Source organism: Podarcis tiliguerta, assembly GCF_965153285.1.
Source record: "Podarcis tiliguerta genome assembly, chromosome: 2".
In the NCBI taxonomy this organism is placed as follows: Eukaryota; Metazoa; Chordata; class Lepidosauria; order Squamata; family Lacertidae; genus Podarcis; species Podarcis tiliguerta.
In genome coordinates, this window is record NC_139535.1 from 14037118 (window position 1) to 14178069 (window position 140952).

At 48.6% G+C, this 140952-nt stretch overlaps 5 protein-coding genes and 1 long non-coding RNA gene across 14 annotated transcripts; 3 read left to right on the top strand and 3 right to left on the bottom strand.

Annotated features, from left to right (window-relative positions):
- Positions 1–2763: 2763 nt before the first annotated feature.
- SAPCD1 (suppressor APC domain containing 1) lies at positions 2764–32147 on the top strand (the record flags this gene model as incomplete). Its single annotated transcript, XM_083426460.1, has 6 exons — positions 2764–3214; positions 17449–17585; positions 23647–23784; positions 24838–24939; positions 27543–27653; positions 30132–32147. The coding sequence occupies 6 exons, from the start codon at positions 2764–2766 to the stop codon at positions 30252–30254; spliced, it is 1062 nt and encodes a 353-aa protein (XP_083282586.1). The 3' UTR covers positions 30255–32147.
- Positions 32148–34456: 2309 nt separating this feature from the next.
- Positions 34457–74642, bottom strand: VWA7 (von Willebrand factor A domain containing 7). 7 transcript variants are annotated; one of them, XM_083424856.1, is made up of 18 exons: positions 74301–74634; positions 67493–67652; positions 66422–66709; positions 64656–64937; positions 62830–62926; positions 60923–61045; positions 58081–58276; positions 57094–57263; positions 53104–53216; positions 50527–50643; positions 49816–49995; positions 47927–48104; positions 45103–45255; positions 44193–44285; positions 41817–42100; positions 39429–39565; positions 38196–38364; positions 34457–37413 (listed from the first exon to the last, which is right to left on the bottom strand). In XM_083424856.1, the coding sequence occupies exons 3-18, from the start codon at positions 66659–66661 to the stop codon at positions 36988–36990; spliced, it is 2958 nt and encodes a 985-aa protein (XP_083280982.1). In that variant the 5' UTR covers positions 66662–66709; positions 67493–67652; positions 74301–74634; the 3' UTR covers positions 34457–36987. The 7 variants fall into 7 exon arrangements, with proteins under 7 accessions (XP_083280982.1, XP_083280979.1, XP_083280981.1 ...); XM_083424853.1 differs by lacking the exon at positions 67493–67652 and having other exon boundaries at positions 74301–74359; positions 74412–74472; XM_083424855.1 differs by lacking the exon at positions 67493–67652 and having other exon boundaries at positions 74344–74634.
- On the top strand, positions 74466–81419 carry LOC310671170. Of its 3 annotated transcripts, none has more exons than XR_014507854.1 (2): positions 74466–74554; positions 81140–81419. It is a non-coding gene; the product is annotated as an uncharacterized lncRNA (long non-coding RNA). The 3 variants fall into 3 exon arrangements; XR_014507855.1 differs by lacking the exon at positions 74466–74554 and adding an exon at positions 78617–78837; XR_014507856.1 differs by lacking the exon at positions 74466–74554 and adding an exon at positions 78846–79412.
- On the bottom strand, positions 81360–118849 carry VARS1 (valyl-tRNA synthetase 1; the record flags this gene model as incomplete). The annotated part of the gene is made up of 30 exons (XM_083424682.1): positions 81360–81560; positions 82977–83126; positions 83896–84071; positions 84519–84630; positions 86163–86369; positions 87220–87375; positions 88800–88927; positions 89543–89621; positions 90904–90972; positions 92169–92273; positions 93817–93942; positions 94780–94850; positions 96154–96259; positions 96999–97089; positions 97354–97512; positions 98622–98725; positions 100965–101089; positions 104701–104791; positions 107101–107189; positions 107329–107437; positions 108351–108470; positions 109373–109454; positions 109579–109743; positions 111764–111891; positions 112219–112319; positions 113189–113273; positions 114382–114539; positions 116281–116431; positions 117092–117235; positions 118496–118849. The coding sequence occupies 30 exons, from the start codon at positions 118847–118849 to the stop codon at positions 81492–81494; spliced, it is 3810 nt and encodes a 1269-aa protein (XP_083280808.1). The 3' UTR covers positions 81360–81491.
- A 5130-nt stretch (positions 118850–123979) lies between these two features.
- Positions 123980–129715, top strand: LOC310670365 (uncharacterized protein). Its single transcript, XM_083425597.1, has 4 exons — positions 123980–124064; positions 125548–126471; positions 126585–126714; positions 128659–129715. Exons 2-4 carry the CDS (start codon positions 125698–125700, stop codon positions 129552–129554), a joined length of 1800 nt encoding a protein of 599 aa, XP_083281723.1. The 5' UTR covers positions 123980–124064; positions 125548–125697; the 3' UTR covers positions 129555–129715.
- A 706-nt stretch (positions 129716–130421) lies between these two features.
- Positions 130422–137228, bottom strand: LSM2 (LSM2 homolog, U6 small nuclear RNA and mRNA degradation associated). The gene is made up of 5 exons (XM_083426885.1): positions 137100–137228; positions 135144–135211; positions 134792–134822; positions 132640–132699; positions 130422–131681 (listed from the first exon to the last, which is right to left on the bottom strand). Exons 1-5 carry the CDS (start codon positions 137100–137102, stop codon positions 131556–131558), a joined length of 288 nt encoding a protein of 95 aa, XP_083283011.1. The 5' UTR covers positions 137103–137228; the 3' UTR covers positions 130422–131555.
- Positions 137229–140952: the final 3724 nt, after the last annotated feature.

Consider the following 140952-nt stretch of genomic DNA (forward strand, 5'->3'; position numbering starts at 1 on the left):
ATTCTTTTTACAGTGGTGCCTCAGGTTACAGACGCTTCAGGTTACAGAGTCTGCTAACCCAGAAATAGTACCTCAGGTTAAGAACTTTGCTTCAGGATGAGAACAGAAATCGCGCGGCGGCAGCGGGAGGCCCCATTAGCTAAAGTGGTACCTCAGGTTAAGAACAGTTTCAGGTTAAGAACAGACCTCCAGAACGAATTAAGTTCTTAACCCGAGGTACCACTGTCATAAAAATAACCACTCTGGATACAACTTGTGCTTCCCTAAGATCCAAAGTGCTGCCTTTTGGAAATTCCCCCCAGACATCAATTCTGCCTTTGAAATCCTGGTAATATCTGGGAAAATCTGAACGAATGGCAGCCCTACATTTGTATTCCAATTAATATCAAAATGATAATGATTCAGAGTCCCCCCTCTTTCTCTCCCCACCACTTCCCCTATATTCTGGTTTTCATCCCCCATTCCTTTTCCTTACCCCACCCCCACCCTCGCATGCTGTTATTCGCCTGGCAAATCCCTTTCCACTGAAGGATGCTTAGCTTCTGCTTAGAGTGGCAGATGTTTTCTTCTTGTCTCATTCCCCTAGAGAGAGCAGAGGCAAGTTTTCAGGTGATGGGGGAGTGTTTACTGCGGGCAGATCCATAACGCAGATTTAAAACACTTATTTAAAAGCACTTTACTTCCACAAAGAATCACGGGAACCGTTAGTTTGTCAAAGGTGATGTGAATGACATCTCCGTCGAGGGGAAACTACAGTTCCCGGATTCTATGGGGGAAGCTGTGTGCTTTAAATGTGCATTGGATGTGCTTCAAATAAATGGTGTGGATATGCCCTTAGCTCAAGGAGCAAGAAGGCCACAGCCTGATTCAGATGTAACAAACCCCATCTCATAAACCAGGCATAGGTCAAAATTGGCCCTCCAGATGTTTTTGGGACTACAATTCCCATCATCTCTGACCACTGGCCCTGTTAGCTAGGGATGATGGGAGTTGTAGTCCCAAAACATCCAGAGGGCCAAGTTTGCCTCTGCCTGTTATAAACCACGGCTTGCCTGACTGGGAATAAAGTCATGGGCCCATGTTTTCCTTGCTTCATATTCTGCTTCAGCAAAAATTTCCTGGTTTCTCAAACCAGTTTCTGAATTGGGAAACTCTGAGCTCCTCAAGCAGAGGTGAACTAGAAGACAGACAGGCTGGGAATGAAATGCCCCAGTTTATTTCATGGCAGGGGAGATTACAGCGGTACCTCGGCTCGGATTAAGTGCTTAATTCGTTCTGGAGGTCCGTTCTTAACCTGAAAGTGTTCTTAACCTGAGGTACCACTTTAGCTAATGGGGCCTGTCGCTGCTGCTGCACGATTTCTGTTCTCATCCTGAGGTAAAGTTCTTAACCCAAGGTACTATTTCTGTAACCTGAAGTGTCTGTAACCTGAAGCGTATGTAACCCGAGGTACCACCGTATATCCTTTATTAAAGGTAAAGGTAAAGGTACCCCTGCCCGTAAGGGCCAGTCTTGACAGACTCTAGGGTTGTGCGCCCATCTCACTTAAGAGGCCGGGGGCCAGCGCTGTCCGGAGACACTTCCAGGTCACGTGGCCAGCGTGACAAAGCCGCATCTGGCGAGCCAGCGCAGCACACGGAAACGCCGTTTACCTTCCCGCTAGTAAGCGGTCCGTATTTATCTACTTGCACCCGGAGGTGCTTTCGAACTGCTAGGTTGGCAGGCGCTGGGACCGAACAACAGGAGCGCACCCCGCCGCGGGGATTCGAACCGCCGACCTTTTGATCGGCAAGCCCTAGGCGCTGAGGCTTTTACCCACAGCGCCACCCGCGTCCCATATCCTTTATTAGAGTATCTCATATTTGCCAGTGCCTTACATGTTAAATAAATAAACTCTCCTCAGAGAGAAACCCAAATAATCTTAAACAAAAGGTTATGTTAGAATGCATGGCTTAAAGTTATTTGAAATTGGTTGTCTGTTCAGAACTCAATTATTTAAATCATAGCAGTATGTGTACTTGGAAGGACCTACTATCTTACATTAATGGTACCCATAAAAAAGAGGGGAAGGAAGGAAGGAAGGAAGGAAGGAAGGAAGGAAGGAAGGAGAGATGACCCCACTGACCTCAGCTTCAGAGTTCAGCTACCCACCAGGAGGCCAAACCTTCCCTCTCTCTCTCTCTCTCTCTCTCTCTCTCTTTCTCTCTGCCCCAGAGGAGATGCCACCTCGTTAGACAGAGCCGCTAATCATCTGGCGTCCAGGGCGATTATCTGGGATGGGTCACATGATTCCAATCCCAGCTGACCCCCTCCGCACCCCCCACCCCTGCTGCTTTGTGGACCGGCTTGGCCAATCTGACTCAATCAGATATTCCGACTCTGACAAACTAGAGACCTCAGCAAAGCCCAGAGCAATCCTGGCCACGCAGACGGCGGCAGCAGCAGCAGCCGTAGCCGCAGGAGCCCTGGTTTCCTCACCCAGACCTTCTGCTGCTCTCTAGCCCACTAGCCTAGTCCCCTCCCAGAAAGCCCAGATGTCCTGAGGACACCCCCCTGCCTGCCTGCCCTCCCTCCCCCTCCAGAATTACTCTCCCCTCCTGGCTGCCAGCCCCACTGTTTCATTTCACTGGAATTAAGGCTTTCTCCGGCACTCTCTCTTGAATCCCAGTTGCTCCCTCTTTCCAGAGAAGCTCTTGGGGTTCTTCCTGGCTCCCCCTGCTGCGAATTCCCTGGCCTCCCCAGGACCCCTGAGCCCCACTCCCAATGAGCTCTGGGCTGGCGGCCCCATCCCTCCCACCCACCCCAGAGGACCCCCCTCCTCCGGCCCGAGGCACCCGCCTCCCGCGCCCCTTCCTCCGCAGCCTCCGGACGCTCTTCGAGATCCTGGATGACCAGCGGAGCGGGACCGTCCACGTCTCGGAAATCGAGAGCCGCTGGGGCCGCGGGGGCTGCGGGGTGAGCCCCCCGGGGGACGGCGAGAGGTGCCCGCTCCCTGGCGGTGTGCTCCAGGCCTTGCAGCAAGTGGCGGAGCCTTGCGGAGGGTATTTGAGTTTCCCCCGCCTGGTGGCCGGGCTGAGAATCGCCCTCCTCCGGGCCGAAGAAGAAGAGGAGAAGGAGGCCGAGAAAGCTGGAGAGTCGGGCGCTGGAGTCGGCGGGCAGGCCGGCAATGGGCAGAACTCAACTTCGCAGTCGATGAAGAATTTGAGTCGGATACGTAAGTGGGAGAGGAGGAGGCCAGGAGGCCTGGGCTTGGGGCAGTGGCGTAGCGTGGGGGGTGCAGGGGGGGCCGGCCGCACCCGGCGCAACATCTGGGGGTTAGGGTTAGGGGGCGCAAATCCACTGGTTAGGGGGCGCAAATCCACGGGTTAGGGGGCACAAATTACTTGCCTTGCCCCGGGTGCTGACAACCCACGCTACGCCACTGGCTTGGGGTCAGGGGTGTTGCTGGGGTGCTGGAGCGCAAAACCAGGATTCCTGAATAGTGGGAACTGGGGTGCTTTTACAGTGGTACCTCGGGTTACAGACGCTTCGGGTTACAGACTCTGCTAACCCAGAAATAGTACCTCGGGTTAAGAACTTTGCTTCAGGATGAGAACAGAAATCGTGCGGCAGCAGTGGAAGGCCCCATTAGCTAAAGTGGTACCTCAGGTTAAGAACAGTTTCAAGTTAAGAACGGACCTCCAGAACGAATGAATTTCTTAACCTGAGGTACCAATGTATTCCTGGGAAAGAGATTGTGGCAGGAGAGAGAAGCCTCAGGACAGGAGTAGTAAGCCAACATGGCACCCGTCAGATGTTTTGGACTACAACTCCCATCAGTCCCAGGGAGCACGGCCAATGGGAGAGGACGATGGGAGTTGTAGTCCAAAACATTCAGCGAACACCACATTGTCTACCGCTGCCTTAGGACTCCTGGGTCCTCTGGGAATGTGTGTGCCAGTAGCTTTGAGGAGGTGATGGAAGGGAACCAGGCCTTCTGATGTATCACTGGGGCTCAGTTTAATGAATTGATTACCAGGGGGCAATTAATTAAATTGGACTTGGACTTGCTAGTCTGCACCTTTCTGCTATGCTCCTGCTTCTGTTCTTGGGGGCGTGTCCTGCAGAATTGGGGAAGAGCCTGCCCATGTGAAGACCACCTGGTGGAAACCTTTACACATATGGTTCTTAATTGTAAACTGTATGCTGATCTCCATCAGCAATTTCTAGATCAACTCCGCATCCCCAAATGGAAACCAGAGTTGGAGGTCATACATTTTCTATTACTGGGGAATGATCAGGAGCTCACCAAATTAGTGGCTAAATATCTCTACGTACTTGGTTTTTGTCATCGAAATACACTGCAGACGTCTGATCTCCCTGGAAACCTAGAGATGTGACGATAGACTGCTCTGCCTCCTTTCTTTCAGCAAATGTTTTGCGCCACTGGGGAAGTGGTAATTCTGTATTGATTTGTTTTGGATGTTTGTATGTGATGCCAATAAAAGGTCTGATGATGATGAGAATTGGGGAAGGGCAGAGCACATGGTTTTGCAGATTTAACCCCAGCCTCTCCAGGTAGGGTCGCTGGGGAAAGTTCCCCAAATGCTGCTGGCATTTGTTCTGTGTGGAGAGTGCGCACAGCGATGAGCTCGGGGGTCTGACTATGCCCCTATAATCAGAGTGGGATGGGTGGTCCTCATCTGGCTGTTGCAGAAGAGAGTTGAGTTCCATTTGGCCCCTTCCGAATTGCTGGGTCTACAGGGCTTAAGCGACAAGCTGGAAAGCTGGTTATTGGGACAGGACAGGATGGGAGGGAGCTCAGGCAATGAGGAAAGTTGATAAGGGAATCCAGAGTTTGATGCGAGGGTCTGTTCACATTATTCCCTTAGAGCACAGCGAAGTTGCTGGAGGGTTTTTGGGTGCATTTCACAGCTCTTCTCGGCTGCTCACGTCGGCATAATGTATTTTCCTTGTGCAGACGTGGTTCCCATCTTGGGCTAGGGACGAATTAGGACTGCAGTCAGCACAGGACACATTTTGGATAATGTGCTGTGTTGGGGGATTGAAAGACCAGCATTGGAAATGCAGTGAGTACGCAGTGAACAGGAGTGTGAACACAGGTTTTGTAACACACACACACACACACACCAGCAAGGCAGGAGACCTTCCTTCTTTGTTGAGTTTGTTTTCGCGTTGCCAGCTGTCCGGATCAGCCTGATGTACAGAAGTCAAGAGGTAATGCTTTTCAATGGCCATACCGCTTTCTAATGTTTCCCTAAGGAGTATCTGTGTTAGCCTTTTGCAGCAAGAACAACAAAGAGCCTTGTGTTTGCCCTTTTAAATGCTAACAAATTTATTGTGCCATGAGTTTCTGCGGACTACGGTCCACTTCATCAGACGTATGGGAGTGTCCATTAAATGGCACAGGAGCTTTGAAAGCCCTAGCTAGTGTGACTCGGGTTGAGAGAGACAGAGCAGTGTGGTGGTTAGCACAATGAAATCCCATGACATTCCCTGTGTCTGCTGGGCAAGTCCCTACCTCCCCGCCTGATCTACCTCGCAGGGTTGTTGTATGGATAAGAGTGGAAGAAGAATTATGTGTACTGCCATGAGAAAGCATTTTGTTTCCCATACATTCTGATCAATTGGGTTGGGAGGGGAGGATCCAAGTCAGACTGGTGCCCTCTCCTCTGCTCCTGTACTAGTAGTAGTAGTAGTAGTAGTAGTAGTAGTAGTAGTTGTTGTTGTTGTTGTTGTTGTTCTTCTTCTTCTTCTTCTTCTTCTTCTTCTTCTTCTTCTTCTTCTTCTTCTTCTTCTTCTTCTTCTTCTTCTAGAGCCAGTGTGGTGTAGTGGTTAAGAGCGGTGGACTCGTAATCTGGTGAACCGGGTTCGCTTCCCCACTCCTCCACATGCAGCTGCTGGGTGGCCTTGGGCTAGTCACACTTCTCTGAAGTCTCTCAGCCCCACAGAGTGTTTGTTGTGGGGGAGGGAGGGAAAAGGAGATTGTTAGCCGCTTTGGACTCCTTAAAGGTAAAGGTAAAGGGACCCCTGACCATTAGGTCCAGTTGTGACCGACTCTGGAGCTGCGGCGCTCATCTCGCTTTATTGGCTGAGGGAGCTGGTGTACAGCTTCTGGGTCATGTGGCCAGCATGACTAAGCCGCTTCTGACGAACCAGAGCAGCCCACGGAAACACTGTTTACCTTCTCGCCAGAGTGGTACCTATTTATCTACTTGCACTTTGACGTGCTTTCGAACTGCTAGGTTGGCAGGGGCAGGGACTGAGCAACGGGCGCTCACCCCGTCACGGGGATTCAAACCGCTGACCTTCTGATCGGCAAATCCTAGGCTCTGTGGTTTAACCCACAGCGCCACCCGTGTCTCTTCTTGAGACTCCTTAGGGTAGTGATAAAGCCGGATATCAAATCCAAACTCTTCTTCTTCTTCTCTTCTATACGTGCCTTTCACCCTAAGGTCCCAAGGCAGTGTACAGCATCAAAACACAATATTAAAAACAGTTTAAAACAACTCGCTACCATAAAAAGACCTGCGGGGCATAGGGCGGTATCCAAATTTATTTATTTATTTAATAAGAGGGGTCCAAAAAAACCCCACATCAAACACCCCATACACCTCAGGTGTCAAAAGCCAAGGGAAAAGAACTGTCTTTATTTTGCTTATTTGAGGCACACGAGAGTCAGAAAGGAGCAAGTAGTAGAGCTCTCTTGAGACGGTACCATTTTGGGTGGCTGGGGACATTGTCCTCTTCAACTGCTCCACATCCAAAGCAAGCATGAGAACGCTGGCCCAAAACTATTCACCTGCACCTGTCGTTAGCTTTTTTTTTTTACAGGCATAGAGTGTTTGTTGTGAAGTCCAGGTAGCAATCTAACCTCCTCCCGCCTATCACCACATAAGATGCAAGTTCTGCCTCTCAATTTAGGGGTGCAGACCCTGCGGCCCTCCGGCCCTTGCCAGACTACATCTCCCATCTACCCCAGCCGTGATGGTTAAGGAGTGATGAAGAGCCATCGTTCAGCAACATCTAGGTCCCCCCCCCCCCCCGATTCACTCTAGACTTGCAACGCTTCTTTTTAGGAGCAGGCCCATCTCTCTCTTCTTTGCTTGCGTGGCACACTGCTTTGAACAGTGGTCAGCCAGGCAGATTTGATTTCTAGAGGGGTGCCGGGCATACTGCAGGTTGTGGAGATTTGGGGCAGCTGCTGTTTTTGCAGCATGGCAACAGACAAGGGTATGTTTGTGTGTGTCTTTGGAGTGGTGCGATCAAGAGGGAAAGGGGGAAATGAGAAATACAGTGGTACCTCGGGCTACAGACGCTTCAGGTTACAGACTCCGCTAACCCAGAAATAGTACCTTGGGTTAAGAACTTTGCTTCAGGATGAGAACAGAAATCATTTACTGGGCATTGTGGGGAGTGATATAAATAGAAAGGAATGTAAGCTCTTTTTATATGCAATAACAGCAGCAAGAATATTACTGGCCCAAAAATGGAAGCAAGAAGAATTACCGACGACTGAAGAATGGAGGATGAAGTTAATGGACTATGCAGAACTAGATAAACTAACAGGAAGGATTCGAAACCGGCGGGACCAGAAATTCACGGAAGACTGGAGTAAATTTACGGACTATTTGAAAAGTATTTGTGATGACGTTTGTAAGTTTGCAAGAAGTTTTGTGAGGAGTATTATTGGAAGTATTGCAAAAATGGAGAAGGGGAAGGATGATTTGTTAAAAGGCAATATAAAGTTAAGAAATGCATAAGAAGTGGTTAAAACGGTGGATCATCGGAGGTGCTGATGGAAGTCCAAAAAGATTGTATGTGATAAGTTTTGTGGTACATTTTATAATTTATATGTTAAAATCAATAAAAATTATTTTTTTTAAAAGAGAGAGAGAACAGAAATCATGCGGCGGGAGGCCCCATTAGCTAAAGTGGTGCTTCAGGGTAAGAACAGTTTCAGGTTAGGAACAGACCTCCGGAACGAATTAAGTTCTTAACCCGAGGTACCACTGTAAACACAGCAAGGGAGAGGGGGAAGGTGTGGGGGGGGGCACCTCTGCTTTTCCTCCTCTGCAAACACAGTTCTTTCTCTCCCTTCTGCCTTTGCGCCCCTGGCAAGCCTGCGGCAACTCCGCCACAGCACCATACGGCCAGGGGTTTAGCGTTCCTGATCCTGTCTCCCCAGCCATAGAGACGACCAATCCTCTTACCCGGCTGCTCTCATCCACCCCCTCCCCACCCCAGCTCCCCAGTAAGGCGCTTTTGTTAATGGGCCACGCATTGGACAGCCCCAGAGGCTGGAGTTGAGGAGTGGGAGTGGGATTAGACTGCATAAATAACCTGCCTGCCCACCCCCACGTTTCTCCTCCGGCCTGCCCCTCCCCAGCAACACGTGCAGTATCATCCTTCAGTTTCTCTGTTAGGCATGCCATGATTTCAAACAGGTAGCCGCACCCCTTGAAACCTGGCAGAGCTGCTGCCAGTCCGTGTGGGAAATACTGAGTTAGATGGAGTAGTGGTCTGTGTCAGGTATTATTGCTGGCCTCTGTCTGTCTCGAGAGACAGCGGAGGAGTGGGCATTTGGGCAGGGGCTTTTCCTCAGCTGGTGTGTTTCTGTCTCGCCTGCGGCTCTCTTTGCTAAGAGCAGTGACCACATTATCACATGAGCCACAGCATTTGATATTTTCATTTACATACATTCCTTAGAAATAAGATAGGTTTATGAAGCAATTCTATAGCCTCCCACCAGGCTGGCAAAGAATTCTACGAAACAGTAGTCTATATCCGGAATCACTGTTCAGTGTTGAACATCATATTTGCTGAATACACAAAGCTTCACAGCTTGTCTGTCATCGTACAAAGTCTGGTAGCTCGCTTCATTTAAAGATTTTCAGAGACTTTGAGACTAAAGGTTTCGTTTTGGACTTGTTATGGTTTGAAGGAATTCTATAAAATATTGTTTATTGCATATGTACCTGGTCACCGTGTTGCCTAGACATTGCTGGCGTTCTCTTTGCAAAGCAAGCTGGGTGTATTTGGGTCGATTTGCCTGTGGTTCGTTCTCTCTCTGCACTCACGGCCCCAGAGTTGTGGCCAGGGCTGGATTGAGGTTTGATGAGGCCTTAAGCTACTGAAGGTAATGGGGCCCGTTATATGTCCAGCTGTCCTTTGTCAACAACAAATTGTCACTGTTTTTCGTGTTGAATATACGCTATATGGTAATTTATGGACCCAGCAGGCATCTAAAGCCATTTGCACATGTTGCCATGCAACTAGTCCATGCAGAATGTAGGCACCCTATACAGTGGTACCTCAGGTTACAGACGCTTCAGGTTACAGACTCCGCTGACCCAGAAATAGTATCTTGGGTTAAGAACTTTACCTCAGGATGAGAACAGAAATCGCGTGGTGGCAGCGGGAGGCCCCATTAGCTAAAGTGGTACCTCAGGTTAAGAACAGTTTCAGGTTAAGAACGGACCTCCAGAACAAATTAAGTTCTTAACCTGAGGTATCACTGTATATAGAAATGAGCAAACCAGTGATATTTTAGGGAGCAGGCTAGCAGGCGGGGCCCATGACTTACATCATAGGAGCCTACACAACACAAAACACTGTAGTTGTGTGTAGGTTTTATTTTATTTGTTTTTTATCTTATATTTTGGAAATGTACATCGTTGTTTTTTTCTTTAATTTTTTTGGGGGCGCCCAAGAGGGTGGGGCCCTAAGCTATAGCTTGTTTAGCTTATACATAAATCCTGCATTGGTTGTGGTCCCTCATTTCTCACACGCCTGAAACCCCACCTCCCTCCCTCCCTAGCAGCTGATGCAGCAAACTTTTCTCCTCCCGTGTCCACTGGATTCTGACAACACCTTCATCAGGGTGGACTTGATTTAAATCACTAGAAAGTAAGACTTGATTTAAATCTTTTTTTTTTTACAGAAAGACTCATTCTTGCTGGCATAATCAATATTTACAAACCAGATGAAGGTTTCATTTTTGGTAGTTCAGAGTAGTTTCTACAGTTACATCAAAAATTACTGATTTAGTTATACTATTGGAAATGCATAGACAGATAATTGTGAAATTGCTGTGAGGTTTAATAAGTTAACTGTTTCTATTTGGACAACTTTTCTGCTGTACTTTATTGGAAGGAGAAAAACAATCATTTCCTTAATAACAATTCAAACAATTTATTGAACTAAAACAATAACATTATAGCATATGTATCCATGTTTGTTCACTGATGAGGTTAATTTTTTTTTAAAAAAAACAACAACAACTGAGACTGAGTTTTAGTACACGTGAAAAGCAAATCCTTCTTTCCTGATGAATAGCCTTTGGACTATAATGTAACTTAAATAGAAAACTATCTTTAGAAAGATTTTTTCCTCCAAAAGCATTTTATTTTAAAAATCCAATTCAAATTAAAAATATCTAATTTTTAAAAATCCTTTAAGAAATATGGATTTTTATCCACCCTGACGTTCATCCCTCCATACTAAGTACGTGAAGAAGAGCCCTGCTGGATCCAGCAAGAGATCCACCTTCTCGAAGGGCAAACGACTGTAACCATGAAATTGGGGAGGGGGGTATATTGGAGAGGGCAGGAAAGTTTTCCTGAGAGGCGTCATCAGACCCCTGGGTTGGGGATGAGCCCCCTCTTTGCGAAAGGCTTGCTGACACGAAGAAAGTGAGCAGGTGAAACTCTGGATTAGGAGAAGCACCATCTGGTCCTTTTCTGTAGGGGAGTGGGGCAGTGTTCTGGGGTTCACCTGCCAGTGGTGGGTGGGGCCAGAGGGGAAAGTGGGTGGAGCAAAGGATGCGGATTTTACCTTTGTGGTTTTTTTAATAATATTTTTTATTAAGGTTTTTACATAAAAGGAAAAAACAAAAGAAAAATACAAAAAGACAAAAAGACAAGAACAACAACACAGAAAAAACAAATAAAAACAATTACATTTTCATAATATTCCTTGCGTTTACTTATTTCCCAGACTTCTCCACACCTCCCCTCACTGTATTCCAGTTCGTATATTTAATCAGCAAATCCCTTCCCTCTATCTTAACTTAATCTTTATCTTAATATCTTAATATGTTAAACCTTTTAATTTTACACCTTTTAACCTTTGAATTTTCCATACTCCTTCACCACTTTGTTGCTAATAACCTTTTAAGCTCAATCCGATGTCATTCTAACATTCATTAATCTTATAATATTTCTGTAAATAGTCTTTAAATTTCTTCCAATCTTCTTCCACCGTCTCTTCTCCCTGGTCTCTGATTCTGCCAGTCATTTTTGCCAATTCCATGTAGTCCATCACCTTCATCTGCCATTCTTCCAGAGTGGGGCAAATTTTACCTTTGTACGACAGGCTAGTTTCTGCGCACGGACATCTCCGTTCTCTATCCAGGCAGACAAGACGCATTGTCAGAGTTCAAGCACACATTCCAGCCATGCAAAAAACACTTGAGGAGGGTGGGAGAGCAAGGCTGGTCAAGGGGTGTGATCTGGGAAGAGGGCGTGTGACTCTCAAGGTCCATTTGGTGGGGCCTAGAAGGATCCATTTGGCCCACAATCATGCCCGGCATGGTTGTCACTTTCCAAAGAGGGCAGGAGTGCACCTGTGCCTTTAAGATTTCCACGGAAGTTCAAGTTGCCCACTCTAAATACAGCTGTTGGAATGAGAAGTAGTTAATGAAATGAATGTTCTGGGCCAGGCACGGGCAAACTCCGGCCCTCCAGATGTTTTGAGACTACAGCTCCCATCATCCCTGTCCACTGGTCCTGTTAGCTATGGATGATGGGAACTGTAGTTCCAAAACATCTGGAGGGCCGGAGTTTGCCTATGCCTGTTCTGGGCCGTTGTACAAGGTAGCAAACGATAGAGCCGGGCCAGCACACAGACGCACAGTTGTTGTTTTTCTGCATTAAAGGGTCACTCATTTTTGCTTTGGCATACATCAGTTTATCTTGGCGTGTGTTGTAAGGGGGCGGGGAGGGCAGGCCTGCTCCTTGCCTTAACTGGATCCTGGCGGGAGATTCCCAAATGCATGCCAGGTTGAATGAAATCAGAGCGGGGAAGAAGAAAAGGCAACGGGGGTCTTCAGATCCAAGTCGGTGGGAGTGGGAAGTTAGCACCGGGATAAGTAACAGGATTCTATAGGTTGGGAACGAAAGGCTCCTGGATCCATTGCCGATTGACAGTTGATATCCCAGCTGCTGTCCGCAGCGGCGTAGGGGAGAGTTTGGCAGCTCCCACTGCCTGGCGCTGGGCCACGGGCATCCCTCCATCTGCTGAGTTGGCCGGGAACTGCCTTATTGTCTGGGAGGCAGACACTCAATCTGTAGCAGCCGACTGGCACCATACATCCCGTGAACTGTGGCTCTTGTGCATCAGCTGAGCTCTGAGCAGAGCTTTGCCCGGTCAGCTTCTGCGCCTTCCCTTGCCTCCTTCTTTGCTTCCTCACTGCCACTTACCGTATTTTTTGCTCTATAAGACTCACTTTTTCCCTCCTAAAAAGTAAGGGGAAATGTGTGTGCATCTTATGGAGCGAATGCGGGCTGTGCAGCTATCCCTGAAGCCAGAACAGCAAGAGGGACCGCTGCTTTCACTGCGCAGCGATCCCTCTTGCTGTTCTGGCTTCTGAGATTCAGAATATTTCTTTTCTTGTTTTCCTCCTCCAAAAACTAGGTGCGTCTTGTGGTCTGGTGCGTCTTATAGAGCGAAAAATACGGTAATGGCTCAGACTGTGTGCTCCTCCTCTGGCAGTTTTCCTACCTGACTCTGGCTGAGAACCTGCAGAGATGTGGGTGCTTTTGGAATACATTTTGGTGCCAGTGCAAGAATTAGTGTTGGCGCTAAGGGATTCCCCAAACTCCTTCCCCCATTCACCCCCCAATCTGCTTTGTAGGGCTAGGGAAAAATTTTTGGGGGGCAGGGGATGCAGAGGGAGGAGATGGGGAAGGAGAAATCCTTGCACTGATAGAGAAAGGTAAAGGTAAAGGACCCCTGGATGGTTAAGTCCAGTCAAAGGCAACTATGGGACTGTGGCGCTCATCTCGCTTTCAGGCCGAGGAAGCCGGCATTTGTCCGCAGACAGCTTTCCGGGTCGTGCGGCCAGCATGACTAAACTGCTTCTGGCACAATGGGACACTGTGATGGAAGCCAGAGCGCACAGAAATGCCGTTTACCTTCCCGCCGCAGTGGTACCTATTTATCTACTTGCGCTGGGGTGCTTTCGAACTGCTAGGTTGGCAGGAGCTGGGACAGAGCAACGGGAGCTCACCCTGTCACAGGGATTCGAACTGCTGATCTTCTGATCAGCAAGCCCAAGGGGCTTGGTGGATTAGCACCACATACATCCCATTTCATGTTTTTCCCCCTGTGAGAAAAGGATGTACGACTTAGGTGGGCCACTGCCCTGATGCAGTTCATCTTACCTTCTTACAGTGAAGCAATTTATAAATTGTTTTGTTAAATAAATGCTCAGCAGGCAGGTTGTCTGGAATCACCCTTATGTTGAAAAACCAACACCTTAAGTTGTTGCCCAGAAAACAATAGTGAGAACAGTGGAGGAATTGGGATGGGGAAAATGTCTCCACATGGATTCAGGGCAGTTCTGTGGTCCTTAAGGCCTTGGCAATATAGTTGCTGTCCTGTTCCCTGTCCCTTACTCCCTGTTCTTCCAGTGGCTTCCTTCACACACATTTTAGCACATGAGCCTTTTCCCGGAAAGGAGCCACAGGTGAACCTCCACCTGCCTGACAGCCTTAATGTTAGGATGCTCTTAAAGGCACAGGGTCGCGACCATTTAAAAAGGGGAGAGAGGCCCCTATTTGTCTTTCGACGTGGTTCACTCCCCTTCTGAAATGGACTTCTCTCTCTTTGCCACATCCCAGTTGCTTTAATTAGAGCCACTAATTACTGGGGCTCATTGATTAATTGAGCCCAGGCTGGCGGAGGTCCAGAGGGATTGATTGCCCCGGCTGACTTTCCAGGGACAGAATTAATGAGGGACAAAGCGCTCATCGAAAGAAAAAGCAAAAAGCAAACGTAGGACCCAAGGGGCCTCTCCCCTGCTTTCTGCCTGTGTCCCTATATCCTGTCCTCCAACGCTTGCTGTTCCTGCTACGTCGAGGGTAACCAGGTGCAAAGCAGGCCTGGCTTCTTCCATCGATGTGTCAGAGGAAAGTTGTGGCAGGAACATGTTGTCGTGCCGGGGTGGAAAAAGGAGCCATTAGGGACACAGGAAGCTGTCTTCTAACTGAGTCAGACCATTGGTCCATGGAGCTCAGCATTGTCAACACTTGAGTGCCACCAGCTCTCCAGGGTGCCAGGCAGAGGGCATTCCTCAACGGCCTTGGTCCTGTATATCTGAAAGAGCGTCTCCCCTCCCCCCCCCCATCGTTCAGCCCGGACACTGAGGTCCAGCGCTGAGGGCCTTCTGGCAGTTCCCTCCCTGCGAGAAGAGAAGTTACAGGGAACCAGGCAGAGGGCCTTCTCGGTAGTGGCCCCTGCCCTGTGGAACGCCCTCCCACCAGATGTCAAGGAAATAAGCAATTATCCTACTTTTAAAAGACACCTGAAGGCAGCCCTGTTTAGGGAAGTTTTTAATGTTTAATGATGTATTGTGTTTTTAATATTTGATAGGGAGCTGCCCAGAGTGGCTGGGGAAACCCAGCCAGATGGGTAGGGTATAAATAATAAATTGTCATTATTATTATTCCAAGCTCTACACCTGAAGATGCTGGGAACTGAACCTGGGACCTTCTGCATGCAAGGCAGAAGATTTGCCTTGGAGCTATGGCCTTTGAATGTTTTGTAGTGTGCAGAACATGGTAGAAGTGTGTGAAATTATGCATGGTAGAGAAGAGAGCATTCTTGCCTTCTCCCATAATACTAAACCTCCCTCAGGGTTACCCAATGGAACCGAATGGTGGGATGTTCAGGATGAGCAGAAGAACTACTTCACATAGTGCAGAGTTAAGCTATGGAACTCACTTTGCTGGCTTCAAAAGGGACTTACACAAATTCATGTAGAGGAAAAAGCTCTTGCTCCATGCCCTGCTTGTGAACTGACCAGAAGCTTCTGCTTGGTCACTGTGACAAGCGGGATGAATTCTGGACTTGACAGACCATTGGCCTTGGAGGAATAGGGAAAGTCATGGCTTCCTCCCCCCCCCCCAAAGAATCCTGGGAGCTGTAGTTTGTTCAGGGTGCTGAGAGTTGTTAGGAGACCTCTCTTCTTTTCACTAAAATCCTGAGAGTGGTTCAAAGGTCCTGTGAATTCCTCTGTGAGGGGAATGAGGGTCTCCTAGCAACTCTCAGCACCTTTAACAAAACACAATTCACAGGATTCTTGTGGGGGGGGGTCTTTAAAGTGGCATGTTGCAACATGAGTCTGCCAATCGAATCCTACCCCGAAACTGTAGCTGTCTGGGAGTGCCCTGAATTGCTGGGTTGTATTCACCATAGCACCTGCAGGTTGTTCCATCAGCCCACCCTGTGGTCTAAACCACTGAACCTCTTGGGCTTGCTGATCAGAAGGTCGGTAGTTCAAATCCCCATGACGGGGTGAGCTCCTGTTGCTCTGTCCCAGCTCCCTCACAGGAGTCATCCAGATGCCGGGGGGGGGGGGGCGGGGAGCCTGCAAGTGGTACCTGAGTGCAGCAGCGATCTCCCCACCTGTGATTGTTCAGCGACTGGTATTTAAAGGTACACCATTTCTGGCAGTGGTGGGGGAACATAGCCATCATGGCTAGCAGCCCCCAGTAACCCCAGCCACTCTTGAGAGTCCCATGGACTGCAAGAAGATCAAACCTGTCCATTCTTAAGGAAATCAGCCCTGAGTGCTCACTGGAAGGACAGATCCTGAAGCTGAGGCTCCAGTACTTTGGCCACCTCATGAGAAGAGAAGACTCCCTGGAAAGGACCCTGATGTTGGGAAAGATGGAAGGCACAAGGAGAAGGGGACGACAGAGGATGAGATGGTTGGACAGTGTTCTCGAAGCCACCAGCATGAGTTTGACCAAACTGCAGGAGGCTGTGGAAGACAGGAGTGCCTGGCGTGCTCTGGTCCATGGGGTCACGAAGAGTCAGACACGACTAAACGACTAAACAACAACAACAACTATGACTTTGCCTAATCTTCTTTCAAAGCTATCCAAATTGTTGGCCATCACTTCCTCCTGTGGCAGTGAGTTCCATAGCTGAACGATGCTCTCCGTCGCTTCCTTTTATCTGCCCTGAACCTTCCAATGTTCAGTTTCATTGGATGTTCACGAGTTCTCGTGTCGAGAGCAAAGGGGGAAGGAGAGGAACTGTCAGTGCTGCAATTCCCAGAATTCCCCGGGAGGAGGGATTGATTGTTAAAGCACTGTGGGAACTGTAGTTCTGGGGGAGGAACAGCGAGGTCTCCTAACAATTGACAGCACCCTTAATGAACTACAGCTCCCAGAGTTGTTTGTGCGAAGCCGTGGTGGTTTAAGCTCAGGGCCACCTCTCCTGGTATACGTCCCACGGAGAACCTTAAGGTCTTCAAATAAAAACATCTTGGAGATCCCGGGTTACAGGAAGGTTAGGCTGGCCTCAACCAGAGCCAGGGCTTTTTTGGCCGTGGCCCCGATCTGGTGGAACGCTCTGTCACAAGAGACTAGGGCCCTGCGGGACTTGACATCTTTCCGCAGGGCCTGCAAGACAGAGCTGTTCCACCAGGCCTTTGGCCAAGGCACAGTCTGAGCCCCTCCTTCTGTAATCCTCATAGAACTCTAGCCCGATGGTTGCCATTAATTTGATTCTGAATTTATTTTAGAATGAATTTATTTCAGAATGTATTTCAATTAATTGATTGTGATTTTATGTAAACTGTGTTACTTTTACTGTTTTTAGCCGCTCTGAGTCTGGCGTCAGCAGGGGAGGACGGGATATACCATATTTTTCGCTCTATAAAACGTACCAGACCACAAGACGCACCTAGTTTTTGGTGGAGGAAAACAAGAAGAAAAATATTCTGAATCTCAGATGCCAGAACAGCAAGAGGGATCGCTGCACAGTGAAAGCAGCAATCCCTCTTGCTGTTCTGGCTTCTGGGATAGCTGCGCAGCCTGCATTCACTCCATAAGACGCACACACATTTCCCCTTACTTTTTAGGAGGGAAAAAGTGAGTCTTATAGAGCAAAAAATACTGTAAATAAATTATTATTATTATTATTATTATTATTATTAAATGTATGGTGTGACTGTCGCCAATATGGGTTGGTATTCCTACGAGGATTATATTGTGGCACAAGAAACCTGCATGAGGGAGCAGTATGAGGTCCACTGTAAATAGCAGGATGCTCAAAAGTTTATCAGATCAAACGACAACAAATCCACCTGTAAGTTCCTTCCCCAACCCCTTCTTTTGAAAATACGTTTATGGCATAATGAATCTCTTTCTCCAGGAGAATCCGACGGGAAAGGAGTCACACGGTCGCGGAGCATCAACAGTTCCCTTTGTCAAGCCGGGAGGCGCCGGAGTATCCGACTTCCGAAGGAACCGCGAAGACACACCATTTCCAATGCCTTGGAATATGATATGGTGAGGAAGCCCAGGGAATGGCTCTTGAGGGCCCTTCCAGGCAACCTGGTCACTGAGCCTCATTTCTGATTTGTTTGCGGGGAGTTAATACGACATTAGGACACGGGTGGCGCTGTGGGTAAAACCTCAGCGCCTAGGACTTGCTGATCGTATGGTCGACGGTTCGAATCCCCGCGGCGGGGTGCGCTCCCGTCGTTCGGTCCCAGCTCCTGCCCACCTAGCAGTTCGAAAGCACTCAAGTGCAAGTAGATAAATAGGGACCGCTTACTAGTGGGAAGGTAAACGGCGTTCCGTGTGCTGCCCTGGCTCGCCAGAGCAGCTTCGTCACGCTGGCCACGTGACCCGGAAGTGTCTCCGGACAGCGCTGGCCCCCGGCCTCTTAAGCGAGATGGGCGCACAACCCTAGAGTCGGACACGACTGGCCCATACGGGCAGGGGTACCTTTACCTTTAATACGACATCAGAACGAGTGTCAAACCACACGTCCGGCCTTGGGACATTCCAATCCACTATTAGTTGTGCAACTTAAATGTGATAAAAAAAACCCCAGCCAATGTTCTGCAAACATCCTAAGCGTCATTTTTAGTCAGGCATTCCACATGCCACACCTTTGTGTGCAAACGGAAAACTATGTCTTTTCCCCTCTTCTTTTTTCCCCAGCGACAGGAGGATTATTCAAGCCTCAAGAAATACAAATCAGCATCGTTAATTAATTTAAAAAACCTGGCTTCGGGCTGCAATTGTCCTTTGAGGTCGCTCGGTCCAAGGTTGTGTTTACATCGCAAACCTCTTCCGTGTGGTCCTGACTTGCGTGACCTCAAAAATTTTAGTTCTGCAAGGCAGCCAGATGGGGGTGAAGCACTCCGAGCACAACTCAAAGTGTTGGTGCTGACCTTTAAAGCCCTAAACAGCCTCGGTCCAGTATACCTGAAGGAGCGTCTCCACCCCCATCGTTCAGTCCGGACGCTGAGGTCCAGCGCCGAGGGCCTTCTGGCGGTTCCCTCACTGCGAGAAGCCAAGTTACAGGGAACCAGGCAGAGGGCCTTCTCGGTAGTGGCACCCGCCCTATGGAACGCCCTCCCACCAGAGATCAAAGAGAAAAGTAACTACCAAACTTTTAGAAGACATCTGAAGGCAGCCCTGTTTAGGGAAGCTTTTAATGTTTAATAGGTTATTGTATTTTAGTGTTTTGTTGGAAGCTGCCAAGAGTGGCTGGGGAAACCCAGCCAGATGGGAGGGGTATAAATAATAAATAATAATAATAATAATAATTATTATTATTATTATTATTATTATTATTACCTGCATTCTCCGCAGGAGATCATGAGGATGAAACCGAGCTGAGAATTAAGGGCGTGAAAAGAGCTGGGGTGGCTTAATCAATACAAATGTCATTGTACGGTCTCAGACCCGACGAAGGCAAATAGAAATTGCAAAATCCTACGATTTCTGGCATGCACCGACTTAAAACCCATGGTACTTATATGAACTAAGGACAGGAACAATCCAAGATGCAATGAAACTAACTAAATTTGCAGCAGGAAAGAGAAATCCAGCAACAGTTTCTGCGATTTGTTTTGTGTCAACAAAGTAATTGTGTCAACCCCAAAAGTAGGCCAAATCCCCCCCCCCGCCAGCCATTTTGTCCCTATTCAAAATTGCTTTTCTCTCTCCCCCCCCCCCCTCCATGGCCACTCCCCTCACCCCACGCAGGTCCAGGTTCATGCTGAAAGGAGATAAGACAGACAAGGCCAGATTAGAAAGGAGTGCAGTTCATATTTTATTTTAAGTGTGTGTTTGTTTGTATTAATGCACATTTTGTCTAGCTTCCACACAGCTTGTGTTGTTAGTTGTTTCCAGGGTGCCGGTTGGACCTGAAAGGTATGATTACCGAAAGTTGCTTCCGGATGACCTGTTTAAAAAGCGTTCAGTCTGATGGGTTTGCCTTCTCTGCTCTGATCTGTCTGCCTTCTGTGGTGAAGGGCTGCCCTCCCTCTGTAACGAGCTTTGAAAAGCGCTGTCTGCAGCTGCCTGCTACATATTTCAATGCAGGCCCACTTTGGCTCTGAAGTGGCTTCTAGGCATCCAGTTATTATCAAGCATTTGTCCTGATTTGCTCGCACAGAGTTTGCAGGGAGGACAGACGACACCAGCTGTTTACGAAGTGTTCATAGTAGTTCGTTTGTTAGACCACATTGCCTCAAGCATTACCCCACACTTTCCAGTTTGCATTAATAATAATAATAATTTTTTATTTATACCCCGCCCTTCCTGGTTCAAAAACCGGGCTCAGGGCTGCTAACAACAAATTTAAAACACTTAATTGTAAAAGCAGCATAAAATACAGTATAAAAACATGAATAACAATAAATTCAAAAATCTATTAGATAACCCCCAGGGCTATCTGGCTGAATTGGTCCTACTTGGGCCAGCGAGGAGGCCAGGGGAGAAGTAGCTGTGGGGTCTCAGAGCAGGGGGAAGGAAGGGAAGGGAAATAAAAGATCAGGCTGAATTCAAATTAAAGGCCAAGCAGAATAGCTGTATCTTACAGGCCCGGCAGAAGGAGGTTAAATCCTGAAGGGCCCTCGTCTCATGGGACAAAGCATTCCACCAGGTCGGAGCCATCACTGAGAAGGCCCTGGCCCTGGCCCTGGCGGAGGATAGTCTGACTTCCTTAGGGCCCGGGACCTCTAAACTATGGTTATTCATGGACCTTAAGGTCCTCTATGGGGCATACCAGGAGAGGCGGTCCCGTAAATACGATGGCCCTTATTACTTCCCTTATTGCGAAAAGTCTAATTTTCGGGTCGGGTTGGGGGAAGTGGGTTTGTTGCTGTAGCTGAGAGTCCTGGACTAGATGACCCTTGGGGTCCATTCTAACTACGCTTCTACGATACTGTAATCGTGCAAACCGAATTTTCTGGCCTGTGATTGAAACCCATCACTATAGCCTTGGAAGCACCCAAAATTAAAAAGTCAGTGTAAGACACCTTAAGCCAGGGCCAGCTGGCACCGCAAAAAAGGTGAGGATATAGTTTTGAACAAGGCCTTTTCTTTATGTTGCAATTGGCAGAGCAGCGTGTTCTGCTCACCTCTCTTTGCACCCCAAGCGAATTCAGCCAGCTGGAAAGGCAGGGATTATGGCCACCATTGTCCGGGGCAACTGAGGCTTTAAAGCATATCCCACGATGCACTGGGGGGAAAGTGCTGATTTCAGCCAAATGGGGTGGTTGGTGGGGGGGGGGTAGATTCCGGACACTGTTGCTTTGCCCCCAGGGCAGAGGAGGGGTCTGAGGGGAAAGCAGAGGAGAAGGCCGAGGCGAGAGGCGGCGAGAGGTTAGCAGCGGAGGAGAGCAGGCAGCGCAAATCCATTTGGAAGAAAAGAATGCGAATGTGGAAGACCAGGCGGGCAGAAGAAAAGGGCGAGGAAGGGTGGAAACGCTAGGAAGGAAGGAAGGAAGGAAGGGTGTGAATGAGTGAATGAGGAAAAGATGGATGGAGGGGTGTGCGAGACAGAAGAGAGCATCTGAAAGGGGCGAAAGCTGAGGGATGGGAGAGGGAAACTGCTGTGGAGGAAGGTTGTGACAGGATTTTGGGAAGAGGGTGTGACAGGGGAGCATAGCTGTCAACTTTCAGATTTGAAAATAAGGGATCGGCAGCCTCGAAAATAAGGGATCAAGAGCATAGCTGTCAACTTTTGGATTTGAAAATAAGGGATCGGCAGCCTCCCCTGTCCCGCAGACAGTCTACGGGATATCTAACAATCCGGGATAGCTGCGGGAAGCAGCAGAAAATGGCGCTGGAATAAGGGAATTTACTGCAAAAAAGGGAAGGTTGACAGCTATGCAGGGGAGCAAAAACAGCCTTAGAGGAAAGAGGACCGGTTGAAAGAAGAGTCCAATGTTTGAGGAGGAATGAGGAAAGGCTCAGAGAAACCTTCCTGAAGGAATTGGGGGGGCCCCGGTGTGCTGTTTTAGTATTTGGCGGCGGAGCTCTCCGTGACGACACTGGCCTGGAAGCAGGTGGGACGTGACTTGTGGGGAGAGAAGGAGCCACATCGTCAGAGCGCAACTTTCCCCCTCCTCAAGCAGGGGCGCTACTGTGAGGGGACCTCGCTGCCCCGCTGGGATGCCAGGGTGGCCCCCTTCCCTCCTGCTCTGGGCGTTGCTGCCTCCCGGCCCCCACTGCGCCATGATGGCAGTCCAGAGAGGCTACACCATCCTCATCGTCCCACTGGGCACGGCCCTCAGCAGCCTGGAGGCCCTGCGCTTCTTCTTCTGGGTGAGTCTCTCTGCGGCTCAGGTAGCTGGGACCACGATGGCACACACAAATATCCACACCCCTTTGTTCTGGCCTCCCTTAGACCTTACCTCCTCCCAGACATCCAATGTTTTGAAGTTCTAAAAAGGAATTAGTAGAACCCTAGAAATGAGGAAACGCCTTGTTCCTCATCCCTCGAGAGAGCCTGGAAGGTGTTCTGTGGGTAGCAGGGTCTTCTCCACGGTGGCACCTTGCCTTTTGGGATTCCTCCCACTAGAAACTCCATCGACATGCATCTCAGGTTATTCTCGTGTTCATTCTTTTGGTATTGCATTGGATGTGCAGTTTAGCAGCCAATTTTGTCGAAGGGGCTGTATTCTTGTCGCAAACTGATGTTTTGATACGGGGTGCTGTTTTCATTGGGGTTTGGAGGTTTGGGGCATCTCATAGAACCATAGAGTTGGAAGGAGCCCTGAGGATCATCTAGTCCAACCCCCTGCAAAGCAGGAATACGCAGCTGTCCCTTACGGGGATCGAACCTGCAACCCTGGCGTTATCAGCACCACGCTCTAACCAACTGAGCTGTCTCACTTTCTGAGCTGCGTGGAGAACTGGCTTTGAAGTGTGGTTTCACGTTACATACAATGTTTATGTCAAAATGCCACTTCTGCATATCAAAGTGATCGAGCGGGCATATATGGAGTAAGGCAGTCCAGTAGGTAAACTGCTCCCAAGTTGTTAAGGGCTTTACAGACTAATAGGAACACCTTGGAATTGGCCTGGTAGCAAATCAGCAACCAGTTCAGATTCCTAGCGCAGGTGTTATGTGCTGCTTTTCTGGGTGCCCTGGGGGCACCGGTTGGCAATGGGCTCCTGCCCTCCTGCTGCTGCTTTGGCAGGTGCCCTTTCCGGGGAGCTCAGAAGGGTGTCGCTTTGCCCATTCCCGCCTCCTCTGCTGCCTTGCATCATCTGAGGCCCTTCTTCGTGTGCCTCCTCCACGTGAGGTCCTGAGGGTGGCCACACAAGAACGGGGCCTTTTCTGTGGTGGCTCCTTGTTTGTGGAACGCTCTCCGCAGGGAAATTCATCTGCCTCCTTCACTATAAAATTTTTAAGCACCCTGCAAAAACATTCCTCTTCAATCAGGTCTGATTAGCATTTTAAAAAGGTAAAGGGACCCCTGACCATTAGGCCCAGTCGTGACCAACTCTGGGGTTGCGGCGCTCATCTCCCTTTATTGGCCGAGGGAGCTGGCATACAGCTTCTGGGTCATGTGGCCAGCATGACTAAGCCGCTTCTGGCGGACCAGAGCAGTGCACGAAAATGCCGTTTACCTTCCCGCCGGAGTGGTACCTATTTATCTACTTGCACTTTGACGTGTTTTCGAACTGCTAGGTTGGCAGGAGCAGGGACCGAGCAACGGGAGCTCACCCCGTCGCAGGGATTCGAACCGCCGACCTTCTGATCAGCAAGTCCTAGGCTCTGTGGTTTAACCCACAGCGCCACCCGCGTCCAAAGGGTGATATATAAATCTAATAAATTATGATGATGATAATCATCATCTTTGGTGCCTAGGACTGAACTTGAGGCCTTCTGTGCCCAAAGCATGGGTTCTACACCCTTTGAGCTACACCTCTTTGCTACTTTGTGCGGAAATGTTGACATCCCTCTTTGCAAGGTCCCTTCTCCCTTAGATGGAGATCTCCTGAGCATTGCAAAGTCGTTCTGTGCTGCTGAATCAAAGAACCCCACCCACCCCGCAACTCACAAGCTAGAATCTTGACTTTGCCCCCTGTCTTGCAGCTGAAGCGAATGCAGGAGCTGGAACGGGAACGGGACGCCTTGCTGCAAGGGCTGGAGATGGTTGAGCGGGTACGCGACTGGTTTCAGCGCCACCTCCTGGAGGCCCAGAGGCGTCAGAAGCACATGGGAGCAGAGGCAGTAAGTACCAGGCAGGGCCCGGGGGAGAGCAGATACCACCCTTAGGTGGTATCTGAAGGTGCTAAGGGTGGTCTGGCTATTTTGGCACCTGGGGCAGAAAATCCCACAAGCACATCTCGCTTCCCAGGGCAGTAAGGCTGCAATAAAAATAAAATAGCTAACAACTGGCAGCCCTTTCATGGGACCCAAAATCAGGTGCCTGAAGCATCTGCCACACATTGCTCAAGGTAAGGGCCGGCCTTGTGCGATGATGGAGTATTTGTGGCGCAGCATTCAGTAGGCTGAGATACACATGAGGTTCTGTGGATTTTACATGTCCCCTTTTCAAAGCACGTATGTTTAATTTGACAACTGTCACACATTTAGGGAGCAGGGATTAGGAGACTAGTAAGAGCCAAAGGCCACTTTCAGTGTGAAATCTTTGAACTGGTTCACACAACACACTGAGCCAAATCTTGGCTTAGCAAGACCCTCGTTGACGCTGCCACACTAAGCCAAGCCAAGGTGGTTATTTCAGGTAAAGGTAAAGGGACCCCTGACCATGAGGTCCAGTCATGGCTGACTCTGGGGTTGCGGCGCTCATCTTGCTTTATTGGCCGAGGGAGCCAGTGTACAGCTTCCGGGTCATGTGCCAGCATGACTAAGCCGCTTCTGGCGAACCAGAGCAGCGCACGGAAACGCTGTTTACCTTCCCGCCGGAGCGGTACCTATTTATCTACTTGCACTTTGACGTGCTTTCGAACTGCTAGGTTGGCAGGAGCAGGGACCGAGCAACGGGAGCTCACCCCGTCACAGGGATTTGAACTGCCGACTTTCTGATCGGCAAGCCCTAGGCTCTGTGGTTTAACCCACAGCGCCACCCGCATCCACATACACATTTTCACACATGGGCTAAAAGGTCGTATATTAATTGCAAACATCCTCATACCTTTTTTCTATTTACCTTTTTTTTGAAAAGCAACAACTCTTTGAATTGCAATCTTCGGGATACAATTTCTATACTGAGTTTTGTTTTGCTTTTCCCTGCTCACTGTTGTTCTTGCACAACCGCAGAGCTATTTCCCAGACCCTTACTCCAACCAGAGCTGCCTGCTGCTGGCCAAGATCCAGGAGGTGAACCTGTGCTTGAAAAACCTGCTGGCCTCTCCTGGAAAGGTCAGTGGGGGCGGAGGGGGAGGGGAGGGCCTGGGGTGGGGCAGTTCTGCCCTGGGGGGGATGCTGAAAAAGTGACTGCCTTGGGAGGGAGGATCGTTCACGTTTCCAGTACAAGGGGGTGGAAGGCGAAACAGAGAGATCTCACCTGTCAGGTGCAAGTTCACCTGAAGAGGCTCTACAGAAGTGAGCAGGAACTGGTTGAATACATGTCCTTCTCATTTCCATGGGCTTTGCATTCGGTAGCTTCCCAGAAGGCTGTATCCAAATGTTAAGCACTGGGAGGAGGGGTTGTCTCCCTTGGTCAGCAAAATGTGCACTAAAATAAGGACGTGGTCCATGTTGAAATAAGACTGTTTCGGATGGATGGCACACCTGGAGACACCTTTGACTCCTTTTTTACCTTGCTTGTTCAGGGCACATGCCTCTAAACACATCTGCACAGCGTCCGCCTGTGATCAGAGAACAAGCACTCCCATTTCGTTTCGTTTCGTTTCATTTCTACCCCGCCCATCTGGCCAGGCCGCCCCAGCCACTCTGGACAGCTCCCAGCAGAATATTCAAAACACAAGAAAAGATCCGCCATTAAAAACTTCCCTAAACACGGCTGCCTTCAGATGTCTTCTAAAAGTCAGATAGTTGTTTATTTCCTTGACATCTGGTGGGAGGGCGTTCCACAGGGCAGGTGCCACCACTGAGAAGGCCCTCTGTCTGGTTCCCTGTAACCTCGCTTCTTGCAATGAGGGAACCACCAGTAGGCCCTCGGCGCTGGACCTCAGTGTCCGGGCTGAACGATGGGGGTGGAGACGCTCCTTCAGGTATACTGGGCCGAGGCCGTTTAGGGCTTTAAAGGTAAGCACCAACACTTTGAATTGTGCTCGGAAACGTACTGGGAGCCAATGTAGGCCTTTCAGGACCAGTGTTATGTGGTCTCAGCAGCTGCTCCCAGTCACCAGTCTAGCTGCCACATTCTGGATTAGTTGTAGTTTCCGGGTCACCTTCAAAGGTAGCCCCACATAGAGTGCATTGCAGTAGTCCAAGCAGGAGATAACCAGAGCATGCACCACTCTGGTGAGACAGTCTGTGGGCAGGTAGGGTCTCAGCCTGCGTACCAGATGGAGCTGATAAACAGCTGCCCTGGACACAGAATTGACCTGCGCCTCCATGGACAGCTGTGAGTCCAAAATGACTCCGAGGCTGCACACCTGGTCCTTTCTGTTTGAGTCAGTGTCTCATAGGTGCAGGCTCTGCCAGAGTTGACACCAGGGTCTCCTCCAAGCGGAGAGGGTCAGGCTTCCTTGCTTGGGGGAAATGAACTCAAATGGTGACTCCAAATGGGTGGAGAATTGGATCTGGCTGTCGGGCTGAATCCTTACCTACCGTATTTTTCGTCCTATAGGGCGCACCGGACTATAGGACGCACCTCGTTTTTTTGGGGGGGAAATGAATAAAAAAAATTTATTTCACCCCCTCAGCTGCGGCTGCCGCCCCAAGCCTTGCGGACACACGCCCGAAGCACGGGGAGTCCTCCGGAGGGCTCCCCGTGCTTCGGGAGGCAGGCTGCCGCCCCAAGCCTCGCGCGCTCGGCGGGACCTCCCGTCGGGCGCGCAAGGCTTGCGGACACGCGCCCGAAGCACGGGGAGTCCTCCGGAGGGCTCCCCGTGCTTCGGGCGGGAGGCTGCCGCCCCAAGCCTCGCGCGCTCGGCGGGACCTCCCGTCGGGCGCGCAAGGCTTGCGGACACGCGCCCGAAGCACGGGGAGTCCTCCGGAGGGCTCCCCGTGCTTCGGGCGGGAGGCTGCCGCCCCAAGCCTCGCGCGCTCGGCGGGACCTCCCGTCGGGCGCGCAAGGCTTGCGGACACGCGCCCGAAGCACGGGGAGTCCTCCGGAGGGCTCCCCGTGCTTCGGGCGGCAAGCTGCTGCCCGCAAGCCTTGTGAGCCCGTGGGAACTCCCACAGGGCTTGCAAGGCTTGCGGATAGCTTCCTGAAGCCTGGAGAGCGAGAGGGGTCGGTGCGCACCGATGCCTCTCGCTCTCCCGGCTTCAGCGAAAGCCTGCATTCGCCCCATAGGACGCACGCACATTTCCCCTTCATTTTTGGAGGGGGAAAAGTGCGTCCTATGGGGCGAAAAATACGGTATTCCACCTTACAGGTAGGTGGGCGGGGTCATTTGCCATCATGCAGATGACATCAGGTGACCTGTTTTTAGTTCTGACAGTCAGCTGATCCTCAGGGCTTCTGTGCACAGCACTGCAAAAGCCTCGACAATCAGCTGGTTGTTGGCACTCGCGTCTAAGTTTTGAGAGGACACAATTGCGCAGTTTCAGCTCTGTGCAAGTAAGGATCTTGTATGTATGCACCATTTATTAATTGACGGTGTTTATATTCCGCTTTTTGGGCTGCTGTTCCTGTGTCCCTTTGCTCTTACCATGCCCTCGCCATACCTGAGCAGGCCCCAACTCTCGCCTCTTGCCAAGTCTATCTTGTCTGCTTCTTGGATATTGAGAGGCCCCTTTGCAACACAGGAGTGCTGGATTAAAAAATTGGGTGGTATGGTATGGAAGGAAGTTGCACTCAGATAGTTACGCAGGTTTTCCCTCTCCTCTAGCCTGAAGTCCCACCTCCTGGTTTTGGGGGGCCCCTTTATCCACCAGGAAAGAAGGAGTTTCAGCAGCAAGCTGTCACAGTCCTCAAGGAACAGAACCACCTGCTGATCAAGGTAAGGGGCAAATCCACAAAAAGCCAAGATACACAAAGACAGAGTGGTGGAACTGAGTGGGACGACACCCACAGGGTGGTCAAGGCGGCAGTTTCTGCACATGTTGTAGAGGGAAATGAGGGGTAGATGGGGCTCATCAACTTGGGAAGGGAGCCCATCTAGGAGAAGGAGAACTCTGGTCTTAAACCTCCTCTGCCTTGCAGTTATACGCATTTGTGAGAAAATACACATTTGTGAGTAAACTCCAAGGAACAATCTGTGCCCGCTACTTTGTGGGACATCTTTGGGACAAGAAAGGGCTAAGGACAGGCATAGGCAAACTCGGCCCTCCAGATGTTTTGGGACTACAACTCCCATCATCCCTGACCACCGGTCCTGTGAGCTAGGGTGATGGGAGTTGTAGTTCCAAACCATCTGGAGGGCGAGTTTGCCTGGCTAAGGAGTAAATCCTAAACAAATCCAGAGCGGAATCCCTAAGGTGGTTAGATGGCGCCTTGTACACCTCCTTCCGGCAACTCCTGCAGCCCAGCTGGTGCCAACTGTATTGCTCTGCTTTCCTTTGGACCCCATCAGCGAGGCCAAGATGGGGGTCTTGTCATCTGGGCAGCCCAGGACCCCCATGCACACGGCCCAGGCTTGCACCCTAGAGAGGTTACTTCGGTGCTGCTAATGCAGCCGGTTGACTTCACCCCCCAGGGGCGCACTCCATTGTCTCTCGAGACAGACGGATGCCAACAAGTCAAGCAATAGTGAAAGCCAGTGGCTGCCTCAGGACTCGCCCTTTTAGGAGGCAGACCAAGGCAACCTCCTGAGACACAGATTTTGGACACATTAAAAGGTGTCCACCTTGATCCCCCAAAACTGAGTCCATGTATTCCCCTCTCATTCATGAAGTCCAGTGCAACAACATAGCGGTTCTGTTCTTGATAACGCTGCTTGTCTGCCTAACAAACGCTATCGGTGTTTCGATTTCTGGGAATGAAGTTGACAGATGACCTAACCTGGGGAGAAAACAGCAAAGACCCGATGAAGTGAGCACAGCAGAGGTTATATTTTCTGAGAATCCTCCGGAAAAACAATGTCTCAAAGGACCTGTTGATGGCATTTTACCTTTGTACTGTGGAGAGTGTATTAGCTTATGGTCTGTGCGTGTGGTTTGGGAGCTGCACGGCCAGGGGAAAAACAATGCTGTCCAGGGTTGTAAAGACTGCAGAGAGAATAATTGGGTGCACTCTTCCCACCTTGGATCAAATCTATGCTCTCAGGTGCCATAAGAGAGCGGCAGAGATAGTGCAGGATAGTGCGCACCCTGGAAATGATCTCTTTCAGCTTCTACCTTCTTGAAGAAGCTACAGGGTCATAAAGACTAGGACTAGCCATCTGAGAAACAGTTTCTACCCAAATGCAATTCTGGTTTTAAACGCAGTATAAGGAGTCTCTAGAGGAGTATACAGTGGTGCCTCACAAGACGAAAAGAATCCGTTCCGCGGGTCTTTTCGTCTTGCGGTTTTTTCGTCTTGCGAAGCAAGCCCATTGACGGAGTAGCGCTATTAGCGCTATTGGCTAAAAAAGGGCTAAAAACGGCTTTTTAACACTTGGGAGATTAGCGGTTTTGCTGCTAAAATGCTTTTAGCAGCTTAGCGATTCAAAATAAGGGGTTTTGGAGCGGGGGGAAAATTCAGATTTTTTCTTCATTTTTCGTCTTGCAAAGCAAGCCCATAGGGAAATTCGTCTTGCGAAGCTCCTCTGCAGACGGAAAACCCTTTCGTCTTGCGGGTTTTCCGTCTTGCGAGGCATTCGTCTTGCGGGGCACCACTGTATTATATTTTAAAATGGGGTTTCATAGTTTTTAGGGGTTTTTGAATGTCTTATGTAGATTTACCAGCTATACCAGCTGCACTGGCTCCCGGTGGAGTACAGGATCAGGTTTAAGGTGCTGGTTTTAACCTTTAAAGCCCTATACAGCTTAGGACCCTCGTACCTACGGGATCGTCTCTCCTGGTATGTCCCACAGAGGAACTTACAGTCTTCAAATAAAAACATCCTGAAGGTCCCAGGCCACAGAGAGGTTAGGCTGGCCTCAACTAGAGCCAGGGCATTTTCGGCTGCGGCTCCAGTCTGGTGGAACGCTCTGTCACAAGAGACTAGGGCCCTGCAGGACTTGACATCTTTCCACAGGGCCTGCAAGACAGAGCTGTTCCACCAGGCCTTTGGCCCAGGTGCAGCCTGACTCCCTCCTTTGGCAATCTTTACAGAACTTAAGCTTATGGTTGCTATCAATTTGATTTTAATTAATTTTTATAATGAAATGTTTTTAGAATGTTGCACTATTTTATTGTTGTTAGCCGCCCTGAGCCCGGCTTTGGCTGGGGAGGGCGGGATATAAATAAATTGTTGTTGTTGTTGTTGTTGTTGTTGTTGTTCAATTTCATTGTTCTGCATTGGACAATGACAATAAAGATATCGTATCATATACAGGAAGTCTCTGAGAAGAGCGACCGCATTGCCCAGCTGGAACAAGAGAAAGCAGCTCTTTGCAAGCAGCTGAAAGAGACCCGCGGCTACCGACTGCCCAGCCACAAGGAGTCCACCTTTATCTGACAGCCAAGGCCACACTCGGCAGCACGGCGATGTCCCTTTGTCCCTCCTGTGCCCGTGACATCACTTCCTTCGACTGGCCACCTTTCAGACAGACCTTTCTTGTGAAGGGGGCGTCGCAAACGTTTTCTCCTTTATGCCATTTCGGCCTGCTCCTGGAAGAGGCGCTAGAGGAACGCTAGACCTCTAGTCATCCGGCCCAATCCTGAGGGGCCCGCAGCTCAGTCACAGAGCATCTGCTTGGCATGCAGAAGGTCACAGGTTCGATCCCCGGTGTCGCCAAGTAGGGCTGTGAATGTCGCCCCCTCCCTGCCTGTCTGAAACCCTGGAGATCCACTAGCAGGCAGTGTAGGCCAGGAATGAGTTAGATGGACCAATTGCATACGTCAACCTCTTTACGTTGCTGTTCAGTGGAGAGCTAGCGGATGTGGGGTGGTAGCCGTAATATGTGCATATCCCCTCGGTTTGCATCATTTGCTTGGGAGATGTTTCGAGACAGAGGATTGCTGTTACTATGAAAAGCTGGAAACAAAGGGCTATTGACATTCATGGAAAGGAGGAGGTGGGAAGGAAATTGGCCTGTCTGAGGGAAGGAACATTGAGGGCGAGGCTGGAAAGAACGTTTCCTGGCCCAGGGCTGCCATTCAGAAGTTGGTGGGTCAGACATTGGGCAGGGCCCCGCTCCCGGGTGCCACAAGGCCCCTTGACTTGCTACACTGAGGAGGTGGACTAGGTGAGGGAGGCCACCCACCTACCCCCACCCATGGAGGGTGGGAGCCAGTGTGGTGTAGTGGTTAAGAGCGGTGGACTCGTAATCTGGGGAACCGGGTTCGCGTCCCCGCTCCTCCACATGCAGCTGCTGGGTGACCTTGGGCCAGTCACACTTCTCTGAAGTCTCTCAGCCTCACTCACCTCACAGAGTGTTTGTTGTGGGGGAGGAAGGGAAAGGAGAATGTGAGCCGCTTTGAGACTCTTTTGGGTAGTGATAAAGCGGGATAGCAACTCCAAACCTTTTTACTCTTCTTGCTCAAAGGCCCCCCACAGCCTAGAACCTACCCAGCCCCGGTTTTTGCTCCATCAGCACAACTCAAGACGTTTTGCTCCAACTTGAAGCCTAGAACCCTGTTTTCTTAGCATGAGTTTAGGACTTTGTGTTAAGACGCAACATTTCACACTCGGCAGTGATGCAGAAAACACGGCTGGGCTCTGGTCTGGTTCCAAGACGTTTTTTTCTGTCTGAGGTGAAGGACAAGATGGCGCCTCCCCTATTCTGTGCTGGCTACACTGGCAGCTGACTCTTCTTTCAGCGCTGGTGACCAGAGAGGACACTCTGTTGCACCCGAAGGCGGCAGGCTAGAATCGGGAGGCACAGAGCAGGCCCTGCCCTCTTCGTGGCCCCTCAGCAACAGGAAACCCTGCTCACGAAAACGAATGAGACGCCCCTTTCCTTTGGGGCACTTTTGCTATGTGCCATATCCTAGAGCTGCTGAACATTGTCCCTCTTATGTTCCCACTCAAATCTTCCTTCAAAAGACAGGACCGTAACTCTTTCCTTGGCTGCCAAATTACATAGATCTTGCCTTTTGATAATTGGGTACAGGGGTACCTTGGTTCTCAAACTTAATCTGTTCCGGGAGTCCATTCCAAAACCAAAGCGTTCCAAAACCAAGGCGTGCTTTCCCATAGAAAGTAATGCAAAATGAATTAATCCGTTCCAGACTTTTAAAAACCCCTAAAACAGCAATTCAACATGAATTTTACTATCTAACGAGACCATTGATCCATAAAATGAAAGCAATAAACAATGTAATGCAGTCATACAATCAGTCAATCAGTAGCTGAACTGGGTTCCACACAGTCACAAAAACAAAACCAAAAGAGCCACAAAAAGAAAAACGCAAAATAAATAGCAAAAACAGACAGACCTCAGCATAACACTCAAAATGGAAGTGTGGCACTCAAAACGGAAGCGTAACGCTCAAAACGGAGCACGTTTGGCTTCCGAGAAAGGTTTGCAAACCGAAATACTTACTTCCGGGTTTGCGGTGTTTGGGTTCCAAGTTGTTTGAGTATGAAGGCGTTTGAGAACCAAGGTACCAGTGTATAGCACTCTTAGTCTGGTTATATTTCCCTTCTTCGGTGAGGTAGGCCATTGCTATTGTGGGGAGAACCGAAACGAAGAGGTCTTCTGTGGCAGCTTCGGGTGCTCTTTCCGTGGTCCAAAGATTAAGCCAAAGCACCAACATTATTATTATTCCTCCTCCTCTAATTCAACACCATTCCGTTAACTCTTCCCGTTTTGTTTTTGAAGAAGTCGCTTTCTTATTAAGCTTATTTTCTGATGGCCTTTGTTGACAGGACATCCATAGCCATGAAGCCGGGGGTGGGTGGGGTGGAAACAGAGTGGCACACAGCTTTTACTTTTACTTCTGGTTCCCGTTTGAAAGACGGAAAAGCGGAAGGGCATAGCAAAGCCATGGCATCCTAACGCCCTCCATTAAAAAGATGTTAGGCTAGCAGGTAATGGGAGCAGCTAGGGCATGGGAGCTCAGTTGATGGAGCATCTTCCTTGCATCCAGAAGTTCGCCAGTTCAATCCCTGGCATCTCTAGGTACGGCTGGGAATGTTCCAGGAACGTTGGAGACCTGCTGCCAATCAGTGCAGACAGTACTGACCAATGGTCAAACTCTGTTTGCGGCAGCTTTCTTTGCTCCTATGGAAAAGACCAATGCCTGACTCCCTAAATATCCACTACCGGTCAAGGCAAACATGATTGTGCTAGACGATAGGCCTGACTTGCTGTAGGCAGTCATCTACATTCCTGTATTGCAGGGAGGGACATATGAAGCAACCTCCTACATAGGATTTGCCTATAGATATTTGCCAGGGACCCTTCCCATAGGTATATGCATAATCTACTTATTTGTAGGGTGCCAAGAACTGGTCAGTCCTCTAGAATCATAAAACTGGAACGGACTACAAGGATTGTCTGGTCCAACCCCTGGCAGTGCAGGAATAATAATAATAATTTATTATTTATACCCCGCCCATCTGGCTGGGTTTCCCCAGCCACTCTGGACAGCTTCAAACAAAACACTAAAATACAATAACCTATTAAACATTAAAAGCTTCCCTAAACAGGGCTGCCTTCAGATGTCTTCTAAAAGTTTGGTAGTTATTTTTCTCATTGACATCTGGTGCGAGGGCGTTCCACAGGGCGGGTGCCATTACCGAGAAGGCCCTGTGCCTGGTTCCCTGTAACTTGGCTTCCTGCAGCGAGGGAACTGCCAGAAGGCCCTCAGTGCTGGACCTCAGTGTCCGGGCAGAACGATGGAGGTGGAGACACTCCTTCAGGAATCTTTCGAACCCACAGCCCTGAGATTAAGGATCTTGTGTTCTACCAACCGAGCTATCCCTCAGGTCTCTGTGTACCCATTTGATCTCTTTGGCTCATGTTCTGTATTGGGTGATTTTGTTAATCCAGAGAAAGCAAAAATTGGGCACTGCTAGTTTCACGTGGTCGTTTTCTACCCTCAATAGTTTTCTACCCTCAACAACTTCCACGAAACTGAAGTATACAGGGGTGTTTTTTCCCACCCAAGCCTATTCAAATGTGTCTCAGGGTGATAAAATGTCTCGGAACAAAGCCATGTGTATAAGGAGAAAGGCACCTATTTGCTGGCCTGGTTTGGGATTTCCTTAAAAAAATACGACGGACACTGTTTGTTAAACCCCAACAGCAAAAATCAATAGGTGTCCTAAGTGTTTTTCATTACAGAACAGAAATGGTAAATGATAAGTGACTGAAATTTGGGGACAGGGCTTACTCCTGGCACAGGTGACAACAATTTAGAAGTACGGCATGGATCAGCTTCTGTGTAATTTCTAACCAGAGTGTAAGCCTCGGGTGGATTTCAACCCCATTTTCAAACCTGGCATTTAGAGCTGGGTATTTAGGATTTTCCTAGTGATCTGAACCACTGGCCTCCAGTGCCTGACTCTCCATAAGCTGCCAGGCCCTGTCCACTATAAACAGGTATGTTTAAAAGCCAGCATTGATGATCTTAATCACTTTCTCATACAGATGCTAGCAGCGATCCAAACCTCAAATCACTGGCTCCCCCTGCTGGCTTGAACAATATAACACGACACAAATGTTATTTATATTCCCTTATTCCCCTTTCGCACCCCCCAATTCTCACCCCTTTTTTAAAAAAACAACAACCAACCAAACTTTATTTATTCAAACGTTTGTATAGAAAAGAACTGAAATGTATGCGTGATTAAAACATATTTGAATGCACTGGGTTATTTTAATTTTGCACCCTAATCTCACTTCCACACCCCTTCGGGGGGGGGGGGCAGGGATCCTCAAAACCTATTGCACATTTTATTATTGAAATAGTTCAAGAGGAAAAAAGCAAGACACCACCATTCTACATTTCAGTTGACACAAAAGTCGAAAAATTTCCAAATGCTTCTTTTTATCCATTAAACAAATATCTATCTATATACAAAACAACAACAACATGAATCTCATACGGCGAAAACTAAAATATCCAGAACTTTAAAAAAAAAATTGCATAAAAATATAGAGAGGACGATTTAGACTCAGTAGGCAAAAATATACAGTTCAAGTTTAACTGAAACAAAGTCTGGAGAAGGGAAATGCTTCATGCAGAGAATAATCTCAGATCTCAGAGAATAATCTCAAATCTTAAGGCACGCTTAAAGCCAAATTGGTGGAAGACCTGTGGTCAATTCTCCTAACATTTTCTTTACTCCACAGTGGCTGCGGAAGAGCTAGTGCTTTCAGCAGGAAAGCCACTATTTATTTCCTCAACTGAAATATCTGCCATCTCCCCCCCACTCCACCAAGCTGCTTCCTATATGGAAAGTGGGACAGGTATATTGAGTTTGACCAGGAAAACAACACAGGGGAAAGTTTGATCATCACCTCTCCCAGCTCAGTCATATTAAGACTGAATGGCCCAGATCTCACTGCAGCTAACTAGCAGTAGCCTGATGGAACAGGGGTTGCAGAGAGGGAGGGAGGCCATGGCAGGGCCCAAGATGGGAGGAGGAGGAAAGACAGACCCACCTGAGCAGGGGAAGGGGCCAATTCTGTTCCAGCCAGAATCCCCTGCACAGGTTAATCTAGGAAGAGGCAACTGGAAATGGATTGGCAAGGCTTGCCAACTCCCAACTCTTTCACAAGAGGAACCATAAAAGGGTTCTCCAGGAAGCCGGCTGGGCCACTCACACAAAAGGAGAAGGTGTGGAGGTCTCAGTTCAACAGCTACTAGATCCCGGCTAGACTTCTTAAAGGGTGTCAGAGGATGCTCCGCTGTATTTTTCCTGCGACAGACTAACCCAGTGATGAAGTGGCAGAGAGGCAGGGAAATAGGAGTGGGAAGAAAGGCAGACATAAGAACAGGAGGAAGGAAGAGCGAAGGAAGATTTCCCGGGCCAGCCCAGGTCGTTTGCTGTCTGAAGCAAAGATGATTCCCTGCAGGCAACCCTCAATTTCATGCACAGAATCTAGCCAGACCTCGTTTCAACTCTGGCAACGGGACAGCACTTTCCCACTGCACACCTAAGAGGAGCAGGCTTGTTTTAGGGGGTGCAGGGCAGTCTGTGTGGGGCATGCACACAGCTCTCTTCTCCAATGCTTTAACACCCTCGGCATCTGCTTCCTGAGGCAGCCGCCTCCCTCTGCCTAACAGTAGAGCCACAAAAAGAGTACGCAAAAAGAGAATGGAAATCGATCGCTGATCAGAAGGTAACAGCATACAGAGGGTGTCCAGGCAATGAGCACGGACTCTGAAAAGTTTTATACAGCCATAGTAAGAAAGGAATTTAGAAAGGGTGCGTGAAAAGAATGGAGGGGACTTTGGGGGCAAAGGAATGAAGAGGACGACAACTGTAGGATAAACTGATTGGGGGCCATTTCAGGGGTAACAGGAGACTTGGGGACCTGTTTCCAGCCGGCCAAAATGAAGCAGTTAGCCTTGCACGCTTCTGGTGGTCAGGTCAAAATAATATGGGGAGACATACACAGAAGCAGAAAGGGTAAGAACTGTGACACACAAGTAGAGGCTGCAGGCAGACAAATGATTAAAAGGGGAATGGGGCACAGATAGGAAAAAAGTATGTGGGATGGGGAAAAGATGGCCTGTTCAGTCTGGCTAGTAATGCCCTTCTGCGCATGGAACTTATAGCAGCGAGGATGTGGGTTTGGGCCCCACACATCTCCCTCCAGGGAGCAGCCATGCCCCTCTGGTCGGTGGTTCTGCATGCGCAAGTCCCAGTTTCAACCCTGCCACTGCCCATTAAAAGGATCTCAGGTGGTTAAGGCTGAAAAGCCAGCAGGCACCCCTACCAGACAGCTCAATCTGGGCTACATGACGCAAAGATCTGGCTCAGTTATACGGAAGCTTCTTCTATTGTTCTCTTCAGAGAGACTCTGCCGCCGCGAAGCTCAAGAGCAGCTCAGATCAGGTAAAGAGGGTGGGATCTGAGGCTCAGAGCGCTTTACCACCTATCAACCACAGTGCAATACACACGTAAGTAGTCAGGACCCGCCTTGTGCTTTGAAGGCCCAGAATTCAGGACCTGCCCGTCTGCTTGGCATCTTCCAAGCTCATTCATTCTCTTCCTCGGGAAGGCAAAAGGCCACAATATCCCCACAGCCTCTACAGTCAGAGAGGTCCCTTCCTACAGCCGGGAGTTTCCCCTATGACACACACATCATCCATCCAATTGCCATGGACACCATTAATGCCCATCCCCAGGATGCAGCAGCCCCTGCTGCCGCCACAGGCTTCCTAAGAACCTCAGGAGGGGACGCTCTTGGCTTCACAGTAAGAGCAGGGGGCGCCGACGCCACTTGGCACCGATACTTCTGCCCAAGAAGGTTGGTGACCACCAGCCTGGCTTGCTGCGAGCAACAGTCCGCGGTGTAAGCGACGGACTCCGCCAGCCCGTCGGCGTGGTGAGCGACCACGGCGCCCCCTTCCACATGCACCGAGCGGACGCCAGCTTCGTCCCAGATCCGCAAGGTGGCCGTCCAACGCTGGTCGTGGCAAGGGGTCCGCGGTGGGCCACAGGACCCGCCGACGGAAGTGACGTTGCAGGCTGGGGAGGAGACTGGGTTCTGCACCTGCGGGCGAAGAGGAGCTTCCTGTTACAGCGTATCCAGAAACGAGGTGGTCGGATAGAGGGTCTGGTAACCAGTGGCGTAGCGTGGGGGGTGCAGGGGGGGCCGGCCGCACCGGGCGCAACATCTGGGGGTTAGGGTTAGGGGGCGCAAATCCACGGGTTAGGGGGCGCAAATCCACGGGTTAGGGGGCGCAAATTAGTTGCCTTGCCCCGGGTGCTGACAACCCACGCTACGCCACTGCTGGTAACTAAGCCTGATGAGGAACAGTTGAGGCAGCTGAATATGTTTAGCTGAGCTAAGAGGAGACTGGATAGCCATCTTCAAATATCTTAAAGGCTGCCACATGGAGCTAGCTTGTTTTCTTTTTTGTGATTATTATTATTATTATTATTAAAAATCTATTTTTGACAAAGAGAGCGGTCTGATTGGTTGTCTCTTAAAGATTCTATCGCATACACAGGATCATGGGTTTGGAAGCAACTGTCCTCCACAAACTTGCAACGCTATGACCCATGAGTACTTCCTTGCTCCCTTTGACAAGCCTGCATCCTTCTGATGGTTTTGAAGCAAACCATGTGTATGGAACCTGTGCAAATATCTGTCGGACTACAATTCCCATCATCCACTGGCCATGCTGACCGGGGCTGATGGGATTTCGAGTCCAGCATCGGGGAACACACACACACCACAGGTTCCCCAGCCCAATATATAAACAAAGAATAACTCCAGGAATTCTCCCACGGGCACCCTGCTCCCCAGTTTTCTTCCCCCTCAAGACTCACCAGAGGTAGAGGCATCACAAGCAGCTGTAGATGGGCAAAGCTAGGATCTCCAGATGGGTGGAGGAGGCTGGCCTGCAGCGTCAGGGTGATCACAGAGCCAGGATCAGCGACATCAGGCACATTCAAGGTAATGAGTCCAGTTGCTGTTTGGTTAAAGTCCAATTGTAGCCTGCAGAAAAGGAGAGCGGAAGTTAATATTTAAGAAATGGATGGGTGGCCTAAGCATTATCAAGCAGCTTCAGTATTTTATCTAGCTGTTTAAAACATGTATAGACCGTATTTCATATAAAATAAGGTACCGTATTTTTCGCTCTATAGGACACACTTTTCCCCCTCCAAAAATGAAGGGAAATGTGTGTGCATCCTATGGAGCGAATGCAGGCTCCTTAGCTTCAGCGATAGCAACACAAAGCCTCCAAAGCGCAGAGGGAGCGCTCCCTCCACGCTCCGGAGGCTTCGCGTTGCTATCGCTGAAGCCTGGAGACTGAGAGGGGTCGGTGTGCACCGACCCCTCTCGCTCTCCAGGCTTCGGGGATAGCCGCCTGAAGCCTTTGGAGCGCAGCGGGAACTCGCGCTGCGCTGCTCCACAGGCTTCGGGTTCCTTTTGCTGAAGCCAGGAGAGCAAGACTCTCCTGGCTTCAGCAGAGAAGGAGAGCTGCGCAGCGCCCCTTCAGCAAAGTGGGAGGATAAATGGAAGGGGCTCCGTTTCTCCTGCCGCTTCGCTGAAGGGGTGCTGAGCAGAGAGGGGGAGAATTTTTTTTTCTTGTTCTCCCCCTCTAAAACAAGATACGTCCTATGGTCGGGTGGGTCCTATAGAGTGAAAAATACGGTAGTTTGTAAGGTAAGATCAATGCAATGTGGTATGACCAGCAACAAAACTGCCTCCACCGCTAATCAGAGAGGCAACACTCCTAATTTCTTTTCCCCTCTAAACATGAGGAAGTAGGGGACAAAGACCTGCACAGAGGCCTAAACCCTCATCACCCAGCTTTCAAAAACATTCTCACGTGCACAGGCTCCAAGAACGTTCACAGCCTTAGGATCTCAAAACATTTCTTATTTTGGAACGGAAATTGAGTTTTTAGGAGGTTGCATTCTGCACAGTGCGATAGTGGAATGCGCACAAGCCCTGCCTTTGGAATGTGGGGCAGGGCAGGGCATAAAAGACTAGAAAACGCCGAGTTACAATGCTAGGAACTGGTGTCTTCCTTGGTTCTCATTCATCAGAATTACCTGGAGCTGGAGATGTTGACCGGGAACCCAGGAACGCTGCTTACCCTCAGATCATACTGCTTGGGTGAGCCAGGATTCGTCACCTTCCAGGCAACAGCAACAGGTCTCCCTGGGAACACCGGAGCATCTGTGCTCAGCTGGAACAAAGCAGGGCATAGGTTAGAGCACAGCGGCTGGAGCCAGACGAGAGCTCCCTAAAGGAAAGGTAAAGGTATCCCTGACCAATAGGTCCAGTTGTGGACCGACTCTAGGGTTGCGGCACTCATCTCGCTCTATAGGCCAAGGGAGCCGGCATTTGTCTGCAGACAGCTTCCGGGTCATGTGGCCAGCATGACTAAGCCACTTCTGGCAAACCAGAGCAGCGCACGGAAACGTCGTCTACCTTCCCGCCAGAGTGTTACCTATTTATCTACTTGCACTTTGACATGATTTCGAAGTGCTTGGTGGGCAGGAGATGCGCCGCGGTCTAAACCACAGAGCCTAGGGCTTGCCAATTGAAAGGTCGGCAGTTTGAATCCCTGTGACGGGGTGAGCTCCCGTTGCTCAGTCCCTAAAGGAAGGTATGAGCAAATGCTCAGGCGCATATTTGTAGGTAGGTTTGCACAGACCAAAAAAGCATGACAGTGTGCCCCTTTATTTATTTATTTTTAAATATGTCATTTTTAAAAAAAGAAGTTTACAGCCATAAATCCTTACAATCAAAAACAGCAAAAAGCTAAGAGTGGGTTTCAATTAACCCTTGGCAGAAAAGTGTTTTCTTAATTGCCTGCACAGGCCTGGCAGAATGGCATTTTCCCCCCATCTGGCACAGAAGGCACCTGCTGAATCTCCCACAGGACTGGGCCAATGGCAGTTTCTTTTTTCTTCCTTTCTTTTTCTGTGACAAAGTAATAATCGGGTGGCGCTGTGGGTTAAAGCCTCAGTGCCTAGGGCTTGCCGATCGAAAGGTCGGCGGTTCGAATCCCCGCGGCGGGGTGCGCTCCCGCTGTTCGGTCCCAGCGCCTGCCAACCTAGCAGTTCGAAAGCACCCCTGGGTGCAAGTAGATAAATAGGGACCGCTTACTAGCGGGAAGGTAAACGGCGTTTCCGTGTGCGGCTCTGGCTTGCCAGAGCAGCGATGTCACGCTGGCCACGTGACCCGGAAGTGTCTTCGGACAGCGCTGGCCCCCGGCCTCTTTGAGTGAGATGGGCGCACAACCCTAGAGTCTGTCAAGACTGGCCCGTACGGGCAGGGGTACCTTTACCTTTACCTTTAATAATCATAAATAAATAAGAATAAACATGTGCACCCCACCACCGAGACCATTCCATTGTAACTATCCAACCTCCCAAAATTTCAACACCTCTTGCAGTGGTTTGACCCCTTTCTGTTTTAACAGTACAAATTCTCCTCAAAATCATTTCTCCTGCATATTCCCCCATCTTACCTTAATGGCACTTATTAATTTATCATTAATAGCTATATCCCACACCTCTTTATACCATTCTTCCATTTTATATTCTGCTTGTCCCTTCTACTTCCTAGCTATAATAATGTGTGCAGCTGTCAATAAACTTGTGAGCAAGTCCTTCATTGCCTGCGAACCTTCTACCCCATCGAAAATTGAAAATAATGCTACCTCTGAGCTTTTGGTCAGCTTTAACCCAGCGATTTCTGTTATCTCCTTCAACACCCTTTGCCAGAAAAATTGCACATATTTACACATATTACCCACCCCCACATGTGAACATAATTCCCTGTTTCTTGGCATACAATTGCAGTTTCTGCTTTACAGGGAGTCGGACTAGATGACTAGACCCTCCCAACTCTTAAAATTCTATGATTCTATGTTTATTTAAACCGCGGGTGGCGCTGTGGGTAAAAGCCTCAGCGCCTAGGGCTTGCCGATCGAAAGGTCGGCGGTTCGAATCCCCGCGGCGGGGTGCGCTCCCGTTGTTCGGTCCCAGCGCCTGCCAACCTAGCAGTTCGAAAGCACCCCCGGGTGCAAGTAGATAAATAGGGACCGCTTACTAGCGGGAAGGTAAACGGCGTTTCCGTGTGTGGCTCTGGCTCGCCAGAGCAGCGATGTCACGCTGGCCACGTGACCCGGAAGTGTCTCCGGACAGCGCTGGCCCCCGGCCTCTTGACTGAGATAGGCACACAACCCTAGAGTCTGTCAAGACTGGCCCGTACGGGCAGGGGTACCTTTACCTTTTTTTAGTTCGATTAAACTGTACTAAAAAGTTTTGTGAGCTCATTTTTTTAAAAAAAAACAACCTCATATTTTTGTCTATCCCCTCAGTGATGACACCTGGGGCAGCCCGCACCCACCACCCACCCCCTTCCTCCGCCACAGCAGCTTCCCCAAGTCGAGACGCATGGTTCTCTTCTTTGCTTCCCTGCCTTACCTCCAGCAGGGATGCCTCAACTGTGGTCGCCTGAGGGGCAGCCCTCTCCACCTTCCGGCCGTCTCCATCCTGAGCGCGCAGCACTACAGAGAAGCTGCTGTCAGTCATCAGGGTGGGAGGCAGCTTGGCCACCAGCAGGTCCGTCCGGTTGGCTCCTCCTTCCAGTTTCAGCTCCTCGAGGCTGCCTCCCCTCCCCTCCAGGTTCACAGCTTTCAGCTGAACTGAGCCAGCCTCATGGGATCGCTTCAAACCAGTCGCCATAACGACCAGGTAAGTGGGCAGGCCTGTTGAAAGGAAAGGCAAAAGCTCAATGCAGAACTGGCAAAAACGACAGACAGATTAAGAGAAAAAGACAACAGCGACTTTGAAAAAGAATGGGAACCATTTACAGTGGTACCTCAGGTTAAGTACTTAATTCGTTCCAGAGGTCCGTTCCTAACCTGAAACTGTTCTTAACCTGAGGTACCACTTTAGCTCATGGGGCCTCCTGCTGCCACGGCGCTGCCGGAGCACGATTTCTGTTCTCATCCTGAAGCACAGTTCTTAACCTGAAGCACTATTTCTGGGTTAGCGGAGTCTGTAACCTGAAGCGTATGTAACCCAAGGTACCACTGTATATTATATTTGCAGAAACAAAGAAAGTCAATAGACTTGATGGCAGGATTTAAATAAACATTCACATTATTAGTATTAGAAAATAGTGAAATATTACGGTGTGTATTTACATTTATTTTTATGTTTTCAGGCTTGATGTTATTAATAACTTTTTCTGTTAGGAGATAGCAAAGTGGGTGAAAAGAGAAACAAACCAGAAGCAGAAGTTGGGGGAAGCCCTGGAGGGGAGGGAGAGAGGAATATATAGTAAATGTTAAGAATTTTGAGATGTATGTAATGAATGAAAAAGAAAAATGAATAAAAAAAATTAAAAAGAAAAAGAAATGAAAGGCAAAAGCTCATTGGACCACACCTGTTGCTGGGAGAGTACAGGATAGAAGAGTAGGAATGGCGCTGCGGTCTAAACCAATGAGCCTCTTGGGCATGACGATCAGAAGGTCGGCAGTTTGAATCCCCACAACAGAGTGAGCTCCCATTGCTCTGTCCCAGCTCCTGCCAAACTAGCAGTTTGAAAGCACGCCAGTGCAAGTAGATAAATAGGTACCACTGCAGCGGGAAGGTAAATGGCATTTCCGTGCACTCTGGTTTCCGTCACGGTGTCCCGTTGCTCCAGAAGTGGTTTAGTGATGCTAGCCATATGACTCGGAAAGCTGTCTGTGGACAAACGCCAGCTCCCTCGGCTTGAAAGCAAGATTAGCGCTCCAACCCCATAGTCTCCTTTGACTAGACTTCCCCTTCGGGGCATCTTGATGGGACAATGTGAGAACAGGATGCCTGCCTCAATGGGCCGCTGGTCAAATCCAGCACAGCTATTATTGTATTTTTTGTGTTCATCCATTCCCAAAGATGCTAAGTGTGCTGGCTTATAGGGCAGGGCCTCTGGAAGTATCCAAGCCTGCGATTAGGCTGGAAATTGGCAGCTAGCAATAATGTCTGAGGAAACAGGTGAGGCCAAGGTGTGGAATGGAACCAACGGAGGGATTATTTCATATCTGACCACCAAATATATTGGACGGTTAATAGAGACAAAGGCTTGGGGGTGGGGGGAAGTATTTTCCAAAAACCAACATTAGGAGAAAGCAGAACATATTAAAATGAAATTCTACGGAGAGCACAGATAAAAAACTAAACAAAAAATTATGAAAAGACAAATGTTTTGCGTTTTGCCAATAGATTTTTTAAAAGACAGGTGAAATCCTTTAAATGTCTAGGTTTGAGCTATAAAACCTCCATCTTCTAACAATGTACATCCCACAAATGGTTTCCATATTATATCTTGGTGTTCTCCCATGAATAAACTCAGTAATGGTTTTTTTTTAAAAAAATTAAACTTCCTTTCTAAAATCAAGAAAAAATTGATTGCTTAAATTGGGTCACTTTCCCCACAGGCCCACCACATACGTTTAAAATGATCCCTTAATGGTTCCTTCTTTCCAACACACTGGTGAACTTGTTTTTTTCTGAATATATGATACTCTCGGTGGCATGAAGTATACATTTTGTGCAAATTTTATTGAAGTTTCTTTAAGCTGTGTGGAAGTAGACCCATAGGGAAATTTGCCCCATAAAGAAGACCACTTGTTGCTCCTCAATGTCTAATTCCCAGTCCACTTCCTATGGCATTTTAAGACTGGATAATGACAAGGACTTTTTAATTTTAAAAAAAATCACTGTCACTCCCCAGTGCAACCCCTTGCTGCTGCCGCACAGCTGTGTGAAAACTAACACTGAGCCATTGAAGGAGAAAGATCCGAAACATACCTTGTACAGGGGAACTATCCATCATAAAAAGCCCAGGGTGGCGTCCGTCCTTTGGAACCGCAAAGTAATACAGGAAGTCAAAGGTGCTCTGACCTGTCAACAAGTAAAACGTTTTTTCATGGAAATTCTCAGGTGTAAAAAAAAAATGTTATTTATGTGTTTTGTTAGCCCAAAAATGGAACATGAGCCAAGTCCCAACTAAAGAAGGATGGCAACTTAAACTGATGGAATATGTGCAGCTTGCAGACCTAACATAAAGAAGAAGAGAACAAGAAGAACATACGTTCAAAGAAGATTGGGAAATGTTTATTAAATATATGGGGGAAATTGTGTACACTTGAAAACGTTGGCAGCATTAAGATAAATTCAACAGTGTCAACAAGTTTTGATGGATGCAGTAATGGAATAGTGAATGGTTTAGTTTATGGAAAATATGCAGGGATTTTTGATATGCAAAATGAACCATGGAAAGAGAAGAAGGGAAGTCACTGATATTTTAAGGTTGTTTAAATTAATACTCTAAATTGTAAAACAGAAACAGATAGATAGATAGATAGATAGAGGTAGAAAGACAGATATAGAATTTCAGTAAGAACAAGAATAAAAGAAACTTCCCTGGAGAGAGCATTCCACAGACGGGGAGCCACTGCAGAGAAGGCCCTGCTATGGTGTTGCCATCCTCCGGGCCTCACTAGAAATCATTTGCTCTAGAGAACAGAGTTTCACCATGTCGGACCAATCGTTTGCTCAAAGATCCAAAAAAGGTGGCCACTGTTTTGGGCCAATAATATATCCGATGCAACTGGCATTCCCTAGAGCCTCCAGGTGTGTGCAAGATCATTCAGAGGAAAAATGGAGCTCAGCATTGTGGCCTCACTTATTCCAGCACCTCGGTTTAGCCTTTCCTCACCTTGGACGTGCACAGAGTAGTGGCCTCGTGACTGAAGTGTCAGCGTCCATTTACCAGGATGGAGAGGGGGAGAAAGGACTGCTCTGTAGATGCTGCCAATGGACTGGATCTTGGCCAATGGACCGCTGGCTGATGAAGAAGCCTGTCTTACACCTGCATGGAAAGTCACAAGGGGAACATAAACTGGCTTAAACGTTATTCCCTTAAAATTGGCTGGAATGGATAAACGCTTCCAGGTGGGAGCTTAGAACTGCAAACGGGTCCATTCAGCATCATCATCATCATCTATCATTTATACCCCACCCATCTGCCTGGGTTTCCCCAGCCACTCTGGGTGGCTCCCAACATAATTAAAACACGATAAACACTTCCCTAAACAGGTCTGCCTTCAGATGTCTTCTAAAAGTCAGGTAGTTGGTACTGAACTTTAAAGCCCTAAATGGCCTTGGTCTAGTATACCTAAAGGAGCTTCTCCACCTCCATCGTTCTGCCCGGACACTGAGGTCCAGCGCTGAGGGCCTTCTGGCGGTTCCCTCACTGCGAGAAGCCAAGTTACAGGGAACCAGGCAGAGGGCTTTCTTGGCAGTGGCACCCACCCTGTGGAATGCCCTCCCACTAGATTTAAAAGAGAAAAACAACTACTAGACTTTTAGAAGACATCTGAAGGCAGCCCTGTTTAGGGAAGCTCTTAATGTTTAATAGATTATTGTATTTTAATATTCTGTTGGAAGCCGCCTAGAGTGGCTGGGGAAAACCCAGCCAGATGGGAGATGTATAAATAATAAATTGTTGTTGTTGTTGTTGTTTACAGTGGTGCCTCGCAAGACGAAATTAATTCGTTCTGTGAGTTTTTTCGTTCTACGAGTTTTTTCGTCTTGCGAAGCACCACTGCATATTGACGGTTTCCCGTAGGAATGCATTGGCGGTTTAAAAAAAAAGGCGCAAGACGTTTCGTCTTGCGAAGCAAGCCCATAGGGAAATCCATCTTGCGAAGCAACTCAGAAAACGAAAAACTCTTTCGTCTTGCGAGTTTTTCGTCTTCCGAGGCATTCGTCTTGCGAGGTACCACTGTATTTCCTTGACATCTGACGGTAGGGGGCTCCACAGGGAGGGTGCAACCACCAAGAAGGCCCTCTGCCTGGTTCCCCGTAACTTTGCTTCTTGCAGTGAGGGAACTGCCAGAAGGCCCTCAGAGCTGGACCTCAGTGTCCAGGCAGAACAATTCAGTAACTGCAAACGGCCCATTCGCAACAGGTTATTTCTAACTTATTGGATTTTCTGCCAGAAGATTAAGTCAAGATTAAATGGAAAGTCAAGATTAAGTCAAGATTAAATGGGCACTGTGATAAACTTGCACTGCAAGAGAAGGACTGATCCCACCAGAAATACCTGCCTGGAATTCCCCTGTGACTAAGAGCTCATCCACAGGTCCCTGCCATTCAAGCCATGGGTCCAAGAGGTTTGCTTTAGTTTTTGTCTCGCTGCTTTCCCCCGGGGAAATCCACCGTTTACAGCTGAATCAGAGCAAACATTAATCCACAGAAAAACTTGATTGCTGTTTGTTCCGATTCAGCAGTAAACTAGGGGCTTTTTCCTGGGGAAAGTGGCAGGGCGAAAGAAAGGAAAGTCTTGAGTCGTGACTTGAAATCACAGGATAAACAGCAGTGTGGCTTGGCCCAAAAGTAACCTGATTTCTTACCCTCTGCACAGCACCTAAAACATAAAGCAAGTAGAACCCAAAGCACAGAGGAAACCAGGGTGGCTAAAAATAATTTTTAAAAAATTAACTAATAATTTAAAAATTGGATTTTAAAAAATTTAAATCAGGGGTTTTTTATTTAAATTGTTTTTTTAAAAAAATAAAATGCTTTTGGAGGAAAAATATTTCTAAAGATAGTTTTCTATTTAAATTACATTATAGTCCAAAGGTTATTCATCAGGAAACAAAGATTTGTTTTAAGTTTTTCATGAGTGCTAAAACTCAGTCTAAGTTTTTGTTTTTTTAATTGTTTAACCACATCAGTTTACAAACACGTATACATACGCTACAATGTTATTGTTTTAGTTAAATAAATTGCTTAAATTGTTATTAAGGAAATGACTATTTTTTCTCCTTCCAATAAAGTACAGCAGAAAAGTTGTCCAAAAATAAACAGTTAACTTATTAAACCTCACAACAATTTCATAATTATCTGTCTATGCATTTCCAATAGTATAACCAAATCAGTAATTTTTGATATAACTGTAAAAACTACTCTGAAAATTTATTATTCCAAAAATTGGAACCTTCATCTGGTTGTAAATACAGTGGTGCCCCGCAAGACGAATGCCTCGCAAGACGGAAAACCCGCTAGACGAAAGGGTTTTCCGTTTTTCAATGCGCTTTGCAGGACGAATTTCTCTATGGGCTTGCTTCGCAAGACGAAAACGTCTTGAGATTTTTTTTCGCTCCCCACCCCCTTTTTCTAAGGCACTAAGCTGCCTTTTAGCAGCTAATCCCTTAAGCCTTTAATAGCCGCTAATAGCCGCTAAACCGCTAATAGCGCTAAGCCGCTAATAGGGTTGCTTCGCAAGACAAAAAACCCCTAGACAAAGAGACTTGCGGAACGGATTCTTTTTGTCTTGCGAGGGACCACTGTATTAAGATTATACCACAGCAAGAATGAGTCTTTCTGTAAAAAAAAAAAAAAGATTTAAATCAAGTCTTACTGACTACTGATTTAAACTGTGATTTAAACCAATTTGATTTAAATCAAATCCACCCTGGGGGCAACCCACTTGAGAGAGCAGACAGGTGCCATTGAAAAGCCACAGATCCTGCTACCTGCAGGGTTCTGCATCTCAAAGGCCCGAACGCCCCCTTGGATGGTCAAGACCACTTTGTCCACCAAGCTGTCAATCCAGAAGGTGTGATCCTCCAGCTGCGCCGCTTCCTTTCTCCTCCTCCGCTGCGAAACCTTGGGGCTGAAGATGTTCCCTTTCTGGTGGCGGAAGAGGGTCACCTGGAAAGAGTGAAGTGACGGGGGAAACATGTGAATAAATGTGTGGTTTGAAGCAGAATGTGTGTTTTTCTGAATGCACAGCAACTTGAAGGCAGAGCCTTTCACAATGCTTTTTTAAAAAATACCGTATTTTTTGCTCTATAAGACTCACTTTTTCACTTCTAAAAAGTAAGGGGGAATGTGTGTGCGTCTTATGGAGCAAATGCAGGCTGCGCAGCTATCCCAGAAGCCAGAACAGCAAGAGGGATTGCTGCTTTCGCTGCTCAGTGATCCCTCTTGCTGTTCTGGCTTCTGAGATTCAGAATATTTTTTTCTTGTTTTCCTCCTCCAAAAACTAGGTGCATCTTGTGGTCTGGTGCGTCTTCTAGAGCGAAAAATACGGTAATTATGGAAATGTCGTTGAAGCCATCACATTGTAGGACAGGCATAGGCAAACGCAGCCCTCCAGATGTTTTAAGACTACAACTCCCATCATCCATAGCTAACAGGACCAGTAGTCAGGGATGATGGGGGTTGTAGTCCCAAAACATCTGGAGGGCCGAGTTTGCCTATGCCTGTCGTAAGATCAGGTTGGTCATCCCTCTTAAAGGACAACAAAATCAGGGGCACAATTCAGCTAACAAGCCCCACCAGCAGAAGCCTACACAAACACTTTTGCTAGCACAGTGGGGCTTTCTTCCCCTGCTCTCCCCACCCCCCATGGAGGGCTGGGAGATGGGTCAGGAAAACCCCAGACAGAGGGGGAGGGGAGGGGAGGGAGGAGAGGGAGGAGAGGGCAGGCTGTTCCATCAGGCAAGCAGAAAGGCTTGCACTGACGATTGGTGTAGTGCTACGTAGACTGGGATAGCTCAGTCGGCAGAGCATGAGACTCTGAATCTCGGGGTTTGTGGGTTCGAGCCCCACGTCAGGCAAAAGATTCTTGCATTGCAGGGGGTTGGACTAGATGACTCTCATGGTCCCTTCCAACTCTATGATTCTTTGTTATATTCCTTCCCGAGGGCTGCAACTTTTAGCTGAGCAGTTTAAGTCAGGAGTCAGCAACCTTTTTCAGCCATGGGCCAGTCCACCATCCCTCAGACCATGTGGGGGGCTGGACTATATGGGGGGCGGGGAATAAACGAATTCCTATGCCCCACAAATAACCCAGAGATGCATTCTAAATAAAAGGGCACATTCTACTCATGTAAAAACACCAGGCAGGCCCCACAAATAACCCAGAGATGCATTTTAAATAAAAGGACACATTCTACTCATGTAAAAACAGGCTGATTCCCAGACCGTCCATGGGCCAGATTGAGAAGGCGGTTGGGCCACATCCGGCTCCCGGGCCTTAGGTTGCCTACCCCTGGTTTAAGTAAACCACTTAAAAACATTTTTTATAAACTAGAAAAGCGTCCTTATGAATAGGCCAGTGGGTTTTATTTTACAATGTTTAAACGAGTACAGTGGTACCTTGGGTTAAGTACTTAATTCGTTCCGGAAGTCAGTTCTTAACCTAAAACTGTTCTTAACCTGAAGCACCACTTTAGCTAATGGGGCCTCCCGCTGCCGCCGAAGCACGATTTCTGTTCTCATCCTGAAGCAAAGTTCTTAACCTGAAGCACTATTTCTGGATTGGCAGAGTCTGTAACCTGAAGCGTATGTAACCTGAGGGACCACTGTACTTAAAAATAAGCATTCCCTCCTATTTCCTCCTCTCCACTCCCATTACCGAAGATGTGCTGGATTCACCGATAATTTCCGACACCCGCTGGATGTTCTCGTTGTCCGTAAAGATGATCTGGCCGCCGGAACTGTGAGCTAGGCTGATGTAGAGGTTGAATCGGTCTGGGGAAAGTGTTTCTCTTTTCACCCGGGTTCTGGAGGGATCTTCTGTTATTAGGAAGGTCACCTGACATCAAGTGGAAGGGGGGGGGGAGCAGCTTTATATTGGGGGCAGGGCGGACAGATGGTATTACACAGTCCATTTCGCCCTGGATTTTTACAGAACCGTAACAAAAATTACGCAGGTGGCGCTGTGGGTTAAACCACAGAGCCTAGGACTTGCTGATCAGAAGGTCGGCGGTTCGAATCCCCGCGACGGGGTGAGCTCCCGTTGCTCAGTCCCTGCTCCTGCCAACCTAGCAGTTCGAAAGCATGTCAAAATACAAGAAGATAAATAGGTACCGCTCCGGTGGGAAGGTAAACGGCATTTCTGTGCCCTGCTCTGGTTTGCCAGAAGCGGCTTAGTCATGCTGGCCACATGACCCGGAAGCTGTACGCCAGCTCCCTCAGCCAGTAAAGCGAGATGAGCACCACAACCCCACAGTCGGTCACAAATGGACCTAATGGTCAGGGGTCCCTTTACCTTTAACAAAAATTCAGATCCCTTATCAGTGTTTTTCAAAATCAAGCATCATGAAAAGCAAACAGCTCAGCCCACCTTGCATTTCTGTTCCTGGATGAGGGCTTCCACGCTGTTCTTCAGGTGTGCATCTTTAGCAGATGCATCAGTAAAGACGAAGATCTCGGAGTACGGCGGCGAGTTCTGAAGGGCAAGCTGGAGAAGCGGACAAGGGCAGGTGAGATTCCTATCTGTTGATCCAAGGACAGCATTCACCTCCTTGGTGATAAATACAGTGGTGCCTCGCAAGACGAAAAGAATCCGTTCCGGGAGTCTTTTCGTCTTGCGGTTTTTTCGTCTTGCGAAGCAAGCCCATTGACGGAGTAGCGCTATTAGCGCTATTGGCTAAAAAAGGGCTAAAAACGGCTTTTTAAGGGGGGGATTAGCGGTTTTGCTGCTAAAATGCTTTTAGCAGCTTAGCGATTCAGAATAAGGGGTTTTGGAGCAAAAAAAAATTCAATTTTTTTCGTCAATTTTCGTCTTGCGAAGCAAGCCCATAGGGAAATTCGTCTTGCGAAGCGCCTCTGCAGACGGAAAACCCTTTCGTCTTGCAGGTTTTCCGCCTTGCGAGGCATTCGTCTTGCGGGGCACCACTGTAACAGCCAAAAAAAAAACCCCTGGAAGAGCTTACGGCTGGTTGCTTTGGCTCCAACAGGCTCTCCTTTTTGTAGGTTCAAGACTGTCAAAAGTACGGGAGTTCCCCTCTCCCTTCTGGTAGCTCGCCTCTAAGAATTAACGAGCATTTGGTGGATGGATAGTCCTTTTATTACAGCGTTATGTTGCAAGCACAAACAGGCAACCCTCCGCAAGGATATCAGTTGCCTGCTCAGACTCCTCCCCACTTCCGCAGCAAGAAGTGTGCCAATGGGAAGTTCCTGTCGACATGCAGAGGGCCAGGAGGCCAGCTGGCAAGCCCTAGCTGTGCCGTCTCCATCCGTCGGCCCGGGCTCCGACGTAAATCAGCAACCCAGATTTCAAAAGCCAGAGCACGCTATTAGCAGTATACTGCGCACACAGAATAGGCGTGAGGCTTGTGAAGTCATACTATAACTACAGATTTATTAATCATAAATCAGGGCAAAGAAACATGTCGTCTCTCTCTCTCATGTCGTCTCAGGGAGAACAGGAAAAACAAAAGCTGTACACAAACGGAAGTTCCCAGCATACTGTGATGGAATGTAAACAGACATGTGACATGCAACAATTCCACATGTCTGTTCCTTAAGGTGGAACGGAATTCTCAACAGTTCCTCCCCCCCCCCGGTGTCTCCTTTGTTCTCTGACACGCTTGGACCTCCGAGTTCGGGGGGAGGGAGGTGTCCCATCCCCCCACTCTCAACTGATGTATCACCCAGCTGCTCCCTCCCTTCTGGTTGCTTAGCTACTATCTCATAGCTGGGGAGCTACTCTCTCAACTGTGCAGCTTCTGTGTCTGCCTGTCTCTCTGCTTCTGGAAACGCTGGACTCGGGGGGGGGGGCGGGAATATTCCCCCTCCTCTTCTGTTAGGAGCTGATCTCCCTGCGATCGCATCTTCCGATCCAGACCAGCCCCTGACAAAGACAAGCACTTGCACATTACAAATTAATTATGTGCCCCTTTAAATCCTCTTCTTTTGGAAAATGCCCTCAACTTCTATCTCCTTGCAGTTATGACATTCACGTGAAGCAGATCAGCCAGAGGTTGACTTCGCCAGATTAAAACTTTAAAAAAATGGGCATGTCTGTCATGGTCCAGTTCACGGGCGATCAAAGTCCCAGCTGGGGACGTCAGGACCGGGGGCAAAACCAGGGTGGGAGCAGGAACGGGAGTCCAGAAGCCAGGAGTCAGAAAGCCAAGAGTCCGAGAGTCCGAGAGCCGGGAGTCAAGAAGCCAAGGATCTGAAGGTCCGAGGGGCAGGAAGCAAGAAGTCCCGAAGTCAGGGGTCCAAGAAGCAAGGAGTCAAGGAGTCAAACGCAGCAAGGCAGGGAATGTGTTGCTGTGGCAAAGAGCCGAAGGGGAAATGCTGACCTTATATCCCTTCCCAGCTCTTGCCACCAGGTGCTGTGAGTTACCAATTAGCCTACCTGTGAGGCCACGCCTTGCCTCTTCAGAACAAACTTAGGAATGCCCCAGTCCTGCAGAGTCCTATCGGTCACAGGGCCTGGGTTCTACACGCACACCTGACAATGTCCTCCTCTTTATATGACACCCTAAATCCTCCTCATTCTCTCTCACGGTGTGGCTTGGCTAAGAATCACTTCTCTGACCATTTGCCACTGCCAGGCACATTAGCTCTGCACATGCAGTTAGGCTTTGATATAGAGATATAAGAACATCAGAAGAGCGTGATGGATCAGGCCAACGGCCCATCGAATCCAGCATCCTGTTCTCATAGTGGCCAACCAGATGCCACAGGAAACCTGCCCACAGGATTCAAGCACAAGAGCGCTCTTTCCCCTGGCTGTTTCCAGAAACAAGCAGAGACGTACAATTCTCCTTAGCATATCAAGGTGTCCTTTGAGGTTGCAAGTTCACGAAAGGATTGCAGAATAAACATTTATCTCGGCAGCATTTATCTTACAGCGCCGAGATCTAGAAAATGACACAGACCTTAAAGATATCGCATGGATACTAACCTGAAGTGCAGAAAGGCACATTTCTGGCTCGTCCCCACCTTTCAGGGGGCTAATGGTGTTGAGGATTTTCCAGAATTCATCCGGGTCGCTGGTCTTATGGACAGGGCCAAACTCTGAAGGGATGAGAGAGAGAAGAGAGAGCATAAATGCCGATTCATGTAGACACATGTCAAATGAATAAATGAAGGGTCTCAATGGAACATCATGGCATCAGAGGCACTATGATTAAAGTTATTTCTTTTTTGACCTGCAACAGCAGATTCATAAGTGTAAATCTACACATCAACCTGTGGTCTCCAAGCGATGGACATGCATGTATGAGCCAGCATCAACTAACAACTGTAAGAATTAAACAGCTATAAATATTATATTATATTATATTATATTATATTATATTATATTATATTATATTATATTATTATATTATATTATACGTAAAGGTACCCCTGGCCGTTAGGTCCAGTCGTGACTGACTTAAGCTCAGACTCCATTTTTAAGCTGGACCTAGTATGCCTTTGTAACTTACCGTATTTTTTGCTCTATGACTCACTTTTTCCCTCCTAAAAAGTAAGGGGAAATGTGTGTGCGTCTTATGGAGCGACTAGCTATCCCAGAAGCCAGAACAGCAAGAGGGATCGCTGCTTTCGCTTTGTAGTTGCTGTTCTGGCTTCTGAAATTCAGAATATTTCTTTTCTTATTTTCCTCCTCCAAAAACTAGGTGCGTCTTGTGGTCTGGCGCATCTTATAGAGCGAAAAATACGGTAATTGCCATTTTAAGTCTGCCTGCATCAAGCTACTGTACCTGTCGTTCTTTAAGACTTATTTTGAGTGAGCAGATACTATTTTTGCCTCTTATAAGACTGTTTGTGTGTGATTGTTATTTTAAGGGGGAGAAAAGGGGGAAATACAGGAAAATCCAGTCTGCCTTAAAGTGTTCTGGATTAACAACACTAAAAGGGTAAACTAGCTTCCCTGAGCAGCTGCAAAGGGATGGCACACTGATGAACTCACTAATGTGAGGAAGGAAGGGTAGTATCTAATAAATATCCTCTCCTAGCTTCTAATCAAATGCCAACAGAAGGCAGATATAAGGCCTCCATTATAATGGCACTGCAATGGTTTCCTTATCTGGCTCCTGGCTTCACTGTCACCGAATAAACTGGCTATTCTGTTCTTAGCTGTGCTTTTCCTCATGACGATTTCCTTTGACAGTTTAAGCCTTGTACTCCTGAGGACTTAATCCTTCCTGGCCTGACATTTACCTGGGCCTATAAACAGATCTTGGATGGCATTTTCTATGCAGCGTTCTCACCTGCCAACTCACATTTAAGCATCATGGAACAAGAATATTCCTCATTCTGAACCCGCTTAACTGTTGCCTCTTAGCCTAGTGCCTTTCCAGATGTTGCTGAACTACAGCTCCCATAATCCTTTGCCAATGGCTGTGCTTGCTGGGGCTGATGGGAGCTGTAGTTCAGCACCATCTGGAAGAGTCAGAGGTTTCTCCCAGCTAAAACTCATACAAGTCAGGAAGCTACGTAGAAAGACTGTGTTCCCCAAAAGTGCCTGCTCAAGTCTTGAAGGTCTTTGAGAGAGGCCTTTCTTTCTAGCTGCCAACATCTGAAGGGGGGGTTGACAGGAGACAAAGAGGGGGCTTTCTGGTCACCTCACCCCAGTCTCTAGAGGTCCTTTGTCGAGAGAAGCCAGTCTTGCCCAGTCTCCAAGAACCTCCCTCCCTCCAGCATTTTTATGCAGGCAGACCTTTCTCCAATAAGCTGACAAGGCATGGCTCAGCTGACTGTTTTATTGACGTTTCATGTGCCTTATTCTTATGTTAAGACTTTGTACTTTACTTTGCATTATACTGCTTTTAATTGCCTTCAAGCGTCATTCGCTGAAAAGGCAGATACGCAGTCTGCTGGGTGCTTTTCAAATGTCACTAGAGACCCAGTCAACACCTCAGTGGCTAGGAATGCCTTCTGCCAGCTTCAGCTGGTAAGGCAGGTGCGGCCATTTCTGGACCGGGATAGCTGGACCACTGTTGTCCACAATCTGGTACGCTCCAGGCTTGATTACTGCAATGCAGTCGACGTGGGGCTGCCCTTGAAGTTGGTCCGGAAGCTGCGGCTGGCTGATGCAAACACACAAGTTCAACGGCTCACTGGGGCACGACATGGCCAACGCTATGGGAAGAATTGTACTGGCTGCCAATCAGCTACCAGGCCAAGTTCAAGGTGTTGGTTCTGGGATATAAAGGCCCTGTACCAGGGATGCATGAATGATAGCCTCACCCCTTATACCAGTGGTTCTCAACCTGTGGGTCCCCAGATGGTGTTGGACTACAGCTCCCATCATCCCTGAGCTCTGGCCTTGCTAGCTAGGGGTGATGGGAGGTGTAGTCCAACAACATCTGGGGACCCACAGGTTGAGAAAGGCTGCCTTATACAGTGGTACCTCAAGTTACAAACGCCTCAGGTTACAAACGCTTCAGGTTAAAAACAGTGGTGGAGCTTCATGCTCCGGCACTGGGGGCAGAGAGCAAGCAGGGCTGGACTGGCACACGTCCCAGGGGTGGGGCACGCCTCCTGTGGGGGTGGGGCGTCTAGCGTGGGCAGGGGGGGCAGCCGCGATGGAACGCCACTGGGATCGTGCTGCCGGGGGTGGTGCGCTCCAACGGCCCCCCTCTTCCTCTGCCAGTGGTTACAAAATCCACTAACCTGGAAGAGTTACCTCGAGTTGAGAATTTTGCCTCAGGATGAGAATCAAAATTGTGTGCCGGCGGTGCAGTGGCAGCAAGAGGCACCATTAGTGAAAGCACGCCTCTAGTTAAGAACAGTTTCAGGTTAAGAATGGACCTCTGGAACGAATTAAGTTTGTAACTAGAGGTACTAGAGGTACCAGTGTACAGTGGTACCTCGGGTTAAGTATTTAATTCATTCCGGAGGTCCGTTCTTAACCTGAAACTGTTCTTAACCTGAAGCACCACTTTAGCTAATGTGGCCTCCCACTGCGGCCGCACCGCCAGAGCACGATTTCTGTTCTCATCCTGAAGCAAAGTTCTTAACCCGAGGTACTATTTCTGGGTTAGCGGAGTCTGTAACCTGAAGCGTATGTAACCTGAAGTGTATGTAACCCGAGGTACCACTGTATAGCCAAACAACCACAAAGTCCTGCAGGAGAGGGTCTCTTGCAGACCCCATCTTATCAGGAGCTCTGTTCCGTACAATTTTGGAAGGAGGTCTTCTCCTCAAGGATTAAGATGTTCTTATTGCTTTATCTCTTCTTATTGGCCCCTCTTGGCCCCTCTGGAAGCGTAAGCTATAAATTTAATAAATCAATCAATACTGTGTCAGATCACTGGGTCCGACAAGGTCAGTTCCGTCTACATTGAGCAGTGGCTCTCCAGGGTTTCAGAGGAGAGGTTTCTACCAGCCCTACCTACAGGTCCTGGGGATTGACTCTTGGGACAGGAAACACTTCTTTCCCTGAGAGGATACCTCAGTTGGTAGATCATGAGAACTCTTAACCTCAGGGCCGTGGGTTTGAGTCTCACGTCGGGCAAAAGGTTCCCACATTGCAGGGGTTGGACTAGATGACCCCTGTGGTCCCTTTTCAACTCTGTGGTTCCGATTCTTTGACCTTCTTCGTGCAAACAGATGCTGCTTTACCACTGAGCCAGATACGGCCTTTCCTCACATTTAACGACTACAGCGGTACCTCGGGTCACAGACGCTTCAGGTTACAGACTCCGCTAACCCAGAAATAGTACCTCGGGTTAAGAACTTTGCTTCAGGACAAGAACAGAAATCGCACAGCGACAGCAGGAGGCCCCATTAGCTAAAGTGGTACCTCAGGTTAAGAAAAGTTTCAGGTTAAAAACGGACCTAAAGAACGAATTAAGTTCTTAAGCCGAGGTACCACTGTATGTAATATTTATTTTTTAAAAACACTTCCCTCCCCACTGAAAATGGGCCCTCATCAGAATCTCACCAGGGTCGTTGAAAGGGACTAAGAGATAGAAATCTGGCTCCTGGGGGGTGCCCCGGCGCGCCCTGATGATCTCCCAGGCTTGGCGCTTGGCTGCACTGATCTCCTCGCCCATGCTTCCAGTGGTGTCCACAACAAAGCTCAAGCCCGTAGCTGGACTGATATCCAGTAGCCTGGAAACAAAACGGCAAGAGCTGTGGCTTAGTCATTGTCCCTAGAACTGTCAATGTGGCACCCGTGGGCTCAGTTGCATCAGTGATAACTCTGTTTTCCCCCTCCCCCTGGAGCCAGAGCCACTAACGTGCTGGATGAAGGCTCCAGTCTCTTCGGGGGCCACGGGTTCGAATCCCACTGCTGCCAGCAAAATTTGTTTTGTTTGGAATAGCTCAGTCGGTAAAGCATGAGACTCTTAATCTCAAGGTTGTGGGTTCAAGCCCCGCCTCGGGCAAAAAAGGTTGTGAGCCTGTAGACCGGGGATTCAATAGTGCCAAAAAGAGTCCCAAGAAGAAAGAGGTGTCAGGAGAAACGTCAACATCAGTTTGATCAGACATCTTTGGCTGCACAGTTCTGCATTTCTACTCCTTGGCACCAAAGACAGAGAACCCTGCTATCTCAAATGCAAATGCATGATGTACAGCCGTCAATGTTAATTATTCACTTGGAGTTGAAGAAGGGTTGGGAGCATTTTAATGGACTGAGGAGAAAGAGAGGGGACGGGAACACAGTAATGTTCGGCTTATTTTCAGTGGCTGTATTCCCTCACATTGTTTTAAAGATCATAAATATTATATTTATCCCTCGCCCTTTCTCCCAAAGGATCCCGGTTTTATTGATGATTTGTTCGCTGTGTTTAAGCACGACGTTCTACAAGTTGTCGTCGTCCGTTGTTTGGGATTCATTTGAATGGGAAGCAGCAAAGAAATCCATCAATCGCAGACAGACAGACGTGAGCGCAGCAAGAAGCATTATGTATACACAGGCTTGCGTTACCTCATGAACGGCTTGCTCTTTATTTCCCGCCAGAGCTGCTCCAGGAAGTGTACTGAGGCCTCCTGGGCCACGGCAGCGGCTTCCCTGTGCAGGTAATTGTGAGGCGAGAACAAGAACGACGAGCTGTCCTTATTGATACCACCCCGAGGCTCCCTGTGGCGGCTGTCGTCAAATCTCCCGCCATGGCTGCACTTTCCTGGAAGACAGGGAAATAAGCAAACAGAAGAAGATGATGATGATGATAATTTATTATTTGTACCCTGCCCATCTGGCTGGGCTTCCTCAGCCACTCTGGGCGGCTTCCAATAAAGATTAAAAATACATTAAAACGTCACACATTAAAAACTTCCCTAAACAGGGTTGAGGTGGCACTGTGGATTAAACCACAGAGCCTAGGACTTGCCAATCAGAAGGTCGGCAGTTCGAATCCCTGTGACAGGGTGAGCTCGCGTTGCTCGGTCCCTGCTCCTGCCAACCTAGCAGTTCGAAAGCACATCAAAGTGCAAGTAGATCACTAGGTACCACTCCGGTAGGAAGGTAAACGGCGTTTCCGTGCACTGCTCTGGTTCGCCAGAAGCGGCATAGTCATGCTGGCCACATGACCCGGAAGCTGTACGCTGGCTCCCTCGGCCAATAAAGCGAGATGAGCGCCACAATCCCAGAGTCGGCCACGACTGGACCTAATGGTCAGAGGTCCCTTTACCTTTACCTAAACAGGGCTGAGAGATAGAAAATTAGACTGCCAACCCAACTGAAATTTGTGGAGCAAGAGAGAATTGCTTAAAAGGACCGTCATCTACTGCACGGCACACCCAAAAGCCCCATTTGCCATTGGATCACATAGTATAATAAAAAACAGAATTGCCAACCAACCAACAAGGAACTTTCACAGGCCCAGACAGAATTCCATCTTTTTAGATAACTGTGGCAGTAAAAAAGGGGAACGTATGAACCTAAGATGAACCCTGCTAGTGGCCAGCCTAAGCCCGGCATCCTGCTCTCACAGTGACCAACCTGATCTCAGGCACTTTACACCTGCAAAAAAGATTAATATTGATACACTGGAAGGACTAAAAAATATAGCTTCCTTTGATCTATAGAGAGACGACAACTCTTGAACAGACTGCTTTTCAATGAAGATCACGTATTGACAGATTTAATGGTATTTGGGAAGCATTTATCAAAACCATAGTTCAACTGCTGAACTGATGTATAATTATTATTTCTACCCTGCCCATCTCGTTGGGTTTCCCCAGCCACTCTGGGCGGCTCCCAACAGAATATTATAAAACATCAAACATTAAAAACTTCCCTAAACAGGGCTGCCTTCAGATGTCTTCTAAAAGTCAAGTAGTTGTTTATTTCCTGGACATCTGCTGGGAGGGCGTTCCACAGGGTGGGTGCCACTACTGAGAAGGCCCTCTGGCTGGTTCCCCGTAACCTCACTTCTTGCAGGGAAGGAATCGCCAGAAGGCCCTCGACGCTGGACCTCAGTGTCTATGTTCATATACATGACATAGTTTTGGAACCCTAATTACATTCTAACGGTATTTTGTTATGGTTATCCTCCTCCTTCACTTTTTCTTATTCATTTTAATCTATTGTAAGGTTTTCAATAAAATATAAATGCGGGGGGGGGGGGGGGCAACAACAATGACCAACCACCTGTCCATGGGAAGCCTGTAAGCAGCTCATGAGCACAATAGCTTCTCTCCCTGCCTGCTATTTGCAGCACCTGGTATCTAGAGGCTTACTGCCTCCAACCATGAAGAGAGAACATGCCATTATGGTTGGCAGCCATTGATAGGCATCCCTGACACCTACAAGAGAGAATCCCATAATTTAACTTCGCGCTGTGTGAAGGAAGCCCTGCCTTTTATCTGCCCCGAATATTCCAACATTCAGCTTCACCGTGTGTTCCCCAGGGGTGTAAAGTGTTCAGTGTTTTGAGCTGCCATTTCCCTATAATGTACCGTATTTTTCGCTCTATTGGACGCAGTTCTTCCCCTCCAAAAATTGAGGGGAATGTGTGTGCGTCCTATGGAGCGAATGCAGGCTTGTGCCATAGCCATGCGCAATCCCTCCGGCAGGGAGAGGCTGCGCGGGGCTATGGCTTCTTTCATCCTGCTGGCTGCCTTGACTTGCCGCGCGCAACCCTTCCGGCAGGGAGAGGTTGTGTGCAGCCTGTACGCTGCTCTTTGGGGCTGGGGGGGGGGGAGATTTTTTTATTGATTTCCCCGTCTAAAAACTAGGTGCGCCCTATGGTCTGGTGCGCCCTATGGTGCGAAAAATACGGTATTCTTATTCTTATTATTCAGACAGTGATACCCTTCAGGGGCACAGAAGAATCCTGTCGCTCTTTGCAAAGGTTCCTTTGAAAAGCTGGTCCGTGTCTTGAGGGCAGGGGGTGGGGTGGGAAAAGACGTTTTCCACAGGCCCAAAAGCAACAAAGAGGAAAAGGAAAATAAAAAGCTGCTAGTTCCCACCACGAAGGCAACACACCTTTGCACACTCTCCGGACACCGAGCTGAACTTGTCAGAATGTTTAAATGCAAAAGTTGGCAGCCTTATGAATTAAAAAAACAAAAAACCAGAAGACGCTGTCGGAGTGGGGCAGAAAAGAAAAACCAATCCTGTGAGAAGAAACCTGAGAGAAAAAGCGCTTCTCTAAAACGAATTTCCATTAAATTCTAAAGGGTTTCAGTGTGAACTGCTGGAAGACGCAAGAGGAATACAAATGAAGAAGAACAAAGCCCTGTGAGTCTTTAGCACTAAACACACAGACACAAAACCCCAGGCCTCAAACAGAGCCTCCCGCTGTATTCTGGCAACAAAAGCATACCGATGGGCTTTTCAGGTTGGGCGCCATAGAAACCGGTGGTCAGGAGCCCCTTCTCAAGGAGACCTTCCAAGAGGTTTCCCCGACACGTCCAGTCAGAGCAGTCCGTGCAGGTTCGTACGCCGGCTGGAGGGGAGAAGCAGAGAAAGCCTACTTATTTTATTCTACTTATTTTATTTTACGCAAAGCAAAGCTCCGAACAGTTTACGCAAAAGGTTGTCAAGCAAAAACAGCAGGCACTAAATTATTAAAATGTAGATAAAAACCAATCAGTTTTAAGAACAAAAAAATGTGTCTCGATAAGCCCTACCTCAACAAAGCCTAACGGGGGTCTGCTGCAAGGGCTGGAGAAGGCTTAGGCAAGCTGAGCCCTCCAGATGTTTTGAGACTACAATTCCCCTCATCCCTGACCACTGCATCCTGTTAGCTAGGGATGATGGGGGTTGTAGTCCCAAAACATCTGGAGGGCCGAGTTTGCCTATTCCTGGGCTGGAGCTTGAGAGTGAATTCCTGAGCCCTTACAGGACCAGCCAGAAAGCAGCGGGTGATGGGGGCAGCAGCTAAAAGGCCCCGAGGCCTGGACACCTGGGTCCTCTAAGGCTGGTTCTCGACACTACAGCATCTGTTTTTCGGAGGTGGCCAGCTGGGCATCTGTATAGCTCTAGACATCATCTTGTAAAAGGTATTTCCTAAAAGAAAATTGTGCTTATTCCTAAATAAATGTGTCTAGCCTCAGAAGTCAATTTCATTTAATCCTGCAGTTCTGATGGTGGAATGATTTAAGTGTGGAACATGGATAGCACTGTGGTCTAAACCACTCAGCCTCTTGGGCTTGCCGATCAGAAGGTTGACGGTTCAAATCCCCGTGATGGGGTGAGCTCCCGTTGCTCTGTCCCAGCTCCTGCCAACCTAGCAGTTCGAAAGCACGCCCACGCAAGTAGATAAATAGGTACCATTGCATCGGGAAGGTAAATGGCGTTTCCATGCACTCTGGTTTCCATCACGGTGTCCCGTTGCGCCAGAAGCAGTTTAGTCCTGCTGGCCACATGACCCAGAAAACTGTCTGTGGACAAACACTGGCTCCCACAGCCTGATAGCGAGATGAGCGCCGCAACCCAATAGTCGCCTTTGACTGGACTTAACCATCCAGGAGTCCTTTAACTTTACCTTTTTACCTTTGTGATTTAAGTGAGTTAAAAAAGACGAAGCTGCATATGCTCAGAGTATGTCTTTTTTTCAGAAAGATTGGCAAACTTTTTTTTTTTGCTTCAGCTTGTCAAGAATGTAGAAACAATTGCAAAGCACAGGCAGGCAGCGGGAAGAAGAGAAACGATGTGCTTTACAAGCACATACAGTCGACTTGCAAGTTACGTATTGCAACTTGTGAATTCAGCTTTATGTGTTTCATTGGGGGAAAATGTAAAAAACTAAAATAGGAGGTGGGCATCTGGGACGGGGGGATGTCAGCAATCCCACCCACCATTGCACTCACACTGGGAGAGTGTTTGGAGGTACAGGGAAAATGTGTTTTTATTATGTGTCATTTTGGCTTTATGTGCTACCCCTGAAATGTAACTGCTGTGTAAGTTGGTAATACACATGGCTGTCTAAAGACTGTGTCTGTGTGTGAGGTGTTAGTGTGCACAATACACATACGTATGTGTAATTTTAGTTCAGGGTCTAAAATCACCTGGTCTATCCACTGCCTAAGATAGCAAGCAAGCCAGGGACCCAGGAGTCCTGGATTCACCCTACAGATGAAACAAAAGACACAACATAGCACAGGCCTCAGTTTCTCTTCCCTGAGGAGTTTTTGCACCAAGCCTCCAACCTCACCCAGCCCAGGAACCAAGAGAACAAATACTCCCCAAGTTGTGGAACATCATCATCATCATGTTCTAAAACCACACCTTCTGCGATGGACTTGATTTCATGGCCTGGTTGTAGGAGGTGCGGGTGTATCTTCTGATGGCCAAGTTCAATCCAGTTGCTGTGACTGTAGAAATCCTAAACGGAACGGAAGCTTATTAGTGGAGGCTGTTTACGCTACGACGGCCGCCTGTACTGTTAGCCCAAAGTTGGAAAGAGGAAGCGGTCCCAACCAAAGACGACTGGCAAACCAAGTTAATGGACTATGCTGAAATGGTGACATTAACTGGGAAACTCAGAAATCAAGAAGACAAGAATTTTTTTAAAAGAATGGGAAAAGTTTATTGTGTACTTGCAAAAGGATTGTAAACAGGTTTGCAGGATCTGCTAAGGCACAACAGATTCGGATGGGTAGAGAAGAAAATAAAAGTTTAGACAGTGGGGAAAATAAGCTGGGGAAGCAAACAATAATAAAAGTAAGAGTGATATGAGCAAATGCCGTAGAAATGGTGGAAAGAAGAGGACTTAAGTAGAGGATTCTACCCCACCGTCTTGATTATGTGACTAAAAATACTAGTTCCTCTGAGCTTGGACAGAGTTCCTTCCCCTCACTGCTAAAGGGCTACAGCTGGCCCACAGCTGATCTGGAGACCCAGAATATATTAATGGGAGAGTTTCCCTCGTGTAAATAGCAGGTGCAGGGAGCCTAATCTGATCAGGACCACAATATGGGAAAAAAGGATTTTAAAAAACCACTCACAGCATCTTTAGTCACATAACATAATACAATAAAATATAAAGCAATGCAAAACAAAGCCGCACGTGTTGCGTGTAGGAAGAAATCTTATTTGCTTCTCTCAGTTGCTGTTTGGCGTGAAAAATCACATAGGACATTTTTTAACCCAAAAGGTTAACATTGGCTGGGACAACATCATGGAATATTTTTGCCCTTTTTTTGGTTTTTTTAAAAAATACTGTCTTAATTTTGCCCATGGCTTAGAATACAATAAAACACGATAGGGGAGAAATGGTGAATCACATTTTCATAAGGCAGTAGATATAAATAATATAAATAACAAGTGTTTCTTGTACTTTGCAGGAGGAATGCAAATGCAGGAAATGGGTTAAAGGGAAACGGGTATGTAGAAAATCGTAATATAACTCTACAAAAATCATACCATTTTCACATATTCCATATATCTGCTGCTGTCAAGGAGTGCGGCAGCTGTGCCTTGATAGTTCTGGTGCCTTTCATTTACAAAATAAAGATTACGGCTAAAACCTGGGAGGAATTTTAACTTTGGCGCAGGTGATGAATTATGGGAACTCTGTGCTGCAAATCTAAATAAAGGTAAAGGTAAAGGGACCCCTGACCATTAGGTCCAGTCGTGACCAACTCTGGGGTTGCGGTGCTCATCTTGCTTTATTGGCCGAGGGAGCCAGCGTACAGCTTCCGGGTCATGTGGCCAGCATGACTAAGCCGCTTCTGGCAAACCAGAGCAGCGCACGGAAACGCCGTTTACCTTCCCACAGGAGCGGTACCTATTTATCTACTTGCACTTCATGCTTTCGAACTGCTAGGTTGGCAGGAGCAGGGACCGAGAAACGGGAGCTCACCCCGTCGCGGGGATTCAAACCGCTGACCTTCTGATGGGTAAGTCCTAGGCTCTGTGGTTTAACCCACAGCACCACCACGGTGCAAATTCTGCAATGAACAGAGCCCCCCTAGAATGGATTTCAACCCTGCTTTCGACAAAGGCGGCTAGATCAAATCAGGGCTAGGGCCAAACATGTTACGTTCTCTACCTCAAAGCCAAATGCCACCTTCCTCTACTACTTCCAGCTTCTCCTACATTTCGGTAAGCACCTGTAAGGTATGGAGCAGCTGCCCCAGCTTGCCCCGGGCGATGACGTATTGCTCAGAACGTACAGCTTGGAGGATCTCTTTGCGGGTTTGCAACAGCCAGCTGTTCGTGGAATGGATGAGCTCAGAATCGAAGTGGAGCACAGGGTCGTCCCGCGTGGTGTTTGTGAAGTCCATGGCGGCATTGGCGTTGGCCACCTGGGCGATAGCCCCACGGAAGCGCTTAGCCGACACCTCAGGACCATAGAAAGCGGCGAAGATGTCGTCAGCCAGGAGGGTCCTGCCCTAGGTGAGAGACGGGGAGGGAAATCAGATCAGGAGAGCCTTTCATCTGTAACAGTGGCAACCAGGGCAGTGGGTACAGACAGCACGGGTGCGAATGAGGTATGACTGGCTTCTTCCTAGGTGCCATTCCATTCTTAACCTGAAACTGTTCTTAACCTGAGGTACCACTTTAACTAACGGGGCCTCCTGCTGCCGCCGTGCGATTTCTGTTCTCATCCTGAAGCAAAGTTCTTAACCCGAGGTACTATTTCTGGGTGAGCGGAGTCTGTATCCAGAAGCGTCTGTAACCCGAGGTACCACTGTATAGGAAACCCTGAAGAGTCAGTTCCAATCAAGGTAGATGGGCCAAAGGCCTCATTCAGCACAACTCCCTGCACCCATAAATTGTGTGTGCCTGTTTTAGTGGCGGAGGAATTACATGAGGTCCAGCGCCGAGGGCCTTCTCGGCACCCGCCCTGTGGAACGCCCTCCCATCAGATGTCAAGGAAATAAGCAACTCTCTGACTTTTAAAAGACATCTGAAGGCAGCCCTGTTTAGGGAAGTTTTTAATGTGTAAGGCTGTATTGTGTTTTTTACATTCTGTTGGGAGCCGCCTAGAGTGGCTGGAGAAACCACCAAGAACTTCCTGACAGTAAGAGCTGTTCGACAGTGGAATTTGCTGCCAAGGAGTGTGGTGGAGTCTCCTTCTTTGGAGGTCTTTAAGCAGAGGCTTGACAACCATATGTCAGGAGTGCTCTGATGGTGTTTCCTGCTTGGCAGGGGGTTGGACTCGATGGCCCTTGTGGTCTCTTCCAACTCTATGATTCTATGATTCTATGATTCTATGATTCTAAACCCAGCCAGATGGGTGGGGTATAAATAAAATTATTGTGATTGTGATTGCGATTGTTATTATATGTTCCACCTGCACCTTGGATATTGGAACACCAGCTGCTGCTGCTCCTGCTTACTTACGATTTCAGCCCACCCACCCCTAGGCTAGCATTATTTTATTTCATTTCATTTCATTTCATTTTTTTATTAAATTTATATAATGCCATAAACCTTGGGTCTAAGGGCGGTTCGCAGAAAAAAATCAAGATATAAAAACACAAAATTAATAATAATAACAACAGTAATAATGATAATATTAATAATAATAAAAATCAATAATCCCCCCACAAAAAAACACATTTTAAAAGGGCATAGGATGTAAATCAGATCAACCAAAGGCCTGGCTTAAAAGGAACAGTTTTTGCCTGGCACCTAAGGGTGTGTAATGAAGGCGCCAGGCAAACTTCCCTGGGGAGAGCATTCCACAGGTGGGGAGCCACTGCAGAGAAGGCCCTGTTCTCGTGCTGCCACCCTCCGGACCTCTCGAGGAGGAAGCACACGAAGGAGGGCCTCAGAAGGTGATCTCAGGGTCCGGGAAGGTTCATATGGAAAGACCTCTGTTTGTGACTAGAGCAGCCCTGCTGGTGTCCAGACCCGCCGTTCCTCTCACCTTGAAGTCCTCCTCCCGGATACGTTTCCCCTTGTTGGGATGCTGCATCTCCACAAAGATGCGCAAGGTGACGTTGAGGATGGCCTCCTCGGTCATGTCCTGGTGGGTGACGGAGTCCCAGGTGAAAGCCATGGTGCGAGACCAGAAGTTGGGGAAGAAGGCATGGGCTCCTCGCGGAGGCAAATGCAGCAGCGGCAGCAGCCACAGGAAGCGCCAGAACAAGGCCAGGGGATGGTCCATATTGGATGCATTTATCAGGAAGAACAAGAATCCGAGGAAATAGTAAACCTAAAAAGAATTCAGAAACAAAATGCCAAACAATTCAGAAAGCACTTTTCAAACCCACTACATCACATTTCTCCTTGGGAGAAAGGCGATGGCAAACCTAGACAGCATCTTAAAAAGCAGAGACATCACCTTGCCAACAAAACTCCGTATAGTTAAAGCTATGGTTTTCCCAGTAGTGATGTATGGAAGTGAAAGCTGGACCATAAAGAAGGCTGATCGCCGAAGAATTGATGCTTTTGAATTCTGGTGCTGGAGGAGACTCTTGAGAGTCCCATGGACTGCAAGAAGATCAAACCTATCCATTCTTAAGGAAATCAGCCCTGAGTGCTCACTGGAAGGACAGATCCTGAAGCTGAGGCTCTAGTACTTTGGCCACCTCATGAGAAGAGAAGACTCCCTGGAAAAGACCCTGATGTTGGGAAAGATGGAGGGCACAAGGAGAAGGGGACGACAGAGGACAAGATGGTTGGACAGTGTTCTCGAAGCTACAAACATGAGCCTGACCAAACTGCGGGAGGCGGTGGAAGACAGGAGTGCCTGGCGTGCTCTGGTCCATGGGGTCGCGAAGAGTCGGACACGACTAAACTACTAAACAACAACAACACATCAGAAAAGGAATTGCTTCCCTGAGTAAATAGGAAGCTCATCTTTTACAGCAGGAGCAGACTGACTTTAGTCTCGTTTGGGTCTACTTTATTTTTCCACCAGAATCCCATGATGCACTTAAAATGTATGGTGCAATAATGCCTACTCAGGATCTTCTCGTCCTGAGCTGTAACTAACCTGTATTTGGTGATCCTGAGTAGGCAATTCTTGCTCAAGAACCGTAAGGAGTGCTTTGCTGGCTCAGGCCCAAAGTCAACTGTTTTTGACTCCGCAGCATTCTCTGTTCTGCAAAGTGGCTGGTGGTTTCTCCTCCGCTGCTTGGCAGGAGTGGCTTCTGCTAGGGTAGATTTGAGACTTCTTACCGGAATTGTCACCTTTGTGCAGCTAAACAATCGCAGGATCTTACCTGGAAGGCACATCAGCCCACTTCACTTAGCTTTTCAAGTGGGAATGTGGCCGTCCCCCTTGCAATTAACAACAATGTCCCTGCAAATGCATGCATTATATAGGTGTGCTCATGAGGGGTTAAGGCTAGGCCTCTGCACAAGAGGAAGAGCCATCACTCAGTAGTGGAACATCTACTTTGCAGGCAGAATATCCTGGGTTCAAATTCTGGCATCTCCTAAGCAATTGCCCAGCTTTCGCCAGCTTTGAGAAGGCGGCGCAAGGGGTGCGAGAGGATCAGATTTTGACCTTGCGCCGTATTACCAAGGTCCACCCTGCAGGACTGATGGGAGCTGGAGGAATGTAACAACAACAAACAACAACAACAACAACAACAACTTATTTCCTGTACCTAGCCACTCTGAGGAGCTTGCAACAAAATACAGCAGCACCCCAAGGGCACCACGTTGGCGATCCCGACCCTAAACGTTCCAAGCAAGTGGGTTCACACATGCTGAAGAGAAACTGTACATGCAGAGAATAAACACTTCCATACATAGATTCATCACAGCATCCACGTGATTTACTTACTTACAAGATATTATACCAACCATTTTTTTATTATTATTCTTTATTGATTAAAAAATTACATATCTATACAAACTTTATATGCTATTTCTTTACCTATAAAAAAAAGAAAATTATGTAGAGAATAGAAAATTTTTAAAGGACCAAAAAAGAGGGAAAGAAAAATAAAGAAATAACAAAGATACGAAGTAAAAAAAAATCAAAAGAGGAAAAGAAAAGACAAGACAACATTATTTACACAGTAAAAGTGTTCATCAACACAATCCCTCCCGTCCTTCTCATTACACTGTAATATAAACATTCTTTTTTAACACAGATTTGTATTGTGTAATATCATTTCTTTCTACTTTGTATATATTCCTCTAATCATTTTCTTTACAAATATCACTCAATTTCTGCTAATATGGAATTATTTGTACAATGAAGTTTTACATAGTTCTTGAATATTATCCATTCTCTAGTTGTTTTTTGTTTCGATATTCCTCTAACCGATCCCGTCAGTTTTGCTAATTGTAGATATTCTAACATGAGTTTCTGCCAGTCAGTAATCTCTGGAAGCGTGTCATTCTTCCAGTTCCTTGGCGACCATTAACAAAACGTTCTCTGGACAATTCACTGGCCTGCTGTGAGATGAAGGATGACCGCCATTCTCTTCCTACAGACCACTGATATTTTCATGCTAGATAAACCTGAACGGAACTCCTCCTTACCTAGCAAGGGCTTCAGCCCAAGGCTGCATGAAATACACACACACACAAACAAACACGCAGTGGAATCCGTGGTATCTGTCTCTTTTTGGTGGTCTCTTGTGTTTTTCCCCCTCCTCCTTCACGCAAACTCTGCATGTTGACCGTTGAGATCTGTGCCATTTCTTAGAACTCGGCTGGCAAGGAAAGCAGCTTGGGCTGAGAAGATAACAGCTCTGGCTACACTCCTGGATAACACACACACCCCAAACTGACAAAAACAGCACAGAGAAACAGCGGGGGTGGCGCATGCTGCTGAGAGCACATGAATCCAAGTTCACAATGTTCCCAAGCATGGCTGATCCCCCCCCCCCCTGCACTGACTGGGGGTGTGCCACAGAAAGATCTGGTGGCACTGAAGAACTGACAGCACACACCCGAACTCTCAGCGAGCTGGAAGCCAGCCAAAGCAGCCTGAGCATTCCTTCACCTAGCTGGCACCTTTTGAGCTATATCTTGTCTGGTTGTGAATGGGCAAGGCCAGCCGTGTAATCTTAAATACAGTCCTGAATTCAGGGAGACCAGAACAGCTGTATTGCTGGATTACCCCAAAGTCCATCTATCCTGGTTCTGTTTCCAACAGCAGACAGAGAGAGCTGTTTTGTCCTGAATGCAGAGAGAGATCTAGTGTGGTGTAGTGGTTAAGAGCGGTGGACTCGTAATCTGGGGAACCGGGTTCGCTTCCCCGCTCCTCCACATGCAGCTGCTGGGTGACCTTGGGCCAGTCACACTTCTCTGAAGTCTCTCAGCCCCACTCACCTCACAGAGTGTTTGTTGTGGGGGAGGAAGGGAAAGGAGAATGTTAGCCGCTTTGAGACTCCTTCGGGTAGTGATATAGTGGGATATCAAATCCAAACTCCTCTTCTTCATCCACAGAACAGAGGAAGATACTTTATGCAGGCGGACCACCTGGCCATGGATTTAAACCAATGTCAACACTGACGGGCAACAGCTGTCCTGGATTTCAAGCAGGGGACATTACCAGCCCCACCTGGATACAAGACACCATGAAGGAAGGCACCTTCTCTCAAATGTGGTGGACGTGTAAGGCATTCTGGGAAATGATATATAATGAATTTTTTAAAATGTTTAAAATAACTTTTGTAAAAAAGAAGCAGCAGCTTTTTTAAAAAGGAATTCTAGGTACCGACATTCTAAAGGAACAGAAAATACAGTGGTATCTCGGGTTACAGACACTTCAGGTTACAGACTCCGCTAACCCAGAAATAGTACCTTGGGTTAAGAACTTTACCTCAGGATGAGAACAGAAATCGCGTGGCGGCAGTGGGAGGCCCCATCAGCTAAAGTGGTACCTCAGGTTAAGAACAGTTTCAGGTTAAGAACGGACCTCCAGAACGAATTAAGTTCTTAACCTGAGGTACCACTGTACTTTGCATGTATGCGGCAACAGCCCCATGGAAAGAGATGGAAAGAAGGCAGAGTCCCTACCAGAGAGGAATGGAAAACCAAGCTAGTGGACTATGCCGAAATGGAAAACTGACTGGAAAGCTCAGGAACCGAGCAGACCAAAACTTCAACAAAGAATGGGGGAAATGTTACTTTAAAAACGTTCTTGTCTACGAGGTAGAACAATATTTATTCCCAAGCCTTAGGGTAGGAGAAAACTGCCTTTAAATTCAAAGCACCGTTGAATGAATGAATAGAATTTCAAATGCAAAATGGAATGTGCCTAGAGCCCTTTGAAAAAAAAATTATCTAGGAGATCACTGTAATCAGATGAAAACATTGGCAGGATTTTAATAACCCTTGTAACATAGCGAAATTTATGGGCAATATGGAGAGATACAAAATATGCATTATGATATAATATGCAGTTGAGAGGGTGCACAATAGGACCCATGGAAGGGAAGGTGGGAAGTTCAGAGATTTGGAGCAACCTCTAAATATGGATATGTAATTTGGATTGTTATAATTTTATATTTGTAAAACCAAATAAAAATTATCATTAAAAAATAAAAAATTATTTAAATTATTAAAAAGATACAAGACACCATGGATTGAACTAGAGACCTTTTGTGTTCAAAGCTGGGCCTCTACCAGTCAGCTACAGCCCTTCCTAACAGTTCCATTTGGTCAAAAGATTGTGATACATCAGATTGTGCCTCTCGACCTTTTAAAGCCCTCTAAGCCAGAGGGAACTGGGGCACCACCATACAGTCGTACCTTACTTCGTACTGGAGGTCTGTTCTTAACCTGAAACTGTTCTTAACTTGAAGCACCACTTTAGCTAATGGGGCCTCCTGCTGCCTCCACGCCGCCAGAGCACGATTTCTGCTCTCATCCTGAAGCAAAGCTCTTAACCCAAGGTACTATTTCTGGGTTAGCGGAGTCTGTAACCTGAAGCATCTGTAACCCAAGGTACCACTGTATATTGTAGCAGAGAGTCCCGTAACTTACATGCTGTTATGAAGAACTTTGTCTGTCTGTCTCTTCTTTGATCCGTCCTGACTCTACTGCCGCTCAGTTTTGTTAGGCATCCCCAAGCCCCAGAGCTATGAGAAAGGACCTCCCAAAAAACTTGTCCTATCTACATTCTCCACACCATTAAATCACCAGTCTTTCCTCTTAAGCGGGGCTGGCATAAGCAACATGCAACCCTGCCTGCATTTACTAGACTCCACTTCCCACCAGCTCCTGCCCATTGAGGCTGATCGGAGTCTAACAATTATCCGGAGGCTCAGTGAATCTAGCAATTATCTGGTGGACCCCATCCCTGAACTTAGTGAAAGTGCTCCACGCTGGGCCTGGGGGGGATAGAAGTTGCAGTCCGAAACTTCTGAAGGGGACCGTGTTAGCAAAGACTGCCCTATACCAACTGCGAATCTGGAACAAGAGGCCAGTTTGTTTGTTTTTCAGACCGGCTATTTTTTATTAACAGGCAATAGTCCAAGACAGCTTATGCTATGATACAATTCACTTAAAGGAGCCACAAGTCTCCTTGTTTTGCTTTTTGCTGTCTGGCTATACCTCTGGAAATACCTGTTTGCATTTGCCACGGCAAAACCACATCAACCTTATCTTGTAGAAACCAATTTACGCCATTGCCATAAGGATAACGTTCTTAATAACGGCACACTCTCTTTAAGTGCTTTTGTTTCACTGACCCCTATATTCGCCACTGGGTCATTTGCCAAGCACGGGCAACGCCGAATAACTGCGTTCGACAATGTTTGTTTTGACCTGCGGTCATGAGAATAAGTTACCCACCTGAGATTTGTAGGCTGTTAAGTAGTAGAAGAACAGTCGGCAGAACGCCGTGTGCTACACAAGCCACACCCACCCCCTTTCCAGCTTTCAACACACAACACAGGAATAGTAACACACACTTCGCTGTTATATGGTTACACATGGACAAGCAAAATGGGAACAAACACACAAGTCAATAGGCAGCGCTGTAACTAGGGGAGGGTAGTCAGATTTTTTGCGCCTGTGAAGCCTGTGTGTGTGTGTGTACGCACGCAAATTCACATGGGGTGGGGTGCCAAACCAGGGGAAGTAAAGCCTAGTTTTGCCCCTGCAAAGGAGCTTTTCAGGCACCCGGTTGGCCTGCAACTTGAGCCTCCTGCGCCAATACCAGTTTTCCTTTACATTTTTAGCAATGATACAACAGGAGACGATTAAGGTAAAGGGACCCCTGACCATTAGGTCCAGTCATGACCGACTCGGGTTGCGGTGCTCATCTCGCTTTATTGGCCAAGGGAGCCAGCGTACAGCTTCCAGATCATGTGGCCAGCATGACTAAGCTGCTTCTGGTGAACCAGAGCAGTGCATGGAAAAGCCGTTTACCTTCCCGCCGGAGTGGTACCTATTTATCCACTTGCACTTTGACATGCTTTTGAACTGCTAGGTTGGCAGGAGCAGGGACCGAGCAACGGGAGCTCACCCTGTCGCGGGGATTTGAACCGCGACCTTCTGATAGGCAAGCCCTAGGCTTTGTGGTTTAACCCACAGTGCCACCTAAGAGACAATTACATATAGCAAAAATAAAATTTAAAAAACCCAAACCCTCCAACATTTATCTGATGGAACTTGGGATGTCCTGTTCCATTATTATTGTTATTATTATTATTAGTCCCTGTCCATCTGACTGGGCTGTCACTCTGAGCAGCTTCCAACGTATATAAAAAACATAATAAAACGTTAAACTTTACAAAAAACAAAAAAAACTTTCCAATACAGGGCTGCCTTCAGATGTCTTCTAAGGATTGTATATTTGCTTATCTCCTTGGCTTGGGGGTGTCGCATACCTCCATAATACCCTCCTACATTTCTCCGAAGGAAATAACATCGTCCTAATGAAAAGCGGATCAAATCAGAAACAGTTTCTGCGAATCTGGGGCTGTCCCTGGAAAAGAGGGACACTTGGAGGGTCGGGAAAGTATTGATGGGTTTCCTATGGCAAGTGAGGACCAAAAACAGAGCCCAAATCTTTTTTAAAAAAAGCTGAAGACTACGGCAGCTTATTGATCGCTGAAGAATTGATGCTTTTGAATTATGGTTCTGGAGGAGACTCTTGAGAGTCCCATGGACTGCAAGAAGATCAAACCTCTCCATTCTGAAGGAAATCAGCCCTGAGTGCTCACTGGAAGGACAGATCCTGAAGCTGAGGCTCCAATACTTTGGCCACCTCATGAGAAGAGAAGACTCCCTGGAAAAGACCCTGATGCTGGGAAAGATGGAGGGCACAAGGAGAAGGGGACGACAGAGGATGAGATGGTTGGACAGTGTTCTCGAAGCTACTAACATGAGTTTGACCAAACTGCGGGAGGCAGTGGAAGACAGAAGTGCCTAGCGTGCTCTGGTCCATGGGGTCACAAAGAGTCGGACACGACTAAATGACTGAACAATAACAACAACAACAACAACAACAACGTACCGACAAGTCCACTTCTTTTTCTTTACATTTCCAGCAGACATTTGAACTTGTCCTATACATATTTGCACCACACTCTTTTCCCAGTAGTGACATATGGAAGTGAGAGCTGGACCATAAAGAAGGCTGATCGCCGAAGAATTGATGCTTTTGAATTATGGTGCTGGAGGAGACTCTTGAGAGTCCCATGGACTGCAAGAAGATCAAACCTATCCATTCTGAAGGAAATCAGCCCTGAGTGCTCACTGGAAGGACAGATCAAAAACAAACACGATCCCCTGGGGAGGAAGGCACTCCGCCCTTTTATCGGATCTCCCCAGCCCCAAACCCCTCGCCTCCCTCCAAGATCCCCTAAAAAAGACGCCAGACCTACCGGGCAGGTTTCAGCCGCAGGAATTGACTCAGAGGCAACTCACCTGTCGCGGAGGAGAAGCCCCAGGAATGAGCGGGGAGCGCGTGGGGCGGGGGGAGCCCACTACGCAGCGCCTCCTTTAGAATCTATCCCCCCACGCCTCGGCAATGCGCGCGGGGGGGGGGGGGTGTTGGTGTTGTTGCCTCCGCGGGCGCCGCCCCTCTGCCGGGACACCGGATCTCCCGCCCCTATTAATAGAGGGCAAGAAGAAGTAGGTACGATGCCAGCCGGTGCCGCCGCCGCTGCAGTCACGGGCTATAATTACAGCGCACGTGAACGGAGGAGGAAAGGAGAGTGGGGGGGAAAGGGCGGGGCGCGCACATCAAGCCCCCGGGTCCTGCCTGGGGGACCCAGGCGTCCGGGATTGCCTCCCCTACCCCCACCCGCCTCCCCGGGCGAGGCTCTCCACCTGTTTTTATTTTTCTGGATGCGCCCTTAAAGGCAACGCGGAGAGATCTTGCAGGTGCAATGCGCGTCCCGTCCCCCCCCCCCCCATCATTTCTTCTCCCAAGGACTAGCCGGCCGGGGTTTCTGGTTAAAGCAAGGCCCGCGGGGGGGGGGGAATTTGGCCCCCTGGTGATCCCGCCGACCCGGGCTGTGAAACTCTCCTCCACCCCAGCTGACCTATTAAATGCTCGGCCCCGTCCCGCGTACACTGTCTTACAAAGAGGTTTTTGGTTTTTTTTGCACGGGGGCGCTTATTTCCAGTAATCCCAAGAACTGCACGTCTCGTTCTCCTTCTCCTCCAAATAATTAAAATAATCCAGTAATTCGAGGGAAGGGCAAGGGGGTGCCAGTCATCTGTATGCAACAGTGGGCTGGCCTTGCAGTTGAAATTTAGGCCCCGGCTTCATTCATTCATTCATTTAATACATGGAGGAGGTTGGAGGATGGATGGCAGCTAACAGATTGAGGTTGAATCCTGACAAGACAGGAGTACTGTTTTGGGGGCACAGGAGGCAGGCGTGTGTGGAGGACTCCCTGGTCCTGAATGGGGTAACTGTGTGTAGCCTTATGAGGCTTTGCCCTCGGGTGGGAAAAATATTGCGCCTGGGAAAGGGAAGTGGGAGTCAACAGACACTCAAGGAATAGTTTTGGAGAAAAGGCTTTTATTTCTACCATCCATGAACTGGTAGAAGGAGCAAGTGTGATAAGTCACAAAAAGCATGCACGAATTCACAGTCATGTGCACAAACATATATACCCCTTTCCAGTTCCCTCCTCCTTTCTCCTCCCTCAGGAGTCCTGCCCCATGATGTGTTCCCCTGAGCATGTACAGAAAGCTGTCTTGGAACTATTGTGGACTCTTGGGAGGAAAGGGGGTGAGGGGGGTTTCAGTGTGTTCCAGTTGTTTCATTCTTGTGCTTTGGCATGGTTCCCGGACAGAAAGCAAGTTGCAATGTGGTTCTTTAGCAAGGCCAGAAGGCATGAGAAAGGCCTGAGAAACAATAGACTGTTCTCTACCTTTGTTACAGCAGAGTGGAATGTTTCTGATGCTTAGCTGCTGAGAAAATGATTTTGAGAAGCTTTGCGAAGCTTTGAGCCTGCTTTGGTGGGGGGTGACTTCAGGCCTAGGTGAGGTCACCTGTCCTCACCTTCCTTCAGTGCGCAGCCTGGGAGTCATTTTTTACTCCCAGCTGTCCATGGAGGCGCAGGTCAATTCTGTGTCCACGGCAGATGTTTATCAGCTCCATCTGGTATGCAGGCTGAGACCCTACCTGCCCACGGACTGTCTCACCAGAGTGGTGCATGCTCTGGTTATCTCCCGCTTGAACTACTGCAATGCGCTCTATGTGGGGCTACCTTTGAAGGTGACCCGGAAGCTGCAATTAATCCAGAATGCGGCAGCTAGACTGGGGACGGGGTGGCCGCCGGGACCACATAACACCGGTCCTGAGAGATCTGCATTGGCTCCCAGTACGTTTCCAAGCACAATTCAAAGTGTTGGTGCTGACCTTTAAAGGCCTAAACAGCCTCGGTCCTGTATAGCTGAAGGAGCGTCTCCACCCCCATCTTTCAGCCCGGACACTGAAGTCGAGCGCTGAGGCCCTTCTGGCGGTTCCCTCCCTGCGAGTTTACAGGGAACCAGACAGAGGGCCTTCTCAGTAGTGGCACCCGCCCTGTGGAACGCCCTCCCTTCAGATGTGAAGGAAATAAGCAGCTATCCTATCTTTAGAAGACATCTGAAGGCAGCCCTGTATAGGGAAGTTTTTAATGTTTGATGTTTCATTGTGTTTTTAATATTGTGTTGGGAGCCGCCCAGAGTGGCTGGGGAAACTCAGCCAGATGGGCAGGGTATAAATAAATAATTATTATTATTATTATTATTATTATTATTATTATTATTATTATTATTATTATATTACATGGGTGTAGCTGGGGGCGGGGCAGGGAAAGGCAGCTGTCCCCCACTTAATCAATAACATTCAATAAAAAGACATAGCAATCTGAGGTTCTGCCCCCACCCCCTAACGAAAGGCCTGCCCCCTCCAAAAAAAATCCTGGCTACGCTCATGATTTAATATACCAACCTTTGCCTTCTGAAGATCTCAAGGTTGTGTATACGATTCTCCTCACAACAACCCTGTGAGGAAAATTAGGCTAAGAGATGGCGACTGACCCAAAGTCCCCCCAGCGATGCTTCATGGCCTTCCATGGAGGCGCAAGTTACAGCAACAGCCAAGGCGACATTTTTCCACCTTCGCCGCATCAAAGCCCTTCACGGCCTAGGACCCTCGTACCTACGGGACCACCTCTCCCGGTATGCCCCACGGAGAGCCTCAAGGTCCATAAATAGCAACACCCTAGTGGTCCCGGGCCCTAAGGAAGTTAGATTGGCTTCAACCAGAGCCAGGGCCTTCTCAACACTGGCTCCGGCCTGGTGGAACGCTCTGCCTCACGAGACCAGGGCCCTGCAGGATCTGATTTCTTTCCGCAGGGCCTGTAAGACAGAGTTGTTCTGCCTGGCCTTTGGCTTGGAGCCCATTTGATTCCCTCCCTCTCTTTTTTCCTTTCCTTGTCCTCCTGCGATGAGGCTACATTTTAATATTTTAATGTTTAAATATTTTAGTGTTGTATTTTAATTTTGTTTTTAAGTTGTAATCATTCATCTTGTTCTTATTATTGCTTGTAAACCGCTCTGAGCCCGGCCTTGGCTGGGGAGGGCGGGGTATAAATAAAAAAAAATTATTATTATTATTATTATTATTATTATTATTATTAGCAGGGATTTGAACCCTGGTCTCCCAGGTCCTAGTCCAGCACTCTTAACCATTACTCTACACTGGCATAATGGTAGCATCGTACCCCTTCTTCTTCTCCCCTCACACACAAAAAAACTTGGGAACTGTAGTTTGTTAATTATGCTGAGAGCTGTTACGAGGCCCATGCGCACACAATTCCCTTCTGCCGGCCCGCCCATGAGGCGTGAGGCGGCCACCTCAGCCCACAAGATGCGCAGGGGCTGCAGATCTGGCCTCCAAGGAATTGCCGCCTGCTGCTGCTGCTGCCGCCATTGCTGAGGTTTTAGCAACACCTGTGGTGCAGTCCTTGGAGACTGGATCTGTGCCCCCAGTGCCACCTCCACTGCAGCCTCAGTGGAGCCACCTCTGGCAGGGATGCCCTCTTGGGTATCCTGGCATCTGCACCCACCTAGTGGGATTCAGAGCAGTTCACTAACCCCCCCACAATAGCCTTTGATCCCCACTTCAACTACTGTATAGGCCAGGATATGGGTGATTTGAGTTCCACCACCCTTTTTTTAAATTTATACTTTTCAGATATATACATTTCACTGATTTTACAATCATTTTGACATTTTCAAACCCGACTTCCTTCTCCCTTTCTGCGGTTCCTTAAATTTATTTTTAATATATTCTGCATATCCAAATACACTTAACTTATTTATCTTCTTTATATATATACTTTTATATTACAATAATCCTGCCAGTGTTTTTATCTGTTTACAATTTATTTGTAAATATTCAACAAACCATTTCCACTCTTTTATTAAAAGTTTGTTATCTCGATTTCTTATTCTTGCGGTAAGTTTCGCCATTTCTGCTTATTCCATACGTTTTTGTATCTAGTCTTCCTTTGCTGAAACTACTTCTTCTTTCCATTTTTGGGCAAGTAACATTTTTGCCGTTGTAGTCACACACATGAATAAGTTTCTATACAGTTTAGGTAGTTCTGTCCCTATAATTCCCAAGAGAGAGACTTCTGGTTGTTGTTTTTTACAAATGTGATTTTGAACATCTTTTTCATTTCATTGTATATCATTTCCCAGTAAGCCTTACGAGTTCCACACACACACCCCTTGTTCCTGATGTGTGTTTTTATTAGCAGCTTGTTCCCCTTCTTCCCTGGCCATTTTGTGGTCTGCCTCAGGTGTCAAAATGTCTTGAGCTGGACCTGATTCCCCTACCATTCCGGGGGTGGTTTAACAGGTCAACATCTCTTCTCAAGGAACAGAATCCTGACATGGAAATTAGAGCAGGTGGGTCTTATTTGCCCCAGAATACAGTGCTTCCCAGGTGTGTTTGTTAGAAAAGAGCCATCTTTCAGAGTGACAGAACAGGCCCGAATCAACTCCTGGCATCTTCAAGTAGGACTGGAAATGCTACCCCTGACCTGGCTAGCTGCTGCCAGCCAGTGTATGAAATACTGAACTAGGTGGACCAGTATTCCATGGATGCAGCTGGTCAAATGTCAGCCTCCTGGGCTCCCTAAGGGGAGAACAGGTCCCTTTGTGTGCTGAGGAGGGCAATTTTTTAAAAAAGTACACCCAAGCATTCTCCATCACAGACACTCCTCTGCATTACAGCTAACCCATAAGAGAGCCATTTTCACCCATCAGGGACAAGGTTCTTGCGCATTAACCTAAGTGGTTTCTTGGCTCAGAAGATGGAACTGAGTCATAGTGGCAAGAAACTGCTGAATGCTTTAAGAGGGCGTGGTGAGGGCGAGTTGTTAGAATAGCAGAGGAGATAGGACTAGCAGACAAGGAGGCATGAGAGCCCAACTTTTCTGGGGTACTCGGACGATAACATTTAAGTTTGGCTGTCAAGTTAGGTAAGGATGTGTTCGTGAGAACTTGAGTCACCAAGCGGTTCCTGAGCTCTGCTTTTCACAGCACCTGGAACTGTATTTGCAAATGTTTATAGCCCTGCTGTGCAAAGTTTTGCCAACTATATAATTCCACCAAAGTTTAAGGACACAGCTACAGAAGCAGAAAAATTATGGAGCAATTCAGAAACCCTATTTCACCTTGCTGAGGTGTGTATCTTGCTAGTAGAAATGCTTTGGGTAATTCAAAAGCTCTTCAGCTGGCATGTGAATGTACTTGGGGGAGAGAGACGTGATTAAACATTTGAAAGTTTTGAGGACCGGGACATTCCTGAGTGGATAAACTTACCACAGGTTCATGGGCAGAGGATGGGACAGGCAGAGCCTTTTAGCTAAAATTGGAGGCGAGGGGAACGCATAGACTTCTTCAAATATCATAGAATCATAGAGTTGGAATAGACCACAAGGGCCATCGAGTCCAACCCCCTGCCAAGCAGGAAACACCATCAGAGCACTCCTGACATATGGTGTCAAGCCTCTGCTTAAAGACCTCCAAAGAAGGAGACTCCACCACACTCCTTGGCACCAAATTCCACTGTCAAACAGCTCTTACTGCTCTTACTTAAGTATCTTAAGGGCTGTCACATGGAAGACAGAGCAAGCTGGTTTTCCTCTCCTCTGGAGAGTCGGAACTGAAACAATGGCTTCAAGTTACAAGGAAGGAGATTCCGGCGAAACATCGGGAAGAACTTTCTGAGAGTTAAGAGCTCTTTGAAAGTGGGACGGACTCCCTTTGGAAGGTGGTGGACTTTCCTTCCTTGGAAGTTTTTGAGCAGAGGTTGGAGGACCATCTGTCAGGGATGCTTTTAGCTGAGATACCTGCATAGGAGGGGGTTGGACTAGATGACCCTCAGGGGGCCCTCCCAACTATGATTCCATGTCTATGGAAAGCACATCATGATGAAGTGGCAGACCCACCATTTCACTATGCCTTTTGCAGCACATTCTTAAAGGGGCCATATTTTTGGATGTTTTGGTGTAGGAGGGGTCCGCTTCACCACCAGAATAATTATTTCTGTATCGTTATGCAGCACCAGAAGAGGTTTTTAAACGTGTTATAAGTTTCTTGAAGAGCTCTGGGTAACAAGCGACTAACATGTCTAATCATAATAATAGCAGCAATAAGATTACATAGAAATGCTATACAAGTTCAACCAAGGTCAGGGGGGGGACACACACACCAAGAACGCCATGTGTGAATTTGACATTAGGACTGTGTGTGCACCACAGTTAGGGAGTGGACATGAAAGCAAAAGCAAAATGTCCCCTGCTCGACAAAAAAAAGCTAAGTGTCTAGTCTTTCAAGACTGCAAAATATATGCCTGAAGTATATAGGGAACGGACTCTGCCTTCTGAAAGAGGTGAATGAGTTAAGATGATCAGGGTTTCAGTAAAAATTACACATGCGGGGAACCTATGGAAATTTGTATGGTTTATAGCGAATTGCACTGTTCTTGGTAATTAAGTGCAGAAATAAATTAAGCATGGTCTTGACTCAACTCCAAACAGATCCACAGCATTGACTCCAATCCTATACAGAGCAGACCTGCTGAAATGAATGAGCCTAAGTTAGCCATGTCCATTAGCTTCAATGGGTTTACTCTGAGTAGGACGAGCCCTGGCTACCTTTAATTGAGCTCTCCTTATTTTATTACCCTTTGTTTTGATTGCAGGTGGATGTACAAACCAACTCCACTAAACCTTTGCGTTTGAATGCTCCGAGATATCGATGGCCCATTCACACATACGGAGTCATCACTTGACGGCTGCAGCAAACAACTGACCAGTGCCAAAATGTGAACCCGCCTGCAGACCCAAAGGGCTAGGTATCCCCTCCTTGGCCATGCCTTGCATTCCCTTGCTTCTTTCCACATCAATGACACCGCAACCTTCTAACTCAGCAAAATATTTTAATGTCTCTGCAGAAAATAGAATAAACCAAGGAGAGCTGAACTGAAGACGAGTCTTCTTTTCTCAAGGTAGAAGGGCTTAACGTTCTCCTCTCCCTCCTTAGGATCAACGTATTCAGAGCATCTTCTTGAAGTTCTCAATGGCTTCTTCCGACTTCCGCAATTCAGTCTCGCTTTGTTTCAGCTGGGGAAAGGGGGGGGAAACCGAACAATTTCTTTTTCATCGTTCCTCCCCATTCCTAGAATGGGCACCACAAGCTACCTTGGGGTCCCTGATGACACAGCGTCAACGTGAGCAAAGCAGATGTGAGAGGGGAGCGCAAGCAACACAATTTTATTTAATTAAAACGACTGAGACTAATGGCCTGGCAAGGCCATTGCATGTTAGGTACCAGATCCTAAAACCCAAGCGAGAAATCCTAGGGCAGCCTTCCTCAACCTCGTCCCTCCGGATGTTTCGAGACTACAATTCCCATCATCCCTGACCGCTGGTCCTGCTAGCTAGGGATCATGGGAGTTGTAGGCCAAAAAAATGTCTGGAGGGCCGAGGTTGAGGAAGCCTGTCTTAGGGAGTAGGAAGCCTGCTGAAAGCTAGCGTTCAGCGCAGGAAAGCCTGAGGAGCCACAGTAAACAGGTTTGCAATTTGGGCGTCCTCCCAGATGCCGTTTAGCATCGGGTTACGGTGGCAGCAGTGGCTGGGGGGCATTTGCCCAGCTGAGACGGGTGAGCTGCCTGCACCTCTTTTTGAGGAAGTCAGATGCAGCCGCAAGCCTTCATCCTAAGGTTGGGAACCTCAGGTCTGCTAGTCAAATGCAGCCCTCTTAAACCTCTGACCCCAGCCCTTGGGATTCTCCCTAGGCCCCACCTCTAGCCGGTTCTGCTCTGTGCCCTCGTAGAGTCCTAGGATTGTAGAGTCGAAAGGGACTACCAGGATCATCTGGTCCAATTCCCTGTATTGCCGGAACCTCTTGCCCTACGTGGGGCTTGAACCCACAACCCTGAGATTGCAAGTCCCATGCTCTACCGACAGAGCTATCCCAAATGCTCTGCACTCGGCTGGGATGTGCTGTTGAACTGGGACAATCCCCAGATGGAGGCGTGTGCAAGGGGGCATTCGGGCCCCACAAGACCGACCCCAAGGGAACGTGGCCCCCGGGCCAATTCCCCACCTCTCTCTGCCTTACTCACATCCGGGTTGGATTACTGCAACACATTCAACAAGGGGATTTCCTTTAGAGAGTCTGGGAAGCAGAACGTGCGTGGGGAACCTCTGGCTGCCCGGGTGCTGCCGAACCACAACTCCCATCAGCCCTAGCAAGCATGGCGAGTCATGCAGGATGATGGGAGTTGTAGTTCAGCGACACCTCCCAAAGGTCGCTGGTCCAGAATGAAGAGGCAAGGATGTTCATGGGCCTAACCTGCAAGGCCTGCACTGGCAACCAATTTTCTTGCGGTCACAATTCAAGGCCTTTAAAAAGCCCTCAATGGCTTTGGCTCAGGCGACGGCAGCAGGAACACTGCTCAACACTAGAGCCCCGGAGGCTTTGCCTATGCGACTTTCAGAGGGTTTTTTTTTGGGGGGGGGTGCAGTTTTCCTTACCTTGGCTGCATCCGCCTCCTGGACCTTGGCAGGCACTTTGGCAGCGTAGTCCGGGCTGCCCATGCGCTCCTGCAGCCGAAGGATTTGCTTCTGCAGCTCTGCTTTTTTGCTCGCCAGTTTGGAAATCTCCTTCTCGGCATCGATCAAGCCCTGGCACAGGAGGATGGAAAAGTACAGGGGATGGGGGGGAAATGCAAAGTGCATTTTAATTAATGGACAGCAGGGAGAGTCTATCTCTCTCTCGGCCTCCATCGACCGGCACCACACAAATGCCCCTACCTCCAAAAATAAGATACAGATCCCCACTAGTGAATACTGTAATGAAGAGTATCCACGCACAGGTTAATCAACAAAGCATGCACTGAAATCTATTAGTTTTCAGAAAAGAGTCCTAGTCCTTGTGGATTATTTCTTTTTTAAGAAAAGCTCAGAAAGCATGGCTGCCATCTGTTTCAGAAATGTATTATTTGTAATTAACAGCCATCAAAACAGCGCTGAACAGCTTATTCTTCCTAACATCTATGGCTAGAGCAGTGTTTACCAAACTTGGGTCTCCAGCTGTTTTGGGACTACAACTCCCATCATCCCTAGCTAGCAGGACCAGTGGTCTGGGACGATGGGAATTGTAGTCCAAAAACAGCTGTTTGGGAAACACTGGGCTACCAGGCATGGCCAAACTTGGCCCTCCAGCTGTTTGGGGACTACAACACTTATCATCCTTAGCTAACAGGACCTGTGGTCAGGGATGATGGGAACTGTAGTCCCAAAACAGCTGGAGGGCCAAGTAGACAGAGTTAGGCAACAGAGTGAGGTGACAGGGAATAGCGGTGGTTGCTGGTGGGAGAGACCAGAGAGCTGGGCTGTAGCTGATGCCAGAGCCCCAAACTCGCTGGCTGGTCGCGCAGGTGACGTTGCGTACCTTGAGCAGAAGATGGACGGTGCATTTGTCGGAAGCGATAGCCACGGCACAACCAGGAGGGGGCGCTTGCCCAGGCTCCAGAACCAGCACTTGGTTGGAGGAGCTGAGAGTCCGGATGTAGCTGGAGCAGCAAGATACGGACCGTGCTGTTCCGGGATCCAGGCACTGCAGGAAACCTGGGAAGCAGAGGGAGAGGAGGTCAGAGCTGGAGAAATGGAGATGCTGGCCTGTCTGAACCTCCCTTGGCTTTTGCGGCTGACGTTCCTTGCAGGGCTGGCTCCTCCCTCAGGACCTCTTAGATCTATCTCCTTTTCCATCCCTTGGTCAAATTAGGAAACCCATCCTACCTGGAGACACTGGGGATTGAACCTGGGACCTTCTGCATGGCTCTGCCGCTGAGCCACAGGTCTCCTTTGAGTTCAAATCCCTGCTCAGCTATGAGTCCTGGAATGTCCTGGAGACAAGCAGCTGCATTCTCAGCCTCACAGGGCCCAAGCAACTGAGAAGCCACAACACACATGCTGATTTATTCCGCCTTGAGATTTTGCCACGTGTTCGGGCTCTGAAGACCAAAGGCAGCTTCCTTTGTTCCAAAGGAAGACCCTTTCCCCCTCTCCACTCACAGTCAGCTTTGGTCTTGGTGAGGTTGTAGTCCGCCCGGAGCGATCGAACAGCCCGAATGATGCTCAGCGCAAAGTCCACGGTGTGGTCCAAGCCCTCGTCCCTCCAGCAGTACTGGGGTAAGGCGGGAAAAGGGTTAACAGTGCCCCGGTTTAAAGTGATGTTTTGGGTACCGCAAGTCAACAAATCAGAAGGGGATAAAGCAATGAACTTGACCCAAAAAGAGACACTTCCTTTCCTGGTTTTGTAGGGAGAGGGACAGAAGGTCGAGCTTTCTTATAGTATTATTCAGCCTTCGCGAACCTGGGGCTTTGGACTACACCTCCCATCAGCCCTCTGTGCTAGCTGTGACTGATGGGAACTGCGGTCCAAAACACCAGGGCTACTGAAGCTTTAGGAAGCCTTTCCCATCATCTACAGAGGATCGGTTTATATCTGATGAATCATAGAATCATAGAATCATAGAGTTGGAAGAGACCACAAGGGCCATCGAGTCCAACCCCCTGCCAAGCAGGAAACACCATCAGAGCACTCCTGACATATGGTTGTCAAGCCTCTGCTTAAAGACCTCCAAAGAAGGAGACTCCACCACACTCCTTGGCAGCAAATTCCACTGCCGAACAGCTCTTACTGTCAGGAAGTTCTTCCTAATGTTTAGGTGGAATCTTCTTTCTTGTTGTTTGGATCCATTGCTCCGTGACCGCTTCTCTGGAGCAGACACGGAGCAATGGATCCAAACTACAAGAAGGAAGATGAGACTTTGTTTCAGAGTTTGCCAAGTTGGTTATACAGACTTACTTCAGAAGCCAAATGGAATCCGTTCCGGAAGTCTGTTTGACGTCCAAAACCAAGGTGTGGCTTCTAATTGGCTGCAGGAAGCTCCTGCGGCCAATCAGAAGCTACGGAAGCCGCGCTGGACGTTCAGGTTCATTCGCAAACCGGAACACTCACTTCCGGGTTTGCGGCGTTGGGGAGCCAAAACGTACAAGTGCCAAGGTGTTCGGCTCCCAAGTTATGACTGTACTGTTATTCGCGCTTCCTTATTTTATTCTGTATTTCAAACTGCTCTGACGGCCTTATGCTGTGAAGCAGGCCTATAAACTTGTTCAATGACAGAATAGAAATGAAAAGGATTGGAGAGCGTCAGCTTGGCAAAGTGGCGTTATAATTGATTGAAGAACTTTAAGAAAACAAAACGCGTAAATAAGAAGAGTTTGGATACGATATCCCGCTTTATCACTACCCGAAGGAGTCTCAAAGCGGCTCACATTCTCCTTTCCCTTCCTCCCCCACAACAAACACTCTGTGAGGTGAGTGGGGCTGAGAGACTTCAGAGAAGCGTGACTGGCCCAAGGTCACCCAGCAGCTGCATGTGGAGGAGCGGAGACGCGAACCCGGTTCACCAGATTACGAGTCCACCGCTCTGAACCACTACACCACACTGGTGTAACAACAATTTGTATGTTTTCTCTTTCTGTCGTTATTTTCCAGTAATTCATGCGCTTCTAAACTTTTGTTTCAAAACAAAGCTACACGATAAATACGAGCACATTGTTTCTAGATTCAAGATTTCACTTCATGTTCCATTATGAATGGAAAGGTCCCTGCACTGCTACGTCCCTGACTCTGTGAGCTTGAGGATTTACCTGCTCTGTGGAGGGGTAAGAAGTGACGCAGATGCTGGGGGGGTCGCTGGGGGACCGCCGGGGCAGCCGCTGGAACAGCTCCTCAGTGACAAAGGGCATGAAAGGGCTGAGAAGACGGAGTCCGGCATCCAAGCAGGTGTAGAGGACGTTCCGGGCCGTTTGGATCGCGGCCTCATCTGGGCTGGCAAACACCGGTTTCAGGCACTCCTGAGGGGGGCGGGATTCAAAAGGGCAGAAGTCAGGAACAAGGGCCACATTCCCTCGCAGGCCAGCTTCCGAGGGCCACATTCAGGTGGTGGGCGGGGCCAAAGTGGGCGAGCCAATGGGTGAGAAGAGAACCTGCCTTGCCATGGAAACGCAAGCTTACAGGGCAATTAAAAAATAATGCTGGACTTTGACCAAGAGGGCTAGCAGACAAAGGGCAAATGAGCTGCTGCTCCTCTGCTACCCTGCCCACTCGCCTGCAAAGAACTCCATGTATTCGCCTACATGCAATTCCGTGCACCTGTGGCGACCATGCAACTTCTGAAATGCAAGAACAGTCTTCACAGTACGCCTGGGACAGTTAAAAATGTGCATTATGCGTCGGTATTACATCTGCACCTGTCTCTTCCTCCAAGAAGCTCAGGTCCTCAAAACAGCTCTGTCAAGTAGATCAGGGTACTATGGTATTATTGATGGAGTTGTGGTCTGCTCAGACTACTTTAAGTCTGCATGGTGAGCTTTGTGACTGAGCACTACTTTGCTGAACTGAGATTGCCACGTCCAAAAGTAAGACTCCAGGCAAGGAATGGGGAAGCTTTGGCCATTCAGATGTTGATGGACTCCAACTCCCATCAGCCCCGGCAGCAGGGCATGATGGGAGTTGTAGTCCCAACATTTCGTCTTGGAGTGCCACAGGCCTAATCTAGGCCCTCACACACACCCGAATTACATTTTAGCGTAGCAAAATGACAAAACAAAAATGAACTATCCACCAGCTGCAGATGTCACACCTCCCCAGAAGGGAAAAGGGGCAAAAAAGCTCAAAACAAAACCCTTCAGAAACCCCACTCACCAGGTAGACATCGCAGAGCTCATAGAGCCAGAAGTTGTAGACTGCTGTGGTGATGCCAGGGAAGTCGTAGGCCTGGAATCCTGCATCGCACAGCTCCACAGCATGGCTCAAGCGACTCAGGATCCAGCGGTCGATGAGGCTCTCCGATCCACTGGGCTGAAAAAGGCATTTCCTGTGAAATACGGAATCGTTCCCGGTGGCCCTCGTCTGAGGGCAGGACTTTGAGGCGGGAAAGCGAGAGGGCACATGATTATTTGCTCATTGGAATTACCTGGGAGTTCTCAGAAACCCAACAAAACACTGTCGTTTCTAAATGGATAATGCAATGTGTTTATTCCTAGGACTCCTGCCCCCCTGACCTGGGCGCACCCAAGCCTTATTCCTTCCACCAGCCTTCCTTCACGGAGCTCAGGGTGCCTCACAAGACTCCCCTCCGCTCCCCCCACTCCACTTTATCCTCACAACAACCCTGTGAGGTAGACTGGAATGAGAAATGACGACAGGCCTAACATCACCCTACGACAGGGGTCAGCAAACTTTTTCCGCAGGGGACCGGTCCACTATCCCCCAGACCTTGTGGGGGAGGCCAGACTATCTTTGGGGGGGGGAATCCTCCCCCCCCCCACGACTCTCCCCTCCCTTCTCTACAGCACCAGACGAGGCCCGGTGGCTGCTTACCTGTGCCTTGCGAGCAGCAGGGGCTGGCGGCGGCAGCGGAGGGGCGATGAGGGCTGCTTAAAATGGCACTCAGCCAACCACAGCTCAACAAAGCCCAGCCCCCTTCCTCCTCTAGGCAGGGCGGGGAGAAGCCAGGAGGAGGGAGGGAGGAGGCGACTGTTAGGCTATTTCCATTCCACCTTAAAAGGGAGCAGGATGTTTGTGTCACAGCCTGCGCATTTCCTGTTTCACAGGATGTTTCTGTTGTGTCTTTGCTTTTGTTTCTCTCTCTCTGCCGGAGACACTGAAGCAGGCAGTCATGTTTTTCTTTGTTCTGACCAACGCTGAATAAACTTGTAAATAATGCTCTCCTGACTGCATCTTTCGCTGTGCTTTATCTGCTGATAGAGCGTGCTCGGCTCTGAAATGTGGCAAGCTATTTCTGGAGCTCCTGTCGCTAATTGTTGATGCTGCGTGTCTATGGGAGATCGATGGACGTCCGGAGACGATGTGGAGTCATGATGGACTTTGTCTCCCTGGCAGTATCCCAACAGCGACGCCGCGGTTTGTGTGAGGGATAGGGGGAGGAAGTGGCGCAGCCCAAATCATCAGAATCAGATCCACGCTGCAATTCCCAGACTGTCCGCAGGCCGGATCCAGAAGGCAATTGGGCCGGATCCAGCCCTCGGGCCTTAGTTTGCCAACCCATGCACTACGAGCTTCACAGCTAAGAGGGGATTTGAAGCTGCGTCTTCCCTGACAGCACTCTCAACCCCTGTGCCGTACTGGATCTCCAAACCCTGCAGTCTGTGCTGAGCTCCAGGAGGCACTAACCGCCCCCCCCCCCCACACACTTCCAAAAAAGATGGGGCAGGGGCGGGGTGGAGAGACTGGAGTAGGGAATCATTTGAAAAGAGGCTCACCTCTGGGCTGGGCTGCGGCTTGAACCCGTCCCCAAGACCGCGGATGGCGAACTTGGTCGCGTTCCACAGCTTGTTGCAGAAATGGCGGTAGCCTAGGATGCGGTTCACGTCCAAGTTTATATCCCGTCCTGGAGGGAGCAGAGAATGTTGTGAAAGACAAGCAGGAGAGGCAGGAGAGCCCTTCTGCATCAAGGAAAGGGTCCACTGAAATTGAAATACTTTATTGTCACTTGTACAACTTGTATACAGTGAGATTACACAAGCACCCCCCACTCAGCTCTCTTAGTCTTAATTCCCCTCATTTACTGACGCGCACCCACCAAACCCGAAAGTCTGTTGCCCTGTTGTGATCTTTTCATTCAGCAGCCTGACAGCCCACGGATAGAAGCTGTTCTTTACCCTGTTGGTGCGACTAATCCTGCTTCTATATCTTCTGCCCGAGGGCAGACAATCAAGAAAGTGCCGGCCATGGTGTGAATCATCCCTGAGAATTTTCCTCACTCTCCTGAGGCAATGTTCTTCCACGATGTCATCCAGCGGATTCGAGGGACAGCCCATAATATCTTGTGCTGTATTCTATATCCAGCTCCTTGGATCGTTCCAGTTACGCTTTTGTGAACTTCTTCCTGCTCAACATTAACCCTTTTTTGGAGCAGGGATAGAACAACAGCAGGGCCTCTGTCACTCAGAGAGAGAGAGAGAGAGAGAGAGAGAGAATGAAGTCAGGCAGAGGGATAAATTACCTTGGGATGTGTAGGCGCAGAGAGCAAAACGGAGGGCATCTGTCCCACACTCTGGAATCCCGTTGGGATAATCCGACTTCTGCGAAGGAATCACAAGTAAAGTATTTAATCCTCACCATTAAGTTATCAGAACTGAAAGTGCTTATTTAGACTGGCTTCCAGTTGAGAATGTGTGTCTAATATGTAAACTTGAAGCTATCATATAATTCTGGGAGGGAGGGAGGGAGACTGTGTATGTGGGTACAGTCGTACCTTGGAAGCCGAAAGGAATCTGTTCCAAAAGTCCATTCGACTTCCAAAACTTCCGGAAACCAAGGCACAGCTTCCGATTGGCTGCAGGAAGCTCCAGCAGCCAATCGGAAGCTGCAGAAGCTCCATTGGATGTTTGGGTTCCGAAGAACATTCGCAAACCGGAACAGTCACTTCCGGGTTTGCGGTGTTGGGGAGCCAAAACGTACAAGTGCCAAGGTGTCTGGCTTCCAAGGTCCGACTGTATTTCGTTTATGAATCACTTCCCACGAAGCCTCTGGAAGGAATTTTACAATTTAATAACAAATACAAAAGCAGCTGCAAACAACTTTAAAAGACAATAAATACAAAAGCAGTTCAAAGCAACAAGAACACGTACATATCGTCAGTTCAGATCCAGGACAGACCAACTGGGATGAAGGTGTTAGAAGCCTTGTTGAAAGATAAAACGCCTTCAGCAGGAGGCCAAAAAGGCAACGGAGAAGGTGCTTGTCTAATGTGCAGTGACAGGGAGTTCCACAGGACAGGAACTGCTGCCGCAGTAAAGCCCTAATTCTAACATTGTGTGGAAGGGACCTAGGCAGGACGGCACTTGCAGGATGCCCTCTCCTGCAGAACACAGCGCTTCATTGGGTAGATAGGGGATGCGGCAATTTTTTTGGGTGTTCTGGTCTCAAGCTGTGTAGGGTTTTGTACACCAAGACCACCAGCACCTTGAGCCTAGCATCCTAACTACCGTATTTTTTGCTCTATGACTCACTTTTTCCCTCCTAAAAAGTAAGGGGACATGTGTGTGCGTCTTATGGAGCGAATGCAGGCTGCGCAGCTATCCCAGAAGCCAGAACAGCAAGAGGGATTGCTGCTTTCACTGCACAGCGATCCCTCTTGCTGTTCTGGCTTCTGAGATTCAGAATATCTTTTTCCTTGTTTTCCTCCTCCAAAAACTAGGTGCGTCTTGTGGTCTGGTGCGTCTTATAGAGCGAAAAATACGGTAATTGACATATATACAGACACACACACACGGTCATGTCATGTTGGTGTCCTTTGCAGCATCCATTACAACATCAGCATTAGGGGGGGGACTGGCGGCAACAGGGGGGGAAACACATTACCTGTCCTTGTTTTGCTCGCTCTGTCTCAGATGGGTCCAAATTGCTCTCTAGCAGCTGTGCATGGAGGCCCTGCAGAGACAGATAAGAGGGAAAGGGTTGCACCTGGAGATGCAAAGAGGCTGAGGGAACGTTCTTTCACATGTGGTGGACTTGCAAAAAGGTAAAAGAGTATTGGGATATGATCCATAATGAATTGAAAAAAATGTTTAAAAGTACATTTCCAAAAAAAAAAAAAACCAACCAGAGTCCTTTTCGCTGGGGATAATTCAGACTGAAATTCCCAGGTGTCAAAAAAGGTTATGTATGCTACTACTGCAGCCCGTGTTTTATTAGCCCCAAAATGGAAAACAAGTGAGGTCCCAGCTAAAGAATGGCAGCTTAAACTGACAGAATATGCACATCTTGCAGACTTAACTTATAGAATAAGAGAACAAGAAGAACATTCGTATAAAGGAAGACTGGAAAACGTTTATTGAATATATGGTAAAAAAAATGTGTACACCTGAAAATGTTGGCCGCGTTAAGATAAATTCAACAGTGTAAATAAGTTCTGATGGATGCAATAATGGAATACTGAATGGTTTAGTTTATGTCAAATATGCAGGGATTTATGATATGCAAGGTGGGACGTGGGTGGTGCTGTGGGTTAAAGCCTCAGTGCCTAGGGCTTGCCGACTGAAAGGTCGGCGGTTCGAATCCCCGCGGCGGGGTGCGCTCCCGCTGTTCGGTCCCAGCGCCTGCCAACCTAGCAGTTCGAAAGCACCCCTGGGTGCAAGTAGATAAATAGGGACCGCTTACTAGCGGGAAGGTAAACGGCGTTTCCGTGTGCGGCTCTGGCTCGCCAGAGCAGCGATGTCACGCTGGCCACGTGACCCGGAAGTGTCTTCAGACAGCGCTGGCCCTTGGCCTCTTTGAGTGAGATGGGCGCACAACCCTAGAGTCTGTCAAGACTGGCCCGTATGGGCAGGGGTACCTTTACCTTTATGATATGCAAACCATGGAAAGAGAAGAAAGGAAGTCATTGATACTTTAAAGTTTAGATGAGTATTTTAAATTGTGAAACAGAATTTTTTAATAAAAAATTATATAAAGTGGGGGGAAGAAAAAGGGTTTTTTTTTTCTCACTGGACGACAAAGCAGGATGTGCAATAGGGGAGACTTTACGGAGGCAAAAATCCCAGATAAGAGCCCTCGTTTTCCCAGCCCCACATCTGGCGTGTGTGGCCTGGTGGCTTCCCCCTCCCTGGCCTAAAACCATAGGTTACCTCCAGCGTAATGCCGGTAATAACATCCAACGGATCGATCACGTTCCCCAGCGACTTGCTCATCTTCCTGCCATGAGCATCCCGAACGACGGCATGGAGGTAAACCTGGCAGGAGTCGCAGAAAGAGGGTTAGTTGGAGGAAGAGGGGTGAATTGTATGCTTGGGTGGCAAGAGGGGAGAGGCTTGCAATTGTGAACTCGGCCCAATCCCTCTAATCTTCAGGGAATGTTTTGAAACACTATGCATTAGCTGACCAGCAGAGCAAAGCATGAAAATGTTTATGAACAGCTGACTGCACCCATCTCTTAAGGTACCGTATTTTTCGCTCTATAAGACGCACCAGACCACAAGACGCACCTAGTTTTTGGAGGAGGAAAACAAGAAAAGAAATATTCTGAATCTAAGAAGCAAGAACAGCAAGAGGGATCGCTGCACAGTGAAAGCAGCAATCCCTCTTGCTGTTCTGGCTTCTGGGATAGCTGCACAGCCTGCATTCGCTCCATAAGACGCACACACATTTCCCCTTACTTTTTAGGAGGGAAAAAGTGAGTCTTATAGAGCAAAAAATACGGTATCTAACACTGCAGGAATACCTGGCTTCTCCATGTGTGTACATAAAGTAAAATGGCTACATATGATGATTTGCATGCCATTTTCTAACATTTTGCTCTGCAGGGGAGTGTTTTTCTCGTGGGAAAGGGATTGATGTTTCAAACGGCACTCAGTTCCCCAGGATTTAGCAGGGGCTGGTCCTCACAGGGCTTCCGTTAGAGGAAAAACTAATTATGCTACACGCAAGGGTTATGGCCTCTAAAACAGAAAAATGTAACTACAGAAGAACTGCAACTTAAGGATCAAGTGGCTAGGCCTCAGTAAAACTTCTGTGGTAGTTTCAAGCGACTCTATGGTTGGGGAACTGGCCAGCAAGATATTTCGGTTTCCCAGCACTCCAAGTCTGACCCCAAGAACAAGAGGACTGGGTTCAATCAAGTGCGTTCGGGGGCAAAGATCATTAACACTGAAGTGATCAATAAGCAGCTGCATGGATAAGCATACCTGAAATAATAAAATTAATAATAATAATAATAATAATAATAATAATAATAATAATAATAATATTGCACCCATCTGGCTGAGTTTCTCTAGCTACTCAGGGCAGCTCCCAATAGAATATTAAAAGCACAATAAAACATCAAACATTAAAAACTTCCCTAAACAGGGCTGCCTTCAGATGTCTTCTAAAAGTCAGATATTCCTTCCAGATTTATTTCTTTGACATCTGGTGGGAGGGCGTTCCACAGGGCGGGCGCCACTACCGAGAAGGCCCTCTGCCTGGTTCCCTGTAACCTCACTTCTCACAGGGAGGGAACCGCAAGAGGGCCCTTGGAGCTGGACCGCAGTGTCCGGGCTGAACGATGGGGGTGGAACGTCAGTGTTACCAGGTTTTTGTGTTACCTCCATGAGGACTAGTAACTTGGCTACTCTTTTTTTTTTTTTTTTAAGTAAGCACTTCAAAAACCTTGCACAGCAAATGGCAGCTTGCATGCTTGTGCAGGGAACCTATGGGTACTTGCATGCGACATAAGCCACTCTGAACACACACAGTCCTGAAGAATGGGGTTGAGGGAGGGACAGCTGAAAACCACACCTCTCTGAACGGCAACTTCCCCGTAAGCTTCAGGCCCAGCATGACCATGCGGGCTACCCAGAAGAACAGAATATCGTGCCCAGTCTCCAGAAGGGTCCCCGGGTAAAAAATTTGGAGATCTTCGCTCTAGAAGAGAAATGAAAAGTTGGAGAGGGTGAACGAATAAGAACGATGGTGGGGGGATATGAATCTTGCATATTTAGTTCAGAAGCCCCCAAGCAGAACCTGAGTGCAACAGACGTTCTTCCAAGCAACTTGGCATTCCTAAGCACACTGCCTCCGACAGGGGAAAGTAGGACACAGCCATTATGGCTAGTAGCCACGGACAGGCTAAGACCTGAGGCTCATCATCAGGTTCAGAAAGGGGGAATCAGTGTGATCAAGGGGATGGAAAAACTATTAAGAAAGGCTGAAGCATTTGGGACTTTTCAGTTCAGAAAAAAGGCAGCTAAGAAGAGACATGACAGAGGTTTGCAACGTCACGGATCGGGAAAGGCTTCTCTCCTTCTCTCGCAACACCAGAACTTATTATGAACTGTTGGAATGCTGTTATGAATGATGGAAGTTTCAGGGGCAGAAAAAAGAAAGTACTTCTTTGCACAGCGTACAGTTTAACTGCGGAACTCACTCCCGCAGGCCCAGCAAATTGGACAGCTTTAAAAAGGTTAGAAAAATTAACAGAGGGTAAAGTTACCAGCTATGATGGCTCTGCTTAGTCAGGGCAGCTTCCTTCTAAATACCAGCAGCTGGAAACTGCAGGAGGGAAAATTTGGGTCTTGAATTCAAATCCTGCTTTGCAGGTTTGCTACAGGCATCTGGTTGGCCATAACTGCATCTTGCAGAGAATTCCATATCTGAACTGTGCAAAGTATTTCCCTGAATCTCCCAACAGAGATTCTGGAGTAATACAAAAGGCCAAGACGTCACTAAGGCCTGACAGTCCTGCTTCACAGAGGGACTTACGGGGTTTGGCCACCCAAAGATGGAGAATGGAAACAGACCGGACGAGAACCAGGTGTCCAGGACATCCTCATCTGCGAAGGAGACAAGAGAAATATATAGAGTCATCTATTAAGAGAGAGAGAGATCAGGACCTTTGTTCTTTATATTTGAGCAAGTTTAAAGGTAAAGGTAAAGGGACCCCTGACCATTAGGTCCAGTTGTGGCCAACTCTGGGGTTGCGGCGCTCATCTCGCTTTATTGGCCGAGGGAGTCGGCGTACAGCTTCCGGGTCATGTGGCCAGCATGACTAAGCCGCTTCTGGCGAACCAGAGCAGCACACGGAAACACCGTTTAGCTTCCTGCCAGAGCGGTACCTATTTATCTCCTTGCACTTTGACGTGCTTTCAAACTGCTAGGTGGGCAGGAGCAGGGACCGAGCAACGGGAGCTCACCCCGTCGTGGGGATTCGAACCGCCGACCTTCTGATCAGCAAGTCCTAGGCTCTGTGGTTTAACCCACAGCGCCACCCGCGTCCCTTAACAAGCAAGTTTAGCTTTCATTTAATCCAAGAATAAGTAACTTAAGCCCCTGTTCAAGGGGCAAATAAACATCAAAATTGTGCTTTGAGTATGGCACCCACACACTATAAATTTAAAGCATGCTTTAACAGCCATGGTGTACCCCCAAACAATCCTCTCTGGTCCTGGCTGGCCCTTCCCCAGCAGCAGCTGTGGCCCCCAACAGCTGCTCAAGCTGCGTCAGAGGGGACTCGCACTGCACAGCGCTGACAGGTCCCTTGAGCGAGTCCATACCCCTGGCAGCTGCAAGAGGACTTTCCTGTGGCGGCAGGCAGCAATGATATTGAGGAGCGGGGGCGGGTTAGGCTTCTTGCCTGGGGGATGTCATTTTCTGCCTCAGGCCTCCACCATGCCTGCCTCCTTGGGGGCCTCCTCTGGCGAGTGGCTCCGCAGTGATGCCAGGGCCTGCGGCCAGGCCGGGAGCCGGAGACCACTGAGGGGAAGAGGAAGAGGAGGGAGGCCTGGTGCAGCTTTTAACTCGGAAAGGGGCAGAAGCGGGGCCCGCTCAGCCGGCCAAACTGCTCGCCTGCTCCCTCAGGGCAAGCAAAAAGGAGAAGAAGAAGAACCCGGATGTTTTTCAAAATTTATAAAATCCGCCCAGGTGGTGATTTCACCCTAGAAATCCAGAGCATGTCCAGGGAAATCTGGACGTATGGCAACCCCACCACCACGCTTTCGCAGGTGTGTGTGTAATGTGCAAGATGGGAGTCCCTCTTTAGGATGAGGACAGCAGCCAGGATAAGATGACGGCTCCCGCTGCTTCACAACCTCCTTGCAAATCTCCCACCCACCCACCTTATCCCTCCCCCTGCTGTACCTTGCCGGAGGGAGATTTTTTCCGCAGGCACCTTGAAGACTTTGGCTGCTTTCTCTTTGACCTCCTGCTCGGTTCTGCCGCTTATCCAGTATCTGCCATCCGTATCCTGGGCAGAAGAGGACAGATTATTTAAAACAGTTTCCCCAACCTGATTAAAAACACGGGACAATAAATACAAGCTATAAAGCGGGGGGGGGGGGGGATCTTCCAGCTCAGGGGCCACTTTCCTTTCCAGGCAACCTTCCGAGGGCCACATACGCCCCTCGCACATACGCCCCTCTATCTTCCACCCATGCTCATTCCCAGAAGCAAGAGAGGGATCATGCATCTACAGTCTCATTTTATTCCAGGGTAAGCTACCATATTCATTTTGCGAGACTTTCCCAGGCATTTTGGTGCATGCTTCCCGACTTTTCCAATAAGCTTATTCCTTGTTTTGAAGGAAACAAGGTTGTTATTGTGCACAATAGCGCCCAATATGGCTCCTTTTCTTCCTCTCCCTTTTGTGTTGTTTCTTTCGCACTATAAACCAGAAGGGCAAGGGCTCTGTTATTATTGATCTATTGCAAACCATTCTGGAAGCCTTTATTCGGCTAAAGAATGTTTGGGGGGGGTGTGCTTCAAATAAACAGCAGCGTTGCCCCTTAGCTTTCAGCTTCTCTTCGGAAATCTGAATTTAATAACAGGGAAATAGCTCTTTTCCAGGCATTCCTCCGAGCCCTCTAATCCCACCCTGGGCTACCTGCTCATAGAGGACCATGGAGATGGCCGTTTATACATCCCAAACATTTTCCGTGTTTCGTTTCCTCGGCTATCTGGCCCACCATCTGCCCTCAGTGTCTTACCTCTCCCGGTGGCACGGAGGGGTCGTTAACGGTCACAAAATATGCCGGGATACGGTGGCCCCACCACAGCTGCCGAGAAATGCACCAGTCCCTAGAGGTGGAGAGAGAGAGAGAAAGAAAAGAGTCATAAAAGCCCTCAGCGCAGAACACTAAATCGTCTGGCGAATCTGGATGCATGCGCACAGCACACAAAAACCAAAGGACCAGCAGGCACACAGAAATCTTGCCAGCACAAAAGGACGTGTGGCTCTTACTGTCCCCTTTGCCTGCCTTTTATGCCCCCCACCCACCCACCCATTCGGAGCCCTCCCCCTACAGCGCCACAGGAACTGGGCAATCCCACAGCAACCCTCACCTGATATTGTCCATCCAGTTGAACCAGGTCTTGAGGTGGAAGTCCGGCACGATGCGCAGGTCGCCCCGGCGCACTGCTTCGGCCGCTCCGCGGGCCATCGTGTCGCAACGCACGTACCACTGGGGTTTCAGGAGCGGCTCCACCACGTCTTTGGAACGGCTGCAGGCGTCCGGAGCGGGGGGGGGGGAGGGGGAAACAGGATTAGCTCCGGCAAGCGAGTGCAGCCAGCGCCAATGGATGGCAGAAGGATCTCCTCCCCATGATAATAACAACAACAACAACAACAACAACATCAATAATAATAATAATAATTTATTATTTGTACCCCGCCCATCTGGCTGGGTTTCCCCAGCCACTCTAAAGGCTCCTACTAGAACGATTCATTGCTCTTCCTATTTCTGGGATAGCTCCGTCAGTAAAAGCATGAGACTTTTAATCTCAGGGTTGTGGGTTTGATTCCCACATTGGGCAAAAGATTCCTGCATTGCAGGGGGTTGGACTAGTTGAAGCCTTGCGGTTCTTTCCAGCTCTACGATTCTCCACACCAGGCAAGGTATTTCCCACCTTTTCTGCATACAGAATGCCCTTCCATCTACCCAGTTTCAAAACCCTCCTCCCCTCAGAATCCTTTCCCCCCAAGGCATCGCACCCTTTGAAGCTTCCCCCAACTACTTCTGAGCAGACATGGTTAGGATCTCACCGTAAACTAAATAGCTTAGCCATGGGCCAGTAACCATCTCTCGCGGTTCATACGCAACCATGGTTTGGCCACCAGGGTCACTGCTTTGAGCGCGCACACTCCTCTGACCTCCTTAGGTTATGGGCCCATTGGCTCACTCACAACCTGGTTCGAGCAAACCGTAGTTTGCCGTTACATCTGAAACCGGATAGAGTATGGTTTGACTCTACATTTGTAGCAGTGATACAGCTGGAACGGGCTGCCTCCTTTCCTGGAGGCAGTTCAGAAGAGGCTGAACGTCCGCCCGTCACTTACATCTGGCACTGTAGATCCCGCACTGAGCAAGGCGTCAGGGCTGGAGGGCCTCCAAAGTCCCTTCCAACTCTCTTTTTTTATTATTTTGTGCACCTCAGAACACACGTCTCCCATAACATCAACACCCTTTTCTGACAGACGGTACCCATTATGTTAGGTGCAACCTAAGCATCCACGAAGAGGTTGCTTCAGAGAACAGGGATGCCTGCCAAAAACCAGAAGGTCCCACCACCCAGATCAAAATTATTCCTCTGCCCCATCATCCTCTTCCCACCTGCAGATCGGTACCACCATGGGATTGTCCTTCACATCCCTCACGAGCCCTGCGTCCTTCAAAAGTTGGAACACAGCACGACGAGCATCAAACCGCTTCATGCCCTGGAAACGGGTTAAGGAGAAGGTAAACTGGCAGCAGGATCTACAACAAAATGTTGCAGTGTGGAACACTGTTTCTCAGGAATTCCAGAAACTTGGCTCCTTTTTCCACATGTGCCCCTCCAGTTTTCCTCCCTTTCTTCTTCTCACAACAGTCAGCCACCACACTAGAGCTGCTACTGAGCAAGCTCAGTCCTCTCTTGGCTGTTGTTGGGTTTTGTGGGAGAAGGGGATCCCCTACCTTAGGGCTGCTACTGTTTTGCCTAAACGTATTTTGGTACTTCTGAAAACCTTGAGGTTCCCCGAAACATGCTGCTTACCTTTAGTTATAGTGTCGGGGGTTAAGCAACAAACACTGAACATAATAATAATAATAATAATAATAATAATAATAATACCCTGCCCTCCCTGGCCAGGGCCGGGCTCAGGGTGACTAACACCAAATATAAATTACAATAAAATGTAATAGAAAACAACAACAACAAACAAACAGTTAATTGAAATACGGCTTAATACAGCTTAAAATGCAGACTCATTTTAGTAGTAGCCCATAAATCAAGACCATAAAGGGAGGAAACATCAGATATTCCTCCGAGCCAGCTATGCATGCTGGTCCTACATGGGCCAGCAAAAAAGCCAAGGGAAAATTTATATACCAAATCCCATATAAGGGGTCAGAGTGAGTCTAAGCGGAAGGCCAGGCGGAACAGCTCCGTCTTGCAGGCCCTGCGGAAAGATGTCAAATCCCACAGAAAAAATGAGAGGACTGGAAGGTCCATGTCAGTGACCTAGGCCCAACTCACTGAGATGGGATCCTCACGCTCCTAGCGGATGCCAAACCCATCCTTCAACCCATTACAAACCAGGACCAGGCATAAACAGATTATAAATATCTAAGAAGAGGCCTGCTGGATTAGGCCAAGGACCCATCTGGTCCAGCATCTTTTTTTCACAGTGGCTAACCAGATTCTAACCTCAAGCCCTCAAGAAGGGGTTGAATGCCATAGTCACCCTCCCTGCTTGCGACTCCACAGAGAGGCCTACTACTACCTCCAGTACTGGAGACAGAGGCTACCCACAGCCTTATCCTTCCCAGATATGAAACCAGAGGCTGCTTTGTCCAATCGCAACATTAAGAACCGCCTGGTGGACCAGGCCGAAGCCCCACCGAGTCCAGCATCCTACTCTCACAGCGGCCAACCTCTGGGACGCCTGCAAGCAGGACCTGAGGGCAACAGCTCCCCGGACCCAGTGGAGTAGGAAGGGGGGTGTGGTGGGTGCAGGCCACCCCAGGTGTTATCACTCAGGGGGGTGACAAAATGGCAAAAATGTGTGTGTGTGTGTGTGTGTGTTTCTTTAAAAAATGGGCTCACAACATCTTTTTTTGAAAAAATAACTCCTGCATCCCCCCTTCCCGGGCCCTAAGGAAATTAGATTATCCTCCGCCAGGGCCTTCTCAGTGATGGCTCCGACCTGGTGGAATGCTCTGTCCCATGAGACCAGGGCCCTGCAGGATTTAACTTCCTTCCGCAGGGCCTGTAAGACAGAGCTATTCCACTTGGCTTTCAGTGTGAACCTGGCCTGATCTTTTGTTCCCCTTCCTTCCTTCCCCCTCCCCTTTTTATGAAGATTACCCGCTCTGGGATCCCAAAGCTAATTCTCCCCTGGTCTCCTCGCCGACCCAAATAGGACTAATTTAGCCAGCTAGCCCTGGGGATCATCTAATGTTTATTGGATGGACTTCCCCCCTAAATTGATTTTTGAATTCTGAATTTATTGTTATTCATGTTTTATACTGTATTTTATGCTGGTTTTTTTGTAGTATCAATTAAGTGTTTTAAATTTGTTGTTAGCCGCCCTGAGCCCGGTTTCCTGAACCAGGAAGGGCAGGGTATAAATAAAAAATTATTATTATTATTATTATTATTCCTACGCCACTGGAAGCTAGGTGAGGTGGGGGGCACTGGGGGGCACTGTGCGCCACACCATGGGGCCTGCAGCATGCCTGAGACACATGTCTCTCCTGGGGTGGGGGGAGGCGGTGGGCAGACTGCCTGCAAGCTCCGCACGGCTTTTTCGAGCAGCGTGGGGCTTCCGTCTGCCCCTGGCTGCAGGACACACACGCCACACCAGGCACCCACCGGCTAGCTACACCGCTACCCAGACCCACTTGTGGTTCTCAGAAACTGGCACTGAATCTCCAGCAGAGATCCACCGTACAACCCGCTCCTCCCATCCATACCTGGAAGGTGGGGGGCACGTTGACGAGGCAGCCGGTCTCGTCGATGATGGTGATGAAGTCGAGCCCGTGGCGCAGGCCCACCTCGTAGTCGTTCGGGTCGTGGGCCGGGGTGATTTTCACAGCACCTGAGAGACGCGGGAAGAGGAGGAGGAGAAATTAGAAGAGGACGGCATCCATCCTGCCTTTGGGTCTAACTGGTGGCTGTTCAGGCAGGTTGCTTCCCAACTGCCCACCCCACGGTCTCTTAAGTGCGGCTGAAGGCATGCAGTTGGGCAGGTGCTTATCCCAGCCTTCAACCAGAAGGCTCTTCGAGTTACACCCGGCAGTGCAGCTGCAGACCCTGAGGTGCTGACGTTCATCAGGAACAGCCCCACCTACACCAATACAGTGGTGCCTCGCAAGACGAAAAGAATCCGTTCCGTGAGTCTCTTCGTCTAGCGGTTTTTCCGTCTTGCGAAGCAAGCCCATTAGCGGATTAGTGCTATTAGCGGTTTAGCGGCTATTAAAGACTTAAGGGATTAGCGGATTAGCTGCTAAAAGGCTATTAGCAGCTTAGTGCCTTAGAAAAAGGGGGTGGGGAGCGGAAAAAAAACCCCAGGAATCGCAAGACATTTTCGTCTTGCGAAGCAAGCCCATAGCAAATTCGTTTTGTGAAGCACCTCCAAAACGGAAAACCCTTTCGTCTAGCGGGTTTTCCGTCTTGCGAGGCATTCATCTTGCGGGGCACCACTGTAGCTTTGAGGCCTTTTTTTTTTTTTTTTACATGATCAGGCAGTGTATAAATCCTATTAAATACATAAACAGCATGCCCCTAAACGCCAAGTCACCACCCAAAGGAGGACAATTCGAAAGTGCAGATAGCAAATGTGTTTGTGTTTCTGTGTGTGTGTGTGTGTGTGTGTGAATTAATACACAACCAACAAGCCTTTCAAGAGGGAGTCCCACAGCAGCGCAAAGGTTATAAATGTCTGTGAACCAAGGCTGCTGTGCCTGCGAGTAAGGAGCTCACGAGCTCAGGAGAACTTGCCTGAGCTTTCACAGAAGACCTTCACTCAGCTGAAAAACCAAGCTTGCTGTCAGAAACACAAAACTAAACTTGGAGGGGGGAAAGTTTAAATTTAAATTTACATTGGCTCCCAGTACATTTCCGAGCACAATTCAAAGTGTTGGTGCTGACCTTTAAAGCCCTAAACGGCCTCGGTCCAGTTTACCTGAAGGAGCTTCTCCACCCCCATCCTTCAGCCGGCTGGTGAGGGGCCCTTTTGAACGCCCAACCCGGGGATCCCTCTGGCAGGGGAGGAGGGAAGGGCAACCCACACTCAACAGGGCTGTTGCTCTCGAATCTCACGTTTGTGAAAGAGAGGCACAAACTCCTGTCTCCTGGCTGCTTGCCTAGACATACCAGTTCTTTTGGGAAATAATTCATAATAAATTGGGGGGGGGGGGGATGTTTCAAAACACTTCCAACCCCCCCCCCAAAAAAAAACCCAGAGTCCTTTTTGTTGGGGATAATTCAGATGGAAATTCCCAGGCGTCAAAAAAGGGTTGCTATCCAGGGTTGTAAAGACTGCAGAGAGAATTATTGGGTGCACTCTTCCCACCTTAGATCAAATCTATGCTGCCAGGTGCCATAAGAAAGCGGCAGAGATAGCACATGATAGTACGCACCCCGGAAATGATCTCTTTCAGCTTCTGCCTTCCGGAAGAAGGTATAGGGTTATAAAGGCCAGGACTAGCCACCTGAAAAACAGTTTCTACGCAAATGCAATTCTGGTTCTAAACGCAGCATAAGGGGTCTCTGTAGTATAGTGTATTTTAAAATGGGGTTTTAGAGTTTTTAAGGGGGTTTTGAATGTTTTATGTAGTTTTTATGTAGCTTTATGTAGTTTTTATGTAGTTTTGTGGTAGTTTTATGTAGTTTTTATGCAGTTTTTCAATTTCATTGTTCCGCAAGGGACAATGACAATAAAGATATCGTATCGTAAAGGTTATTTATGTATGCCACTACTTTGGCCCAACTAAAGAAGAATGGCAACTTAAACTGATGGAATATGCACAGCTTGCAGACCTAACATATAGAATAAGAGAACAAGAAGAACATACGTTTAGAGAAGATTGGGAACTGTTTATTGAATATGGGGGGGGGGATTGTGTACACTTGAAAACGTTGGCAGCATTAAGATGAATTCAACAGTGTAAATAAGTTTTGATGGATGTAATAATGGAATACTGAATGGTTTAGTTTATATAAAATAAGCAGTGATTTATGTTATGCAAAATGAACCATGGAAAGAGAAGAAGGGAATTCACTGACATTTTAAGGTTGTTTAAATGAATATTCTAAATTGTAGTACAGAAAATTTAATAAAAATAAATATATACAGTGGTGCCTCGCAAGACGAAATTAATTCGTTCCGCGAGTCTCTTCATCTAGCGGTTTTTTCGTCTTGCGAAGCAACCCTATTAGCGGATTAGCGCTATTAGCGGTTTAGCGGCTATTAAAGGCTTAAGGGATTAGCGGATTAGCTGCTAAAAGGCTATCAGCGGTTTAGCGGCTTAGAAAAAGGGGGTGGGGAGCGGAAAAAAACCCCCAGGAATCGCAAGACATTTTCGTCTTGCGAAGCAAGCCCATAGGGAAATTCGTACTGCGAAGCGCATCGAAAAACGGAAAACCCTTTCGTCTAGCGTGACCATTAGGTCCAGTCGTGGCTGACTCTGGGGTTGCGGCGCTCATCTCATTTTATTGGCCGAGGGAGCCGGAGTACAGCTTCAGGGTCATGTGGCCAGCATGACGAAGCCGCTTCTGGCGAACCACAGCAGCGCACGGAAACGCCATTTACCTTCCCGCCAGAGCGGTACCTATTGATCTACTTGCACTTTGACGTGCTTTCGAAGTGCTAGGTTGGCAGGAGCTGGGACCAAGCAACGGGAGCTCACCCCGTCGCGGGGATTCGAACCGCCGACCTTCTGATCGGCAAGTCCTAGGCTCTGCAGTTTAACCCACAGTGCCACCAGCGTCCCTCTGTACAAATTATGCTAGTACAGTGGTGCCTCGCAAGACGAAAAGAATCCATTCCCTGAGTCTCTTCGTCTAGCGGTTTTTTCGTCTTGTGAAGCAAGCCCATTAGCGGCTTAGTGCTATTAGCGGTTTAGCGGCTATTAGCGGCTATTAAAGGCTTAAGGGATTAGCGGATTAGCTGCTAAAAGGCTATTAGCGGTTTAGTGGCTTAGAAAAAGGGGGTGGGGAGCGGAAAAAAATCTCAAGACTCGCAAGACATTTTCGTCTTGCAAAGCAAGCCCATAGGGAAATTCGTCCTGCGAAGCGCATCGAAAAACGGAAAACCCTTTCGTCTAGCGGGTTTTCCGTCTTGCGAGGCATTCGTCTTGCGGGGTACCACTGTACAGTAGTACCTCGCTTTGCGACCAGGATCCATTCCAAAGCCCTGGTCACTGGCCAAAAAGGACACTGGACAAAGCGCCGCATCTGCACAGCAGTTTGCACTTCTGCACATGCACGAGCGGCGAACCCGGAAGTAACCCATTCTGGTATGTACGGGTTTGCCGCAGACATTGGACGGAAAGGGCGCTCGATGAGGTGGACGCTCAACGAGGTACCACTGTATCTATACATATATATCTATATAAGGGCGCTCGATGAGGTGGACCACTGTATCTATACATATACGAGGTACCACTGTATCTATACATACATATATATATATATAAACAGACATACCAGTTCCAAACTCCATGTCTACAAAGTCATCGCAAACTATAGGCAAGCACTTAGCAGTGAAGGGATGGAGGACTCTCCGGCCGTGCAGGTGCTGGGAGACAGAGAAAGAGGAGAAAAGTTTAGCTAAAGTATTCCCAGATCACCCAAATAAAGAATACTCCAAAAAAGGTAATCTGAAGTAGAATCTACTGCCCACATCCAGTCCTTAAGAGACGATCCATTCCACGCATTTGCAGCCCAACCAACTCAGCTCTCCATTCCTGTAACACTCTTCCTATGGCAAAATATCCTATATTTTCAAGTGTGGGGGAGCCTGTTCCCGAACAACAACTCCCATCATCCCTGGCCATTAGGGTCATGTTTGACAGGGCTGATGGGAGCTGGAATTCAGCCACACCTGGAGGGTCAAAGGTTGCCCACACCAGCTGTGTTTGAACTGCCTTCTCATCCTGTTACAACTTTCGTCACTAACTAAGGTGCCATATTCCACTGAGTGAAACGAGATTACTTGTTCTTCATTTATTCGAAAAAGAAAAAGTGGAGGGAGCTTTTAAGCAGCTTGGGCAAATACAGGAAATGCTCCCTCCTCATCAGTCTGGGCATACTGACCATATCTGAAAATACAGAGAAGGCCCCAGGCACAATTGAGAAAAAGCACCTTAACTCTGGTACTTCCTTCTTTCTTTGGCGATCACTCGTAGCCGAGGAAGATTGTCTTCCCTAAACACGGTTTTAACAATAGGTCCGTGACTGTGGAGGCCAGTTCTGGATCCACACATCCTTCCACAGTGGGGACATTGGTTTCCGGGCGGGAGTTGATCACGGTGTGGATTTGCCAAGCGTGCCTTCCTCTTAGCACGTTTCTCCCTTGCGTCCTGAGTTCGAGTGTATTCAAAGTCCATGACACCTTTGGTAAAGGCTGTTCTCCAACTGGAGCGCTCGCAGGCTAGTGTTTATACTACATTTTTTTAGATTTGCCAGGAGACAGTCTTTAAACCTCTTTTGCTGGCCACCAGCATTACGCTTTCTATTTTTAAGATGGGAATAGAGTAGTTGCTTTGGAAGACGATCATCAGGCATCCGCACATGACCAGTCCAACGAAGTTGATGTTGAAGAATCATTGGTTCAACACTGGTGATCTTTGCTTCTTCCAGTACACTGGCATTAGTTCGCCTGTCTTCCCAAGTGATGTGTAAAATTTTTGGAGACACTCTGGTACTAACCTTATGCTTGCAATAACCCTTTCAAATAAATCTACCCTAGAACACTACAGGTGTTCATTTGTCTTTCACTAGGAAGTGCAGCAAGAATCATCCAGCCAGCAATCATTCATCCTATTACAGTATTGGGCTGGATGGAAGAAGATGCTAGGAGTTATATGTCAAAGCAACAACAAACAAACCTATGGTCACGTAAAGCATACTCAATAAACACAGGAGACGTAACCGGCTCTGTTCTTAGATAAATAAGATATACTATTCCTAGTATCAAATTGTAAATTTCAACAGCTACTAACTATGCCATAGGATCCACTGTCCTGTAATATCATATATGAGCTTTAACTACTGATGAAGCCCAGGACGGCGAAACAAGGCCTATATTCTGGAAATCCTTGTCTTAAGACTTTGCAAAAGGATTTTGTGGGACTGTAACAACCTTTCATGTGGATGGTTTGGACTTTATGAACAGACAGGTGGAATGGACACCATTACACGGATGGACCTTATGCATGAACTGACTAGAGAATGATCTGATCCACTGGGTCTTCTGCTTTGTTAGTTGAACTTTATGAGTTACTTCTGTTGAAATTTACAATTTGATACTATGAATAGTATATCATATTTATCTAAGAACACAGCCGGTTACGTCTCATGTGTTTATTGATTGGAGTTACATGTCAGCCAGGAAAACTTATTGAGATTTGACAATTGGTGGAGTTGGGAAGGAAAAGTTGTTCTGATGGAGTTTCTTCCCCAACAAGAAAGATAAGCCTCCCTGTTTATTTCTCCTCGTCCTTGTACCCTTTGTAAAGTCTTATTCGTTCCTATTGCTCTGCAGACTCTGTTTTAAGGAGGGAGAAAGGTTGTTTTCTGCTGCTCCAGAGAAGCGGACACGGAGCAATGGATCCAAGCTACAAGAAAGAAGATTCCACCTAAACATTAGGAAGAACTTCCTGACAGTAAGAGCTGTTCGACAGTGGAATTTGCTGCCAAGGAGTGTGGTGGAGTCTCCTTCTTTGGAGGTCTTTAAGCAGAGGCTTGACAACCATATGTCAGGAGTGCTCTGATGGTGTTTCCTGCTTGGCAGGGGGTTGGACACGATGGCCCTTGTGGTCTCTTCCAACTCTATGATTCTATGATTTCAGTCGCTCTCTGCTAGCGGCCCTCAGGGTTACTTACTTTGTACCTTGGATCCTTGGGGTGGACAGCCACGGCCGTATCCCCCAGCATCGTCTCAATACGGGTCGTGGCCACCACCACTTCTTCATCTAGGGAGGAAGGAAGGAAAATGGCGGGTCAGTGCTCCTCTCAGAGAAACACTGGTCCCACAACAGAGCGAGCCAAGAGTCAGAGAAAAAAGAAAGGGCATCAGATCCTGATCCCAACCCAACAGGTCTCCTGACTCACCGGAACCTTCGATCTTGTACGCGAAGAAGACCAGCACCCCGAACTCAACCTTGTTCTCGTAGCCGGGGACAGGTAAGAGCGTCCGGCCCGTAAGTTCCTTCTTGTCCACCTGGAAGAAGAAGAGTTTGGACTTGATATCCCGCCTTTCACTCCCCTTAAGGAGTCTCAAAGCGGCTAACAATCTCCTTTCCCTTCCTCCCCCACAACAAACACTCTGTGAGGTGAGTGGGGCTGAGAGACTTCAGAGAAGTGTGACTGGCCCAAGGTCACCCAGCAGCTGCATGTGGAGGAGAGGGGAAGCGAACCCGGTTCCCCAGATTACGAGACTACTGCTCTTAACCACTACACCACACTGGCTCTCACCTGGGAAGAGGAAGGTGCCCAAGGTGTGTCACCCTCTTCTCACTGGGCCTAACACAGGGGCAATAGCTGGCCCGATGCCCATCCTGCGTTCTCTCCCACCCAGAGGCAGCTGGTGGGGAGACAGTAAGGGGGCAAACAGTAGGGAGAGCCGAAGCCAGTGACTCTCATTTTGTTCTCCTCTTCCTTCCCTGGTGAGTTCAACAAAGGCTGCATTCACACTGTACATTCAAAGCGCTGTGATACTGCTTTAAACAGTCACAGCTTCCCCCAAAGAATTCTGGGAGTGGTTCCCCCTCACACAGCTGCAATTCCCAGAATTCCCTGTGAGGAAGGATCGATTGTTGGGCCACTCTAGGAACTGCAGCCTTTGTGAGGGGAAACGAGGGTCTCCTAACAACCCTCGGCACCCGTAACAGACCGCAGCTCCCAGAATCCTCTGCAGCAAAGCCATGGCTGTCTAAAGTGGTCTTTTAATGTATGGTGTGACTCTGGCCACAAAGGCAACGCTAAGGCTGAGGAGGAGGGAGCTGACATTCAGGGCCACAGCTGGCCAGCTTGAAAGTAGGAAGGCAAGCAAGTGGGACCAAGGAGCTAAACTAGGGCAAACTGAAGTTGGGGCGACAGCATCCCATTTGCCCAGCCTCTCCCGACCCTGTCACCTCTATGTCGGAGATGGCCGAGTTGAGGGCGCACGACCAGTTTACGAGGCGTGTGCTTCGGTAGATGACGCCTTCCTCGTGCAGCCGGATAAAAGCCTCCTGGACGCTGTTGGAGAGTTTCTGTGGGCAAAGCAAGGGAGAAGTTCAGTTCAGCCGCTTCCACCACTTGCAGGACGCAAACAAAATCGCAGTCCGTTCGACTCTGAAATATAACTGCAAAATCCAGTTGGTGGATCTTGGGGTTTAGTTATAAAACAACATTTGGGGGGGGGGGACACAACACTAAGTGGCTCCCCTAATTCAAAAGTCTGTCACTGCTGTCCTAGAAGGCTATTGGCATGATCAGTCATTTCCTGAACTGGTCAGCAATGGTTAATAGAGGCGTCCCACCAGGTTTATCTTATCCATCAGGCCTGTATACCTGAAGGAGCCTCACCACCCCCATCGTTCAGACCAGACACTGAGGTCCAGCTCCGAGGGCCTTCTGGCAGTTCCCTCACTGCGAGAAGTGAGGTTACAGGGAACCAGGCAGAGGGCCTTCTCAGTGGTGGCACCTGCCCTGTGGAACGCCCTCCCACCAGATGTCAAGGAAATAAACAACTACCTGACTTTTAGAAAACATCTCTTTAGGGAAGTTTTTGATGTTGAATGTTTTCTTGTGCTTTTAATATTCTGTTGGGAGCCGCCCAGAGTGGCTGGGGAAACCCAGCCAGATGGGCGGGGTAAAAAAGTAAAGGACCCCTGAAAGTTAAGTCCAGCCATGAACGGCTCTGGGGTTACGGTGCTCATCTCGCTTTACTGGCCGAGGGAGCCAACGTTTGTCCGCAGACAGTTTTTTACCGGGTCATGTGGCCAGCATGACTAAGCTGCTTCTGGCGAAACCAGAGCAGCGCACGGAAACGCTGTTTACCTTCTGGCTGGAAGTATTTATCTACTTGCACTTTGATGTGCTTTCAATGGGCAGGGTATGAATAATAAATTTATTAATTATTATTGTTATTGATTATTATTATTATTATTACCGGGTCCATTGTAAAGCAAGCTCTGTCCCAGTCCATTGAGGCGCCCAGTTTCTTCAGCTGGTGGTAGATCCGATCGCCTTTTCTGCAAGAAAAGAGCCAGAGGGGAAAAGCACCCTGAGTACGTCGTGTCTCTAGAAGACGTGACACGGCACAGGGACGAGGTTCAAGGCGCTCAGGAAAACGGGGCCAGCCTTGAGACAACTCACTCGGTCTTCCATTTCCAGACAGCCTCGACAAACAGCTCTCGCCCGAGGTCGTGCCGCGTCTTCCGTTGCTCCTTCCACAGCTTCTTCTCCACCACCACTTGCGTGGCGATGCCGGCGTGGTCGCAGCCGGGGTTCCACAGAGTGGTCTCCCCCTTCATCCGGTGCCTGGAAGACACAGGGGCCATGAGCAGCTGTTCGTCAGGTGACATAGTTCAGGAACAGCCAATGTGGTGTTCTCTAGGTGCTGCCAGACTACAAATCCCATCATCCCTGATAACTAAGGCTGATGGGAATTGGAGTCCAACAACACCTGGACACGTTTTGTTGGCTATCCTCCTATGACAGGCAAACTTGGCCCTCCAGACGTTTTTTGGGACTACAACTCCCATCATCCCTAGCTAACAGGACCAGTGGTCAAGGATGATGGGAATTGTAGTCCCACAAACATTTGGAGGGCCAAGTTTGGCCATGCCTGTCCCATGACATACGATGTCGACCTTGAAGGCCGTGCTCCTATTTGGGGAACCCTGGGGTTTTTCCCTCAGCGTTCAAAGGGTGGCATACTCTTGCTCAGAAAGTGTGGTTCTTTCTCCAGAATACCACAGGGGCAAATGGGCAGGGACAGGGGAATTTTGAATAGGAAAACTAGCAGTGGGAAAAGGTCCAAGCCACATTACTGTCAGTTTGCTTTTCTTAGTACAGAAAGCATTGATCTGATGTGTAGAAATCTTTCCTATTCTAATTAATTCAAGGGGGTTCTGGAAGCTTCTCTGTGTGAAAGAAACAAGCAGAAGGTCCATGATGTTTGGGTTATTCCTTCAGAGAAGCTGAGTACAGCTGGCCTAAACTGGTTCTCTTATCTCTTTCAATCAAGGTCATGCTGACTATCAAATCAGGCCAGAAGGAGCCTGGGTTTCTCTTTCTTTCTTTCTTTCTTTCTTTCTTTCTTTCTTTCTCTCTCTCTCTCTCTCTCTCTCTTCCTTCCGGTGTGGTGTTCTGTACATAGCATGCTTAGTGTTAAGGTATAGACCTATTACAAGTTATTGTAAGTTTAAGTTAAGTCTGCTGCAACTGGATTTCTTATGGACAGTGCCAATCCTGAAAGTATTGGATTTGTGACCATTATGCTCATTTTCCTCCAGTAAAGCTCTGCTGGATGAAAAATAATTACCTCTGATCTATTTTGGGGGAATTCTGTAATGTGTTTGAGTTTTTACTCTGCTAACTTTACGTTGAGGCTCTGCTCTGGATCAATACTGAGTAGGATTCCAGGACAATTCCCTGTCCTAGGAATCCTCTGGTAAAAGAGTAGCCTCCTGAGGCTACTTTTCATTTAAAATGCAAGCCTCCATACCAGGAACAGCCCAATTCTTCAACCTGTACAAATTAGGTAAAGGTAAAGGGACCCCTGACCATTAGGTCCAGTCGTGGCCGACTCTGGGGTTGTGGCGCTCATCTCGCTTTATTGGCAGAGGGAGCCGGCGTACAGCTTCCAGGTCATGTGGCCAGCATGACTACGCCGCTTCTGGCGAACCAGAGCAGTGCACGGAAACGCCGTTTACCTTCCCGCCAGAGTGGTACCTATTGATCTACTTGCACTTTGACATGCTTTCGAACTGCTAGGTTGGCAGGAGCTGGGACCGAGCAACAGGAGCTCACCCCGTCGCAGGGATTCGAATCACCGACCTTCTGATCGGCAAGCTCTGCAGTTTAACCCACAGTGCCACCCGCGTCCCTCTGTACAAATTATGCTAGTATATTTAGCCTATTCACCATTTTGCATACCTTTACATAGCCTCTGTTTGGGTTAGCCATGGGGAGAGAAAGGCGCTACAGAGGCTGCAGAACTCTGAACATCCTTTCAAGTGTGTATTTGAGACCATGAGGGTTAGGAACTTGAACTTATTTTGTTCCAATTGAAAGCACAGCAATTCTCAGGAATCTGAATTCTGCGCACTGTAGCCCATTCTGCGGACGTATGTGTTAACGACCTATACAAAGCTCCATGCCACTTGGGAGTCGGGGCTACCTGAAATCAGCTCTCAGGCAAGGCAAAATTGGGGCAAGGCCAAAGAATGCCAGTTAAGGGGTGGGGCACAGAGGGTCCAGGCTGACAGAGACGTCTAGGAAGGGCCCTAGCGTAAGGCCAGAAGGCTGTAGTCAAGGCAACTGAAGGAAACCTCACCATCGGGTCAGAGAGTCCTGGATGGCATTGGTGAGGGCGTGACCAAGATGGAGGGATCCGGTGACATTGGGCGGAGGGATACACATCATGAAGAGGCCTTTGGGGTTTGGCTCGGAGATGCTGCAACGCTGGAAAGGAGAGCAATGTTCATGAGGCAGGCAGCCCTTCCGGGAATCAGCCACAGAGCCGGCCCTACCGTGAGGCAAGGCGAAACAACCGCCTCAGGCAGCATGGTCCGCAAGAGCGGTGGATCACAACGTAGATCTTTATCCACCCCTGTTCATCGGTGGTGTAATCTTCCCTTGCCCCTTCTTCCCTGGCTGAGGGGTGTGCGCGTCGGCCATTTTGTTGTCGGCTTCAGGCGCCAAAAAGTCTTGGGCTGGCCATGTTACCTTCCCGGGGGGGGGGGTGTGTGAGAGAATCCCGCCCCACAGTCGCCCCAGGCTCAAACTCACCCCATACTCTGGCTTGAAAAAGCCCTGGCTCTCCCACCACTGGTACCAGGCGGCTTCAACGTACTGGGGGCTGTAGGAGTCAGGCATCAGGCTCTCCACATCTGGAAGGAGAAAAGAGACTTCAAGGCCTCCTAATACCTCCCTGTGCTGTTTGGGTGTTGCTGCTTCGGCTACATTATGACCCCCGCTTGGGTAACGGGCTTCACAGGATCTAGGAGTCTTGGTTGACCACAAACTTGACATGAGCCAACAGTGTGATGCGGTAGCTAAAAAAGCCAATGCAATTCTGGGCTGCATCAATAGGAGTATAGCATCTAGATCAAGGGAAGTAATAGTGCCACTGTATTCTGCTCTGGTCAGACCTCACCTGGAGTACTGTGTCCAGTTCTGGGCACCACAGTTCAAGAAGGACACTGACAAACTGGAACGTGTCCAGAGGAGGGCAACCAAAATGGTCAAAGGTCTGGAAACGATGCCTTATGAGGAACGGCTAAGGGAGCTGGGCATGTTTAGCCTGGAGAAGAGGAGGTTAAGGGGTGATATGATAGCCATGTTCAAATATATAAAAGGATGTCATATAGAGGAGGGAGAAAGGTTGTTTTCTGCTGCTCCAGAGAAGCGGACATGGAGCAATGGATCCAAATTACAAGAAAGAAGATTCCACCTAAACATTAGGAAGAACTTCCTGACAGTAAGAGCTGTTCGACTGTGGAATTTGCTGCCAAGGAGTGTGGTGGAGTCTCCTTCTTTGGAGGTCTTTAAGCAGAGGCTTGACAACCATATGTCAGGAGTGCTCTGATGGTGTTTCCTGCTTGGCAGGGGGTTGGACTTGATGGCCCTTGTGGTCTCTTCCAACTCTATGATTCTATGATTCACAATTGGCATGTCGGAGGCCTGAGCGCAATGTGGGGCAGAGAACGCCAGCCCTGCCCTGCCCAGCTCCCTCCCACCCCCACCCCACTTACATTACCTTTTTTCTCTCCTGGGGGAGTTGGGATGTTGTAGGTTATGACCCCTAGATCCTTCTTCTCTTTCTTCTCAACTTTTGGCTTCTTCTGCAAAGAATCAGGATGGGGGCAGGAAAGTGGAAACAGGCCCCAAACACAATTATCCACCCCTGCCCCAAGCTCTTCGCTGTTTTCCTGAACTCGGACAAGTTCAGAGTGCAATTTTTTAAACCTCACCTTTTCCCGGTTTTATTTATTATTGGAAAAAGGTGAGGTTTAAAATAAATTTTATTTATTATTATTAGTGATACACACACACATATATAAACTTACACACCAACTTGAGGTGTATTTTAAGAACCCACTCTATTCTTCTGACTGAAAATTGTTTGAAATGACGTTTTATATTGATTCAACCTGCCCTAGGAACTTACAGTGACGGAGTAGGTAAGAAAACCCGGTCAATAATAAAATAATTAAACAAACATCGGGTGGCATCTATCCAAAACATCGCACGCACAAGTGCCATGGAACTTCTCGTCCCTTTCCTTTCCCCAAGCATCTCCCAAATCTGTTCAAATCTTGGTGAGACCAGAATCTCTCAATCCCCAACACACTAGCATTCGACATGCAGGGAGCTCTTTTTTTGGAATAGATAGCACTGAAAAACATCTCTCTCACACACAAGGATCCTATTTTCTTCTTTTCTGGAATATTTAAATCTTCCCTCACTCTGTGCATGCACACGAAAGCTCTACCAATAACTAACTTAAGGTAAAGGTAAAGGTACCCCTGCCCGTACGGGCCAGTCTTGACAGACTCTAGGGTTGTGCGCCCATCTCACTCAAGAGGCCGGGGGCCAGCGCTGTCCGAAGACACTTCCAGGTCACGTGGCCAGCGTGACATCGCTGCTCTGGCGAGCCAGAGCCGCACACGGAAACGCCGTTTACCTTCCCGCTAGTAAGCGGTCCCTATTTATCTACTTGCACCCGGGAGTGCTTTCGAACTGCTAGGTTGGCAGGCGCTGGGACCGAACAGCGGGAGCGCACCCCGCCGCGGGGATTCGAACCGCCGACCTATCGATCAGCAAGCCCTAGGCGCTGAGGCTTTTACCCACAGCGCCACCCGCGTCCCAATAACTAACTTAGTTGGTCTCTAAGATGCTACTGGAAGGATTTTTTAAATTGTTTTGTTGTTCTTGTTGTTGTTTCCTTACCTCCCCCTGTTGTTGCTGCTGTTGCTGCTGCTGGCTTTTTTCCTTCTTCTGCTGAAACTTCTCCAGTTTTTCTTTCTTTTTGGCTTCTTTCTTTAGCTGGGATGCGCTTTTGGGAGGCTCTGTGAGCTCCTTGGGCTCTGAAAACTCTGCCTTAGGTTCTTAAGAGGAAAGGAAATAAACCAATGTGCAGCAGCCTTGTTAATAAATCTTAGAATCATAGAATCATAGAGTTGGAAGAGACCACAAGGGCCATCGAGTCCAACCCCCTGCCAAGCAGGAAACACCATCAGAGCACTCCTGACATATGGTTGTCAAGCCTCTGCTTAAAGACCTCCAAAGAAGGAGACTCCACCACACTCCTTGGCAGCAAATTCCACTGTCAAACAGCTCTTACTGTCAGGAAGTTCTTCCTAATGTTTAGGTGGAATCTTCTTTCTTGTAATTTGGATCCATTGCTCCGTGTCCGCTTCTCTGGAGCAGCAGAAAACAACCTTTCTCCCTCCTCTATGTGACATCCTTTTATAATCTTGCTTAATATATATCTTGCTTAATTGCCATCTGCCCTCCAGAAAGGAGTGGGGAATCTGCAGTGCTCCAGAAGCTGTGGGACCCCAGCTCCCATCAGCTGCAGCCAGCATGGCCAATGGTCAAGGATGATGGGAATTGTAGCCCAGATAAACAGTTGGGAGGGCTAAGGGTTTCCCATCCCCGCACTAGACCCACATCTCCCTGCCACTGCCAAAAAGACTGTGCCTCTATGAACAACACATTTCTGACCACAATTCAAAGTGCTGGTGCTAACCATTAAACTCCTATACTGTATACCTGAAGGAGCATCTCCACCCCCATCCTCCAGCCCAGACACTGAGGTCCTCCTCCGAGGGCCTTCTGGCGGTTCCCTCACTGCAAGAAGCGAGGTTACAGGGAACCAGGCAGAGGGCCTTCTCAGTGGTGGCACCTGCCCTGTGGAACGCCCTCCCAGCAGATGTCAAGGAAATAAACAACTGTCTGACTTTTGGAAGACATCTGAAGGCAACCCTGTTTGGTGTTTTGTCTTTCTGTTGGAAGCCGCGTAGAGTGGCTGGAGAAATCCAGTCAAATGGGCAGGGTATAAGAAATATAATATTATTATGTCATCATCATCATTACCATCAGTGCTTTTTTATGGAGGTGATAAAGGATACAAGGTACCAGCACCTCCCCCCCCCCATGTTAAAAGTGTGGCACTATGGTAAGTAAAGGTAAAGGGACCCCTGACCTTTAGGTCCAGTCGTGGCCGACTCTTGGGTTGCGGCACTCATCTCCCTTTATCAGCCGAGGGAGCCGGTGTACAGCTTCCGGGTCATGTGACCAGCATGACTAAACCGCTTCTGGCAAACCAGAGCAGTGCACGGAAACGCCATTTACCTTCCCGCTGGAGCAGTACCTATTTATCTACTTGCACTTTGACGTGCTTTCGAACTGCTAGGTTGGCAGGAGCAGGGACCGAGCAACGGGAGCTCAGTCCGTTGCGGGGATTCGAACCGCCGACCTTCTGATCGGCAAGCCCTCGGCTCTGTGGTTTAACCCACAGCACCACCTACGTATCTTTTAATGTTAAGTACCAACACCTTATTTTCCTTTTATAAACAAAAGCACTGCTGATTATGATGACTATTACTAAATCAGCAGAGGATCCCTGACTCTATGGCCCACCTATTCAGACTGAGGGCGACAAGAACAGAAAAGCCTTGCTAGTTCAGACCAAAAGCCTACCCAGTTCAACATTAAACTGGCACAACAACAACATTCTGTTCTCCGAAGCAATACAGACTGTAGCTCTGTTCTTCCTTGAGGTTTCTTTGCCCTCAGCAAATTCACGAGGGTCTGGGAACGAGGACAACGGTAGCAGCACCTTACCTCTGAGGTCTGATTTCAGGGTCCCCACAACAGTCTTTTGCTCACACAGCTTCATTGGACCCAAGATAAACTGGAATTCTGGCTGATTGATGCAGGTCAGAAACCACCGGGTGACATTGGTGTATGAAGCGCGGAGAGATTGGTCAAGAACCTAGAAGAATCATTTGGAGATGAGGAGAGGAACACGAGCGTGAGATATACCATTATGAATATAGGTGAGAAGAACGGCAGGAACACAACAACAGCGTTAAGGCAGAACATCTGCAGATAATAATAATAATAATAGTAGTAGTAATAATAATAGTAATAATAATAATAATTTATTATTTATACCCACCCATCTGGCTGGGTTTCCCCAGCCACTCTAGGCTGCTCCCAATCGAGTGTTAAAAACAATACAGCAATAAATATTAAAAACTTCCCTAAACAGGGCTGCCTTCAGATGTCTTTTAAAGATAAGATAGCTACTTATTTCCTTCACATCTGAAGGGAGGACATTCCACAGGGTGGGCGCCACTACCAAGAAGGCCCTCTGCCCGGTTCCCTTTAACCTCACGTCTCGCAGTGAGGAAACTGCCAGAAGGCCCTCAGTGCTGGACCTCAGTGTCCGGGCAGAACGATGGGGGTGGAGATGCTCCTTCAGGTATACAGGACCGAGGCCATTTAGGGCTTTAAAGGTCAGCACCAACAGAGTGCAGAGCCACTGATTCCCCACCCCAACAAAAGCAGAGTAGTAGAAACTGCTACAAAATTATGCTACCGATGCCCCATTGGAGCAGAGGATGGGAGGGAAGCTGCAGAGGGGACTCACATATTTATACGGCAGCAACAGAGAAGACGCAACTGTCACGTCGGCCAACGTCATGGCTTCGCCCACCAGGTATGTTCGCAGCTTCAAGTGGCTGTCCAACACCGCAAGGAGACTCTGGAGCTCTGCCACAGCGCGGTCTGTCACCTGGGCAGGAGAAGAGTGTGTGATCACACCCGCAAACCACCACCTCTCATGGCACAATGCTCAGAAGATACCTGCCGGCTGGACTCCTTGCAGGGCCTTTCTGCATAAGCGGCCCCTGAATCAGAGGTGACCCTTCCACTCTGTTGAGGTACATTGGCAGTACCCTTCAGTGGCGTAGCGTGGGTTGTCAGCACCCGGGGCAAGGCAAGTAATTTGCGCCCCCTAACCCTAACCCACAGATGTTGCGCCTGGTGCGGCCACCCCCCCTGCACCCCCCACGCTACGCCACTGGTACCCTTCTCATGTCTCGGGGGTGGGGAGTTAAAATCCAACAAAAACAATGAATGAAAAAGTGTAGTGTTTAGGGTCTTGTTAAACACGCTGGTGCCATGATATTTGGATCCTGCGAAAGTAGGGAAAGCAAACAGCGCAGAGCAACGTGGGGCTAAGCTGCATAATGTGCTTATTTACTTATTTATTTGACAAAATGTATATAGCACATGATTGTTAAAAGAAAAACCTTAGAGCAGATTGCGAAAAGAACAGAGCAATAAAATTATCAGTCAAAGCAGTTAAACGCAACTATTTTAAACTTAAAAAAAACAAAACCAATTAAAATCAGCGAAAAGCGAGAAACCAGATTACAACACAAGCCAGCATTATACATGCCTGGTTAAAGGTAAAGGGACCCCTGACCTTTAGGTCCAGTCGTGGCCGACTCTGGGGTTGCGGCGCTCATCTTGCTTTATTGGCCAAGGGAGTTCAGCTTCTGGGTCATGTGGCCAGCATGACTAAGCCGCTTCTGGCGAACCAGAGCAAAGCACGGAAACGCCGTTTACCTTCCCGCTGGAGCGGTTCCTATTTATCTACTTGCACGCTGACGTGCTTTCGAACTGCTAGGTTGGCAGGAGCTGGGACCGAGCAACAGGAGCTCATCCTGTCGCGGGGATTCGAACCACCAACCTTCCGATCGGCAAGTCCTAGGCTCTGCGGTTTAACCCACAGCGCCACCTGCGCCTAAACAACGTTTTGGGCGGGTGCTGCAAAGTGTACAGCACTTGTATGTATGTTTCTGCTTTTCGTTTTGTTCATTTGTCTCAAATAAACGAGAGTTATTTCTCAAAGCTTTTTTTTTTTTTTACACTTCCTCCCCCGCCCTGCCCACTTTCTTCCTGGCTCACAGCTCACTCCATTAACCACTACGCTATGGGTTAGACACAGAACCCTACCCCGTCACAGCAGAGTTAGCCTGCCTCTCACCTGTTTGCTTTGCTTGGAGACCCCCAGCACAGAGAAAGCAGCCGCGGAGGCCGCAGGAGCGATCTCCAAGTCTGCAAAACTGACCCACTGCCGTACCAGGGCGCTGGCTTCTGGGCTCTGCCCTCTCATGGCATCCGGGGACAGCAGGTAAGAAACAGCCGCTGCGCCAGAGACACGGATGCCCGCCTGGGTCTCCAGAGCTGGGAGTTTGGGCACTGAGAAGGAAGGATTCCCCAGCTCCTTGTCAGGAGGCAGGGAGACCACCCTGGGCTCGTGTCGGCCATAGCGGGCTGCAACGAGAACCCGCAGATTCTGGAAGTTATCCGGATGAGGGGAAAGGTACAGAGTTGTCATGGCGACCTGGAAAGGAAGGGCAATGAAAGCGTTAAGAGGGAGGACGTTAAGAGCCCTCTTGGAAATAAAACAGGGCTGTCGTGAAGAAGAAGGAGAAGACGTTCTCTGCTCCTGCAGAGGGCAAGACTAGATCGAAGGAACTTACGCTACAGGAAGGTAGGTCAGAGATGGGTAGAGGGTAGTTTGGGGTCTCCTGCTAGATCTCTGGGTGATCTGAGGTAGACTGGTGAAGGTTTCCAACTCCTAACTGTTTAACAACAATTTAAGGACAAGATACAGTGGTACCTCGGATTAAGAACTTAATTCGTTCCAGAGGTCCGTTCTTAACCTGAAACTGTTGTTAACCTGAGGTACCACTTTAGCTAATGGGGCCTCCCGCTGCTACTGCACCACCACCACATGATTTCTGTTCTCATCCTGAAGCAAAGTTCTTAACCTGAGGTACTATTTCTGGGTTAGCGGAGTCTGTAACCTGAAGCGTATGTAACCTGAAGTGTTTGTGACCCAAGGTACCACTGTGCTGTTGAGATGGGGGGGGGGGGAGCTGAGGGAGGGGATAACTGGGGGGGGGGGAGAGAGAGAGAGAAAGAACTCTGAGTTCAGCTCAATGCTGTCACGTCAAACCAAATGCCTGAAATCAAAATTATTTTGCTTGAGGCTTCAGTTGGAAGAACTCATAGTTCTAGCAGAAAACAAGGCCAGTACGGTGGTACCTCGGGTTACAGACGCTTCAGGTTACAGACTCCGCTGACCCAGAAATAGTACCTCGGGTTAAGAACTTTGCTTCAGGGTGAGAACAGAAATCACGCGGAGGCAGCAGGAGGCCCCATTAGCTAAAGTGGTTTTAGGTTAAGAACGGACCTCCAGAACGAATTAAGTTCTTAACACGAGGTACCACTGTATATACAAACCTAATTCCTGCCCACCTGAAGTGATGCAATATGCAAACAAGAATTCATCGGTCTACTTACTTAGGGCAAATATACAAATGCCACAGATGGCTAGAACAAAAGACAGCTCTTTCCTCAGGGTTTCCAACCTCCAATATGTTTGTCCACAGAGTTAAGTATAAAAGGCCTTACAAGTTTTGAAGTATTTTTTTTTTTTAATTTCACCACCATATGGAGGAGAGGAGTTTAACTCGGCAAGAGCCCTGGTCCCCAATTCGCCTTCAAACCCTTTCTATGTCATGGGAACCCTGTCTTTCAGCAATTTCATCCCTGTTGTAAACTGTTATAATTACTATTGCTATTCCCCAGTCCCCACCCTGAGAACTCATAGCTGCCTCTCTCAGCTCTCCCTCAGGCACTGGGGTGGGGGAACAGGTTCAAACGGCAGTTGGGTGAAAAAGCCATGTGCAATTTGAAGCATAGGCATGTATATAGTTTTATTTTAAACTATTTCGACGTCACAGACTCCGAGGACTTGGAACCATGACATGTCAAAAATCCAAATGAATTAACTCGCGTAAGTACAAAAGCACCACCTTCTGCTGGCGTGAGGCAAAGGATGTTAAATCTGCATCCCGCCAGCTCAATACAGCGGTACCTCGGGTTAAGTACTTAATTCGTTCCGGAGGTCCGTTCTTAACCTGAAACTGTTCTTAACCTGAGGTACCACTTTAGCTAATGGGGCCTCCTGCTGCCACTGTGCGATTTCTGTTCTCATCCTGAAGCAAAGTTCTTAACCTGAGGTAATATTTCTGGGTTAGTGGAGTCTGTAACCTGAAGCATATGTAACCCGAGGTACCATTGTCCGAACAATCAAACAACAGACCTTGGAGTTTACATCCTAATACAACAAGTTATCTGCATGTGAACTGGGGCGGAGGGAAAGATGAGAAAAAGAACTAACTGTTTAAATCTGGACTTTGGGCTCAGGTTTTTATTTAATAAGCAGAGAGTGGGAGAGAGAAAGAGACCGGCTGATTGACGAAATTAAAACTAAAGTGAGGGGCAGGTAGTAAACTGTACGCTGGGAAGGGATAGTGACCTAGGAAGCTGCCTTATATTCAGCCAGGCCATCCGGTTCATGTAGCTCTAGTACTGAAATGAGGTTAAATTTTAATGTTGTATTTTAATCTTGTTTTTTAAGCTGTATTTCAATCAATTGTTTTTCTATTTGGTGTTAGCCGCCCTGAGCCCGGTCTTGGCTGGGGAGGGCGGGGTATAAATGAAATTTATTATTATTTATTATTATTACTGCCTTGCACTGACTCTGGAAGAGGGCAGGGAAGTGACTGGCGGCGGGGTCTTGGCAGCAGCCGGCAGCTTTGGATCGCGGGGGGAAATCCAAGAGCAATTTTCTGGGTTCTTTGGGAGGAAACCAGAAACTGCAGTAAACTTGGGAACAGGAGTCGAAACTCCCGGGTTCTGCGGGAGACAAATGGGGCGCTAGAGGGGGGTGGGTGGGAAGGGGTTGGACTGAGAATCTGCAATAAGTCTCTCTCCGGCAATGAATGAAATGCTTGGAGGGTCTTTTTCTCGGGGTGGGGGGGGGAACCCCCTCTGGCAGGACTCCTGGGTTCAGGGGAAGGGAGGGGGCGGGGTCCTCCTCTTACCTGCAAGTCCAGCCGGTTGCAGCTTCTCCCCCCACGTGCTACTTTCCCATTGCGGAAGGACCCCGCCTATAGCCGTCTGCTGCAACGCCTGCGTCACCGCCACGAATTTGCAGCGCATGACACTTGTAGAGTTGGATGCAGGAATATATGCTTAGAAGACATCTGAAGGCAGCCCTGTTTAGGGAAGTTTTTAATGTGTGGTATTTTTAATCTTTGCTGGAAGCTGCCCAGAGTGGCTGGGGAAAGCCAGCCAGATGGGTGGGGTACCAATAAAATAATAATAATAATAATAATAATAATAATAATAATAATAATAATAATATTTTCAAATCCCAACTGATGGCTTCTTTCCTTTATTTCTTTTAAGAAAATGAGGAGGAGCGTTATGCACCTCTGCCCCCTTCCAGTTGTTAGGATCTGAGGGTCTAGACTCGGGTCTCCCTTGCCTAGTTCAGCACTTTGACCCCTGCATATTGCCCTGCAAGAAATATTCTGAAATCCCTATAAGAATGCTATCGATTGATTCTTTTGTTCGTTTCATAAAAATTCCCGCACTTTATAATGCATGCAAAAAGAAATACTAAAACACATTAAAGCTACCTCAACCATTAAGCATCTGGGTAGGCTCCTAAAACAGGAATATTTTCAGCTGGTGTAGAAAGGAGTGTGGCGAAGGCGTACCTGCTTGGTCTCAAGGCGCAGGGAGTTCCACAGGTGCTTCCACAGGAAATGATGGCGTTCCTCATACGAAGGATTAACATTCTATGTCCTTTTAAATGTCTTTGTGGGGTGTGAGGGTGGGAGATGGTTATGGGCTTGATTTGTTCTTTATATTATGTCCTTTGTGGTCGTATTCTGTATTTTTATGCTGTTATCTCCACCCCCACCCCCACCTCCGAGATCTTCAGATGGAGGGTGATATACCCTTCTGAGTAAATAAGTAAATGAATCAATGAATGTGGAAAGGGCATGGCGCAGTAGTGGTGCCACTACCATTATTGTTGTTGTTGTTTAGTCGTGTCCGACTCTTCGTGACCCCATGGACCAGAGCACGCCAGGCACTCCTGTCTTCCACTGCCTACCACACTTTGGTCAAACTCATGCTGGTAACTTCGAGAACACTGTCCAACCATCTCGTCCTCTGTCGTCCCCTTCTCCTTGTGCCCTCCATCTTTCCCAACATCAGGGTCTTTTCCAGGGAGTCTTCTCTTCCCATGAGGTGGCCAAAGTCGTGGAGCCTCAGCTTCAGGCTCTGTCATTCCAGTGAGCACTCAGGGCTGATTTCCTTCAGAATGGAGAGGTTTGATCTTCTTGCAGTCCATGGGACTCTCAAGAGTCTCCTCCAGCACCATAATTCAAAAGCATCAATTCTTCGGCGATCAGCCTTCTTTATGGTCCAGCTCTCACTTCCATACATCACTATTGGGAAAACCATAGCTTTAACTATACGGACCTTTGTTGGGAAGGTGATGTCTCTACTTTTTAAGATGTTGTCTAGATTTGTCACTGCTTTTCTCCCAAGAAGCAGGCGTCTTTTAATTTTGTGGCTGCTGTCACCATTAGGCCAGCATAAAAGTCACAGAATAGTGTGCAAGTTTTTTTCAGTTTTCCAGAACTCTTCGTCAAGCTAAATGATTTGGTGGGGGTGGTGGAGGGGAATAGGGGGGCGGGGAGTCATGGAAGGGAAAATGTTGAGTGTTGAGTCTTAATTTGTGGGGTGTTTTGAGGGGGCAGCAGAGGAGGGCTTTGTTAGGCTGGGCAGGGTGATGATCCTGGGCATGGTCCACGCAGAAGCTAAACTACAAGGAGTTAAGGCGAGATACTCCTTTTGTTTATTTAATTTTGCTTTATTAGTTCCAACAACAAAAAAACCAATCAACAAAAAACACACTTTAATACATCAAAATATAATAATTTCCTAATACATATATATTCCTAATGAAAGCTGTTACAAGACTTCTGCTTTAAAGCATTGCTCGCCAGATGCAGCTGTGTGGACGACACACGGAGATACAGGGGACTATTTTCCCCTATAGTTTTTAGCATTTAAACTATTGTATGTTTTTAATGCAGGGTTGCCAGTTTATTGCTTTATCTTTTTTGTAAACCGCGGTGTGGGTTGCTGCTTTGTTTCTTTGCTTAAGCGGTGCATAAATGTTATGGAGGAAATAAATAAATAGACATCCTGTATTGCAACCGGCTTGCATCATACTTATTTTTACACAGGCATTTCCGTCGCCAGCCCTCAGTGGAAAAGGACCCTAAAGTCAGACTTCCGCCTCCCGATTCTTATAGAGCAACACGCTCACAACAGCCCGGTGGAAGGCGCTGTGTAGAGTGACACACAGCGCGCACTTCCGGTAGAGCCGCCCTCCCCTTGTTAACGAGGATAGTGGGAAACAGGACCGGAAGTACCTATTAAGGATAGCTGGTGACGTTTCGGCTGAGAAAGGGCGCCGTGAACGTAGAACTAGAAAAATGCAGAGCAGTACACGGGGGTAGGCAGTTAGGCTGCATCTGGCCCAGCGTCGCCTTAGGTTAGAGGCTGCAGTTTTCCCAAGTCGAGCGGTGGAGCGCCCTCTCCTGGCTGGAGGGCCGCTAGTGCCGCTCGGATGCCCCGGGAACGCGGGCTGCAAGGCAGCCGACGGCTGAGAAGTACGTCGCCTCCGCCTTTCCCCTTGTTTCCAGCTGCCTCCCCTTGCAGCTTGGTCCCCCTTTTAGCCCCGGGAATGGCGACCCTGCAGCGCCCACCCCACCCCTCCCAAGGATGCTGCTGGTTCCCGCCAGCCCCGGCCAAGGATGCAACTTGGCGTCTAGCAAACACCTGGAGGGAGACCACGAACCCGCCATCCTCCCCACCTTGCCGGGTGGTCCTTCCTGAGGGTCGGGCGGACAAAAGCCCTCGTCCCCAAGCAGCCCCGGTGGCGCAGCAGCAGGAGGAGGAGGCATCTGAAAAGTCACTTGCTGGCCCGCCCGCCGGCCGTGGGAAAATTTCCGCCACCGTGGGAAAATGGGCTTTGAATTTCCCACGCGCACTGGATGATGGATCTTTACAGCTTGGGGTTTTTTTTGGCGGGGGGGGGATCTGGCGGATTAAATCGAGGCGGGCAGAAAACCGGGTCTGGGGTAGCGCAAGATGAGCAGAAAGCAGGGAAGCCTTCTGCCTTTCAGGTGGTTTTGGGAGCCCGTGTCCTTGGTCAAACGTCCTGGTCCTAGACTATAGCAAGGCTTTGGGACAGGAGGCAGGGGCAGCCTGCGAAAGGTTCACACACACCCCGTAGGGTAAGACCTGTAGTCTTGCTCAACGCAATGAATGGCTTTATCACTTCTGGTGTGACCATCTCCACTCCTGAGTTTCTCAAACTCGGGCCTCCAAGTTTTTGGACTACAACTCCCATTATCTCTGACCCCAACCACTGGTCCTGCTAGCTAGAGATGTTGTAGTCCAACAGCAGCTGGGGACCCAAGTTTGGGAAACAATGTCCAAAGCCTTGACCCTGAGACTGGGAATCATCCCTGCAACTCCAATGCTTGGCATGACATAAGCAATGAAACCCGTGTGTCTTCCCTCAAAGGGCAGAGTTGGGTTGACTGCAAATTCCAGCGGCCTACCAAGGCTCCTCAACATGTGTGGACCCTAGCCAAAAAACAAGGCGCTTTTTCTGGTTTTCGTTTTGCTGGGCACACCTCTTTTGCTGAATTTATGCTGCTCCTTTTTGAACTGTTTTATTATTGCATTAATTTTATCTGTTTTCATAATTGTATATACCGTATTTTTTGCTCTATAAGACTCACTTTTTCCCTCCTAAAAAGTAAGGGGAAATGTGTGTGCGTCTTATGGAGCGAATGCAGGCTGCACAGCTATCACAGAAGCCAGAACAGCAAGAGGGATTGCTGCTTTCACTGCGCGGCGATCCCTCTTGCTGTTCTGGCTTCCGAGATTCAGAATATTTTTTTCTTGTTTTCCTCCTCCAAAAACTAGGTGCATCTTGTGATCTGGTGCGTCTTATAGAGTGAAAAATACGGTACATAGTCTGTTGCTCTAGCCCACTTGTGGGGACTTGTGGTGAAGCATGGGCAATAAGTTTCATAAATATATGTAATCTAATTTTAGGCAACTGTCTCATCTCTCCCTCAGGGAACAGCCCCTCTCCTCAGCCTAGGAATATTGCATTCCACCTGTGACGATTCATAAGGGTGAGAAACCCACCCATCATCTCATCAAGCCTGTGCATCTTAACTAGGAGCGCCAGTTAAACTCCCCACCTCCACCCTTTGGAGGGACTAAATGGCTGCTGAAAAGGGAGGTGCGTCAGGGCTGGCTCTGCCGCTCCAAGCAATGATTGAGCAAGGATTGAAAACGGAGGAACCAGAGCTTGCAGACCCTGGGCCAAGGAACAGTGCAGAAAACAGCCCTTGTGCCATCCCTGTGGGGAGTTGTGGGGATCTCAAGGAAATAACCATTTTGGATGAGATGAAGCAGGAACCTCCTAAGCAGCTGCAGAAGCGCTGGGAGGCTCAGCTGCAGGAATTTATCGAAAGGGTCGAGTTGCCCTGTTCAGAATGGAGGCGCCCACAATTGCCGGGGGCCGCACCAGCCAATACTGAGGCTCTTCTGTCCACCTCTGAAGGAGCAGCCCACGCCACTGAGGAGCCTGGAGCTGCGGGGGTGCTATCCCAGTTCCTGCCACGCCTTGGCAAAGACGCCAAATGGCCAGATGAAGCCGAGGCAAATGGCATGAGGGTGAAAGAGGAAGACTTGGAGGAGGGGGGCTCCGCCATCTTGGACACAGAGGCGAAGCGACAACGCTTCAGGCGGTTCGACTATCGGGAGGCCGATGGCCCCCGAGAGGCATGCGGGCAGCTCTGGCAGCTTTGCCACCAGTGGCTGGAGCCAGAAAGGCACACAAAGGAGCAGATCCTGGAGCTGGTGATTCTAGAGCAGTTTCTGTCTATCCTGCCCCAAGAACTCCAGAAGTGGGTGTGGGATAGTTCGCCACAAACCTGTTCCCAGGCCGTGTCCCTGGCAGAGGATTTCCTGAGGCGGCAGCAGGACGTTCAGGTGAGAGAGCCAGATACTGGTTATTGAGGGGGAAGGTGTGGGAGCAAAATCCCAGCTCAGCTTTGGACTTGATCCCCATGTCGTCTTCAGCTGGCTCTCCTTGGCTTTCTCAGGGACCAGGGCCATTCAAGGTGGCAGCTGTACATTGCGCAGAGGCAGAGAGTGACGGTCCATCGGGTACCTGGCAGAAACCACCCTGCAGAGAACTCGGCCAGAAGGTTGATGGTGATGCCAGCTCCCCAGGTGAGGAATTATTGTGCCTGGGTCAGCGGCAGTGGCGTAGCGTGGGTTGTCAGCACCCGGGGCAAAGCAAGTAATTTGCACCCCCTAACCCGTGGGTTTTAGCACTGATTTTAGCACTGCGAGTGCGAGCGTGCCCCCCCCATATGTTGCGCCCGGTGCGGCCGGCCCCCCCTGCACCCCCACGCTACGCCACTGGTCAGCGGATTATCGCGAGTTCTCGAAACGAGCTACAGTTTAGGTTGTCGTTCAGTTCTCGGTGTCTCTGATTCCTGGCCGCTCTTTTAAATCTGTGCGGCTTGAGCGAAAGTGGCACGAGCTTCCTCGCAATGTTTTCAACCAAGGCGTTTTAAAACAATATGGAAACCGCCATTCCGAAAGTGTTTTTGGCGACGTATTTGTACGTCTGATTCCAGGCGGTGAGCAGAAAAAACAGGGCATCTAATGACACACACGGGAAGTAGTGGAAGTGATAAAGTGCAAGCAAAAAGCGAGGACCTCTAAACCAGGCATTACATTTGGCCCTTGAGCACAAATTGTTGGTGTTTTTAGTGCTCTGGGGGCTCCCTTCTCTGGTAATTCACCTTCCCCTTCCTCCAGATTAGCCCCCCCCCCCACCTGCAGAAAGAGAGAAGACTTATGCATGCACACATAGTCCGCTTTTTCAAGGGATTATGGGTAAAAGCTGGTCCAGGGGGTTGTATCCAATGCTACTTCTACACCGAGTAGACCAATTGAAATTAATACACATCACCGACTTAGGCAGCAAGCCGGTGGACATATGACCAAGGAGGAGAATTCAAGTTGGAAGGAAGATTACTTTGAAAAGGGTCTCCCCCATGAAAGCTGTGCAGTTGTTTTCTTTCATTGTAGTGCAGGAGCAAATAATAATAATGTCACGCGTCAGAGAATCCGACCCCCCCATGGTGGGTTGCCAGGAATGGATAAGAAAAGGAAGTACAGTGCTACCTCGGGTTACATACGCTTCAGGTTACATACGCTTCAGGTTACAGACTCCGCTAACCCAGAAATAGTGCTACAGGTTAAGTACGGACCTCCGGAACAAATTAAGTACTTAACCAGAGTTACCACTGTAAGGTAAAAGTAAAGGACGCCTGACCGTTAAGTCCAGTCGCAGACAACTCCGGGGTTGCAGCACTCATCTCGCTTTACAGGCCGAGGGAGCCGGAGTTTGTCCACAGACAGATTTTCTGAGTCATGTGGCCAGCATGACTAAGCTGCTTCTGGCGCAACCAAACACCAAAACCAGAGCAGTGCAGGGAAACGCCGTTTACCTTCCCACCAGAGCGGTACCTATTTATCTACTTTGACGTGCTTTCGAACTGCTAGGTTGACAGGAGCTGGGACCGAGCAATGGGAGCTCACCCCATCACAGGGATTAGAACCGCCGACCTTCTGATTGGCAAGCCCAAGAGGCTGAGTGGTTTAGACCACAGCGCCACTTGCGTCCTTGTAGGAAAATGAAACTTTTCGCCAAGGCATTTTATTCAATATTCACAGAGAGAGGCTTAGAAATGCAGCCTCTCAAAATAATGGTGTTGCTCCGAGTGAAACCCCAGCCCCTCTGTCCCTCCCACTTCCTCATGAGTCATCACTACAGGTGCTGAAAAGTGCCTTTTGCCTTTGAGCTCTCTGCTCTCCTACTTTCAGTGCCCGCCAGGTTCTGAGAGAAGAGGGGTCTGGCATGCTTTCTAAAGACACTAAGTCCGTCTTCTTCCTCCTTCTCCTCCTCCTCTCCCATTATTTCCCAGCTTTCCCCCTCATCTTCTCTGAGCTGTGACTTCCCTCAAACCCCTGTTGTAATTCTGAACAGTCTTCTTTTTCTCTGGAAGAGTCAGGCTGGGGAGAACGATCTCCACCCCTCTTCCTCTGCCCAGTCCCTGACAAACAATAACCCTCACGTTACAAACTCTCTCCCAATTCTAGGAGAAGATAGGAAGCGTCACGCAGAGGAGCAAAACCAGACAGAGCACCCTGAGGATAAAGAACCACGTCGCAAGTTGCCAGGAAGAGGCCAAAGAAATGTTTCCTGCGGCCTCGACCAGGAAGCAACATTTGCGCAAGGGCAAGAAAGCTGCTCGGAGGAGGCAGAGGGCCGTCGGCTTCATGGCGGACACCCAGAGCATGAAATCTCCCTGCCAGAAGGGAAGCGGTGCGCGTGCTCTTTCTGCGGGAAAAGCTTCAGCCAGAGGTCAACTCTCACCATCCACGAAAGAACCCACACAGGGGAGAAGCCCTTCGAGTGCCCAGCTTGTGGGAAAGGCTTCAGCCACCGCTCAAACCTCATCGCCCACAGAACGGTCCACACGGGAGGCAGGCCGTACGGGTGCCCCGACTGCGGTGACGCCTTCCACCACAGGTCGCACCTCATCGCGCACAGGAGGACCCACACGGGCGAGAGGCCCCACAAGTGCTCTGACTGCGGGAAGAGCTTCGGCCAGAGGTCGACGCTCACGGTGCACGAGCGGACGCACACGGGCGAGAAGCCGTACCGGTGCGCCGACTGCGGGAAAAGCTTCAGCCAGAGGTCCATCCTGATCGCGCACGCCAGGACCCACACGGGCGAGAGGCCCTTCAAGTGCTCCGATTGCGGGAAGGGCTTCAAGCAGGTCTCGGCGCTGACGGCGCATGCCCGCAGCCACACCGGGGAGAGGCCGTACCACTGCCCGGACTGCGGGAAAAGCTTCGCGCGCAGCTCGCTGCTCGCCAAGCACAGGAGGACTCATACGGGAGAAAAGCCCTACGCCTGCGCGCACTGCGGGAAAAGCTTCCGTCAGCGGTCGCAGCTGGTTAGCCATGAGAGGACCCATGCCAGCGCTTAGAGCACGGAGGATGCGTGAGCACATTGGGGGAACCCGGAAAAGGAGGGCTGGCCAGCATTTTGAGCAAAAAACCAAGCCTAGAGTACGGGCGGTGGGACTGGGGGGGACCTTTTACCCTCCATGTGAGAGGAAGGAGCCAGCAATAAATCACACTGAGCAACTGGGAGTTAACCCTTCATTAGCAAAAACAGGAAATGTCAGGCCTCATGAGTACAACTCATCTCCAGCAGGTTTTGCTCCAAGTATTTGCAGAGACTGAAGGTCCCTGTCAGATGTCTGTTGCGCTTGCTCGAGAGTAACCAGGCAGGACTCCAACCTGTCTTTTACAGAGTTTATTTTGGTGTGGGTTAAACCACAGAGCCTTGGGCTTGCCGATCAGAAGGTTGGCGGTTTGTATCCCCGCGACAGGGTGAGCTCTTGTTGCTCAGTCCCTGCTCCTGCCAACCTAGCAGTTCGAAAGCACACTAGTGCGAGAAGTGAGGTTACAGGGAACCAGGCAGTGGGCCTCCTCGGTAGTGGCACCCACCCTGTGGAACACCCTCCCACCAGATGTCAGAGAAAAACAACCACCAGATTTTTAGAAGACATCTGAAGGCAGTCCTTTTTAGGGAAGCTTTTAATGTTTGATGCATTACTGTATTTTAATATTTTGTTGAAAACCACCCAGAGTGGCTGGCGAAGCCCAGCCAGATGGGCGGGGTATAAATGAATTATTAATTATTTTTATTTATTTATTATTATTATTATTATTAATAATATTATTATTATGGAAAATTGAGTGCATGGTCTTATTGTGTGTCATTCATACAGAACCATGGTTGTGGTATATTCTCAAAGTCCTAGAGCGAGCCCATAACAGCCACAATCTTTCAAATGCAACCTTTTATTCTTCCGCAACTTTACATACAATTTCTCTTTCAATTTGCCCTCTTAAAAAAAATATGCACAAAGGTCATGAGGAAAACAAAATACAAGAAAATACAGACATGGGCAGGTCCCGTATTTGCGGGCCAAACACAAAAGTTGCTATAAAGCAGGGTTTCCCTAACTTGGGTCCCCAGCAATTTTTGGACTCTACAGTTCCCATCATCCCTCCCCACTGGTTCTGCTAGCTAGGGATGATGGGAGTTGTAGTCCAAAAAACAGCTGGAGACCCAAGTTTCCTTAGGGAAACTTGGCTGGCCCTGGGGCACCCTCTGCTGGCCAAAAGGAGCATTGTCACAGAATCTGAACCACCCCCAGTACTGCTAATTGGTATTTATAGATCGCAGAACTCATGTCTGCACCACCTAGAATACCTACAGGATTGTGGCCTCTACCGGCAACACAGGTAGGAGAACAAATGAAGGAAGGACAAAAACAAGAACATATGGTGGGATATTAGCCCCCCTGTGAAGAAGTAACGTTTCCCACTACTGAACAATGCCACAGGTAGAGCAGATGAAATACTAGAAGCTTTTGCAGGGGCTGGGAAATTGAACTACTGGCTCAAAATAACTACTTTTTTAAAAAAAAGTTGCTGCCATTACCATGGAAGGGGATTCAGCGTCCCAACCAGGAACGGAACAGGAGTGTACAGGCAACCTCCTTGAACTTAAAGCAAAAGAGAAACCAATTTGTTGCTTCTTGCAGGGTTGGGACCCAGGTTTCGATGCGCTTGGAGCAGACCCACCAAAACCGACGGGATTTCAGGTAGCCACGACTAAATTCCTATTGATTCCCGTGGGCCTTCTGCAAGGGTGACTCCTAAGTCTGGATCCAGCCCATAGGAGGCAGGTACCAACTCTAGCCTGGGGCACGCATTCTGCCTGCCAACGCGTGCAGGACTCTGTGTGTGTGTGTGTGTGTGTGTGTATGCACACAGAATATTGGTGGCAGCTTCCATGGCACGGGGGGCAGGTATGGAAGGTGGGTCTAGCTTCCCCACATCTTCATTCAACTCTTTCCCAGGAAACCCACGCAGTGCAGAAAGGGGGAGGGGGATGAAAGCAGGAGGCGCCCTCACTGCTTCTGTTGCAAAGCTTCCTTGCGGGCAGCATCCTGCAACAGCTGCGTGTCGACCTCATCGGCTGGAAGCTGGACGTAGCGGACGACGGAGCCACGAATGAAGCAGTTCTTGACGGACAACTGGAGAGGAAGAATAGTGTTACAGGGTGCAGAGATCACAAGCATCCGGACTGGACTAGGGGGACGCAACGGTTCAAATCCTCCACTGCGTGACCTTGTGGCCAAACAGCACCCACAGATCTACCCCACAAGGTTGTTTTTGACAATTCATTTTCAAAAACGCCATTAACTCCTGTATCTAGGAGGCTAAAATGAGACTTGGGTAGAACATCATCTATTACTGGCTTCAGATATCTTTTTGCCCAGGCTTTCTCTGAGCCTAAGACCAGGCCTCGCTATTTCTGAATCCCTGATTTTATTTGTTTTAATAATTATTATTTTCATTTGGTTGTAATTTCTGGATAACACCTTGAGATTTTTTTAAAATGCCAAGTGGTTTTGAATGGCTCTAAAACAGGGGTCAGCAAACTTTTTCAGCAGGGGGCCGGTCCACTGTCCCTCAGACCTTGTGGGCGGGGGCCGGATTATATTTTCTGAGGGGTGAAATGAACGAATTCCTATGCCCCACAAATAACCCAGAGATGCATTTTAAATAAAAGCACACATTCTACTCATGTAAAAACACCAGGCAGGTGCCACAAATAACCCAGAGATGCATTTTAAATAAAAGGACACATTCTACTCATATAAAAACATGCTGATTCTCAGACTGTCCGTGGGTTGGATTTAGAAGGCAATTGGGCCGCATCCGGCCCCCGGGCCTTAGGTTACATACCCCTGCTCTAAAACAACAAATAATCAGGGTTAAGCCTGTGGAAAGTCGGAGTAGGACTTGCGGGTTTTATAGAGGTCCCTCAGATCTCCCCCAACCACCACCAAGAAAAATCCCTGCACTGGTTATGGGGCTTTACAGGTTAAAAGCCAGCAAGAGAGATACCAATTTCTACCTCGGCATTTATCTACACTTCTCACGCCTGCCGTCCCAAATCCCCCCTTTTGCCCTACGTCCATCACTCACCATGTGAGGGTATTTCTCTGGGTCAGTCACACTGATGTCTGTGAGCTTGATATTCAGATACTGCAAAGTCAGAGAAGAGAGAGGGTGGGGCGGAACTAAGCAAGCAAGGTTCAAAAGTAATATACAACATTCTGCCTAGCGGCCTGTTCATTACCCCTTTGCTGTTTATCCACCTTAATCAACACCTCTGGGCAGCTTCCACTGAACATAGAGCCCTGCTGGGAGCGTCTGTGTCAGCATCCCGTCGTCACGGTGACCAACCAGACACCAACGAGAAACCCTCAAGCAGAATCTGAGCCCAACAGCCCATTTGCTTTTCCACGCAACTGCTATTCAGAGGGGCGCTGTCTCTAGGAGTCTTGGTTGACCACAAACTTGGCATGAGCCAACAGTGTGACGCGGCAGCTAAAAAAGCCAATGCAATTCTGGGCTGCATCAACAGGAGTATAGCATCCAGATCAAGGGAAGTAATAGTGCCACTGTATTCTGCTCTGGTCAGACCTCACCTGGAGTACTGTGTCCAGTTCTGGGCACCACAGTTCAAGAAGGACACTGACAAACTGGAACGTGTCCAGAGGAGGGCAACCAAAATGGTCAAAGGCCTGGAAACGATGCCTTATGAGGAACGGCTAAGGGAGCTGGGCATGTTTAGCCTGGAGAAGAGGAGGTTAAGGGGTGATATGATAGCCATGTTCAAATATATAAAAGGATGTCACCTAGAGGAGGGAGAAAGGTTGTTTTCTGCTGCTCCAGAGAAGCGGACACGGAGCAATGGATCCAAACTACAAGAAAGAAGATTCCACCTCAACATTAGGAAGAACTTCCTGACAGTAAGAGCTGTTTGACAGTGGAATTTGCTGCCAAGGAGTGTGGTGGAGTCTCCTTCTTTGGAGGTCTTTAAGCAGAGGCTTGACAACCATATGTCAGGAGTGCTCTGATGGTGTTTCCTGCTTGGCAGGGGGTTGGACTCGATGGCCCTTGTGGTCTCTTCCAACTCTATGATTCTATGATTCTATGTCTCCCACTGTGGACGCAGAACATGGCCAGGAGAGGTAGCCGCCATTAACAATTATATTTCCCCATGAATTTTCCTAATCTTTTGAGTTGGTGGCCATCGCTGCTCTTCGTGGACCGAATTCAAGAATAAGCTCTGTGACGGTTTTTCCTTCCAGAGTCTTCCAACACGTTCTGCTTCCCTGGGTGGCCCCATTAGTATTACGAGAGAGGAGGAAGGAAAACTTCTCCCAGTCCAATTTCTTCGTGGCAGGCATCATTTTACACATCTCTGCCACGCCCCACAATTAAAATAAACCTTATAGCCGCACTACTAAAGAGACGTTCTGCTTTCTGTAAGCCTGCTTGCACATATCGTACAGTCAAACATGAAGCCCTTTTAAGAACCAAAATGCACATATTTTTCATAAAACCTAGAACATAACATAAGCAAGACCTGCTAGATCAGATCAGTGGCCCAGTTAGTTCTCCCAGCGGCTGAACAGATGTTTCTGGGAAACCCAAAAGCAGGGCATGAGAGCGACAACACTCTTCCTCTCCTGCAATTCTGTCTCTTGAGACAGAACCTAGTCATCATGGCCACTAGCTGCAAGTAGCCTTCTCTCGTGAATCTGCCAAACCCCCTTTTAAAGCCATCCAAGTTGTTGGACATCACTGCCACCCGTGGGAGCAAGTTCCATAGTTTAACTATAAGCTGCGCCTACGCGATCCACTAAGAATTAGGGTAGGATATAATCTGTAAACAAGGGACGTGGGTGGCGCTGTGGGTTAAACCACAGAGCCTAGGATTCGCCAATCAGAAGGTCAGCGGTTCGAATCCCCGCAACGGGGTGAGCTCCCGTTGCTCAGTCCCTGCTCCTGCCCACCTAGCAGTTCGAAGCACATCAAAGTGCAAGTAGATAAATAGGTACCACTCTGGCGGGAAGGTAAACGGCGTTTCCGTGCACTGCTCTGGTTCACCAGAAGCGGCTTAGTCATGCTGGCCACATGACCCGGAAGCTGTACGCTGGTTCCCTCGGCCAATAAAGGGAGATGAGCGCCGCAACCCCAGAGTCGGCCACGACTGGACCTAATGGTCACGGGTCCCTTTACCTTTATAATCTCTAAGGAAGAAATAGGCTTTAGGTGTAATTCATACCTGATCCACCGAGTGCAAGGTCCCACATATACTGTAAAAAAGCAGAAAAGGCACAATTAAAAGCCAGCCAGGATACATGGGATATTTGGGGAGGGGTGCAAAAGCTGAGAAATAAATTTTATTTTTACATCTGAAGGCAGCCCTGTTTAGGGAAGTTTTTTAATGTTTGAAATTTTATTTTGTTTTTAATGTTCTGTTGAAAGCCACCCAGAGTGGCTGGGGAAACCCAGCTAGATGGGCAGGGTAGAAATAATAAATTTTGTTTTGTTTTTTTGGAAAAGGGTTAGGATCTGGGACCAAGGCTCCTGGATGTTCCCCAAGGTGAGCAAGATGTGTTTGTACCCAACTGTACCTCAAATCATTCTTCAGTTCAACCACCACGTCCTTCCCTACCAGGGACTTGAAGAACGAGTAGAAAAGCTGCAAGGAAGGAAGAACAAATGTTAAGAGATCACCCAGAGCAGGGGTCAGCAAACTTTTTCAGCAGAGGGCCGGTCCACTGTCCCTCAGACCTTGGGGGGGGGGAGCGGACCATTTTTTTTGGGGGGGGGGGAAATGGACAAATTCCTATGCCCCACAAATAACCCAGAGATGCATTTTAAATAAAAGCACACATTCTACTCGTGTAATAACACCAGGCAGGCCCCACAAATAACCCAGAGATGCATTTTAAATAAAAGGACATATTCTACTTATGTAAAAACAGGCTGATTCCCAGACCATCCGTGGGCTGGATTGAGAAGGCAGTTGGGTCGCATTCGGCCCCCCGGCCTTAGGTTGCCTACATCTGACCCAGAGACTCCCTTGCACTTAAAGACAAGACGGCCTCGCACAACTTTTATTCCACTGCTCAGCTGGAAGCATTATGCACCAAACATATCAGCTTCTGACAAACGGTGGGAGCACCCAATGTTTCGGACTACAACTCCCATCGTGCCCCTGTCAGCGTAGATGCTCAGAAAGGAATAGGACCCACAGTCTGAAAAGAGGTTTCTAGCCCCTGTGGCAACAAGTGCTCAACTACAGGTAACCGAAATACCCATCATCCTTTTTCCTCTGCCCATTCACAACTCAGTTTCCCCTTTGCTCCACTGTTTCCTTGCCTCTAATTTAGGCTAAAAGCCCTTCGGGGTTGGAAACAGTGCTCTTTGCCAAATCGTCGTACACTAATACGGTGTTACACAGAACAACAATAATGGTGCTATTATCACCACCATTATTAAATTTATTACCCGCCCTACACCAGCAGGCCCCAGGGTGGGTTGCCAACACTTTTCAAATTAGCAACAATTAAAATGGATTATAGTACGGTGAGATTAATTGGAAGTCAGTTTTAAATTTCTTTTCTATAAATTTTAAAATTGAGTTCAATACCAGGAATTTATATGACAATTATATTAATCTTCTTATATCTTATAGTGTGGTGGTTTGTTTGATTTTTCTGTTATTTGTTTGTTTGATTGTATGTTTGTTTGTTTACTTGTATGTGCGTCTGTTTTTCATAAATGTACAATGGTACCTCAGGTTAAGTACTTAATTTGTTCTGGAGGTCCGTTCTTAACCTGAAACTGTTCTTAACCTGAGGTACCACTTTAGGTAATGGGGCCTCCCGCTGCCGCCGTGCAATTTCTGTTCTCATCCTGAAGCAAAGTTCTTAACCCGAGGTACTATTTCTGGGTTAGTGGAGTCTGTAACCTGAAGCGTCTGTAACCCGAGGTACCACTGTATTTATTTTAAATGAATAAAGATATATTTAAAAAATAAAATAAAACGGATTACAGTCATAGAAATAGGGTGGACCCTGGCAACACATTATCTCTGATGTCTAAGGCCAGTGTAAGGAAGTGCTTAAAGAGATTCAGCTGAGGTTGTGCATGAGGCTCTTAACTCATAAGGGTTGTGGGTTCAAGACCCACGTCGGGCTAAAGATTTCTGCATTACAGGGGGTTGGACTAGTAAATAACCCTCGTGGTCGCTTCCAACTCTACTATGAAAAGCAGAACATAAAAAGCATTGATCCTAATGATGATGGCGACGCTGTTAGTATTTAAGGTGCATTTTTAAGCTACCCTGCTGCCTGCATTCATCGCCCAAACACAGGCTGCTGTGCTCTGAGTCCAGAAATTAAAAGCAGGAAAAGTTCGCCGACTCCCCAACGACCCCGACTTGCAAGCGGCTTCCCTGACTGCATAATAGTAATAATAATAGCCCCACACACCATTGCCTCCTGCACCCTGCTTTTAGGGGTGGGGGAGAAAAAGCAACGGCAGCTGCGTCACAGAACCAGCCCGTGACGTCACAAACTCACCATCGCCGCCGCTCGCCAGACGCAGCAGCAAAGAACCCGCGTGGACCAAACCTCAGAACCCAGAAAGAACTTCCCGGGCTGCGCATGCGTCGTGCGGGCGCTCACGGAACGGGGAAGGGGGCGGGACAACCAGACGCGCTCGGAAAGCGCGGAGGAAGGAAGGTTTTTATTTAAAGGGGCCGCTGCCTAATTATGCCTCGCCCCGCGCCTTAAAGGAGAAGGAGGCTTGCTGCTCAATTGCCCTTTGCGGGTTCTATGAATGGATAGAAAACTCGTTTTAAACTCTTCAGATTTCCCCTCTAAAAGTGGCCTTAAACACCTGGCCATCCTGGCTGCTGACACGAGGCCGCAGAAGCGAATGCATTTCTAGCCATTAAAGCAGAAACTCTTTGCAACGTGTGCACCGGCTAACACGGGTGTCCGCAGACCTGATTCTCCAGTGCAGTGGCTAGACTAGGGCCTGGGTTCGAGTTCACACTGGGTACTGTTCGGCCAGTCATTGCCTTTAGCCTACCTCACAAGGTTGGTGTGGGGGGATGAAGCTGCAGGGGGCAGGGCCGGTTAATGTGCACTTCACATCCCATTCCCACATGGAGCTGTGACATTTGGAATTTGGGGTTACATGATCCAAGCTCTCCTGCTACCAGCAATATCTAGATCCATAGCTGTCAACCTTCCCTTTTTTGCGGGAAATTCCCTTATTCCAGCACCGTTTCCCGCTGCTATCCTGGAATGTTAGATATCCCATAGACTGTCCCCGGGACAGGTGAGGCTGCTGATCCCTTATTTTCAAATCTGAAAGTTGACAGCTATGTCTAGATCAAAGGTAAAAGGTAAAGGGACCCCATACCATTTGGCCCAGTTGTGGCCGACTCTGGGATTGCGGTGCTCATCTCGCTTTATTGGCCGAGGGAGCCGGCGTACAGCTTCCGGGTCACGTGGCCAGCATGACTAAGCCGCTTCTGGCGAACCAGCGGTACCTATTGATCTACTTGCACTTTGATGTGCTTTCAAACTGCTAGGTTGGCAGGAGGAGGGACCGAGCAACGGGATCGCACCCCATCGCCGACCTTCTGATCAGCAAGTCCTAGGCTCTGTGGTTTAACCTACAGCGCCACCCGCGTCCCTTAGACCCACAATGGGGTGAGCTCCTGTTGCTCAGTCCCTGCTCCTGCCAACCTAGCAGTTCGAAAGCACGTCAAAGTGCAGGTAGATAAATAGGTACAGCTCCGGCGGGAAGGTAAGCAGCGTTTCCGTGTGCTGCTCTGGTTCGCCAGAAGTGGCTTAGTCATTCTGGCCACATGACCCGGAAGCTGTACGCCGGCTCCCTCAGCCAATAAAGCGAGATGAGCACCGCAACCCCAGAGTCAGATCATAGGTAGGCTGTTAGAATTCCTGCTCCATGATTGCAGTCATGGGATTTTTGTCTTTCACAGGACAGTGTATGTTTTGACTCCACAGAGTGGGAAGTGACGGAAACAGGATGTTTGTGTTACTGTGTTCTGTGAAGTGGGACTGCTGTCCTTTGTTCTTTTTCTCTTTGCTGTCTGATGCTAGAGAGAGAGGGAGCCATGTTGCAGTGCTCCGTGTGTGTTTATATGTAAATAAAGTAGATTAGCCAAAATGCTGAGTTGCTGAGGTCTGTCACGCGAACTGGGCAAACTCTGTGGATCCCTAAGTGTGCCGGTGTCGGTTGGCATTCGTTGCTCTGATGTTTGGACTGAAGAAAGCTTATGGAGCTCCCGAACGATCGACCAGAAGGGAGAGAACATGCCAGTCAGGCATGTGCCTCTGCCAGAGTCCTACTCAAGTGTAGGCTGAACTCCTGACAACTAAGGCCTGGGGGCCGGATCCGGCCCAATTGCCTTCTAAATCCAGCCTGCGGACAGTCTGGGAATCAGCGTGTTTTTACATGAGTAGAAAGTGTCCTTTTATTTAAAATGCACCTCTGGGTTATTTGTGGGGCATAGGAATTCGTTCATCTCCCCCCCCCAAAAAAAAAATATAGTCTGGCCCCCCAGAAGGTCTGAGGGACAGTGGACTGGCCCCCTGCTGAAAAAGTTTGCTGACCCCTGATCTAGATCCAAATCAGCAATGACAACGCAAAAGAAGATCACAGTGGTGTTCGTGGCCACAAGGAAATATCGGAGCGAATTCCTCTTATTTATTCAACAGGCGTCTCGCTGAATTCAGCGACAATTCCTCATGAGGCAAGAGGTTCACCATACCCAAACTGTGCCCCCATTGCAGATCTTTGCTTTAGTCCATTTGCTCTTAAGTCTCGTAAATGCCAACCAGTGCAAGACCAGGGCTGGCACACCCATGAGACAAGGTGGCAGGATCCACAGGGACAGCAGATCTGGCCTCAAAGGAATGCATTGCTGCGGCCGCTGCCACAATGGTAGCAATAGCCAATGCATGCTTCTTGGAGACCAGATTTGCTGCCACCTCGACAATTCCCCTCCCCCCAAAAAAAATACTGCCTCGCCAGTGGCCTCTTGGTGAATAGGAGGCACCCCTGGTCTCCTACCATCCCTAGGGTGGGGTTGGTCCTCTGAGGTGTCCTAGGCTCTGCAACTGCCCAGCGTGTCTGATCACTCGCCATTTTTGGTTTGCCTTAGGTGCCAAAATATCTTGTGTGGCCCCTGTGCAAGGCATGCTATAGGAACTTACTGGGATAGTATGAAAAATTATAACGTACACCAGTGTGCCAATCCTGCAAAATTTGCAAGGGAAATTCTCGCCAAGAATCCTGTGTGTGTGTGTGTTTGTGAATGCTCACCTTCCCTTCTCGTGCCTTTCAAGGTGGTCATTGAGGGATTTGCGCTCCCAGGTATCGCACCCAAGCGCAATCTGTCTCTGAGCTCATCTCCTCCTTTCTCCTACTATTGCGGTGGTGGTGAGTTAAATCTGCTACAGATGGGATGATACACAAAGGATCTGGATCTGAACCCTTGTAACCAGGGTTGCCATACATCCAGAATTTCCTGGACATGCACGGAATACTGTAGTGGGAATTGGCAAAATGTCTGGGAAAATCCAGACTTATGGCAAGCCATGTCGGCAGTGTCGTGTGTGTTTTTTTTTGCAGATTTTAAAAAAAGCTCCAAAACAGCATTTCACTTTTTGAAATATGAAGAAGAGTTTGGATTTGATATCCCGCTTTATCACTACCCAAAGGAGTCTCAAAACGGCTGACATTCTCCTTTCCCTTCCTCCCCCACAACAAACACTCTGTGAGGTGAGTGGGGCTGAGAGACTTCAGAGAAGTGTGACTGGCCCAAGGTCACCCAGCAGCTGCATGTGGAGGAGTGGGGAAGCGAACCTGGTTCACCAGACTACGAGTCTACCCAGTGGCGTAGCGTGGGTTGTCAGCACCCGGGGCAAGGCAAGTAATTTGCGCCCCCTAACCCGTGGATTTTAGCACCGCACCGCACGCCTGGCACCCCCCCCTCCACAGTGGGCGGCGACCCGGCGGCTCGGATCGGATTCGCACAGCCAGCACTGCAGTGAGAGAGAGTGAGTGAGCCAGGTAGGGGCAGAGAGCTGCGAGTGCGAGCGCCCCCCCCCCCCCGATGTTGCGCCCGGTGCTACGCCACTGAGTCTACCGCTCTGAACCACTCCACCACACTGGCTCTTATGGCAACCCTATCAATGTAACAAGCACATACTTTGCCTCACTTTGCTTAATGGTAGGGCCAGTCCTGGGCCCAAAGGCATTTTGCTGCCTGAGGCGGACAAGACAGTGCCATCTATTCTAAGCTTACCAGATGTCCCTGTTTCCCGGGGACAGTCCCCGGATTTACAAATCAGTCCCATACAAAATCCATTGAAGTTGAAAAGTGTCCCCAGA

Coding starts and splice junctions, on each gene's coding strand:
- VWA7 (XM_083424855.1), bottom strand. CDS start 66,661: ATGGACCATCCCCTGGCCTTGTTCTGGCGCTTCCTGTGGCTGCTGCCG. Junction 49,996..50,526: donor TCCAGGAACAGAAATGCAAG/GTGGGCTGAGCT, acceptor ACTTGATGTCAG/GTGACCTTCCTAATAACAGA. Junction 45,256..47,926: donor TGAGATGCAGAACCCTGCAG/GTAGCAGGATCT, acceptor CTTTCCATGCAG/GTGTAAGACAGGCTTCTTCA.
- LOC310670365 (XM_083425597.1), top strand. CDS start 125,698: ATGGCTGCTGAAAAGGGAGGTGCGTCAGGGCTGGCTCTGCCGCTCCAA. Junction 126,472..126,584: donor GGCGGCAGCAGGACGTTCAG/GTGAGAGAGCCA, acceptor TGGCTTTCTCAG/GGACCAGGGCCATTCAAGGT. Junction 126,715..128,658: donor TGGTGATGCCAGCTCCCCAG/GTGAGGAATTAT, acceptor TCCCAATTCTAG/GAGAAGATAGGAAGCGTCAC.
- LSM2 (XM_083426885.1), bottom strand. Junction 134,823..135,143: donor GAACTGAAGAATGATTTGAG/GTACAGTTGGGT, acceptor GCTTTTTTACAG/TATATGTGGGACCTTGCACT. Junction 131,682..132,639: donor CAGAGAAATACCCTCACATG/GTGAGTGATGGA, acceptor CTTCCTCTCCAG/TTGTCCGTCAAGAACTGCTT.